The sequence below is a fragment of the Erythrolamprus reginae genome, chromosome 5, assembly GCF_031021105.1.
Source record: "Erythrolamprus reginae isolate rEryReg1 chromosome 5, rEryReg1.hap1, whole genome shotgun sequence".
Taxonomy (NCBI): Eukaryota; Metazoa; Chordata; class Lepidosauria; order Squamata; family Dipsadidae; genus Erythrolamprus; species Erythrolamprus reginae.
The window spans coordinates 84,325,609-84,469,787 of NC_091954.1; the positions used below are offsets into that span (position 1 = coordinate 84,325,609).

Sequence of the window (144,179 nt, forward strand, 5' to 3'; positions counted from 1 at the left end):
ATGATTGCTTGGAATGTTGATTTATTTGGATGCTGTTTTAAGTGCCAGGATGTTGCCACAGAAGGGATGCATCTTTCTAAAATGCCTGAGGCAGGCAAGTGGATTGTATCTAGTCCAAAAGTACAATTATTTGTGCCTTTTCCAAATCAGATCCTCAGCATAGGAAATAGATAAGGATCCATTTTTGCTGTGTATAGATAAGCCTGTGCTTTCCAATAGGAACTTTTATTTTCTAAGTGAAAATTGCAGATATAACATCAAGATAAAGACTCCTCATTAGTCCAGGTCATGTTATTTTTTTTTGCTTGGGGGGGGGACAAGCTAGAAGTGAGACCATACAACAAACAACTAGTGTTGGGCGAACCCAACAAAGTTCGGGTTTGGGTTCGGCACCCGAATTCGGCACCCGAACCCGAACCTGAACTTTTGAGTTCGGCGCTCGGGAGACCTCCAAGAAGTGCCCCGGCTGTTTCTGAAGGTGACAGCTGGGCGGCGGCACTTCCAAGAACAGCCAGGGAGCTGTCGGCAGGTTGGGAAGTGCAAAAGGAGGTGGGGAATCCCACCAGGGGATTCCAGGGGCAGAGCTTTGACATCACTGAGACGTCCTTCCTGGAGTCCCTGTTTCAGCTGGCGAGGAAGGACAACTCAGTGACGTCAAAGCTCTGCCCCTGGAATCTCCTCGTGGGATTCCCCACCTCCTTTTTCGCCTCCTGACTGGCCGACAGCTCCTCCGCTGTTTCGGAAGGTGACAGCTGGGTGGCGGCACTTCCTGGCGCTCTCCCGAACCCGATCTTTTGCTGAACTTTTACAAAATTCGGGTTCGGGTGCAGTATACCGAACCGCACAAAGTTTGGCACGAGGCCGAACTTTGCAGGTTCGGTTTGCCCAACACTACACACAACCTGATAATTTAATTAACCCAAATACAGGGCTCACATTATATATTAAAACATAATCATTGCCCTGCTAGGTAATGGGAAAATGTCTCTGTGTGTGTGAGAGAGAGGTAGGGAGGGAGAGGGTGCAGATTATAATGCACACAAAAAACCTTTAGGGAATAGATGAATTCAACAAGAAGATTGAACAAATTTCATCTATAAAACAGAATGGAAATGAGGCTGTGAATTTTATTCCTATTACCAATTATTTATAATTTTTGTTATATTGTTTCTATTTTTCATACTGTAATATTAATATTATACATTAGCCAGAGATACTACGGAGTAAAGTGACTTAGAGATTTTATAACGATATAAATGCACTGATGTTTGCTTTCTACCAATCCTTAACATTCAACATTACATTTATTTATTTATTCATTCATTCATTCATTCATTCATTCATTCATTCATTTATTTATTTATTAGATTTGTATGCCGTCCCTCTCCGTAGACTTGGGGCGGCTCACAGCAACAATAAAACAATGTACCACAAATGTAATAATTTAAAAAACACTAAAACCCCCATTATTAAAAGCAAACATACACACAACCATACCATGCATAAACTGTATAGGCCCGGGGGAGATGTCTCAATTCTCCCATGCCTGATGGCAGAGATGGGTTTTAAGGAGTTTGTGAAAGGCAAGGAGGGTGGGGGCAGTTCTAATCTCCGGGGGGAGCTGGTTCCAGAGGGTCGGGGCCGCCACAGAGAAGGCTCTTCCCCTGGGTCCTGCCAAACGACATTGTTTAGTCGACAGGACCCGGAGAAGGCCAACTCTGTGGGACCTAATAAGTCACTGGGATTATTGTGGTAGAAGGCGGTCCCAGAGATATCCTGGTCCCATGCCATGAAGGGCTTTATAGGTCATAACCAACACTTTGAATTGTGACCGGAAATTGATCGGCAAGCAATGCAGACTGCAGAGTGTTGGTGTAACATGGACATACCTTGGGAAGCCCATGATTGCTCTCGCAGCTGCATTCTGCACGATCTGAAGTTTCCGAACACTTTTCAAATGTAGCCCCATGTAGAGAGCGTTACAGTAGTCGAACCTCAAGGTGATGAGGGCATGAGTGACTGTGAGCAGTGAGTCCCGGTCCAGATAGGGCCGCAACTGGTGCACTAGGCGAACCTGGGCAAACGTCCCCCTCGCCACAACTGAAAGATGTTTCTCTAATGTGAGCTGTGGATCGAGGAGGTTTGGAAGCACCTTGTCATATCCTTCAACACATTTAAAAGGATTCCATATGATGGTGAATGACATTTCTTTCCAGCAAGACCAAGAATTTAAACCAAAGAACTGACAACTGTGAAGCATCTGCAGGAGACCGTGAAACAGCTAACCGTTATTAATCTTCAGATTATTCTGGAGAAATTCCTCCAAGCAACTGTAGTAAATATATTTTTGTTCTTTTAGCATAAATATTTAAACATGCAATCAGAAATGAACTGATTGAAAAAATTATTTTCATTCTTCACTAAAGAAAATAATATAAAGAATAAAATCATAGGAAAGACTGTATATTGAAATATAGATATATAATGGATTAGAAAAATGTATGAAATATTGAGAAGTGCATTCTTGCAAAAGAACGATCTGGCTTTAGACAGAGTCGGTCTACTGTAACAAATTGCTGTGTCTTGAACCATTGCATTACTAAATATGTCAAGAGCCAACTGTTTTCTGCTTTTATATACTTTAGTGCAAAATTTCACACACTTAACATATAAATATTATAGAGAAAATTTACTGTACTAAATATAGAACCCAGATTACTAGTAATGATCAAAATCCTTGGTAAAAATACCTGTTTAAGGTTTGTAATGAATGGAGCCATAACAAGCAGGATCAATACAAAAGAATAAGAGAAAGGTGAATATTTCAATCTATTCAGTCTATATAATAATGATTTACCAGGGCTGATGAACGATCCTGAAGTACATATGCATAAGGTGCTTGATACATATTGTAACAATTTGCTATTTGCTGACAAAATGATTCATATTCACATCTTGGGCTATATTGGTTATTCAGAATTCTTGCTCCTATTACCACAATTATTCTCTGTATTAATAAATGAAGGTCATGGTTTTTTTAAAAAAAAATGTCATCACAGCTATAAATGGCTTTTAGATAAAGAGACAAGTTAACACTTTATTTCTTTTATTTAGGAGGAGACTTTCCTGATATTAAATCTTGGCTCCCCCATTATTAGATGAGCTCATTCCAAGCAAAGACACATATGAATTAATTTCTAAAATTAATAAATTCCTTAACCCCAATAATTAAGGTATGTAAAATAAAAGTTATCCTTATGCTCCTGTATGGAGTTGAAGTTTTGAGAATATGTATCATTACTAAAGCAAACACAATTTCAGCATTTAAGAAGTAATTTGATTAGATTGTGAGTATAATCCTTTATTGGCTGACATCTAATGGACAGAGTCTTGCCAAACTAAAGCTATAAACTTCTAACCTGCTAGATATATCCTGATAGATTCTCAGGTGTGATTTCCATGAACCCCTCTCCCATCTAGCTTCGGACTGAACCTAGTCTCTAAATCTGGCCCCTTTCTACTAAAACGCTTGTCAAAATACACAAAGTACACATTCCATGTCATCTGCTTACCTACAATGAAGAATGATAATAGGTCAATACATTTTCTATGAATCAGCATCGTATTTCCAAGGTTAATTTCTAATAGCGTTCACTCCATTTAAATATAGATTGTTTTAAAATGGAAATTCATACTAAGGTTGTTTCATGCTTTTGACTTTCATAAATGTCCATTATCACGCTAATAAGAATTTCAATTATTCACAGGACTCAGCAGAATAATTTACTCAAATGTTTCAGCCTGTGAAAAGGATACATATTGGATCATATTTTATGCCACTGCTATTTAAGACATTTTATTATTTGCAATTCCATTACAATATCACAAATTTTTGACTGTTACTATAAACATTTTAATAGAGAAGTGATTTATATATTATTAGATTAATTATGGTGCTTTAGTCTCTTAAGATCTGATGCTGTTTCTAATAATGTAAGACTCTGAAAATGGAAGTGCAGCCAACCCAAATTGAAACTTAAAGTATTTGCATTGCCTTAAGTTTCAATTTGGATTGGCTACACTTTCATTTTCAGAGTCTTACATTATTAAAAGCAGTATCGGATCTTAAGAGACTACAGTCCAACAATTAATCTAATACTATATAAATCAATTCTATATTCCATTTTAAAACAATGGAATAAGTCACTGGAGATTTCCATTAGGGGACTGTCTTAAAGTTTCTATCTATAGGGTATAATTATAAATTCTACAGATGTTGGACCAACTCAATCTTACAAAAATAGTATTTCAGTTCATATACAGAAAAAAAGTTGTTAGAGATGCAATGAGAATAATGCTTCATTCAAATATTTTTGTGAAGTTTACATAAATGACCTTTGCGATCACATAACAAGCAACTGTGTTCTCTTCGCTGATGATGTAAAACTTTTCAACACCATTGATAACACAGCTGCTCTCCAGGAAGACCTTGACCTTGTCTCCGAATGGTCAAACATCTGGCAACTCCAAATCTCAACCAATAAATGCTCAGTCCTACACATTGGCAAAAAGAATCAGAACACCAAATATAAGCTAAATAATCAAGATCTTACAGACAACCCTCACTCTATAAAATGGAATACTCATATCAAACAACCTAAGTTCCAAAGCCCACTGCAACATCGACAAAAAGGCTTCCAGAATTGTTAACTTAATTCTACGTAGCTTCTGCTCTGTCAATCTCACACTACTAACCAGAGCACACAAAACTTTCGCCAGTCCAATCCTCGAATACAGCTCATCAGTCTGGAACCCACATCGCATTTCAGACATAAACACTCTAGAAAATGTCTAGAGATACTTTACCAAAAGAGCTCTTCACTCCTCAACTCACAACCAAATACCCTACGAAACTAGGCTAATAATCCTTGGCTTAGAAAGCTTAGAAATACATCACCTTAAACATGATCTAAGCATAGCCCATAAAATCATATGCTTCAACATTCTTCCAGTCAACGACTACTTCAGCCTCAACCGCAACAACACACGAGCACACAACAGATACAAACCTAACGTAAACCGCTTCAAACTCGACTGCAGGAAATACAACTTCACTAACCGAGTAGTTGATGCATGGAATTCATTACCAGACTCTGTAGTATCATCATCTCCTAACCCCCAAAATTTTACCCTTAGACTTTCCACTATTGACCTCTCACAATTCCTAATAAGTCAACAAGAGGCATGCATAAGTGCACCAGCGTGCCTTCCGTCCCCTGTCCTTACTGTTTCTTTATTTTACCTGTTGCATGTATTTGAATATTAAGACATACCTTGTATATTGATATTATATAACTAAATAAATAAATTCATATATTCTGCGAAGAAATAATAACATATGTTGAGACAAATTTAAATATTTTCACATACCCAAATTGTTTTCAATTCTTTAGCTGCTATACGAAAAATTATGACTGAACATTGATGGGTTGCTCATAACACTCATTGTTCAGGAATCATTTCTTCACTTAAGACGAGTGAAGGGCTACCAAATTTTTTACTACCACACTGTGGGTGTGGCTTATGCAGGACACGCTGCATTTTCTTTCAACATCTTTCAAATTGAGTGCTCGGGGGGGGGGACCTTCATTTTCTCTACCCCACTGCGTTTCCCCCATCCAGGCAATAGCTCAGCTTAAGACCTAATTTTACCTTCAATTTATGAACAAGTTGCTTATAAAATATAAGTAGCTGAAAGATGGTCATTCTCTATGGTGTGAAACTTTATATATTAATGTATAAAATGCCTATACACACACATACTCATACACATTCGCTCTCTCATACAGATAAGTTTACACAGAATTTTCCTTGTTTCTTTTGTTTAATTAACAAATTAGCAATAGATTCATGACAACTACTCAGGCTATAATGTGATTGTTCCTTGCCAATTTTCCTACCTTTCTCCAAATGAACTAATTTGAAAAGGACTCATTTTGGGGATGAAAGAGTATAGGAGTTTCAAACACTGGGATACAAACTGCACCCATGCTTGTTCTGTTCAGCCTTTATAAAACTTCCAAACTCTAGGCTTGTTTTGAGAAGAATGGTGAAAAGATTTGGCAATGAAGTCCAATGTTCTTGGACGTTTCTCCGATAAATTGACAATAATTTGAGAAGATGGGAGGGGAATGGAAATGAAGCTAATAAGAAAGCAAGGCCCAGTAAACCATAATTAAACCACACACATTTGGAAATAGAAGTATATAAATTTTGAAGCACAAATGCTTCCATACTAAAGTACATTTGAAAGAAAATATGCTGTGGCTATGCCAAAAGATTGTTATTCTAAAACTTTGGGGAATGTGATATATTATTGTGAATGGACAAAATCTGGAATCAACAACTAACCATGAAATCAGAGCTGCAGCTCAACTTTGTGTTTAAAATATTTTGATGAAGTATATCATGAAATGAATTTATGTATAGAATTTGCAAAAGGATATGAAAAATTGTAATTTATTTTTTATTGATTTTATAAAAATTGTCAGCATACTCCAGGAGGCAAAGGAATAAAAATGGCATTTAAATAGCTACATTATAATTATACTTAACATTATCCCCAACAGAACAAGATAATCTAAAAAGTTTGAAGAGCTATTAACAATTACATTTTATATTGCACAATACTTTCACTTACAGTACGAAATGTGCTTATGTTAATATTTAGCAAATGTTTCCTTTTTCCTTCTATCCATTTGAAGCCTTGCTGTTTTACATCTATGTAGAATGGTTTTTGCAGAAGAAGCAACAATGGATTGACTTTTGTGCTATTAAAATGTCTGTCATTTGTTATTTTCTGTAGGAAATATTTATTAAAGAAATATGAGAGAAACAATCTAACGTGAATAGGTTTTTTAAAGTATTTCATGGATATTATGCATGTCCATCAGCCTTATTTAAATAGTAATTTACTATTCTAATTCATTTGTAGACCAGTAATTCTGCTTTATGATCAAGTGGAACATTTTACTAAGTATATCTGCTCACACTTCAAATTATACCACTTACTTAAATCTAAACACGAAACAAAAGATACTCTAAATTCAGGTGTTTTTACTTCAAGCAAAAAAGTTTTCCATTACTTTTTGAAAACAAATTCACATGCTAGAAACTTTGGAAAAACTATGAATAGTTTTATCTCAGTCTTTTATAATATTCTAGGAAAATAGGCTTTGGGGCTCTTTTAGCTCCTGCTTTCCATTTTTGGATTGCCGCGGAGAGGGGCGGCATACAAATCTAAATAATAAATAAATAAATAAATAAATAAAATTTTAAATTGCCATCAAATGTATGTTGGTGTACTAATTCAAATAAATAAAATATTCTAAACCACAAAGATATTTCAGGTAAATATGTAGGACTTTTACCTCTGTTGACCTCAAATTAAATTACTAAATTATTTTTAATATTATGTTTATGTTTTTAAATTATTAGATTTGTCATGAATTGTTTTATTGCTGTTGTGAGCCGCCCCGAGTCTACAGAGAGGGGCGGCATACAAATCTAATCAATCAATCAATCAATCAATCAATCAATAAATAAATAAATAAAAAAATTAACTCAGAACATTTGACTTAGTTGACATACATAAGAATACGGTTATTAAAGTTAATACAGAACCATGATAGCAAACCTATGGTACATGTTCCACAAGTGGCGCACAGAGCCATATCAGTGTGCATGTGAGCTCAGATCCAGTGTGCGTGCACAGGTCAGCCAACGAATTTTCAGGCTTTCTGGGCCCACAGGGAGTCAGGAGACTGCCTCTTTTCAGCCTCCGGGATGGGGAAGACCAGTCTTTTGCTCTACTCGAGCTCTAGAGCCTTTCTAGAAGCCTGGGGAGGGTGAAAACACCCTTTCCCACCCCTGTAGGTACTTCAGAGGCTAGAAACATTCTGTTTCCTGACTTCTGGTTGAATCGGAAGTTCTGTTTTTTTGCTCTCCCCAGATCAGGTTGAAAATGGGCCATTTCTGGCCTTTGGATCGCGTCCAGGGTGCTGGGGAAGGCTGTTTTCATCTTCCCCAGGCTCCTAGAAAGGCTCTGAAGCTTGGAGAGAGCAAAGAAATGGACATGCCATCGCATGCTGGGAGCAGGGGGGAGTGATGCGTGCATGTGGGGGGTACATGGAATTATGACTGTGGACATACACACCCGCAACTCCCTGTGCTCCCCACTTTTGGCACGTGAACCAAAAATAAAGGTTCGCAATCTCTGATCTAGACCATAGTTTCCATATATATAGGACTGTAACTTCCATCACCCATATATCATATTAAGATTTTTATGCCATCCAACTCTCAGTAACTCTGGCCATGGCTTCTCAAACTAAGATGGAAGTCCATGTCATCTAAAGAACATAAGGTAATACCAGATTTGTCTGGGGAGCTTATAGACTCTAATATTGTACCGGAAGTAGAATAACTGTATGCCTGTAACTTGCTGCTTGTATCCTCAAGATTTTTTATTAATATTGATTGCTTCCTCATTGCCTATTGACCCCTATGACAATCATTAAGTGTTGTACCTTATGATTCTTTTACAAATGTACATTTTCTTTTATGTACACTGAGAGCATATGCACCAAAGGCAAATTCCTTGTGTGTCCAATCACACTTGGCCAATAAAGAATTCTATTCTATTCTATAAATAATGCCATTTTTGAAATGGAAGATAAAATTTAGATTATAGCCAGGGAGCAGTTATAGTTTTTTTCTGAATGGCTTAGCTCAATTTTGAAAAAAAAAATGGAAAGATGAAAACGTAGGATTAGTATACAGCTTCAGTAAAAATAATTGTATCATTTATAGATATAACTTTGTGGGAAAACATCTGTGAAATGATAATGTTAGTAGCCTTGGGGCCTGGACACTTCTGATTTCAAAAACAGGAAGATCATAAAGCTGATAATGTTTAGTGTTTTTTCCCCCTTGCACTGACTTGGAAATGAACAATGTAAGACTCATTGGAAACATTTCTAACCATTCTGGCCAAGATAGCTTTTACAAGTTTGATGTTTTGCAGCATAGTTCTTGGCTATTAAAGCTGTTCACATTGTGGTTCATACATGCTATGCCATTTCATGAACAAATACAGATAATTTACAAACCAACTGAAGGCACGTTTCTCAGTTATAATATGATGGTTATTTGAATGCCTTGGCGATGAATGTTTAAAACGGCTCTAGTTCAAATCTAGGGCAGTAGGACTAGGAAATATTAAAATTTACATTATAATTTGCTCGCATCACTCACAAAGTGTTTAGATACAACAGAAGGCTTTAATAGTGCTCCTATGCAGATGCATTACTTATAATAGGTAAAGAATGGGACATGCAATTAGAAATAGTGTAGATAAGTTAATCAAAATGTTGCTGAATTATAGTTTTTAGGAACTGTTATCATAGCCCATATTGGCTGGAGAAACAGCTAAGTATTTTTAATATCACAGTTAAATCTCAAATTCATTATCATCATTAGGCCCTATACCCAGCTTTCTATCCATTTCTATCATTTGTAACATTTTCAGCATCATTCCAAGTGGCATTAATAATAGTAAGATTTTCCTTAAGTGTTTGGTCCCACATTTTCCAAGGCAAGCCCCATTTCCGCTTTTCTCCAGGAAGTATCCAATATAGTCCGATTCTTGGATGCCAGTCTTTAGCCATAAGCACATAAAACATAACCAACAAGCCACGTTCAACATTAATTCACAGTTACTAATAGGTGGCCTAAATCTGATAGTTGTACTACTTCTTCATTAGTGATGTAGTCATAATATGAGATGCTTCTCAAGCAACATTATTGGAAAACATTTAATCATGTTGGTTGTACACTTCTATGTTTTACAACCATATGTTGCAGTTGGCATAAAAACACCCTTGAAGAGTTTATCCTTGTGGTAATACTTGGCTGCCGTAGGTGTGTGCATTGGAACATAGCCACTGCCATTCAAATTCAATAATGTCCTTATCTGTACCTCTATCAATAGATATAATGCTGCCAAGATAAGTAAATTGTTGGACTTTTTCTGTAGTCTGGCTATGGACTGCTAGAGCATATTATCCTGAACACTTCTATCATGCATACACTGTGTCTTCTCAAAATGTATACATAGGCCAATTTTGTTGACCTCGTTATCTAAACCGGTGATCATTTCTTGTAAATATCACTTTCTTTCATCAAGTAGAGTGATACTATCCATAAAATCTATGCATCACTCTATGCAAAGGACTCCAAAGTCCTTGGAGAGGACAAAAAGAATGAGATTAGTACACCAATCCCACATTTTAAAAACCAAAAATAAAGAGCATGTTTGAGTATCATTTTCAACTTCTTCAAATATGAATAGTTAGTGATTGAATCAAAAGGACTAGATAATTTCACCTGTGCCAAGATTTTACAAGATTTTTAAAATATCTTAATAACAATGCATGAATGCTGATGTAAACACTTTCAATAAGAAATAAGATTAATTGTTTTTAACAAATTAATTAGCATTAACACAGCAGTGCATTAATTTCTTTGCCTTTTTGTACATTTTTTATGAATCCTTGTTCTTTCTGCATTATAAATAAACCCTGATTTAGAGCAAGCTTAATTCAAGAAGAATTGATTTGTCATATAGTAATCTCAAATGTCTACAATTTCAGAAAGAGGAAAGCTGATGTTCTTCCTCTGAATTATGATGAGGATTAATATTTTTCTCATTTCCCATCAATCTGAGCTAAGATGACAATTTATTTTCACACTTTCTGTGTTCCTTAGAAGCTTGGAAAAAAGGAACTTTTTATGGCTATGTGTGTCTTAGTTCTTTCTTAGAAGAAGCCCAACTTGGGAGTAAAACTGTCCCTTCAAGCCAAGGCATCTTACATAAACACTTCTCATGCTTTTCATTATACAGTAAATTCAAAATTCACTCTAAGAAAGAGAAGGGAATGAATATAAGGCCTATATAACTGGACTCTTAGGGGAAACTTCTGAAGTTGAGTTTTACAGATACGCATTTCTAATCTCCAGTTTAGAAAAAAGCATAGAACTTTTCAATTTACAGAGATTGGAATGCCTAAAAGCTAGAATTTAGTGGAAAAGAAAACATGGAAAAGCCCTTCAGAAAAGGCAAAATGCCTATATACACCAGAATAACAGTACAATTTAATTTTAAGTATAATTAAGTGTAAAATAACATTTAGTACTGAATCCACAGTTCAATGTTTAATGCCAATAATCATATATTATTATGCAGATTGTAGCTAATGCATATAATTAGATTAGGAGTATATACATAAAATCATGAAGTCTGAAATTATTAATTTTTAATTCCACCTTTTTTATTAAAGTATGAATGCCTTTAAGCTGCAGAATACTTTACATACATTGGAAAGCAATAAGCATATTTATTAAAGGTGCAATTCCTCCTCAGTATGTTCCCATGATAAATCTATACGCTCTAATAGTGACTGCATACACACAGACACACCCACACATACATACACACAAGTGCATATTCAGACACAATGAAAAAAAAAATCTTCCATAACTATTTGCTCTGATTTACTTTCTTTTAAGGCTTCTGTAAGGTGCCCAGTGCTCCTAACATTACCACAAGTCATGAACAAGATTGAGTAAAGTGCAGAAATTACCTATATATTAGTAATCAGCACTTTGTCTTTAAAATATTTTAAAAATATTTACGAATCTTTTCATCTGTGAGTTGAAAACATTTCAGGGAATATTAGCAGGGTGTTAATATTTAAAGAAATATTGGCAGAATATTAACAAACTTTATGCCACCAACCCTGATCTTAAAGATTGTTAATACTTCTCCGATGCTAACAATTAATATGCTAGTTTATACTGAACTCTGGAGCACAAGTAAATAAGCTAATGCAGATTCTGTTTGTGGCAAGACTGTTGCAAATCTAAAGTTTCTGCCAGGAGCAAGGTAGACTCTATTACAACCCAATTTATATATATTCATGGTGTTCATCCTTAGACAGTGGTCTGATTTATTGGACAAGGTATAAAAGAGGGAATTTACATTCAGGTGTCTCCCCATTCACTTGGCATCCCTGCAGTTCATCTTTTAAACAATGGCACTAAGGGGGAAATATGTGACTGGAAGTACATTTTAAAATCTTAAATGAATAAAATAAAATATAGGATATGATTATAATGTGTAAATGTAAGCATATGTCAATACTCAAACCATGAAATGTGGATTAATTATTAGGCTGTCAAACTGCAGGTAGAAATTTCAGCCCAGTAACTGGTAAAAAGAGAGCAGTAGATCCTCAAATTGTGTTCTCTTCGTCTGTAGAAGGTGATCCTACTTACTACCGTATTACATGTTAATAACAAACTCTGTAAGATCTCACTGTTAAATCTGCTCAGTGAATTTCAACAAGGAAACTGAAATAATTTACAAACCATAAGACAAGAACTTGAATTCCAAAGCTTAAAATAAGTTTGAAAGGTGAAATGAACAAATGACTAAACAAGAAGCTTTATCACATTAAAAAAAAAACCAAAAAAATCCAGCAGCAGATTTCAATGTTATGTAATTATAATAAAGAAGTATATTTTCAGGAAATTTTCTGAATTGCTTTTTAAAAAAGAAAAAAGATGATAAGTCAAATTCTGGAAAATCATCATTTCCAAATTGAATGATTGTTCATTCATTTGATATGTGTGTGTGTTTATGTTCCCAGGGCCATTTTTGCTGTTGCTTAACCATCAAAAAAATTGAAATTCAGCCATCATCAGATTCTAAATCTTGAGACATTTCTTCAGAGGAGCTATTTCTGTGGATCCGGCCATCACTCTTCATGCTATGGAAAGTTTTCTTAAAGGCCTCCATCATAGCATGAGCTAACTTCTTGGCCTCTAGCTTGCTCTCACATTCTACGGCATGGCAGTCCATCTGATAGGACAAATCATCATTGATCTCCCGATATATCCAAGCAAAAATGTTTGGGCTCACATGGTGATCAGCAGTGCAGTAAGCAATACGAGCAACCTGAAAGGTATCCATGTGGATAGTGGCCTCTCCTTTGAGGTCCAGATGATGAAGCCAAACCTGGAAAGGACGGATTTCTAGGAGGGTATTAGCTGGGAAGATGTCTTCTCTAGCAAGGGTATGCTTCTTCCACAATTCAATTACTGGCTTTTCTGTGCAACCGGACAAAAACTGCATCCCTGTTGTAGAAACTTTTCCCAAGTATGTAACCTGATGCAAGAGAAAAAGAAAAAAGTTATTTATCTAATGCTAACATTATAATGTCCAGTAATTGTTCTACCAAATCCATCATTATTAATGAAAATTTCTGCAGAACTTAATATCTAAACGGCTATTTCTTTATTCACAGAGCTTTTATAATGCTGACTCGATGTGCCTTCAAAATTCTAGAGCCAAATATCGCATCACAATTTTTAAAAAGAAAAGAAAACTTAAAATCTATTACTAGCTTGGCCATTCTCAAATTTACGTGATACAGTCATAATACTGATCTCTGCAGACCTGACTTTTTTTTTTAGAAGCAACCCTTATACTACTTGTAAAAAGCTGTCCATATTTCTTCACCCACAGTCAGAATGGAATTACATGGAATTTATTTTCTAGGAAGTCTTCAAAGGATTGAAATCGACAATTACATGCTAAACTTAAGGTCTTTTTGAAACTTTTATTTTGCTATGATTGCTTTTCCTTCTGCATGCAACTATTTCACAGAACTGTTTTTTGGAAATATTAAGTTCTTTAAATACCACTAATCAGAAATGCTGAATAGTAAAAAATAAAAGTAGAAGTTTCCCTGTCCAATCATGTTCGACTCTATGGGGCAGTGCTCATTTCTGGTTTTTGGTCAAAGAAGACAGCATTGACTGAAGACTAGTGATGGTCGAACCGAACTCGCACAATTCGGATCCGTACCGAATTTTGCACTGTTCGGTATGCCGAACATGAACCCGAAATTTTTTGAAATCTCTTACTGGGAGGGATTCCCCAGCTCCTTCAAAGGGAGGTCTTCGCGTAAAAATAAACATTGTTATTTTTATGAAAAAGGATGCAGCAGCGGCGCTGCAAGCAAAGGACGGTCCTTTCACATAAAAATAAAAAAAATATTTTTACGAAAAAGGAGGGCAGATGCCCATTGAAGAAAAAAGAGGAGAAAAGTATGTAGGAATAATGGAGAGTGGCATGGGGAGAATGGAGGGTAGAGGCTCATTGAAGAAAAAAGAGGAGAAAAGTATGTAGGAATAATGGAGAGTGGGGTGGGGAGAACGGACGCCAAGGAATCCAGGAAGTGATCACCTTGGCGTCCTTAGCAACCTGCCGGTATACGTGACGTCAAAGCTCTGCCCCCGGAATCTCTTGGTGGATTCCCCATTCAGGTTCGGTTCAGGTTCGGCCGAATTTTGTGTGAAGTTCGTCTGAACTTGCCGAACCCGAACATTGTTGGGTTCGCCCATCACTACTGAAGACATTTTCTATGGTCATGTGATCCACCAAAGGTGCATATTACCTTCCCACCAAAATGGGACCTATTAATCTACTTGCATTTGCATGCTTTTGAACTGCTAGGTGGGCAGGAGCTGGGTTAGGAATGGGAGTTCACTCTGTTGCATAGTAGTCAGCTCTCAAACCCAAGCTGTCAGCTTTACAGCTAACAAGCTCACTGTCTTTAATCGCTGGGCCATTGCATCCTTCTGAGCCTTTAAGTAACAGTCTTATTAGAACCCGGTCATGCCTCCCTCCAATTTTTCATTCTTTAGAAAACACCTTAATCTGTTAAATAATTACTGCCAATTCACAATGTCAGAGCATTCTACTTATTATTCAAATCAGGTTATAATAATGTTCTAGGGAAAAAAGAAAACAATTAGCCATTTCCTAGAATAAAACTTCAGCTATGAAAAAGTAGAATTTGTTACAAAAATAAACCAACAGTACATGAAACATAATATAGGAGCTATTTGGTGGAAAGGATATTTAAGCAGAGCAGAGAAACAGTAATCAATGCAGCAGACAACACTGAGATATGCAGTAGAGAAGACAACCACAAAGAGAATATGTGGCATTGGATAGTGGAGAGTGAAAATACAGAGAACAGAATGTTAGTACAACACTGACTTCATTTATCAAAATTAGGTTCAATTTTCAAATACCATCATTTATTTTTCTGTAACAAATGGATTAAACATAAATATTAGTTTAATTGCGCACTTATTAAATGTTGTATTACAATAAATCATTGTTACGTTATTAACTATGGCATAAAATAATTTTAATGAAAACAATTAGCTTAGTGTTACTCAAGTCCAGAGTTTGCTTTATATATGAATGAGGAATCTGTCTCTCCAAAGATCAAATTTGCATTTTAAGGATCCTATTCTCTTGAATTGTAAATACTGTCTTCAGAAGAGTCATTTTCATCACATCCTGATTGTTATTTTCATATTTAACCTAATCTCTGATTGCAATGCTATAATCAGCGCTGTGTCATATGTTCTGCCCATGGATTCTCAACTTTGGAATATGCAGTGACTGTTTTTTCTGAAGAGTACTTTTCTTATGCTCAAGCTATAACGGAGAGAGTATGGGCAATATAAAAAAAAGTCATAGCTAAATATATAAATACTTTAAAATTATGTTTTTTTCTTATTTGCAGCCTCCCAAAGTGCAATATTTTAAAAAAGCCAGTAAAATAACAGATATGCCTGGAAATAGACTTTATTATAATTTTGCATTTTAGGACAGTGGGTAGGAGGCAATTACAAAATTGCAATGTTTAAAACCATTAACCATCATTATTTCATGTGGGACATTGAAAAAATAATTCTCAAGTGTGTTGAAGTTACAGTAACTCCCAGAATTTCTCAGCTAACACTCTCTTACCAAGTGCCTTGTTTAATCACCATTCAAAGGGTTGATGGCTTGGGAGGGGGAAACAACTTTGTGACCAGTGCTTTGATTTATAGGGATTGTAGCATCCAACAGTCATGGGATCACTATTTGGGAGCTTAACAACCAGTTTCCAACAAACAAATTTAATGGAGGTTGTGGAAGTGAAAATGTATGTTGCCATAACATGATGTCTCATATGGAAATGGGAATAACACTGTAAACCTAGCATGGTCATGTGATTTTTTTTTCCACTTAGCGACTGCAGTGCTTAACCATTGGGACAAGTTGCTAGTTCCAATTGTGGTTGATAAACAAGGATTGTCTGTAGTCTTGAATACTAGAAATTTATTGCAATATGCAATGTGCAATTTATGCACAGGAGAAACTAAGCACAGCTGTACATCATGTTCAGACATTGCTATGCCACAGAATTTAGCTTCCTTCAAAGAGGCTGAAAGTCTTGATCTTCTACCAGGAAACACATATCTAACTTTGAGCTGTTTCCTCCAAACAATCTCACAATCTAAGATGCCATACAGTTTAAGGTTTGCTAAAGAAAAAAAGGAGCATTAAAAACTTCACCATAATAGTTACAGACCCAGGCGATTAAAATCCAATATTATGCAGCTAATTAACAAAGTATGCATGTTATAAAAAGGAAAAATAATGCACCCTTTTCTAATCTAAACAACAACTTTTGTCGGCCAAGATTAGCTAAAATATATTTATTTATTTATTTATTTATTTATTTATTTATTATTTGGATTTGTATGCCGCCCCTCTCCGAAGACTCGGAGCGGCTCACAGCAAGTAATACAAATCATAAATAATCCAATCAGTTAAAATATTTAAAGCTTTAAAAAACCCCATATACTAACAGACACACACACAAGCATACCATGTATAAATTAAACATGCCCAGGGGGAGATGATTCAGTTCCCCCATGCCTGACGGCAAAGGTGGGTTTTGAGGAGTTTACGGAAGGCAGGAAGAGTAGGGGCAGTTCTAATCTCCGGGGGGAGTTGGTTCCAGAGAGCCGTTGCCGCCACAGAGAAGGCTCTTCCCCTGGGGCCCGCCAACCGACATTGTTTAGTCCCACTCTGTGGGACCTAATCGGTCGCTGGGATTCGTGCGGCAGGAGGCGGTCTCGGAGATATTCTGGCCCAATACCATGAAGGGCTTTAAAGGTCATAACCAACACTTTGAATTGTGACCGGAAATTGATCGGCAGCCAATGCAGACTGCGGAGTGATGGTGAAACATGGGCATACCTAGGTAAGCCCATGACTGCTCTCGCAGCTGCGTTCTGCACGATCTGAAGTTTCCGAACACTTTTCAAAGGTAGCCCCATGTAGAGAGCATTACAGTAGTCGAACCTCGAGGTGATGAGGGCATGAGTGACTGTGAGCAATGAGTCCCGGTCCAGATAGGGCCGCAACTGGTTCACCAGGCGAACCTGGGCAAAAGCCCCCCTCGCCACAGCTGAGAGATGGTTTTCTAATGTGAGCTGTGGATCGAGGAGGACGCCCAAGTTGCGAACCCTCTCTGAGGGGGTCAATAATTCCCCCACCCAGGGTAATGGACGGACAGATGGGATTGTCCTTGGGAGGCAAAACCCACAGCCACTCCGTCTTATCCGGGTTGAGTTTGAGTCTGTTGACACCCATCCAGGCCCCAACAGCTTCCAGGCACCGGCACATCACTTCCACCGCTTCGTTGACTGGGCATGGGGTGGAGATGTAAAGCTGGGTATCATCAGCATATTGATGATACCTCACCCCATGTCCTTGGATGATCTCACCCAGCGGTTTCATGTAGATGTTAAATAGCAGGGGGGAGAGGACCGACCCCTGAGGCACCCCACAAGGGAGAGACCTCGGAGCCAACCTCTGACCCCCCACTAACACCGATTGCGACCGGCCATAGAGGTAGGAGGAGAACCACTGGAGAACAGTGCCTCCCACTCCCAACCCCCCCAGCTGGTGCAGAAGGATACCATGGTCGATGGTATCGAAAATCGCTGAGAGGTCGAGGAGCACCAGGACAGAGGATAAACCCCTGTCCCGGGCCCGCCAGAGATCATCCATCAACGCGACCAAAGTGGTTTCCATGCTGTAACCGGGCCTGAAACCCGACTGCTGGGGACCTAGATAATCGGCTTCTTCCAAGGACCGCTGGAGCTGGAGTGCCACCACCTTCTCAACAACCTTCCCCATAAAGGGAAGGTTGGAGACTGGATGATAGTTATTAAGTACGGCTAGGTCCAGGGAAGGCTTCTTGAGGAGGGGGCGCACGAGCGCTTCTTTATAGAGTGTTGGAAAAACTCCCCTCCCCAAGGAAGCGCTGGTAATCTCCTGGGCCCAGCTCCGTGTCACCTCCCTGCTGGCCGAAACCAACCAGGAGGGACACGGATCCAGTAAACAGGTGGCAGAACTCACAGCTCCAATGGCCTTGTCCACCTCATCAGGTGTCACCAGATCAAACTCTTCCCAGACAGGTGGACAAGTACGTGCCCCAGTCACCTCGACTGACTCGTTGTCAGTCGACTCTGTTTTACAATTGGAGTCGAGGTCGGCCCGGATCTGAGCGACTTTATCAGCGAAAAACGTGTTAAAATCCTCGGCACTACTCTGCAAGGGCTCCCCAACTCCCCCCTGGTTGAGAAGGGAGCGGGTCACCCTAAACAGAGCGGCCGGGCGGGATTCCACTGATGCAATCAAGGCGGCATGGTACGCGCATCTTGCCGCCTTGAGCGCCACTTTGTAAGTCTTAATAAAAGCTCTTACAAGTGTTCGATCAGATATATATAACTCTAGAACTGCATATGGATGTTTTCAGAAACATTTGAACACAATTGTGTAGTCGGTTTTTTTAAAAAAAAGCATACTGAGCACAATAATGTTTGACACTATAACCTCAATAGAAGAAATATGCTCTGATGTTCATTAGACATCAACATTTATGCAGAGAATTTAACACTCAACTTTCTCATACACACCCTCCCAACACACACTAGTTTTTAATTTTTAAAAGTACAAACCTGAAAGACAAGTAAACAGTTATCGGCAAAAAATGCTAAATTAAAGGGGAACATGTCAATTTGTTTCAAAAAAGAATTCCTCACCTGAAATATTAACACTGCACAATAGTATTTCTCAAAGCTTAATGTGCACAAAACAGCAGCATTTTTGTGCATTTTGCATTATATTAGAAGAAAAAAATTATTAGGCTTACATATATTGTCATGATCAGTTACCGTTCATAAAATAAAATAAATGAGAATCTGTGAATTTATATCAGTTTGCCTTTATGAACTTTTTATCTGATTGTAGAAAAAAATAGCTTGAAATAGTTTTGATGAGATTTCAAGACAAACGTGCTACAAGATGAGGGAAAATCCTTTCTACATTATATGCAAATATATGCAAATAGGTGTGGTTTTAACTCTATCAATTTCCTTTGGAAAAAGCAAGTAATACGTGTGACTTATGAACAGTTCTCATATGACCACTGCAGCTTTCCTGTGGTCACATAATCAAAATTTAGACTCTTGGCAATTGGCATGTATTTATGATGATAGCAGCATCACAGGGTTGCATATCATCATTTACAATCATCCCAAGTCAAACTATAAGTCATTTGGGGGAAAGCCAAATTATGCGATTAACCAGAGCAATCAACCAGTGGAACAGCTTGCCTGTGGAGGTTGTGAGAATTCCAACATTTGGGACTTTCAAAGGGAGATTGGACTGCCATTTGTCAAAAATGGTGTAGTGATGGTGAATCTTTTTTTCCTTGGGTGCCAAAAGAGTGTGGACATGCACTATGGCATATGCCTGAGTGCCCACACCTATAATTTAATGCCTCGGGATGATGAAGAAAAGAATTTTCTCCACCCTCCAGAGGCTCTCTGGAGGCTGGAAATGGCCTGTTTCACAACTTCTAATGGCCCCAGTAGGCTCGTATTTCGCCCTCCTAAGGCTCCAAAGTCTTCCTCGGAGCTGGGGGAGGGTAAAAAATGACCTCTCCCGTCCTCCCGGAGGCTCTCTGGAAGCCAAAAATTCCCTCCAGAGCCTCTGTGCTAACCAAAAATCAGCTGGCTGGCATGCACATGCATGTTGGAGCTGAGCAACATCAACAGCTCATGTGCCAGCCGATATGTTTCCATGTGTCACCTGTGGCACATCAATTATTAACAGAGTTCCAGTCCCAATTGTAGTCCTAAATTGAGGTACAGCAATGCAAGTGAGGCATGAATCCAATCTGGCACTTGTTCTGCCGGGCTCTCTGGTATGAGCCTCCCGAAAATTCAAGGGTACAAATTTCAGACACACACACGTTTGAAAATTCAAAACTATGTTCTTTATCACAAAATTCTAAAGAAACAAAGCACCCTTTTTATATTGCAAAGAGCACTCGTCCCAAAACAACCTTGTAGGCTGTACAATTCCCTTAATCAGTCCTTAAGTACTTAGCTAGCAGCTGTAAAGAAACGTCACAGCCCTCCTTCTTCCAACGAAGTGAGACACAAACACTTTGCTCTGCTTTGGTTTCAAAGGCAAACCAAACAAACCAAACCAAACAACAAACAAAGTCCGGAAAACAGCAAAACGGTCCTGAAGAACTGTGATCAGATAATCTTCCACAATGGCCAAACCAACACGCTGCTATTTGTATCAGCAGCTCTAATTACTAGAGCCCCACCCAAACACAGGTGGCCTCTCTTATCTCCTGTAATATGTCCTCAATTGGTCTCTTCTACGCATAACTCTGCGCCTGCAGGGTCCAAGACTTCCACATCCGAATCGACCGAAGATAATGGAGATTGGTTTCCTGGGCTGTGTGCCAAGCCCCCCTCTTCCATGTCACCCCCACCTTCTTCTTCGTCCAAGGAAACTGCACTACCTGCCTCTGTTGGCAATAAAACAGACCTATGACATGTTGATGTTTCTCCTGCATCCACCTCCACATTCCTTGGGGCAGGAGCTGGGCCAGAGCCAACCACAACAGGCACTATCAAACTATATTAGACAACTTATATGAATCTCAAAGTTTGCAAACTGAAGATTATTATTATTATTTACATTGGTAAAGCCTGGTTGAAAATGTACAGCTGAACTTTAGAATGTGGTTAAATGTCCAATGATTAATATAGTCAAAGTCTCAAAGATGTTATCTTGCATGCCCCAAAACATTAAACTACTGTATATCGTCTGCAGAGGCATTCAGAAAAGCTTGCTGGCTGCAGAAGAAATGAACCAAGGGATGCAAGGCCCCGTTACAACTGTCAAAAGCCTGAAGACCTTTGACAGTGAAAAGGAGACTGGGGTGACGCATATAAGTGAACTTCAGTTGGCCCATTGGCTCTTTTTCGCAACCCCCAGGCTTCAGGAGGCTTTTCTGAATTCTGGGGAGAGTGAAAAATAGCCCAATGGGCCTACCGGAAGTCTGGAGGCTTCAGTGAGGCCTGTGTGCATGTGGAAGAGGAGAGCATTGCATTATGGGTACGTGCACGTTATCCCGCACACACACCCTTTTGGCACCTGAGTTAAAAAAGGTTCGCCATTACTGACATATAGAATATCTATTAGTTTCTTGCATTTTAAACCTACCTAGATTATTTTTACAGATATTACCGAAATACATTTTTACAGATATTACTGAAATACTTATATGATATCAGTTTACCTGTTATTTTACAAATTCATTTTCTCCAAAGTAGTTTATTTCTTGCAGATTTTCATTTTTAATGAATTTTAGACATGTTAATTTCTTAACCTATTATAAGGATAATGCCTGGTTGGCTTTCTAACAGTGCTCAAGAAGATCTGCCTTGCCCTATAATCACATTGAAAAAAAACTTTCAAAGAGAGAACAAAAGATGCAATTTATTTAAGCAAGCTCTTATTCATTCCACTGCTTTAAATGTTGGTTGCCTTTGCAGATTAATTAGTCGAACTATCATTAAAGAAAAATACTGCTTGCCTTAGATCAGGAAACGTATCTAAGCAATTGTGAAGGGATGTACTTATTACATTACACAAATGCAATTGCCTCGTAAGAGTTTAAACAAAATGCCTGAGCAATGTATAGGAGCCAGGTCTTTTCAACAACATGATTCTAAAATATAATTTGAAGGCCAACAAATGTTAATTTATGCTCTGCAGATTTGCAATGATATGTGGAAAATTTATCAATTTGCAGCCTGGCTTGGTTCATATTGCTCTTTTAGTCCAGATCATAAACTCCAATTGACTTACTTTATTTATTTAACCCCTCATGTTATCTCCAGATTTGATGACACATTCGGTCCTAATCGGGGATAGGCAACACTTTGGGGATTCCACTACCTTACAGTCAATTTCAGAAGATCCAGGTTTATATATATTTCTAAACTGTTAACATCCCAAAAGATAAAGGTCCTGCAAAAACTTTTGTTTCTGAGAGAATACAGTTTGTCTACTGCTAACATAATGTATCTTTTACATGATATACAGTGATACCTCTACCTAAGAACGCCTCTACTTAAGAACTTTTCTAGATAAGAACTGGGTGTTCAAGATTTTTTTGCCTCTTCTTAAGAACCATTTTTTACTTAAGAACCCAAGCCCGGAAAAATTTCCCAGGAAATTTGAGAGCAGCATGAAGGCCCAGTCAGTTTCCTTCCATGCCCACTGGGTTTCTTTCTTTGGTGCACTGTATGGTGCCTTACGTTGGGTGTATGAGAGGCGCATGCTCCTCCTCGCCGCCTCAGAGTCCCTCTTTTTTTTTAAGCCTTAAAGTTTTGGATTTTTTTGATTACCCTCACCTCACCTTCTTCCTTCGGCAGCTACTGTCCTTCTCCTCTTCTTTCTCCTCCTCCTCCCACCCAATTCCGAGCTTTTATTTCTTTCCTAATGGGTTTGAATGCATTATTTGCTTTTACATTGAATCCTATGGGGAAAATTGCTTCTACTTACAAACCTTTCTACTTTAGAACCTGGTCACGGAACGAATTAAGTTCTTAAGTAGAGGTACCACTATATTCCCAACAGCCTCTCTGAAGTGCTAACAAACTTACAAAAAAACAACAGCAAATCAAAACAAATTATCTTCAAAGCTGCTAGCTTATACCAATAACATTATTTTAAAAAAATATGCAATCTAGTAAGTCTATCGAAGTAACTTCATGGATCAGGCTGCAATGAAATAAAACAGCTTTTTTTTTAAATTGGAAAAATCTCATTTTATGTTAAATCATCATTAAACTTGTTATCTCCAGGTAAATTGGACTAAAATTATCACGTTACAGAGCAACAACATATTGAGATTGTATAAACTGAAGTTCATCAAGAAGGCTGCCCCTAAGCTGGACTTGGACATGTTTTGGCAATGGCAGAAAAAAATAAAAATAACTGGACCAAATGTATATTAATATATTGAATATACTGTATATTGAAAGCAAAATATGGTTTGTTTTATTATTGTTATCCTTCACCCATCTGGCAGTCAATCTTAGTGGGTGAGAAATTAATGTAAACATTCATATACATAATTTAAAATAGTAAATTAAAATTGATGATGTCATCCTACACCATTATACTGGAGTTAAATATACAATGTAAATCAAACTAAACAAGCTCTAGAATAAAGCAAGTCAATTTGGCTGAAACAAATAAAAATGAGATCACTTTATTTAAAATAACATTTTTTTAAAGCTAAACTAAGATTAGAACCAAGCAGGTCTATTTTCTTTCTAGATGACAAAACATTACATTTAATGTGTAACTAATTTTAATTTTCCTTTCATTGTTACTTACAACAATGGAGATACAAGTGCCCATGATATAGGCAAATTTTAAAAATTTAATTTATTTAATTTCCACTTTCCTTCATTTATATTATTTATATCACATCTTTTTAGGTAGGTTAGGTTGATAAATAGTGCATGGTCCAAAGTCACTAAGCAATTCTAAGTCAAAACTCCAATAAACAAATTGCAAGATCTCATACAGTATATGAATCAAAGTTGGCATTGATTCTGGCTAATGTCTGTCACAGTCAGAACCCTTGCAAGTTAAAAATAAGTTGCTCCCACTTGTAGTTTGGGCAGAATTCCTTTATTATTCCTTAATCCAAATGTCTACCAATAACTCTGGTTATTGTTATATTGTAACAATTCCACTTAATTGGATTTTTCCATGTGTGCATCTACTGCACAAGGTCATCACCTAACTTTATGGAAGATGTCTATGGCCAAACTGTATTTGGACACAGGTACAAAAATATTTAACTTATTTAGCTATGTATTTTTTTCTAGCCTTCTCAATGATAAGGCAACTCTACTGAGCTTACTCTTATTCTCAGTTCATTTTTTCTTATCAAACACAGCCAGCACATAATTTGATGTTTCAACGGGATTCTTAATATGCAAAGACAGTAAATACTGTGACTGACACTAACAAAGTTTGAAATGATTTGTGATGTATTAAAATGCCCTTTTGAGACAAAGGAGCTTTATAAAATGACACTATTATACTCCACAGGATATTCTTCTTTGTCTCTGATGCCAAATTTGTCGGCTTTGAGTTGAAACAAAAGACTGCTATTCTTTTAGCAAAGAAGTAATTCAACTTGTGACATTAACTGTACACTATTATCTTGGTGCAAAGCATACAGAAGGCTGCCAAGAGTTCAGAGGAAATCACATCAACACTTCTCCTTTTCTTCTATCTTAAAACCAAATCTGAATTGATGAATCTTCAAATGGACTTACAAAATGTAAAGTAGTACTCAAGGCAACCCTGAAAACTGGGGGGGGGGGGGGACCACTAAAATTCTGATAAGATATTTTTGCATAGATATTTTCGACATGATCGAAACATTTAAATATATTAAAGGGTTAAATAAGGTCCAGGAGGGAAGTGTTTTTAATAGGAAAGTGAACACAAGAACAAGGGGACACAATCTGAAGTTAGTTGGGGGAAAGATCAAAAGTAACATGAGAAAATATTATTTTACTGAAAGAGTAGTAGATCCTTGGAACAAACTTCCAGCAGACGTGGTAGATAAATCCACAGTAACTGAATTTAAACATGCCTGGGATAAACACATATCCATCCTAAGATAAAATACAGAAAATAGTATAAGGGCAGACTAGATGGACCAGGAGGTCTTTTTCTGCCGTCAGACTTCTATGTTTCTATGTTTCTATAGATCCAGGGTGTCAAAGCGGATCTCTTAGAGGGCAAGATCAGCATTGTATTGCTCAACGGCTGGATGCTTGGGGGGGGGGAAGAGGGTGGCTGGTACTTTGCTGGCCAAATTTGGGCACATTGCACTGCCCCATTTTGGCTGGCAGAGTGCTGCAGGATGCCATCTGGGCAGTTCCCCTAAGTCCCATTTTGGCTGCCAGATACACTGCGGGCCAGTCCTTTGCTATTTCCAGGCCGACCCTGTGGGCCGGATTTAAGTATCCTGCAGGCTTGAGCTGGCCCGTGGCCGTGGGCCTTGAGTTTTACACCCCTGATATAGCTAGGATACAATTCTGCTTAAAAAAAAAGGATGAGTTAAATGTAGTTAAACTTAGTGATAGTTAAATGTAGTGAATTGAGATAAAACTGGATTGAAAAACTGACATTACTATGCTGCATTATAATAAATATAAGTATTTTTTTTAAATGTGGAATAAAAGAATCTTTCTTGTTTCCTTTTTTGCATTGTGTCTTTAACTGATTTTATGATAGTTCGCTGCCCAGAGTCATGCGTTTGAGATATAGGTGGTCACAAGAATTGATTGATTGATTGATTATTGTTTTTTGTTAATTAATCAGCTGGGAAAATACTTATCTGTTCAAGTAAAGTAAACTCTAGTTCAATTGTTCAATGCGGTTAAGAAACTATGTATGAGAATTTCCTGTTTTAATATGTAAAGTAGAATAAACTATCAGAGAACAGCGAGTAAATGTCCAAAACAAAAGGTCTGCCCAAGAAAACAACATTTTTATCTCTTCAACATTTCCAAATATAGCTGAAATGCTATGGAACTCAGGTCACCCATTATAGTAACATTCCCACACTCTCAGTCAAAATCTTCTCTTTCAAATTTGAACAACAGTCTAATCTTTCAGTGTGATTTCAGCTTTCACTTTTACCCAAGTAAAGGAATTATGGAGATTATTAACAAAGTAAGAAATGAAAAACTCACTTTTCTACTTTTATAAGATCACAATCTGAGCTACAAAGAGATTTACTGAATGATTCTATAAAGGTCTATAGTGGTCATTTCAGGAAATACAAAAGTAAATATTTAAGAACATGGACACAATAGAAAATTAGAATCTCTAATTTGAAGCACATGCACAAAGAAAAACACAAATCCTTCACATCTATTATGAAATAACACATTTTAGTACTCATTACAAAACATCAGAAAGCATAGCAGAACAATTGAACATGTTCTAGATCAGTAGTTTTCAATCTTTCTAATGTTGTGACTCCTTAATACAGTTCCTCATGTTATGGTGACCTCCAACCACAATTCCAGTGCCACTTCTCCCAACAGAGCTTTAAGCTGATTGGCAGGAAGGTCAGTGAGACACCCCCACTGTAAACGCCTGATTGGTCGGATTGTAAAAATATGTTCCAAGGTGCCAGAATAGAAGCTTTTTGTTCCTAACACCATGGGAAATTTGTCTTTTCCTACGGGGACCCCTGTAAAATAGTCATTCAACCCCCAAAAGGATCCTGACCCCCAGGTTGAGAACCACTGTTCTAGATCAGAGGTCCCCAACCTTTTTAGCACCAGGGACCGGCTTTAAGTTAGACGAGTTTTCCACGGCCCGGGGGGGTGGGGCTTTGGTCATATGGGGGTGGGGTTATGGAGGGGTGGAGCTTAGTGACGCAGCCCTCCACACTTCTCCACAGGGTGGGGAGAATCAGGAGGCTCCTTTGGCGGCTGGGGGCTGCCTGGCTTTGTGATTTTGGCTGGGGGGGAGAGTTAGGAAGGTCCTACTTCTCCCCCCCCAGCCAAAAATTCAAAGCCTATCTGCTGGATACGGGCGATGAGTGGGACAGAGCGGCGCGGAAGCCTCTTGCAGCAGCTGCCACAGCCACCGGCTTCGGCGCCGTTCGTCCCGCCCATCGCCCGTATCCAGCAGAAGCTGCTGCCCGAGTGCTCTTGGCCGGCGGGATTTAAAGTGCTGGGGTGGGGGGTGTCCCAGCGGGAGGCGAAGCACTGGGGTGGGGGGGCTGTCAGGACACCCCCACCCCAGCACTTTGAATCCCGCCAGCCAAGAGCACTCGGGCAGCAGCTTCTGCTGGATATGGGCGATGGGCGGGACGAACGGCGCCGAAGCCGGTGGCTGTGGCAGCTGCTGCAAGAGGCTTCCGCGCCGCTCTGTCCCACTCATCGCCCGTATCCAGCAGATAGGCTTTGAATTTTTGGCTGGGGGGGGAGAAGTAGGACCTTCCTAACTTCCCCCCCAGCCAAAATCACAAAGCCAGGCAGCCCCCAGCCGCCAAAGGAGCCTCCTGATTCTCCCCGCCCTGTGGAGAAGTGTGGAGGGCTGCGTCACCGCCCGACGCCCCACCCCGTCCTGCATAATGTTCTCTGCCGGGAGGGCAGCGCCGCCGCGGACCGGCTGAAAACCCCCAACGGCCCGGTCCTGGTCCGCGGACCGGCGGTTGGGGACCTCTGTTCTAGATGAATGTACACATATAAATTCATATTAAATGGTATGCTTAACCCATTATCTAAATAAAAAGATAATGCTATTGGTTTCAAATGGCAATAAAAAAAGGGCAGTGACTTTTCAGATAAACATTGTGGGAAACACCCTAACATTTTATATGAATCAATAGGTAATATTACTTGCAATTTCCATTTCCATTATCTTCCCAAAATCAGAAATCAGACAAAATGTTAAATTAATTATGCCAAACAGCTAAGGCACCATCAAAGCCGACACTAGTGAGAATTCAATTCAACCAAGTAGTGCAAGATCGGAAGATGGGGAGACAACTGACCCACAGAATTCTCATGGGTCAGATATGATTAAATGAATAATATCATCATCATTAGTTCAGAATTTTAAAATAAATATTTAAATAAAAATGTAGAAACATAGAAGATTGATGGCAGAAAAAGACCTCATGGTCCATCTAGTCTGCCCTTATATTATTTCCTGCATTTTATCTTAGGGTGGATATATGTTTATCCCAGGCATGTTTAAATTGAGTTACTGTATATTTACCAACCATGTCTGCTGGAAGTTTGTTCCAAGCATCTGCTACTCTTTCAGTAAAATAATATTTTTTCACGTTGCTTCTGATCTTTCCTTCAACTAACCTCAGATTGTGCCCCCTTGTTCTTGTGTTCACTTTCCTATTAAAAACACTTCCCTCCTGAATTTTATTTAATCCTTTAACATATTAAAATGTTTCAATCATTTATTTTATTTATTGGATTTGTATGCCGCCCCTCTCCACAGACTCAAGGTGGAGAGGGGCGGCATATCCCCCCTTTCCCTTCTGTCCTTCAGACTATACAGATTGAGTTCATTAAGTCTTTCCTGATAAGTTTTATGCTTAAGACCTTCCACCTTTCTTGTATCCCGTCTTTGGACCTGTTCAATTTTATCAATATCTTTTTGTAGCTGAGATCTCCAGAACTGAACACAGTATTCCAAATGTGGTCTCACTAGCGCTCTATACAGCAGGAACACAATCTCCCTCTTCCTGCTTGTTATACCTCTATCTATGCAGCCATGTATAGTTGAAAAACTAGAACAGAATAGAAGAGAAGAGAATTCTTTATTGGCCAAATGTGATTGGATACACAAGGAATTCGTCTTTCGTGCACATGTACATAAAAGAAAAGATACATTTGCTAAGAATCATGCAGTACAATACTAATGTTATCATAGGATAGAAATAAGCAATCAGGAAATAATCAATATTATTATAATCAATATTATATAAGGATGCAAGCAACAAGTTACAGTCATACAGTCATAAGTGGGAGGAGATTAGTGATAGGAACGATGAGAAGACTAATAATAATAGCAATGCAGCCTTAGTGAATAATTTGACAGTGGTGAGGAAATTATTTGTTTAGCAAAGTGATGGTGTTCAGGAAAAACTATTCTTGAGGTTAATTGTCTTGGTGTGCAGTGCTCTATAGTGTCATTTTGAGGGTAGGAGTTAAAATAATTTATGTCCTGGATGCAAGGGGTCAGTAAATATTTTCACTGCCCTCTTTTTGACTTGTGCAGTATACAGGTCTTCAATGAAAGGCAGGTTGGCTTGAGTTTTATATGGCAGCACCTGGCTGAACCTGACTAAGTTTGGAAGTTAAGTAAAATAAAGTCTGTTTATCTAGTCATTAAATTTATATGCTGCCCATCTAGCATATAGACTCTAGCAGTTGTGCAGTTTGAATGGGAATTGTCAGAAATGAAAAATAGAAAGGGGATTAAAAAATCATCCCAGAAAAGGACAAGAGTAAATATTTGCTTCTGCCAAAATTACACGGTAATATTTGTGCAGTTTGTCATAATCAGGGGCTCAATATTACCCAAAGGCACTTTGTCATTAGATTTTCTAAAGATAGTAAATGTGATCAGAACCTTAGACATATGAAATGACATATGAAAATTCCTGCTAAAGTATTAAAACTGTCTAGTAATGAGATTAGCCAATAGATCTCTCACTCAACTAAATTTATGAACACGTTATTTCTTTTGCTAAAGAGTGCTGTCTAGGGATCGATTTAAAAAAATGAAAAGGACCAGCATGCAGTTTTTGGAATTAGTTTAGAAAGAAATGCAAAGTATTGAGTTGGCAGTTTTCCGTCAATGAAAGAAAGTGATTGCTAGAATAACTTTAAGAGCCATCATTAATGTCCAGTTAGTAGAGTTTGTATATAAGCACAAATATTACAGAACATCTCCAGTGATTTCTTTACAAAGAAAACTAAATATGAATAAGTGCATTTTTCATTACTTAGAAAACTGAAACACACGTAACAATACCAAAGGGTGTCATTTAGCAGGGCTTGTTATTGGAAACTCGAAGTAGATGACTTTAAGAAGACAAAACACTTTAGTTTATTCAAATAGACTCTCATTTTTTTAGTTCATATTGCAGATATGTAATAAATCCTCTGGCAATATAATAATAATTTACTATACTTTATTTTGAGAGTATATACTTCGTTTTTGAAATTAGCTGAGATGGGTGGACAAATAGTAAAAAAAAACCTCTTAGAGGCACAACATAAAATGTGCTTCATGTAAAAGCAAATTTGCTGTGGAAACTTCAACAGTCATATTTACACACTGGAGATAAAACAGTGATACCCTGTTGGCGGATTAATATTGTTCTCTTTTGGAACAGAATAATAGTAATATCTACTGTCTAGTCATAGTGATTTTTAAAAATATAAATCAAGGAAACTTGGGGACAGTCAATTCTCCAGTCAATGACCAAGATAAAGAGCTGAAGTAGTGCAGTGGTTAGAGTGCAGTACTGCAGGCTGCTTCAGATGACTGCTAGCTGCAGTTCGGCAGTTCAAATCTCACTGGCACAAGGTTGACTCAGCCTTCCATCCCTCCAAGGTGGGTAAAATAAAGACAAAGATTGTTGGGGGCAATATGCTGACTCTGTAAAATGCTTAGAGAAGAATGTTAAAGCACTATGAAGTGGTACATAAGTTTAAGTGCTATTTAGGATAGAATTGGACTGGATAAAAAAGAAATTTTCTCCCATTTTCAAGCAAACAGTATTTCTCATTTCATGTCTCTTGGTAGCATGGTACATTTTCAATATTAGAAGGAAATAATTGTTTTTTTATATTTTATCTAAGTTAAACAGTAACTTTATTCATTGTTTAATATCTATCAGTTCAGTGAATGCAAATCCATTTATGCAGAATGGTATTTCCATTTATATGTAAATGAAATATAAGTTAAGTATAAGTAGGAAGCATATTTAAGTTTTCAAAGAGATTTTTTACTGTTATCTTTGTAGTATTTAAATACTTATGTACTAATATTATGAATATTAAATGTAGCAATATTTCCTTTTTTCTAATAGGTATTAGCAAAAATTGACTATCTAAAATATTCATTTATTTAAAACATGTATGTAGCTGCCCGTGGTAAGAACAATTTTGGCATGACCCAAAAGAAGTTGATTAAAAAAGAATTAGCTCTTGTTTGGATTCATTAAGGAAAAAAATGTTTAAGAAATGTTTCTAAATATGTGAACAGTCATATTTGGCCATAATTTCAGAGATTATAAATTAAAGTAAATCAACAAAAGCATATGATACAAATTATACAATAGCTATAAATTGTGAAAGATCAATGTATTTTCAGTTTCCTCAGTTATGTTGCTTGAAATATTATATAAATTTAATTTAATACACTTCATTCGACTTCTATGCCACCCAATCCTGTAGGACTCATAAAAAAGTATATACGTTTTTCCACCCCCCACCCCCAGAAACCAACTAGAATTTTATCTTTGGCAAATTCTAAAACAAATATTTATTAATAAAAATGTAGAAACATAGAAGATTGACAGCAAAAAAAGATCTCATGGTCCATGTAGTCTTCTCTTATACTATTTCCTGTATTTTATCATAGGATGGATATATGTTTATCTCAGGCATGTTTAAATTCAGTTACTGTGGATTTACCAACTACGTGTGCTGGAAGTTTGTTCCAAGCATCTACTACTCTTTCAGTAAAATAATATTTTTTCACGTTGCTTCTGATCTTTCCCCTAACTAATCTCAGATTGTGCCCCCTTGTTCTTGTGTTCAATTTCCTATTAAAAACACTTCCCTCCAGAACCTTATTTAACCCTTTAACATATTTAAATGTTTCGATCATGTCCCCACCCCCCTTTCCCTTCTGTCCTATACGGATTGAGTTCATTAAGTCTTTCCTGATAAGTTTTATGCTTAACACCTTCCACCATTTTTGTAGCCCGTCTTTGGACCCGTTCAATTTAGTAACCATTCGAAGTTATAATCACTGAAAAAAGTTTCTTATGATCATTTTCACACTTGCAACCATTGCAGCATCTCCATGATCAAATAATCCAAATTTGGTTGCTTGGCAACTGCACAAACCTATGATGGTTGGAGTGTCCCAGGGTCATGTGATCTCTTTTTCCAAAATTCTGCCAAGCAATTCAACAGGGAAGCCAGATTTACTTAACAACAGAGGTGGATTTCCCAGTTCAGACTAGTTCCCCAGAACTGGTAGCGACCCATTGGTGATGTCATGTTGATATCATGGGACTAGTTTGGCCAGTGCCATTTTTTTAAAAAAAACATGGTTTTTTTAGGTTTTTTTGGGGGGTGGGGAGGTTCTGGGTATTTTTTTTCCCTTCTGCAAATGTGCATGAGCCGAGTTTCTGGCAAATGCATGCAGTCACCATGTTGTTTTTGGCTTCTTTTGGGGAGAATTTTTAAAGATTTTTTTTTTGCCATTACACGCGAGGCACGGCCAAGCAGGAAGTGCAGGAGGAAGCGAACCAGCAGTGAACAGCTTAACAACTGTGTTACTAATTAACAATTGCAGATATTCATTAACAACTCTGGCAACAAAAGTCGTAAAATGTGGCTATCTGATATCATAGGTTGAAAATCAGAGAAACCTAGGCAGATTGTTCTTTCAAACAACAAATGGAAAAAAAAATATTAGGGTGCCATGTGGCAAGAAAGCAGTCAAGCCAACAAATAAATATACTTATTTTCCATTTGTAAGTTAAAGAGATAGTAGCTCCTTTAAACTATCTATCTAAAGACGACAGAATGCAATTTCATTCACTTTGCTTCTGAACCTTTCTGGTATCATGCACTGCTTTAGAACATTGTTGATCATGAAGTATTTTTCCTTTAGCTTTGAAAGATAACTTTCATGACCTTTACAGTAATGAAATTTTTTGAGGATAGCACAAAGAGGAATGTGTCGAACATATGAGATCTAGGGTATAGATTTCAATGATGCAATTGCAGAAGTAGCTGGAACATCTCCACTAGCACAGCATAATCCCATATGTTTCATGTATTAACTTTTCAAAGCAACAGAAAATAATAAGTAGCATAGTTAGCATGTCAGAGTTAAAACATTTCTAAGTTTCAAAGATTTTTCAGGAACCAAGAGTTATACCTTTCTAATATCAAGCAAGAGGGGCAGATTGCTCTAACCCAGAGTTTCCCAACCTTGGCAACTTGAAAATATTTGGAGTTCAACTCCCAGAATTCCCCAGCCAGAGGATTCTGGGAGTTGAAGTCCAAATATCTTCAAGTTGCCAAGGTTGGGAAACACTGCTCTAACCTGCCACTAATGGTGCACTGCGCGCGCAGCTTGAGTTGTCACGCTCTGATCCCCAATGTGATTTTGCTTCCGCACATGCGCAAGAAGCAAAAACGCACTGAAATCTTGCAAGGTGACGTGCATGTTTAATTTTGGAGATTTTTTTGCTTCCACGCATGCTCTACACCTTCTAACCATTTTTGGCTTCTACAGAAAAGGCATTATATTAAAAACCAATTGATGGGAATTAAGATTTTTAGAATGATATTACTGAATCCATGACACACATTCACCCAAATGTTCCTGTGAGGTATAAAGGAAGAATCACCTGATGTTCTACTTTCCATCACTAGAGATGGGCCATGCATAGATAAGAACATAAGAAGAGCCATGCTGAATCAGGCCAAAGCCCATCGAGTCCAGCATTCTGCGTCACACATTGGCCCACCAATTGTCCATGGGGATCTTGAGCAGAAAGAGAAGGCAAGATCCTCCCTTTCCCCTGACCCCCAACAAATGGTAAAGGGAATCCTGCCTGCCTCAAGCAACATAGAGGCGGCACATGGACATCGGTTTCAATAACCACCAATACACTTAGCATCCATGAATCTGTCTAATCCTGCCTTGAAGCTATCAAGGCTGACAGCTGTCACGACCTCTTCTGGAAGAGAATTCCATAAACTAACGTTTAAAGTTTTCCTGATATAGGATTTGAATAATCTATAAATGTGAGTAAACCACAATGTAAGAATTATGATGATATTGATGTTACTGATGTAAATTAAGATACAAAAGAATAGTATTATTGTCTATATGAGGCCACAAGATAAGTTAAAAGTCGCATTTTGATTTTTTTTAATTGGGTATATAGAAATGCTGGGGGAGGGGAGATGAGTTAAAATATTAAAGAAGGAGAGGAAGCAATGAGGCCTAAAATTAAGAAGCACAAGAAACAACAATTAGCTTTATAGCAATTAATCTGGAATAAAATTAAATTGGTTGCTGGTAGACCCAGGAGATAAACGAGGCATAAGGAGGTAGTATGAGTTAAAATGCATGTACCAAAAGTCAAGATTTAAATATAATAGACAGGAGATTTTGAAAAAGAGGAATGTTTATGAAGGGTAAGATCAAGAGAAGCATCTTAGTCTGTCATGTAATGGTAATAGAACTATCCACTTAGGGAAGGATTTAGAGGGTTGATGAGAAGTAGAAAGGAAGGAGAGAAAGGAGAGAGAACAGAGAAAGGGAAGAAAGAAGGCAGGAAGGTGAAGGGAATGATAGTAGAAGGAGGGAGAAGGCGTAAGAAAGGTAGTAGAGGCGGATTAACTGCTTGAGATAGAAAGAGGGAAGTGGAGAGAAGAAAGATAGACAGAGATAAAACAATATAAAGCAAACTTGGAATGTGATCTAGTTTATTGTATTTGAAAAATGATATATGTATATTAAGATGTATTGAAGGTATATGAAGGTGTATGTTGAATGTGGAGAAAAAATTAAAAAAAACTTTACTGCAAAAAAAAATCAAGTTGATAGCAAATAGAGATCCTAAATTGAAATTAAATGAATGTTGACCTCTATCCTACATTGGAAGGCTACCACAAGTTATGGCTTCTCTCAAACAATGAGAGCAGATGAGAAAAAAAAATCATTCTTTTTTATAGAAATACTAAACCATGTTTTCACTTTATATCTGATTCTTCAATGTGGTTATATACATTCTCAAAACAATGGCATTCTTGGAGTGCATTTTCAAGTAACAATCTGAATATTACATGTGGGTTTTTTTTAAAAAACACCTGTTTTTTGACTTTCATTGATTTCCTGCTACAGTATACTTAAAACCTTTAAATCAATATAATATCCATATTTTATATAAATTAAATATTTGCTATACAGTGGAACCCCGACATAAGAGCTGCTCTACTTAAGAGCAACTCGAGATAAGAGCTGGGAGGGGAGAGATATTTTTGTTCTACTTACAAGCCCAAATTCGAGATACAAGCGCCAAGGAGCTGTCTCCTGAAGCCAAACGCTAACTTCCGCGTTCGGCTTCAGGAGACAGCTGCGAAGCGGCGCACATGTTTTAAAAGGTTGCAGCCGGCCTGGGGGGACTCGGGGGGGGGGTGCTTGCAGCTTTCTTTCTTGCTCTTTTTCTTTCTCTCTTTTACCTTCCCTTCTATTTCTTCTTTTCTTTCTCCTTCCCACCTTCTTCCCTCCCTCCCTCCCTTCACTCATTCCTCTCTTACTCTCCCCTTTCATAAGTTTCCTTGCTTCCTTCCTCTGTTCCTGCCCCTTCCCCCTTTCTTTCTTTCTTTCTTTCTTTCTTGCTCTTTTTCTTTCTCTCTTTTACCTTCCCTTCCTCTATTTCTTCTTTTCTTTCTCCTTCCCACCCTCTTCCCTCCCTCCCTTCACTCATTCCTCTCTTACTCTCCCCTTTCATAAGTTTCCTTGCTTCCTTCCTCTGTTCCTGTCCCTTCCCCCTTTCTTTCTTTCTTGCTTTCTTTCTTGCTCTTTTTCTTTCTCTCTTTTACCTTCCATTCCTCTATTTCTTCTTTTCTTTCTCCTTCCCACCTTCTTCCCTCCCTCCCTTCACTCATTCCTCTCTTACTCTCCCCTTTCATAAGTTTCCTTGCTTCCTTCCTCTGTTCCTGTCCCTTCCCCCTTTCTTTCTTTCTTTCTTTCTTTCTTTCTTTCTTTCTTTCTTTCTTGCTTGCTCTTTTTCTTTCTCTCTTTTACCTTCCATTCCTCTATTTCTTCTTTTCTTTCTCCTTCCCACCTTCTTCCCTCCCTCCCTCCCTTCACTCATTCCTCTCTTACTCTCCCCTTTCATAAGTTTCCTTGCTTCCTTCGTCTGTTCCTGTCCCTTCCCTCTTTCCTTCCTTCCTTCCCACCCTCCATCCATTCATTCACCCATTCCTCTCTTGATCGCTTAAAGACGGTCCCTGGTGCAAAAAGGGTTGGGGACCTCTGTCCTACAGGATTGGGTGGCAGAGAAGTTGAACATATGTAAATTTAAAAGTTTAAGAAAGTTTACAAGTTAAGTGAAAGAAACTTCATTATTCATTTATATGTACATGTACATTTCTTCATTAAAAACATGTCTTTCTGCATAATTTAGACTAACTTTGTGAGTTTTTTGAGGGCTGGAACCAATTAAAATTATTTACATTAATTCCTATGGGGAAAAGTCGTTCGAGATAAGAGCTGCTCGACTTAAGAGCCCAGGTCCGGAACGAATTAAACTCGTATCTCGAGGTACCACTGTATTGGCAAATAGAAGTATCTGTCTCAGATCAAATGAGCCTCAGTTACCCTGCCACTTTGAGAATATAAATAAGTATTGCACACTTACATTTTATGAAAGTAATTGCTGCAATGAAGTGAAAAATATTTATGGACTTTCCATCTCAAGTCCGTTTTAATATCCATAAAATATAGACTAGCTGCATCTAAGATCTGACATTTTCTACCAAAAATCCATTTGATTGATAAATACTATTTTTGTATATATTATTAAATTTGTACATTGGATGATTCTGATACATACCATATCATAAGGGCAAAGAAAGCATATTGTATGCAACATTCCATAAAATCTACACAGCACTCATTTCTGTTTGTAAGACCTCAGTATTTACAGCCCCTACTTGACAAAATCATACACTGGGACTGTAATAAACAATTATCATATTTTCTTCAGGGTACAAATATATATGTAGTTTCTAGAACCGCTAAGTTTATAGTCAGGGCTGTTCAGATGAGAATATGTTTTATAGAACATATTGGGGTGGCATGCAAAGGAGATGAACTCACTTAAGAATATTTTATATGTATCTTAGATTTGTTTAATATAATCCTTTGCACGATTTATATTCTCATGTTTTACTACTCAATTTTAGCATATTATACTGCATTTTAACTTATTATTTATTCAAATTCCCTCTATTTTAGCCAATTTTATTGTATTTTAACCAGTCACAGTTTTATGACGACCGATGTGGTCCTTTTCCTCGCTTTGATATGGTCGATTGACTAATCAAATAAAGTTGATATTGATATTGATATTATTCTATTTGGAAGAGCCAACAATATGTTTCCCAAACTCGAATAAATGTTAACATTGCTACATAAATAAGCACATGTACATTATGAAAAATTGAAGTAAGCAAAGCAGGAACAACTCATTTATTCCAGTCATCAAAGGATATAATCTGTAATGAACACTCCAATGGTTTGCTATCTGTACTAGATTACTTATAGATGGATCGTCTACTGTATGTCTTCTCTCAAATTCACATCTTCTTTCTTGAAACTGATTTCTTACAGTTCTGAGCAGCTACATATTATGCAGCTGTTTTTAGTTAAGTTCATTCTTTCTCTTTCTGCTATATAAATTATCAAACAGCCAGACCAATAATAAACATTTTTCTTCATAACGTTTTTCAGAACCTAACTCCATGTTTATGACAAATAGTTCATTTTTACTGACTACCATAATATTCAAAGACTGCATTAAAATCATCTGAAATAGATCACATTAAAATAACCATTCATAAATGGCCCAATGATACACAAGAGTCTATTATGGAAACCATGATAGTACAATCATTTCGTGATCAACATTTCATGGGCAACATGAAATCCCAATGAACTTCACACATAATTCAAATAGGAAAATGTGATTAAATCATCCCTATAACTGAAAATAAAGTGGAGACATTGTTACTGATAAAAATGACCATTTAACTAACAGTGAAAACATTTGTTTTCTTTTTCTTATTGTGCATTGGGCAATTAATAACACGGAGGTTACCTAGACAAAAGAAAAAAGGTTTTGCAACTAATACTCTGCAAATTAGACAAAAATCTAAAAAAATAAAAATAAAAAGAAGAAAAAAGCTGAAAGCAAATATGCCAGTAATTAAAGAAACTGGATAATAACTTCACTCCCTGCCCAAAAATATAGACCACACCAAAAAGCTGTATAATAAAGGATTTAATCACTATAAAATATCATTTTATTTCCAATTCCATTCTAGTGGGGCTTTGAGGGATGGTAGAATGCATAGCAAAAAATAAATAAAAGCAGGCAAAAATTATATATAACATACTATAACTGGAAAATATAAAGGTGAAAAAAAATTCAAAATAGTCACAGAATAAAACAGAACTTTCACCAGTAGTATTTTTTATTTGTAAGATAGAACAATGTCCTAAAAAAGTATTACCAAAGGGTAAGCCCCAAAATACAGTAGATAACGACGTTTGGTATAATATTGAGATTTTTAAAAAAAGAAATCTATTCTTCGCTTCTTTCTCCCCAATCCCCTTCCATAGACACACACTGCATGCATGGGAGGTTTAAACAATTGCTTTCCTTGGCAAGATTTCTGGCTGTGCTACTAAAATGTCATGCATTTCTAATGTATGTGTGTGTACACTTCTCTGGCTCTTCCAAAGCAATTTATTTCCTTGCAGCCTTTATGCTTCATTGCATTCTGATTATTTAAAATTAAGGTGGAAAAAAGATTTGGCATTGCTAACCGGCATTGGAATATATAAAGTAAAGATAAGAGTTCTTACTTCATTATTTAGCAATTAACATCACCTAGTCTTGTTTAAGAAAGCCAGTTTGGCTTAAGGGTAAATGTCCTGAGCTAGAAACCAAGAGACTATGAGTTCTAACTCTGCCAGCTGGGCGATCCTGGTCCAGTCATTCTCTCTCAACCCTAAGAAAAAAAAACAATGGCAAACCACTTATGAAAAATCTTGCCAAGAAAACTGCAGTGGCTTATTGATATAGTTGTTACTAATGACTTGAAGGCAATTTTCCTACATTTCTTGATATATAAAAACACTTGAGCTTGACAGATATGGCTTTTCAACCTTTTTCATCAAAGGAAAAAGAAATTCAAAGAAATAAGAAATTAACAATTTCTCAAGCACCGTCCATGGAAGTAAACTGCTATTGTAAAGCCCAGAAGAAATCACTCCACATAACTTATTTCAAGCCCATATTCCTTATTATATCATAACTAAATAAATATAAGAACTCAAAAGTTTTGAAGGGGGAAAATGTCAACATCACAATTTATTCCACCAAATGAAAGTAGTTGAGAACTTGTTTGGAACCTTAGAACCACCAAGATGCATCTTTATTCTCACTGTCTATGGAGATTCTCAATCCAGGTCATGCTGATTGTCCCAAAGATGCTTTAAAAAAAAAGGTGATAGGATTTTTTTCCACTTCTCATTCAAGAAGCTTCTTCAGTTCTGACTGAATGGTAGGAAAACGGAAATATTTATATTCTTTGCAGTCACCTGGTCTTTAGCATTCTGAAGCACTCTATAAGAGTTGACAGCAGTCTCCAAAGATTTCCACACCCATTTGCACTTTCATTCAGGTGACACTAAGGATACAGGGGGGGGGGTGTATGTGATCAGCACAACACTTTTGTTAGGAGTGCCTATGGTGTTCCAAGCACTCTGCCTGTGAAAACAGGCTCCCAAGCTCCATTTTTGGCTGCGACAGCTTCCTGCAACCACCTGCCAGCAAAAATGGAGCGCTGACCCTTCCATTTTTGCCAGCAGTGCACCGTGAGCAGGTCCTTCATTGTTTTCAGATCGGCCCTGTGGGCCCTGTGGCAACAAGGAATAGTATCAGGATCAAGAGAGGGGATAGTACCATTCTATACAGCACTAGTGAGGCCATAATTGAAATATTGTGTCCAGTTCTGGTTGTTATGATATAAAAATGATTCTGAAGGCCCTTGGGAGAGTGCAGTTTCATCACTGGAGGTTTTCAAGAAAAGAATGGACAACCATTTGTCCAGGATAGTTGGTATAAGGACTTCTATTTTGGGCAAGGTTTTGACTAGAAGAACATCTGGCCCTATGATTCTATGAAAGGTGACCCCATTGAACACTGATGATTTGGAAAATGGAAAAATACAGAACATGGCATAAACTTTCCATCATATGTTTTTCTTCTACAAGAAGAGTGATAAACTTTAAACTCTTTTCTAAAGAACAAGGAGGTCCTTTGGGAAGTAGTCCTGTGGGAAAGCAGTTTCATGATACAGGCAAAATAGTTAATAAACAAAGTTGTGATATTTGGAAACAAAACAAACAATATCCATGCACAGGCTCATTATAAAATAAACTGACAAATACCCTGATATACCAAAATAAATGTTACTGAAGAACTGTTAGAACTATGTTTATAAAGATTCTTTTAAATATAGTGTTACTTTTTCTGTTATCAAAGCTATGTCTCTAGGACTGTGATGGCGAACCTATGGCACATGTGCCACAAGTGGGACTTGGAGCCATATTGGAGGGCATGCGAGTTGTTCCCCTGTGTCAGCTCCAGCATGTATGCATGTGCTGGCCAGCTGATTTTCGGCCTTAGGAAAAATAATTTTGCCTTCTGGATGCTTCAGGAAAACTTCCCTGAAGCCCCAGAGGCAAAAAAAAAAAAATCACCCAATGGGCAAACTGAAAGTTTGGAAAAACGCACTTATGGTTTTTCCATTGGGTGATTTTTTTCAGCTCCAGGCAGTGGTGGGTCCCTATTGGTGTGGTCCAGAGTGCTGCACGGGTAGGAACTGATGATGCAATTTTTGGTGATTTTTTCCCCCGGTGTCTCCATGTTAGAAGAAGCACTCCCACCTCCCTTGCCTTAATGCTGACCTTTATTCTTCACCAAAGCACAGCTGAGAAGCTCCTTCTCAGGAGATGCCAGGAAAAAATAGGAACCCCCCTCTGCCTGCGGGGCAGTGCAGGGGGGAGGGCACATGCATGGGGGCAGCGCAGGGGAGATGGCACATCCACAGGGGGGGACTGGCATACATACCAAAAATGGTTTGCCATCACTACTCTAGACTTTACTGAACTCCCAGCATAATATCAAAAGCTCTATACAAAAGATCAGTTCAGATTCTGGTAAGAACAACCTGTCTCTTCCCTGCCTCTTGACAAATGAATGTGTGAGAGAATTCATGGATGTATCTACACAGCTTTTGGATCCAGTCATATATGTTCTGGATCCCATGCAGGAATTGTTTGGACCATGTTCAGTTATTGCACATGCTTGCCAGTCTGCAGTCACTAATCAACACATCCATATACAGTAGCAGGTCAACTGGACATAATACAGAAAAGAATGTGCAAGTAAACACATTGCAATTCAAGCACAGAAGGCAGAAAACTCGGCTAAAATCAGTTGCAGACTATATGCAGTATAGTATACCTGACACATTGGAAAGACCCTCGGGAGGTTTATGGTTCGTATACTTAACTGAGGGGAAAACAACAAAACAAAAACCTTGTATGCTTTGGTGGGTAATTCTATGTAGTGCAATCTAGTATTGATAAAACAGAGTTCCATATTGAAATAATCAAAATCATCTCTCAATACAGTAAGAAGATTGGTTGGCTAGGGATTGGCCTGAACATGATCAATATCTCCTTATACATAAACATTTTATGAAAGCAGGGTAGAAAGTCCAATTAATATTATTATTGTTATTTTATTATTATTTATTAGATTTGTATGCTGCCCCTCTCTATAGACTCAGGGCAGCTCACAGCAATAATAAAAACAATGTACAATAACAAATCTAATAACAAATCTAATACTTAAAAATATCTAAAACCCCCTTATTTAAAAACAAGACATACACACAAACATACCATACATAAAATATAAAGGCCAGGGGGAGACATCTCAATTCCCCCATGCCTGGCAGCAGAGGTGGGTTTTAAGGAGTTTACGAAAGGCAAGAAGGGTGGGGGGTATCCTAATCTCCAGGGGGAGCTAGTTTCAGAGAGTCGGGGCCGCCACAGAGAAGGCTCTTCCCCTGGGTCCCGCCAGACGACAATGTTTAGCAGACGGGACCCGGAGAAGGCCGACTCTGTGGGGCCTAACCGGTTGCTGGGATTCATGCGGCAGAAGGCAGTCCCGCAGATAATCTGGTCCGGTGCCATGAAGGGCTTTATAGGTCATAACCAACACTTTGAATTGTGACCGGAAACTGATCAGCAACCAATGCAGACTGCGGAGTGTTGGTGTAACATGGGCATACCTAGGGAAGCCAAAAATGTTTATTGTCTTGTCCATGTATACCACAGCATTTTTCACACATGCAAATCAGGGGTGAATTGCTGTTACTTGCTATTACTGGTGCGCTGTGTGTACAGCTTGAGTCATCTCATGTGCAAGCACATCCCTGCACATGCGCAGAAAGCAAAAAATACAAAAAATTAAAGAAAAAAGATGGCGGTGCCCAAAGGACTGGCACCGGAGCAGTCATACGTAAACTACGCAATCTAGCATGCGCTATCACCTATTGCACTAATAGCAACCCATCCCTGATGCAAATCAAACACATCTTCTTTCTTTTTCTATCCCCATTTACTATTTCCTCCCTACAACTGGGCTGTTGCTTCTTTGGTCTTTGCCTCTACTGAATTCTTGCCTCTTTGTTTTAAATCTGGCAACTTTACTCACTTTCAGTACAGGGAAAATAAGCAAGCAGAAATCTTGGCACACAACAGGGATAGAATTCAGGGCAAGCTGTGGATGAATTTCTTTCAATGCAGTCTGCTAAGCAGCCTTTCTATCCCTTCCAGATATTTTCTTGATCCACTGCTTATGAACACGTTACAATGTGATGCTGAAAATAGACACATAAATAAAAGGAATGAACCCCAAAGTAATTAAAACTAATTTCTCTCATTCAAAAATACAGCTGATCAGGATCCCAAACAAGCTAGCCCACTCTATTTCCTAATTGATTTTTGACATTAATGTGAAGACAATTGCCACTCCACCCAACCATCTTTACTTTTAACTCTACAAGTTTTTCTCATGTGAAGATATTCATTTTGTCAAATGATACAGTCAATGTTTTATGAGACAGACATAACAGATTAAAATTAAAAGCAGGTTTCTTGTCTGGACTCAGAAGAATAATGACAAGGGAAGAGATCTTACTAGAGAGACTGAAGATTATAAGTTAAAGACAAGCTGAGACAAAGAGAGTTAGAACAATTTGTAAGAAGAGACTACCTTTGGCTAGCAAATATCCCCAGCGAATGCTACTTAATGAACATCAGTTATTTCCTTGTATTACAGTACTGTGCTTGGTATTGATACAGAATTAAGATTCCATGTCATAACCCAAATATAATTCCTGCTCGCCATTCCCTAAAATCCTGTATTAATTGAAAATGAATGGTGTTAATTCAGCAATTCTGCCAATACATTGCTCTTTGTTAACTGCTGCCTTATTTGAATTAGTGCTTGTTGGTATCAGAAAATACCCAGAAGTAACTAACAGTAAAGTTAACAGTAAAGCTTTTAGCTAAGCAATTAAATGCATACAATTTCTACTCCTCTACAGAGGAATTATTGAATCTGTCAATTTCACCTCTATAACTGTCTGGTTTGGTTTTGCAACCCAACAAGACAGAAACAGACTTCAGAAGATAATTAGAACTGCAGAAAAAACAGTGTGTTTTTAGATATTGGATTTGTACTTTGTTATTATTGTTATGAATCACCCCGAGTTCTTGGAGATGGGTGGCATACAAATCTAATAAAATAAATAAATAAATTGCTACCAACCTGCCTTCCATTGAGGACCCATATACTGTATGAGGCAAAAAGAGGGCTGTAAAAATATTTACTGACCCCTTGAATCCTGGACTAATTTGCTTCAACTCCTACCCTCAAAATGAGCACTGTACACCAAGACAACTAGACACAAGAACAGTTTTTTCCCAAACGCCATCAGTCTGCTAAACAAATAATTTCCTCGCCATTGTCAAACTATTCACTAAGGCTGCATTACTATTACTATTAGTCTTCTCATCGTTCCTATCATCCATCACCTTCCACTTATGACAGTATGACTGTAACACAGCAAAGGACATCTTTATAAACATAAACATATAGATGCAAGTGCAACAATACACTCAGCCTGTGTTTTTATTCCAACTCTCCGCAGGATCAATTACTATGGCTTAAATCTTAGTGATCTATAGCTATTTTCTGATCTAAAGAATCATTTCCAAAATGTGACTGTTATCTTCATGAATTCACTTTCATTAAAATATTGTACACAATGACAAATCGCTTTTTAAAAAAAGATAAGGAATTGCATATAATTTATTCCTGTATTATTCTCCCTACTACATCCTCTTGTGGTCAGAAATAAATTCAGCTTTTGGCTATTCTTTAACAGTTCCTCCTTTTAAGAATGATTTCTCTGTCTTTTCAATATTCAAACCACAATTTATCAATAGAGAGTAGTAATTTAAATCAAGATAAATGCAGTTTTCTGCTTACCAATTAAATAATAAAATTGTACTAAAAATGAGATGGTCCTTTAAACTGCCTGTTAGTCCCAATCACTTCTTTTGTATTTATTATCAGTTTTGCATTCAATACATTCACATTCACATTCACATTCCCCATTCATTCTTGATATTTTTATGTATTGCTTTACATTTCTCAAGCAACTTGTTCTCAGTAAGTTCAAATTATTTATTCCACATAACACAATGGGTAAAAGCACACATTTACAATATACATAGCCATTTTCACTTTTTTAAAAAGAAGCAGTTATTATTATTAATTAATAAATAATAAATATTATTATAGACTTTATACTATCTATTATCTTTTTATCAAAATTTGTAAATTTAAAAATTTTAAATTTCTCACCCTTTTCCCCATCATTAATAAGCATTTGCTCACTCAAATTATTTCTCATGTACATATAATTTCCACATATAAATATTTACTTAATTTTTCTGTTCTGTCCAACACAACCACTATGGGGACTAGATAATCATTTTTGTGTTTAATACAGTGATTTTCCGATTGATATTACTCATTGCATCATTTGATCAAATATTTGCTTAAAGTTCTCAACCACCAAAATCTGAAAACAAAAGTACACTCTCATTAGCATCTTTGACAAATAGAATAGAATTCTTTATTGGCTAAGTGTGATTGCACACACAAGGAATTTGTCTTTGGTGCATATACTCTCATAGTACATAAAAGAAAAGTTACATTTGTCAAGAATCATGAGGTACAACACTTAATGATTGTCACAGGGTAAAAATAAGCAATCAGGAAACAATTAATATTAATATAAATCGTAAGGATATAAGCAACAAGTTACAGTCATACATTTTTCTGCCTTGTTGTCTTAGTGTGCAGTGCTCTATAGTGTCATTTTGAGGGTGGGAGATTAAACAATTTAGTCCAGGATGCGAGGAGTCAGTAAATATTTTCACAGCCCCTTATGTGCATCAGATCCTCCATGGAAGGCAGATTGGTAGCAATTGTTTTTTCTGCAGTTCTGCAGAAAAAACAATTTCTGCAATTATCTTCTGAAGTCTGTGTTTGTCTTGTTGGGTTGTAGAACCAAACCAGGCAGTTATAGAGATGCAGATGACAGACTCAATAATTCCTCTGTAGATGAATCCTTGGGCAGCTCCTTGGGCAGTTTGAGCTTCCTGAGCTGGTGCAGAACATTCTTTGTTACGCTTTTTTGATGACATTTTTGATGATAGGTGACCATTTTAGGTCTGGAGATATGGAAGAACCTAGAAATTTGAATGCCTCCACTGTTGATACTGTTGTCTAGTTTACATCTCTAACATTACCAAAAAACATTTATCTATTCTTATTTTTGCATCTTGTCTTATTTTATACAATCTTTTTCTTGCCTTAGGTTTCAATAATAAATATACACATATCTATCATACAATGCTCTTACACATTCTTCAAACAACTTTCTAATTTCTTCTTAATGCAAAAGCACCTGTAGTTTATTATCTTCTGCTGCTACATAAAAAACTGCTCCTGGATTTCAGAGCTGACATCCTCCAGAGATGCCCTAAGCAAAATCTATACCGCTTCCTATAAAATTTATTCTCTTTAGTCAAGAATCTTTCTCATAAAAGAACTAAAACTTTTGCCTGATATACTCAAAATCCAAGGCATTTCTAGTTATAGGCAAGCAACATTATTAGACAAGCAATATGGTTGCCTTATATTCAGAACCAAGGGTAAGAACAGCTCCATTTTATTTCTTGCATTAAAACAATTTACAAGCCTAAACTAGTCTTAGATTATCTACTATATTTAGAAGTCAATAGGAATGACTATCTCCCTATTTCATTATTTTTATTCTTAATTCTATTTTCTATGTGAAGGTTCCTTGTTTAGTAGTTTTTTAGCTACTTTTAAAAACATGTTTTTATTTCAGAAACATTAGTTGGAGTATTCTTAGTATTTATTATAAACTGAACTATTCCTTGCTCTTGTTTTATTGCATTGTGTATAGATGTTTTTGTTCTTATTTATCGGTTTATCTTAATATTTTGGATTTTTCTTAATTTTTTCCTCATTCAGAAGCATTTTATATTTTATAATTACACTAAGCATTCTTTTCATATTTTCCATTTGCATTAGCCTACATAATTCTGTGAAAGTTCAGAGCATATTTTTTTCATTGTTTTTCACCTTTCCTCATATCTAATTTACATTCTGTCTATTGCCAGATCTATTATCTAATCTTTTAGATAATATTTTCTTTTCCTCTACTTTCTTTCCTTGCAGTTACTCAAGGCTTGTGACCTTTTTATTTATTGCAGTTGATTTATATTAGTTATATTTGTTTTGTCTCATTGTTTACCTTCATATACTGAAAATATGATTACCACATTCATGGGTATATCAGGTCTATTACAAATATTTTTATAATAGCAACACAAAGTATTAACACATTAACATTCCAAAATGCTGCATGCACTTTGCAAATAATTCTTCAATCAAATCTGTATTTATCACTGTAATATCATAATCTTGTAACTAGATTACTGTGAAATGCCCTTTAAAATGTTTTAAATTACATCTTGGGGAAATTAGTCAATTTATTAAGATGGATGACACCAAGGAGAGTGCAACATTTACTCTCGTTAAGAAGAAGCAAATTTCTCATTATGCTCAAGTGTTCTTACATGTGCATAAATATCTAAATGAGTATCTTTTATAAGAGATTCAAGTTTCAAAACCTGACAATAATTTCCAGCAGTGGTTGTAGTGGTTCCTAACCCTTTCATTTATCCAGACCACTGCACTGCATGCTTTGGAAAAAAAGAATCTTTTCAACATAGCTATTGCTGCATAATTCAGATTTTTATATTTAGAGAAATATAAAATATAGCTATTTTTAAATAATTTATTAAGTCCACTCAGAAATAAATTGGAGTTGTCACATTAGCTGAAGAAGATGCAATGGGGCTAAATCGATGATAATTGATGGTGATGATGATAACTGTCCCATACTTCAGGAGTATTCTATAGATCACCGATTGGGAACTACAAACCTTCTCTTTAATGTATCCTATTAAGAGTACACTTAAGTTGAAATAAAGAACTGAAGGAAATATTATTATGTACTAATATATACCAACTGTTTTTTGTTAGGATTTATTTCTGTTTCTGATTCAAATTTCATACAATTATAGCCGTAAGCATTAGGTAATTATGCTCCATAATCCATCAAACCTTTCTTTTAAAAACAAGCATATAAACAAAATGAAATATAGCTTTAAATATATATTGATTCCAACTAGTTATTTGACCTTTTCGTTGAACCGATACCAAAATAGTTGAAGTCTGGCCTAGCTTTATTGGTAACAAAATGTTTAGCATGTACAGTTTAAATTAGTTTGCAATTTACGCTGCAAAACAACTGATTTTCCAACAGTTATTTGTAAAGGTTCAGATCTTGCTCTTAGAGTACTAGGGAGCTTAAGGCTCCAAAATTGCTCAACATTTGGATAGTTTCCCTTACTTGTGTTTGCAATTATAAGTTGGATACATTTTCACCTCCATCTGCTTAGCAGATGCTCAGATCAGCTTTCTGGAAGATAAGATTTCATATAAAATATCTTCAAAATATTTAGTAGGCATCTAAGCTATTAAATGCTTGGGAAGTCTGTAAGTGGAGAAAAGGCACATAATCAGTCTGTCTAGAGGAAATAATGGAAAACTAGAGTATGTCTGGAACTTTTCACTGGATTATTTCCAATATCCTTCTTTATATCTATACATATCCAGACTACAGAAATGTTTGTATGCTGAAAAAAATGTGCTTAGAAAAATACATCATTATTTCAGAGCATTTGCAACCATGATCTTTCAGGAGTAGGAATTTTTGAAGATAGCAAAAAAAACTGAATTTTCAGTCACTTTCCACTGAGAACTAATATCAAGATAGTATGTCATTACATGATCCTTTGCTCTCTATATTCCCAATTTGTCTTCCATCACATCTACAGAAGATTCATTTTTATTTCTGTAATAGTTTTAAAGGCATTGTAATGTTACTAGTTTCCACTGAATTTTTCTTTCATTCTCATGCAATAATGATTGGACAAGACTGTTGGTGAAATCCTAATAAATAGAATGTGATATTCTTATCAATTTAAAAATGTATGCTTTCTTTCACCAAAATTTCACCTCTTTACTGACCTATGGTTTCCTGACTTCCCAAATTTCAATCACATTTCAAAGGAATGAAGTTCTGCAAATTGGTTATCCAGGAATGGAATAAGGATAAGAAAAGAATGCAAAACATTCAATATGCAACACATAGAAATTCTCCCATTGCTATCAATTGTTCGGATGAAGCACCGCTCCCTGGCTGAATGAGTTTGTCCTCTGAGGCAATTGCCGCGGGGCGACATGGAGAAGTCGTCGTGTCCCCAAAGTCCAGTAAGAGAGAGATCCGGCTCTGCTTCCTTTTGTTGATGACCCCTGTGACAGCAAGGAGAAGAATAGTGCCAATTCTCTTGTTGGTGGGCCTTCTGCATACCTGCTGCAATGCCTTGCTGAATGGCTTCTGCAACTAAGACCCTCATATCATCTGGAATAATGGATTTGGTTCCTAGGGTAGCACAAGACCTAGTTGATGAAGGTCTGCATTTAGGTACCTCTGCCAAAGGGAGGAAATGTGCCACAGGACCCCATATTTGGTTACAATTGATTCTAGCCTGGTCTAATCTGACCCCTGTGGTTGAGTAGGGAAGGTGGTGTTCTTACGTTTGGCAGCGGCCTTTTGCATATTTTGTCTAGTGCTTTGTGGTTCTGCTTTTCAGCTGCCTTCATGGCACTCGTACTCTTGAAGGTATGTTTTTTGGATGAAGGCTTGCAGCCCTGGCCTATCTTGTCTAAGCCTTGGTCTTCTTCCGATGGGCCTCTCTGTCTCACAGGATGGAGAGGAAATATTAGCCGAATCCATGCTTGGATTAATTATGGTGTGGTCTATCTAAACTCAGGTTCCTTGCATTGTGCCTTCTCGGGGGGCCCTCTGTGCCATGCCCGATGGACTTGGCAGATCAGGTGTTAATATATATATCAGAATTTTATTTGGATTTGCCCTACTAGCCGTGCTCTAAGGGCATGGCTCTGCCACATGTTGGTGCAGTGTCCAGTGGATGTGGCACGCTCCTGATCTGGAGCATGCTCACTCCACTGGGATGGTCAGCAGCTCCCCCTCCCCAAGCAGCCCAAAGAAATTACTATCAGAAGCAAGAAAATTTGCTTAATGTAATTGTTGGATTATTTTATCCGTTCCCTGCCTCCTTTTCCTATGAGGCTAGTAGTTCTGCCTGAATTGAGTCACTCTGTTAATGAAGGATCCCAGTTCTCTCAGGAATCAGCAATCCTAAATATTTGGACTGAATATGAGGCTGCCAATCTTAAAAGTAGCTTTGTTCCCTCCTTGTCTTCTGGGCTGGGTGGTTTGCAGCCTAAAAAGGTGGGTGTGGTTGTGCTTGCCTGCTGAGAACATTAGCGAGGCCAGCTGAGTCATCTGCTAGCCAATTAGCGTACTGAAAGCCACACAGGCAGCAGATAGTAGGATAAAAGAACATATTGCTGCCTAGAACTGCGGCCCTGAGAGCCCCCAGGGACAATTTGAGGGAAGAAGAGGTGGAATAATAATAATAATAATGATGATCTCAGCGGACATTTGAAAACCATTGGAATTGACAAAATCTCCATCTGTCAATTGCAAAAGGCCACTTTACTGGGATCGTCAAACATAATTCGCCGCTACATCACGCAGTCCTAGGTGCTTGGGAAGCGCCTGACTGGTGATGAAATACGAAATCCAGCATAGTGATCTCGTTTGCTGTGTTGTACTGACATAATAATAATAATAATAATAATAATAATAATAATAACAATAATAATAACAATAATAATAACAATAATAACAATAATAATAATAATAATAATAATAATAATAATAATAATAATAATAATAATAATAATAATATATTAGACTTGTATGCCGCCCCTCTCCGAAGACTCGGAGCAGAATAGAGCAGGAAGGGGAAATCCTTTTGCCTTATCCCCCCATGTGAGCAGCCGCTCACGCTATAATCGCCTCCCCAGAGAGTCAAATTGGAACGAGCACACAGTAGGAAAGCAATCAATGTCGACACTTATTTTTCACCAAACTTTTCTCCAAACACTTTAAAAAATGAAGAGCTAACTAATCACAATTAGTAATGGATGAAATGATTTAATCTTGAGAAATTTGGGATTTTGAATGACTAATAGTTGATGATGAGAATTAATGTTGACATTGATATTAATTTTATTTAAGAATTACATTTAAAATACATATTTAAAGTAATTAATTACATAATGAAGTAATAATTTTGGGAAAATATAATTATATTATAGATTGGTACAAATTGGACTTGTGGAAATAAAGTTAAAATGTTATGTCTGTAGAACTAGAGGGGAAGACACAGTATAATGAACAATTAATCTGTTTAAGTTTTGAAATTGGAAAAATATTTGACTTCGATATTGTAAAAGACATTAGTTATAAATAAGATATAAAATATTTAATATGAATTGACATTTAATTTCTGAAAATAAGTAACTGTGGAATTTTTAGGGGCATTTAGTTATGAGAAAACAGGGGTTTAGAAAAAGGAAGGAGGTGTAAGAAATTAAGAAAATGAATGAAGCACAGTGGCTTTGATTTATTAAGCAAGAGAGAATAACTAGCAGAGGAAGCAAATAATAGCATTAAAAATTAATTGGAGAATGAAACAATCTGTAAACCGGGTGACAAAATTAGACAAAGGAGAAAGCATGAGATTAATGACATATGAATCCCAGTGACCGGTTAAGTCCCACAGAGTTGGCCTTCTCCAGGCCCCATCAACCAGACAATGTCGCTTGGTGGGGCTAAGGGGAAGAGCCTTCTCTGTGGAGGCCCTGGGCATCTGGAATCAACTCTCCCCAGATATTTGCACTTCCCTCACCCTCCTCGCCTTCTGCAAGAGTCTTAAGACTCACTTATGTAACCAGGGTTGGGGCAATTAGATCTAGACCCCCTGGCCCATAATTGTGATGTATGGCTGTAATTTGAATTTGTTTGATTGATTTTTAATATATTGGGGGTTTTTTTTAGCTTATGTAATTTTTAATTAATTAGATTTGTCTCTTTATTCACTGTTTTATATTGTATGCTGTGAGCCACCCCGAGTCTTCGGACAGGGGTGGCATACAAATCTAAATAATAATAGTAATAATAATAATAATAATAATAATAATAATAACAACAACAACAACAACAACAATAATTATTATTATTATTATTATTTTTAGATCCTAGTGAAATACGAAGATCTAAAAATCGAGCTGCAACGACTCTGGCATAAGCCAGTGAAAGTGGTCCCAGTAGTACTTGGCACGCTGGGCGCAGTGCCAAAGGATCTCAGCGGACATTTGAAAACCATCAGAATTGACAAAATCTCCATCTGTCAATTGCAAAAGGCCGCTTTACTGGGATTGGCAAACATAATTCGCCGCTACATCACGCAGTCCTAGGTGCATGGGAAATGCCCGACTGATGATGAAATACGAAATCTAGCATAGTGATCTCGTTTGCTGTGTTGTATTGACATAATAATAATAATAATAATAATAATAATAATAATAATAATAATAATAATCTGACTATGTGAAGGAGAGCAAAGAGCCAGCATGGTACAATGATGAAGTGACAGATGCTATGGATGACAAAAAAATGGAAAAAAAAAGAAAAAAAATGTAGAGTGATTTTTGTGGAAATAAAGCACTGTTAAAAGGACTCTCCCTAGTTTCTGGGATTGTAAAGGGATGGAGGAGAGGAAAATGTACTTTCAGACTTTCAAGATTTTGAGGGTCCTTGGTACTCTCTTGGTCTTTTTTTGCAGATATTTCATGTTACCCGAACTAGGTTACATCATCAATGCTAAAGAGTAGGATTTGCTCTCAGTTTATATGCAAAATGAATATTTAAAATAAAAGCAAATGGATGAAAAAAAAGGCTATCACTTGTGATTGAATTGAGTTTTTGAAGTTCTCAAAATGAGAGTTTTAAAGGTAGCGTATGAAGATCAAAATGCATGGAGAGGTACAATGAATGGTACTGATATAAACTAGATTTACCTGTCGCTTACTCTTATCTTGTGTTTAATTTATTTGGCTTACTATTTTTACTCCTTTTCTGCCCTTTGTAGAAGTGTGCTGCATTTGCCCTGAAAAAGCAATAGCACGAGAGAAACATATGTCTGCATGCACAATGATGCACATGTTTTTTTATAAATAAATAAAGTCCCTACGAAATATATAGTGTGAGTAAATAGAAATTATATAAAACGAGAAATGTAATGCAGAACTAACATATTATGCTAAGTCAAATACTGTGGGAGGAAAAGCAACACTTGCTGCGGTTTTATATTTCCTATTTCTTACCCATGAGACTTATAGTTATTATAATGGAGTTCTGAAAAAATTAAAAGAAACTTTGTTTTATTTAAAAAACAAACAAACACCCCATTTCCATTAAAGAGACGGGGTGGCGCAGCAGGTAGAGTGCTGTACTGCAGGCCACTGAAGCTGACTGTAGATCTGTAGGTCAGCAGTTCAAATCTCATCACCGGCTCAAGGTTGACTCAGCCTTCCATCCTTCTGAGGTGAGTAAAATGAGGACCTGGATTGTGGGGGCAATGCTGGCTCTGTTTAAAAAGTGCTATTGCTAACATGTTGTAAGCCGCCCTGAGTCTAAGGAGAAGGGCGGCATAAAAATCAAACAAACAAACAAACAAATGTAAAAAGTCTGCAGTTCAAAATTGCACAAAGCAAGGATTATTTTTTTTCAGATTGTCAAGGAAGTAAAATACAGAACAGAGAACTAGCTTAGCTATTTTAAGAATATCCGAACGCAAGTGTTATGTCTTGGGGTAAAATTCAAAAAAATTTCCTACAGGTTATGTGGGCAAGGCTTGATAGGTGTGGCAGGGTAAGATACTGAAAAATCTCCATTCCCTCCCCACTACTGGGAGAAGGATATTGCAAAATCTCCATTCTCACCCTACTCTGGGGCCAGCCAGAGGTCGTATTTGCTGGTTCTCCGAACTACTCAAAATTTCCACTACCAATTTTCCAGAACCTGCTGAATTTCACTCCTGGTTTTGTCACAAATAGAGATGCATTTAGCAAATCTTCAGTGGGATAATGGAACTCAGAAATCCCAGAGGTAGCATTAAGTTAATCACCATTAACCAACTCCTAAAACTTTTTTTATGGTATTATGGGAATGGATCACAATTCTTTGCCTCTTTTTCTCTATCACAATTCATTTATGTATGTACTTACTCCACAGGTTCAAATCTCAAATGACTATGAAGTTTATTTGTGATTTTGATTCACTCAAAATTAATTCACTTATGACAGTAATGGCGAACCTATGGCTTGGTTGCCACAGGTGGCACGCGGAGCCATATCTGCTGGCACATAAGCTGTTACCCTAGCTCACCTCCAATGTGCATGTGCGTGCCAGCCAACTGATTTTTGGCTTTCCTGGATGCTCAGCTTCCAAAGATACTCCAGGGGGATGGGAGACAGCAGTTTTGTCTCTGGGGCCTGGGGAGGGTGAAAAACGGGTCTACCAGGTTCACCACAGATTGGAAAATGGGCTGTTTTAGGCCTCCAGAGGGCTTCCAGAAGGGAGGGAGGAGGCCAATTTCACCGTCCCCAGACATTGAATTATGGGTACGAGCACTCACGCATGTGCAATAGCACATGCACACACGCTTTTGGCACCCAAGGAAAAAAAGATTCGCCATCACTGATTTATGAGATCCCAAATCCATATCAACAAAGTTCAAAAGATGGATACCTAAATGCAAATATTATTTGACAAGGATAAAACTTCTTAGGCTTTTTAGAAATTCCAGAAATTGTTTCTGCAAAACAGTTTTTATCTACTAAATAAACTTAAATAGCTGTCAGAATATTTTGATGTTATAGGAGCCACAAATCCTGAATATTAATCTTAATAAGAATTACAAGAGAAAAGGGTCCTATCTAGCCATTATTTTTCAATATAATTTACAACAAATAAGGAAGGGAGTGTACTTTTTGATAGGAAGAAATAAATAAATAATAATATAAAATAATTTGTAGTGTAAACAGACTATCCTTTTTATTTTAAAAATCATACCAGTGTTGCTAAATGTAAGCCTATATAAATACAGTATTTTCATCTTGGTCAAAACTTCCCAATATGTCTTTTAAAAAGGATCTTTGTTTAGCAGTAGTTCCATCAAAACATCAAAATCCAAATTTTAAGGTTGGCTTCTAGGTAATATCAGAATAATTTTGTTTCTATCTATCTCTCTAGGCATAAGCAAAAAAAAGTAAATCATACATAAATTATCTATGATGTGGTATTGCATATTATTCTGAAGAATACTATGTCTAGCAGTATTATTATACTTTATTCCAGAATTGAAATATCGCAGGAAGGAAAGTGAAAGAAGGAAGAGGGAGGGGAGGTAGAAAAATGCAAAATATAAGTAGGAATTACAAACACGCAAAAGTCATGGCTCAGAAAAACAGAATATCAGGAAGTGAAGCAAAATGGTGAAGGCTACTGTACTGAATAAGTCTCTAAAACTATACTTCAAGGAACAATGCTGCGTAATAATATGTCCCTATACTGAACCACTTTCCCAATCATAATAAAATATTCTGAATACAGTTAACATCAATTCATTCATAAAAGTACTCTGAGAAAAATGACACGTGTCAGCTTTATGAAGGTTTACTGTGGATCCGTAGAAGTTATTTCATTTCATTTGTCAGTTTCCTAGTTCAAGGTATTGACAATTCTGATCAGTTCTTGATAAGTTCTTAAATTTATTATCAGCCAAACATATTCCTGATGCTTCCTTAAAAAATTCAAGAGTATCAATACTGTATTTTCTTATAAATAATATGATTAAGGATCTGCTTTTCTGAAAACTGTTGTGAAAAAGATGAATAACACATATACAACTCTATTTCACAAGGAAGCAATGTTTTTCAAGCTCCATGGAGAAAAAAGTATATCCATCCTAATACAGTTTATGTTGTCAAGTTTTAGAAATAGAATGGTCCATCTAGCAAAGCCAATTGAAGTTGAAATGCAGTGTCGGCATTAATCATCACAAGAAATCAGCTAGCTGTTGGATAGGCTAGTAACCATGACAACCTAGCCTAGATATTGCTGATACAAATTATACAAGTTATATTTTTGTGGTCCCACTAGAAGCCAATATGGTCATTAAAAAGGTGAAAATGTTCTTCAAAAACATGTCATAGCAAGACAATTAGCAATGACAGCAGAATATGTCCAAATTGACCAAACAATGTATTTCAAGCTTTCTTTACCATCTTATATCAAAAAGTATTAAATGGGATAAATATAAACTGTGTTTATTATAAATATAAGGATAGGTGCTGCATCCCTATAATCAAAATCTACCTAGCAACTAGGAAGTCTTTTTCTATTGGTTGGACCCTGACAGTTCAGCCAGCGGAAAAATTACAGTCCCACCATTGGCTGCTCCTTTTGACAGCCATTATATAAATAGCAGCTTGACAGAAACTTGCCTATTGCTGGTTCATGCTCTATTCTATTAGCAGCTGTTATCCAAATAATAATAATAAGGGGGTTGTTTCAGAGCTATCTCACCTCCGTTTGTGACCTTTCATTTTCACAATATAGAACACTGGCAATGAATATGGGATATTGAGGAGACGGTTAAAGCTGTTCAAGGCGAATGCCTTCATTTATTTATTTATTTTTATTTATTAATTGAACTTTTATGCCGCCCCTTCAGTTAAGCTAAAATATTCCTTAACTCTCCATCCCTTTATGGGTGTCTGCCCTGACATCATTCTCCCCTTTTCAGTGGGCAACCGAGACCTAGGACAAATACCGAGACCACTTTGAATGCTTTCTCCAGGCCAACAACTACATGGAGCTGTCCGATGGCAGAAAGCATGCCCATTTCCTGAACTCTTGCGGACCACAAATATTTCCATAGCCAGAGCTCTAGTGGCCCCCCCAGCCCATTTATATGGTGCCATTGGGACAATCTGTTGCAAAAACTGCAGGATCACTACTCACAAACTCCTTCCTGCATTTCATGGCATTTTGCCAGAGGCTGCAGCAAATTAGAAATTCATTAGACATCCACCAAGTATAATAAAACACAGTGATAGCCCCCCCCCCTCCCCGTTCAGACAAAAAGGAAGTAGTATGTTCCCTCGTATATTTGGGCATACCAGTGTGATTCGCCAGGGGGAAAAAACCATATATAACTCTTCCCTGGTACAAGCTGAGAGAGAAGTAAAACCTGTGGCCTAGAGGTTAAAAGTTACTGCTTCTACAAAGAGAACCAATTGAAGATGTTCTACCGATGGCATCTTCCTCCAGCAAGATTATCAAAAATGTTTCCAAATTTCCCTGCCAACTGCTGGAAGTGCAAATTAAAACCAGGAACTTATTACCACACATGGTGGACCTGCACCTACGCCCAAAAATTTTGGAAAATTATTAAAAACTTGATAGACCAAGTCACCTCAATTAACTTACTTTTTAAACCTGAAACCTACTTGTTGGGTATATTTAGGCAGAAACCTACCCAACCAGAAAAATACCTTATCCTACAGATTCTAACGGCTGCAAGAATCTCATACGCACAGTACTGGAAACAAGAAAAAAACCCTCCAATATTAACAATCATTTCTAAGATTATGGAATGTGCAGAGATGTCTAAAATTACAATGGAGATTCATAACAAAAAAGACACTGATTACTATAACATATGGGACAATTGGTACAAATGGACCACCGCAAAAAAAATCTAACTTTTATTTTATAATCTAATAAATTTCTCTTATCTGTTTTGAATTCAAAATATCATTGATTAATAAAACAATTTCAATACCGATACTTAAAATAAATAAATAAATAAAAATTAAAAAACATTTTAAAAAAGTTACTGCCTCATAAGGCAGACTGCCCAGGTTCAAATCCCAGTAAGGGTATCGCTAGCTGATGAGTTAAATAGCTTGAAATATATCTATACTAGTCTTCCTTGCTTTTTATTATCATTATATATCCCAAAAAATTATTTAATTTTTTTTCAAGGGTTAAAAACCCAGAGATACTAAATAAGACCATTAGTGAGACTATATTAATATACAGATTTTTTTTAAAAAAAAAACTCATTATAACTATGCATTTAGGTTGTAATCTATGATCTAATTTATCAATCTACAAACACTCGATTATAGATTAAATGTTTTACTGAATAATTGATAAATTATTTATTTTCTATTATAAAAATATTATAATTTTATTATATGTTAAATAAAGAAAATCTGGCAGAGAAAAATGCTTTGATTTTTCATTTAGCAGGATAATTTCAGATCATCCAAGGGCATGGGGTGAGGTATCATCAGTATGCAGATGATACCCAGCTTTACATCTCCACCCCGTGTCCAGTCGGCGAAGCAGTGGAAGTGATGTGCCGGTGCCTGGAGGCTGTTGGGGTCTGGATGGGTGTCAACAGACTCAAACTCAACCCGGATAAGACGGAGTGGCTGTGGGTTTTGCCTCCCAAGGACAATTCCATCTGTCCGTCCATCACCCTGGGGGGGGAGTCACTAACCCCCTCAGAGAGGGTTCGCAACTTGGGCGTCCTCCTCGATCCACAGCTCACATTAGAGAAACATCTTTCAGCTGTGGCGAGGGGGGCGTTTGCCCAGGTTCACCTGGTGCACCAGTTGCGGCCATATTTGGACTGGGAGTCACTGCTCACAGTCACTCATGCCCTCATCACCTCGAGGTTCGACTACTGTAATGCTCTCTACATGGGGCTACCTTTGAAAAGTGTTCGGAAACTTCAGATCGTGCAGAATGCAGCTGCGAGAGCTATCATGGGCTTTCCTAAATTTGCCCATGTCACACCAACACTCCGCAGTCTGCATTGGTTGCCGATCAGTTTCCGGTCACAATTCAAAGTGTTGGTTATGACCTATAAAGCCCTTCATGGCACCGGACCAGAATATCTCCGGGACCGCCTTCTGCCGCACGAATCCCAGCGACCAGTTAGGTCCCACAGAGTTGGCCTTCTCCGGGTCCCGTCAACTAAACAATGTCGTTTGGCGGGACCCAGGGGAAGAGCCTTCTCTGTGGCGGCCCGACTCTTTGGAATCAACTCCCCCCAGATATCAGAGTTGCCCCCACCCTCCTAGCCTTTCGTAAGCTCCTTAAAACCCACCTCTGTCGTCAGGCATGGGGGAATTGACATGTTCCTTCCCCCTAGGCTTATAAAATTTATGTATGGTATGCTAGTGTGTATGATTGGTTTTAACTTGTGGTGTTTTAAAATTAATTTAAATATTGGATTTGTTTACATTGTATGGCGATTGCTGTGAGCCGCCCCGAGTCTGCGGAGAGGGGCGGCATACAAATCTGATTAATAAATAAATAATAAATAATAAATAATTTACAGTTCATAGCTCCATATTATCATACTTTGTTCATCCTATTATTTTCAGTAAAATAACTGTAGCTATGTTAGAATTAAAGATTTTCACACCATGTTGTTCCCTTTGTCTTTCTTGTATTCAGAATATGAGCATTATGATTATTTATATTTTAAACACCATACACAAATAGATAAAATTATTAATTAACTTTGTATGCTGCCAAAATCTTATGGATTCAGAGTGATAAACATCATACTAACATATAAAATATGCACAGTAAAAGAAAATAGCATAATACAGATTCATAAACAAAGCCACCAAACAACAGTGAATGCACATTCAAATGCCTATGGTGATGAAAATATTAATGCAACTGTCAATGATAGAGGTAAATGATCACCATTTCAGTAAATGTATTAAGGGGAAAATTTTAAGACTTGGGAGACTTTCAAAGCAGAAGTGAAACCATGTAACATGTGACCCATTGCAAAGAACTAGACTGATCATCAAATTCTCTCCAAACCTCTTCCTTCTCTTGCTAACCACCACATCCTCTATTTGCTTTTACCATCCTACCGTTTGCTTTCATATTCTAGCAAGTACCCATTTTTGCACAACAGCCGTTACCATCAACAAAATAAATATTTTTGTATTCAGGTTACTAAATATAAATGGATAAAATCACCCGTCTATATTTTCCTAAGATTTTTTTCCACCTTGGATTAATTCCCAGATTTTTTTTCCCTTTAGATTAATAACATGCCAGTTTTATCAATTCGTGCTCATATTGTGAAACATAGACGTTTGGAGTCATTTTTTTGTCTCAAAGTGAAAAATTGCCAGAGAAGATATGTTGCTTCAGTTATTACATACCTTGCATCCAGCATGTGTCCGAGTCTTCATTAATGGAGTTGTGGTGCACAACTCAATGGCTTCTGGCTCATGGAAGATTACAGTGGGGAGAGGTTCCTTCCGAAGAGTTAAGACATTTAGCTTAGTCTTCAACATGGTCTGGAAATGCTAAATGAAATAAAAACAAAGCGAGTATGGAGGTTTTTTTCCTTTTTTTTAGAATTTACGTGCTTGAATAAAATAAAAATATATAAAGGTCAATATTTCTACCTGACTTGTTCTAATGATCTGGGCAGTGAAATGGAAACATTGCTAGAAGGGATGAAAATTGCTTATGTTCATGTAAACAAGCAAGAGAGGAAGCTAATTTCAGTTATGTTTTCTTTTTTCCTTCTTTAAAGTTATAAATGAAAGAAAGAAAAGAACGTAAACATTAATAATCCCCAGTTCAGTTTCTCAAAATCATTGTAAAAAAGCCAACTATGCCCCAGTAGTATCCATGCAGAGATGGGTGCTGCCGGAACAGCTAATTGTGTGCAGCTCTGCAGCTCTGGAGCGTGAGTGCGAGATCGAGCCAAATTTTGCTTCCCGCACCTGTGCTGGTAGCAAAATCTCACAAAGGGACACCTGTGCAGGCACGTTTTGGCAAGGTTTTTTGCTTCCCCGCATGCGAAATGCGCCTGAAATTTTGCTACCCACACGGGTGCGGGGTAACAAAATTGCGCTCAATCCCGCACTCGCGCTCCAGAATGAGCTGTTCCGGAAGCAGCCCATCTCTGCGTCCATGTAATACAGTGTTTCTCAACCTTGGCAGTTTGAAGATGTGTAGACTTCAACTCCCAGAATTCCCTAGCCAGCAACACTGTTGTTATCTTGTTATTAAAACAAAGCCTGAAGGAAAAGGGGGGACATGATTGAAACATTTAAATATGTTAAAGGGTTAAATAAGGTTCAGGAGGGAAGTGTTTTTAATAGGAAAGTGAACACAAGAACAAGGGGACACAATCTGAAGTTAGTTGGGGGAAAGATCAAAAGCAACGTGAGAAAATATTATTTCACTGAAAGAGTAGTAGATCCTTGGAACAAACTTCCAGCAGATGTGGTTGGTAAATCCACAGTAACTGAATTTAAACATGCCTGGGATAAACATATATCCATCCTAAGATAAAATACAGGAAATAGTATAAGGGCAGACTAGATGGACCATGAGGTCTTTTTCTGCCGTCAGTCTTCTATGTTTCTATGTTTCTAATTTAAATGTTGGAATATAAATCTACAAAAGACTTTCTATATACTATAAGAGGAAAATATTTTTTTGTATCATGGCCTCATTTTTGTCCCTAAAAATGAATTAACTTTGAGTCATGTCTAACAGTTTGTGCTAAGTAAGCAAATACATACTAACAGGTCAAGTATCTGAAATGTTTATAGCTAAACCTGATATGAAAACTGGTAAGAACTTTGATCCACGCATGTCTGGTTTGAAGCAAGTTATTTTTATATTCAATGGTAAGTTTGAATAGCTCAGGATTGAATTGAATTAGTTTCTTTCACAGCAAGACACAGTTGAAAAAAACATCTACTACTGGTGCCACCAAGTATAAACTTTCCCTCACTTACTGAGGAAAACGATGAATATACTACCTTCCAACAACAGGTTTTTCCTCATTATTTTGTGCTTTTTTTTGTTTATTGAAGAAACATTTTATGTTCTGGCTCACTATTGTCTAACTAAAAATATTCCACAAAATTACCACTTTTTCTGCAGGTGCTTTTTATCTTCCCATTTACCATAAACATTAACTTTGTGAAATGCAATGACCTACCTGAATTTATCTCATCACACTGCCTGAGAAGGATTTATTGCCAGAAACAACAGATAGGCCATGATACTTAAATATCCAAAAATACATTTTCTATTTATTTTTTTGGGAAATAAATATTGAAATAACTTCCAGTGATGTAACAGAGAGTGGATGGAGAAAACTCTCACAAAAAACCAGCTGCTGGCGGATTGTAGGAAATGAGTTCTACCACTGAAATGCTTTTGAAATTTTAGTCTTAGCTCTAAGCTAAGGTGAGATAAGAGCACTACTTTTATACTAGAAGTTTAGCCACTGAATATATTGAAGCAGGTGTAATTATTCAGCTCCACAGAAAATCCATCCCACAGTGCTCAAATGTCTAAAAAACAGTATACAGTGTTCCCTCATTTATTGCGGGTGTTACATTCCAGGACTACCAGTGATAAACAAAAATCCCTGAAGTATGGCCGCTATATTTATTTAAGTATTTATACACTATTTTAAGGCTTTATAAACCCACCCTCACACTTTTACGCTATATAAACCTTTCCCATTCCCACACTGTTCTTTGCATGTATTGTACCTTTACACTTACTGTAAAATGATTTGAATTCCTAAAATTACGCGAAACGATGAAATGGCCGAGTGTAGGAGCAGACTCAGAGATGGGGAAGCTGCGCACAGACGAAAAGTAAACAACGCGCTACTGTAATGAGCCAATCAGGCTCTGGGATACAAAGCAACACTCTCTGATTGGTCACTTCTCCATCAATCAACCAATCGTGTGTTGTTTACAAGTAACGTCTCACGCGGGTGAGTTCCACAGAAAACCCGCAAAGTAGCAAAAATCTGTGATATATTTTTTCCATTAATATTTTATAAAAATCCACTATGCACCGAGTCCGCGAAAGGTGAACCGCGAAGTGGCAAGGGAACACTGGAATCCAGAAAAATGTTTAACTCAGTATAATATATATATTTTTCATTTTAAGGTAAATTTACAGAGTTGTTTTCTGTAGTAGTAACAGTCATTAATTGTATGGTCTTACTATCTTCTATCTTACTATAGGCAACCTTATATATTTTCCCCAGCTATAAGTATTACATTGCGCTAGTTTTAAAAGTCTGTTGACATCAATGAACAAAACTTGCATTTTATTTAGCATAACCTAAAATTAAGATCTAGTACTGAAGATATGAGGAGACACCCTGATGTCTCCAGTTACTTATTGGTCTCTTCAAATGCAGTGAATGTACTATTAAATCTGACTCTTGAATGTCTCGTATTTGGCATTGGAACAAAGCAGTGTTTCTGAGTTGGTCAATTTATTTCACATGAATGGAATATGCTTCTAACTCATCTCAACTGCAGAACTGAGATCCAGACATTATGCAATATACTTATCTGGAAGCCATTTAAATCTTGATATAGTCCAGAAGCTGATAGCACAGACATAATTTAGAGGATAACTATATCGATAGTAAAATCAGAAATGCATCTCGTTCTCTATCCATAATTTTGTTCTTATATTTAAAAGAATGACATATCAGTACACCTGCATACTGACAAGAGTTGCAAAACTCTAAAATATCCCAGTATTTCTTTAGTAATTAGGGCTTAAATATAGAGTTACAATTGCAGCCCCATTTCATGATTAAGCCAACCACATGAGGGTTTTGCTGAAATGACCAATTTCCTGGAATATGCCTCTCCTGTTGCTCATTGATTCCTGCATGCAGGTTCCTAGTATAAAAGAGAATAGCTGTGTTCTGGAAAAGTGTCAAGCAGCTTTAATGAGATTTGCTGTTTGTAGCTCTAAAACTTTATAATCATTTATAGTTAATAAACATCAAAGCAAGCGGCTTTGCTGTGTATTTGGAGTGCTGTTTTAATGGGCAAAAGCTATTAAGGCTTTAAGAAATTATCAGATTTTAATGACTTTTTCCATGCAATTTCATTATATTAAGTTATGTAAACGTTATTAATTATTCCTTATGGTTTAAAATAAAAAGCAATATAGAAATTACATATAAGTATACACATGTTTATATGCAATCTACAGCATATTTCTTTGTATAGACTATGGACTGTATATGTATAACATTGTTACTGATAAAGAAATAAAAGGACACTAGTATAAATCTATTTCAAGCTATTTAGCTCTCATCAGCTATCCATACCCTTCTGGGATTCAAATTTGGGCTGCTTGCTTTGTCAGCCAATTGCTTTAACCTCTAAGCCACAAGTTCTCCTGCTTGAAATAGATTTATACTAGCCTCCCTTTATTTCTTTATCAGTAAAAATGTTTTTTATATATATGTTTTTTATATATGGCTAGCTGATGAGGCCAAAATAAGGCCGAAATAGATCTATCCTAGTCTCCCTTAATTTTCAAATTCAGCTTAAACATGTGACACATACAGATAGAATTGTCGGCTATCAATAAAATTAACTGCCTTGGAAATGGCCCTGGGTTGGGCCGAGAGGCAAAAAAGGAGCTGTGATGTTCCTTCAATATACCAGGGTGATTCGACACAAAATGTAACCCTTCCCTGGTACAGAGCTGAAGGGATTGGATACTGTAGCCTAGAGGATAATTCTCTGCCTTACAAGGCAAAGGTTGCAGGTTCAAGTCCCAGTGGGCATGGCTAGCTGATGAGGCCAAAATAAGGCCGAAATAGATCTATCCTAGTCTCCCTTAATTTTCAAATTCAGCTTAAACATGTGACATATATATATATATATATATATATATATATATAAATAAATAAATGGTTTGTCGTAAAAATGATTGCTTGCATGGCCCCTGGACTGGGTCTGAAAGATGTGTGTGTGTGTGTGTGTGTGTGTGTATATATATCCATATCCAGATAGATAGATAGATAGATAGATAGATAGATAGATAGATAGATAGATAGATAGATAGATAGATAGATAGCTCTCAAAGCTACAAATACATATCCCTTATACAGTTTTTCTCATAGTCAGAAATTGCTCATTCAGCAATTATGTTATATACTGTTTTGCATATTCATAAACAAATGATTAACATTCTTGACATAAATTCATACTTTCCAACAATTCTTTAATAATCATGTTTTCCTATCTTGGTTTGCCCACTATAAGTGGGTTTGCTTTCTTATAAACTACCTTTAAAAACAAAGCCGCAAATGAGGCATTGTGAGAAAATGGTTAGTATGAATAAGCACACAAAGAATCTCATTGTTGAGAGCATCATCTTCTCGGAGGTTCTTCTGCTCAAACGGTTCTTTCCTGATCTTTGATATTTTTATTTCATTTATTTACCTATCAAACTTATATGATCACTCATCTCATGGCATGTAACTCTGGGGCAGAGTACAAGGAAACTGGAAACATATATTTCAGAATGTCCTAGAGCCACGCTGGCAAACCTAGGGGCACAGGTGGCAGGCAGAGCCTTCTCTGCAGACAGGCGAGCAGTCATCCAGCTCAGCTCTACCCCACATGTGTGCATGCCTCCTACAGGCCAGATAATTTTGGGGTATCTTCCGCATGTGTGGAGGGTGGGCACATGCAGGAAACAGTCATGCACGGATGGAGGATGGAGGGCTGCATGCACGTGGGGGGGGGATAGGGGAGCGGGGGAGCAGTGCCCCCTGCGGCCTCTTTTTGGTCCCAGGAGGCTGCAGGGAGGTCTGCTAGGTCCAAAATGGGGCAGCCAGGCATGGGGATTGGGGGAGCACAGGATGGTCACATGTGCATATGGGGCAGAAGGGGAGTGGGTGGGGTCATGCATGCATGCATGGGGATGGAGCACATTGGGAGTGCCGCACACACATTGCATTATGGGTGCCCGCACATACCCACGCTTTCCACTTGCGATGAGAAGAAGGTTAGCCAGTGTTGTGAGCACTCCTTGTCCACCTCTGATAATGTCAGATTCTGAGGAGGAGAAGCCAGGCCCCTCTGGATACCCTGGTATCCAGCGATGGAGAAATAGACCTGGATGAACCCGAGGAACCATGAGAGAGGGCAGATGTATCAATGGGGAATTGGTCCCAGTCAGATGATGATGAAGGAGATATTAGAATAGATGAGCCACTGTTAGATGCTAGGTTCAGAAGATTACAAAGAAGACAACAGCACTTGTATGTTAAAAGGAAATAAGTTTGCAGCTTTAACTCTAAGGGGCCTCCTTTAAAGGTTGAGGGAAGGAAGCCAGCCTCATGGCAGGTCCCTGCTGGCCGAAACCAGGCAGGAGGGGCAGGGGTCCAACAAACAAGTGGAGGAACTCACTGCTCCCATAGCCTTGTCTACTCCCTCAGAAGTCACAGGGGTCAAATTCATCCCATATAATAGGACTAAGACCTGTCCCTGTCATCTCTGTCAAAATTGCTCAATCAGAGTCCAGGTCTGCCCGAATATGAGCAATTTTATCTGATAGAAACTGGGCAAACTCCTCAGCTCTACCCCGCAGGGCCTTCTTCATTTCCCCTACATTAAGGAGGGAATGAATCACCCTAAATAGAGCGGCTGGGTACGAATCAGCGGATGCAATAAGTGCAGAAAAATATGAGCATTTTGCTGCCCATATCACCACTAAATAAGTCCTAATAAAGGTTTTTAAAAGTGTTTGGTCAGACTCAGAGTTACTGGTCCTCCAGCGTTGCTCTAGACATTTCTTCTGCCACTTCATCTCCCGAAGCTCCTTGGAAAACCAGGGAGCTTCCCTGGATCCTTCACCGTAAAGAGGTCGCAAAGGCTCAATCCGGTACAGTGCCCTCAATGCTGCCCTATTCCAGGCAGCCACACGCGACTGGTATTATACAATCTGGTATAAAAAAACATGTATTAACTTTATTCTTGATATTTGGAGGGATGAAGCACATAATAACTGGGTGAAAATCTATATCATGTCAAAAATTAAACATCTATTTCTTTTGTTTTCTTTCGCTTATGATTTGTTTTGTCTCTTTGTGATTCTAGCCTGTTATTTGTCCTTTTAATAAGATAGTACTTAATTCTAGCCTCTTGAGTCATCTAGGAATTAGGCAGCCTATAAATAAAATAAATACTAGACAGCCGTAAGAGATAAAGATTTCTTAATACTATAGATCTGAATATTTGTTCTAATTTCGCCATCACCACTCCCATTTTTTAATGGCTATCTTCTTTTCCTTTGCTTGCTAAGCTTGGGACTGATAACCAGAAATGATAGAAATTTCAGGTTTTGAAATATAAATATTCCAAAATTAAAAGTTAATGTTGTAACTGTCCTTCCACTGATAAAAAAAACAATAGGCCAGCATTTTTCTATTACTAAATTCAATTAGTTCTTTTGAAATGCTATTCTTTGGCTATTAAAAAATATCTACAATATTATACAATATCCTGGAAGGAAACACAATATATCTGATAAATAAAATGGATGGAAAAGTAACTGTAATAAGGCTATGCAAAACATTTAACTAGTGTTTCATAATGCACTGAATAATTAATGGGACACCCTTTCAGTTTCAACTCATAGCTAAATGAACTGCCATGCACATGTACGTATATGTATGTGTGTGTGTGTATACATACATATGTATATATACAGTATATTTATATATCTTGCAAAAATTCTAATTGCGTTAATGTTTTAAAAATAGATATCTCACTTGTTTTCTAACATGTTGCCCAAAATCAAAACAAAATGTCCGGCAAAATCCTAATGATTAGTTGATTTAGTTAGACAAAGAGCAGATTCAAATCTCACCATTTTATCTAGGAACTAGTTCAAAACCATATGAATACTAAGACAGCAATTACACACTTATCTTAAATAACTTCACAAATTATAGGTGACATCACAAAATACAGGTATCTTGTTTGCAGAGGTATAATCTCGTAATGCCACTCTCTACCAGTGCCTCTCCGAGTAGAATGGGATACTTATAACCTGCCCCCAACCCTGAACTCTGTCCAACTGAATTATGCAATCCTGAACTGTTGATCTATCAAGTAGGATTTATCACGGTTTCTATGTTTCTTTTCTGCAAATGGTCATCTATCACAGCAGCTATGCATCCATAGATAAAATCAGTCCAGTGTCATCTAGGAAGGTATGCAGTTGCATGGGTTTTCACATGTTAAAGAATTCTGCCTTCAAAGTACATACCTATTTTCATATAGTAGCTAGCGATTCAATGCAGTTTCTTTAGGGATGGGCAGATGATTTGTCTCTTAAAGATTACAGTATCTCTTTATCTCCCAAAAATGTGCTCATGCTGGATCTTCCTAGCTGACCCTTCTGACTAGTTTCAATTAAGATCAGATAAGCAGGAATTAGGAAAACATTTGATGGGTGTAGTATCCTTAGGCTGGGTCCTCAAAAAGTCAAAGTGGTATCATACAATTAGACAAAACAGCACAAAAGATATTTCTGAATGGGCTGTGTAAGAAATAACATTCAAGTCAGTGTGTAAACAAATCTTTTACACTAATATGCTCCATGAATTTGATATTGTCACTTTGAAAGCTGCTAATATCTAAAAATAGTTAATGAACAATTTCAGCAAGAGACACTTATTAACTTAATGTCCTTTAAAAGTCTCTGCCTAGTTACAAACAAAATGGGTAATCTTATTATGAGAATCACCTGTCTGGATCACTTTTGAGCAATCTTTCCTTATTTAGAAAGATGCTCTTCAGGGGAAGCCCCTTCCCTGTACAGTGTTGCAATAATCCAACTGTGAGGTGATAAGAGCATGAGTGACTGTGTGGAGTTGCTTAGACTTTACTATTGCTGCTGGTTCTATCTTCAATTCAGCCTACCTTCCCCAGAAGGCTTCTTTTAAAAAAAATTAATAGTGAAGTACCAAAAACCAACAGAAAAAAAAATTACTGGTATACAGTAAAGGGGAAAAAATATCCTATATTTAAAATGGTAATTTCAATAAAGTGTTGGTTATGACCTATAAAGCTCTTCATGGCATCGGACCAGAATACCTCCGGGACCGCCTTGTGTCGCACAAATCCCAGCGACCGGTTAGGTCCCACAGAGTTGGCCTTCTCCGGGTCCCGTCGACTAAACAATGTCATTTGGCGGGACCCAGGAGAAGAGCCTTCTCTGTGGCAGCCCTGACCCTCTGGAACCAGCTCCCCCCGGAGATTAGAACTGCCCCCACCCTCCTTGCCTTTCGTAAAGTTCTTAAGACCCATCTCTGCCGTCAGACATGGGGGAACTGAGACATCTCCCCCGGACCTATACAGTTTATACATGGTATGTTTGTGTGTATGTTTGCTTTTAATAATGGGGTTTTTAGCGTTTTTTAAATTATTAGATTTGTTCTTACATTGTTCTTATTATTGTTGTGAGCTGCCCCGAGTCTACGGAGAGGGGCGGCATACAAATCTAATAAATAAATAAATAAATTAAATAAATAAATAAACAAATGTGACAAAGAACAGAAAAAGATATATCAATACCTATAGATATAAATTCATATATCCATAGGTATTGATGTAGAATTAATTCAGTCCTTAGAATTATTATATCTGTCCCATTCACAGACATATTGTTTCATTTTCTGATTCTTAGAACTAAGAAACATTTCAAAAATAGATAATTGACTCATATCTATACTTTAAAATCAGGATAAGTTTTTTCATTGATGTAAAATCAATTTCAGCTGATCCAGAAGGAAAAGCATGTCCAAGCCCACCCCCCTGACACACACACTTTAAAAGTGCAATCTGACAGGACCATCATTCTCCCAAAGATTACGTTAGACCAGTAGTTCCCAACGTGGGGCCCACGCCCCACAGAGTGGCAATTTTATTTTTAATGGGGGCAATTGGAGCTTTGTTTAAACCAGGTCAATGGCTTTTTAGGCTTCCTCTGCATGAGTAATTAACTTTTTGAATAAGAAGAATTATATGTCTTGGGGGGGGAGGCCTCAGAATTTTAGGGATGCTTAGATGTGGCCTGGCCAAAAAAAAGGTTAGGCACCACTGCGTTAGACTAAACCCTGAAAGTCATTAAAGTCATGGCTATGTCATTAAGCATATGGGTTGAGCATGTGAAATTATTACTTTAAACAGAAGGTTATCTTGTCTGGGAATTATATATTATTATATAATTGCTTATGCTGTTTTTACTAAAGTTATCCAAAGTTCTGATTTTGAGATTAGCAGCTCATTGGTGGGTGGGTCGGTATATACACACCATGTTCTAAAACTCTTTGAAACAACCATTAGAAACCAATTGATTCAAAGTATCTTCTGGGACCAAACATTCCAAGAAAACATATTTCTTTATAGACTATTGAGTTTCAGATCATAGACTTTACACATAAATTAATAGTGGGATCTTTGAGATTATAGTGCAATGTTCAATTACAAAAGTGTATAATTTTCTCTTGGGATATAATTAAAAAGAGGCACAGCAGAGCTTAGCTGTTCTATTTTTTCTAACTTCTGCTTCAGGAACTGCCAAAAACTCTCATGCCTCCTTTGCCTCTATTCCCTTTTTCCATAGTGTAAAAGGAAAACAGTGTAAATATTTATTCTTCTCACATTTGTACTGAATACAAGAAAAGTCTGTAAAAAGAAATGATATGGTCCAATGCCAGCTGAAGTTAGTTCATAAAGATATTGATTGACTTCAAGATGTCAAATGAAAAACTTTAGCAGCACTAAGTCCTCCTTCAACAGAAGCTAGTTTCCATATTTTTTTATTCATTGAGTTATATACTGTCTTTTCTACTGCCTCCAAAATACAGAAGTCTTTTGTAAATAAGTACCATATATCCCATATATCCATCAATAGATATTCATGATGAATAAAGGATCCAGTACCCAAACATAAACCAATGTCAGGAGCCATTCCTTATTTTGAACTTTAAATATTCAATTTAACCACAAATATTAATTTCATCAAAATGTCAGTCTTACAATTCTTAGTATTGATGTTCCTAATGTAACTTAAATGGAAGAAGTCACTTGACAGCATTTTTGTCAATTTCAAAATAAAATGAGTTGTCATCTTGGCAAATTATTGGGAAAAAATTAAACTTTAATTTGCTTCAAAAGAATCTTGTGTGCCAAAAGGATTAAAGCAATACTTTTTAGAAATAATTACAGGAATATAGATAATCATCACAAAGCAGATTTTAAAAGTTGACAGAAATTGATTTAATAATGGACAACAATATTATTAACGTCAACTGGAATGACAGAAAGACTAGAAATAGTCTCTAGATGCTAAAACTTCCTATATTTGTTTCAAGCACACTTGTCACAATTTTCATTTACTCTTTATGAAAATGTTCCTGACAATTTAGCAGAGACTGAGAGGGACGGAGGGAAAGAGAGAGAAAGAGAGAGAAAAAGAGTTAGAGAAATATTTTTCAATTCAATCTATTTCAGATACACTTTCAGATGAGATATTATGGTAAAACTACTATGACTGACTTGACGGATGATATAAAATGGCTTTGTTGTGGGAAACTGGCTAAGTCTTCCCAGATTTTTCTATGATTTTCAGTAGTATAAGATAGTTCTGGATCATTTGATTGGGCATGGCTTTTCAATATTTCAAAACTTGCAGCTCTGTACAATGCAGACATTTGAATGTTGTTTAAATTAATTAATCAACAGGGTGAGAGTGAACTAAAACTGAATTTGAACAAAATGGAGACACTGCTTTATTTGGAATAATAAAAGCAGAGCATTCTGCTTTCTTTCATTTGCTTCAATTCATATTTAATTCTAAGAGAGGGTCCGCAAATTGGGCGTCCTCCTCGATCCACAGCTCACATTAGAGAAACATCTTTCAGCTGTGGCGAGGGGGTCGTTTGCCCAGGTTCGCCTGGTGCACCAGTTGCAGCCCTATTTGGACCGGGAGTCACTGCTCACAGTCACTCATGCCCTCATCACCTCGAGGCTTGACTACTGTAACGCTCTCTACATGGGGCTACCTTTGAAGAGTGTTTGGAAACTTCAGATCATGCAGAATGCAGCTGCGAGAGCAATCATGGGCTTCCCCAAGTATGCCCATGTTACACCAACATTCCGCAGTCTGCATTGGTTGCCGATCAGTTTCCGGTCACAATTCAAAGTGTTGGTTATGACCTATAAAGCCCTTCAAGACACCAGACCACCTTCTGCTGCACGAATCCCAGTGACTAGTTAGGTCCCACAGAGTTGGCCTTCTCCGGGTCCCGTCGACTAAACAATGTTGTTTGGCGGGACCCAGGGGAAGAGCCTTCTCTGTGGCGGCCCCCACCTTCTGGAATCAGCTCTCCCCAGAGATCAGAATTGTCCCCACCCTCCTTGCCTTTCATAAGCTCCTTAAAACCCACCTCTGTCGTCAAGCATGGGGGAATTGAGATATTCATTTCCCCCAGGCCTATGCAATTTATACATGGTATATTTGTGTGTATGTTTGGTTTTTAATAAGGGTTTTTAGTTATTTTAAATATTAGATTTGTTAGATGTTTTTTTATTATTGTTGTTAGCCGCCTCGAGTCTACGGAGAGGGGTGGCATACAAATCTAATAATATAATATAATAAATATAATATAATATAATAATATAATATAACATAACATAATATAAATCGTAAGGATACAAGAAACAAGTTACAGTCATACAGTCATAAGTTTTTGTGCCTAGTTGTCTTAGTGTGCAGTGCTTTATAGTGTCATTTTGAGGGTAGGAGATTAAACAATTTAGTGATTGTATAGAGGTCAAATAAGCAATGAAGAAACAATCAATATTAATAAAAATCTTAAGGATACAAGCAACAAGTTACACTCATACAGTCATAAGTGGGAGGAAATGGGTGACAGGAGTGATGAGAAAAAAACTAGTAGTAATAGTAGTGCAGACTTAGTAAAGAGTTTGATAGTGTTGAGGGAATTATTTGTTTAGCAGAGTGATGGCGTTCGGGGGGAAATTGTTCTTGAGTCTAGTTGTCTTGGCGTGCAGCGTTCTGTAGCAACGTTTTGAGGGTAGGAGTTGAAACTGTTTGTGTCCAGGATGTGAAGGGTCAGTAAATATTTTCACTGCCCTCTTTTTGACTCATGCAGTATACAGGTCCTCAATGGAAGGCAGGTTGGCAGCAATAGTTTTTTCTGCAGTTCTGATCATCCTCTGAAGTTTGTGTCAGTCTTGTTAGGTTGCAGATTACAGACTCAATGATTCTTCTCTAGAACTGTATCAGCAGCTCCTTGAGCAGTTTGAGTTTCCTGAGTTGGCACAGAAAGAACATTCTTTGTTATGCTTTTTTGATGACGTTTTTGATGTTAGGTGACCATTGTAGGTCTTGAAATATAATAGAATCTAGAAATTTGAAGGTCTCTACTGTTGATATTGTGTTGTCTAGTATTGTAAGAGGTGGTAGGTTGGGAGGGTTTCTCCTAAAGTCTATCACCATTTCTACTGTTTTGAGTGTGTTCAGTTTTAGATTGTTCCGGTCACACCACAAGGTTAGTTGTTCAACCTCCCGTCTGTATGCGGATTCATCATTGTCTCAAATGAGTCCAATCACTGTTGTATTGTCTGCAAAACTTCAGTAGTTTAACAAATGGATCATTTGAGATGCAGTCATTGGTGTATAGAGAGAAGGGATGAGAGTACACAGCCTTGGGGGGGGGGGGTTTCCTGTACTTTTTTAAATGATATTTTTATCATTTTTATGTATTTTAGACTTTTACTGAGTATTCCTTTGTCTGTTTGATCGGACTGACATTTGTGTTCCAGTTTTAAGCTTAATCATTTTAGCACATGGTGACACCTGGCTAACCTTGCCTGGATTCAGAAACTAAACAAGGTTGAACCTGATTAATTCTTGGATGGAAGTCTACTGAGAAAGACAAGATTAGGTTGTTTAAAAAGATCCCTGAAAAAGGTATGTTGGCAACAAAATGGGACACTTTTTCCATACTATTGTTAAGAAAACTGCAATGCTTGTTCTGGGATTTGATTATTAAGATTAAACAATTCTCTTTCATATGAAAAAGGTGTCCCACTCTTACAAGAGCTGACATTAACATATACAGCTCTCCTTAACTAATTTATCTTCACATCTGTCTTAGATCATTCAGGAGGTTTTGAAGCTGCGGGGATATTTGAATCTAGAACTCCCAGTTCTAATCTAATTCTAACCACTAGACCAAACTAGTAATGTATTATTCAGCAGACCTCTTCAGCCAGCTTCTTTCCTTCATTATAATTCAATATCAGAAGGATGGATCATTCAAACAGCATGCAAATGCATTCATTTTCCCTTTGCCTTACTTTATTTGCCTAACCACGGTTTGTTATATTTTATTTATTTTGTTTATTTATTTTGTCAAGTACGTATTTGTAATATACATAGATATAACATTGTTTATCTACATAAGATGGGTACTGATGAGATGGAACAACTGGACAGGGACGGTAGGCATGCTGGTGCGCTTATGCACCAGCATGCCTATGAATGAACCAACTCTGATTGGTATGAACCAGCTCTTATCAGTACCAGCTTGAACTAGGTGTTTGTACAACCCATGGAAGATAGTAAAACAGTATAAAACACAACAGATTAAGAAAGAATGCAAAATCAACCATTGAGGATTTTCTTATTCCACATTGTCCCAAAGGTGCTTTTTCAAGAGGCAAAAGTCCAGTTGCCTCTTGAAAAAGCATTTTTGGGACAACCATCAGCTGGATAATTGCGAATCTCTATAAACTAATTCCATATTGAAAAATATTTTCATAACTAATATTTGTTTTATAAACTGTGCTTTTCAAAATATTCAAAATAATATATTGTTATATTACATTGGGACAAAATCAATCATACCATGCAACTGAAAAGGATATATCTTAAACTTTTTAAAAAGTAGGTTATTTCTTAAAGGCAGATCTATTATATTCAATTTCCACCGTCTCTCTTGACATCTGGTACCTATTACAATTTTTTATTAAGAAAGTACAACGTACAAAGAACAAACACTACCTCCCTTCAGCATCCATACTAAACTGCCAGTCTTGGTGCACTGGAGTCACAGACATTCCTTAGTAATTTACATTTGCTGAGTATAAGGTATTTTTTCAATGCACTACAGTAGGTACTCTGGCTATACTCTTGGGGGGGGGGAGGAAATCATATGTTAAAAGCTAGGTAAGAATATTTAAAAGTTAGAAACCCTTTACTTGAAATAAGTTTATTAACTTCAAGCTTTACTATCTGAAATTACACTCATTAGATATTTCTCCTGGAAGTTAATGAGTTCAATAAGCAAAATGAAAAATGAATCCCAGAAGTCACAATTGTTATCACCACTATTAGAAAAGTGTGCATTTTAATCTACAGTTTTAACACAGCTTAAGTGGAAGCTACTTTCTACAATGGATGGTGCTTGAATCGATTTGTATTAACAACATCTTCAAAGTCACTGTAATGGTCATCCGAAGAGGGAACAAAGGCAAATGGCAAAATGAGAATAGGCGTTGAATTGCTTACCTGAACGCCTCTTCTCGTACGGTGAGCGGGTACAGCAGTCACATGGGTTGCTCATGTCCAATCCGGTGGAACTGAGCCTAGTATTAAAAAAGCTTGCCGGATCCGCCCCTTCCCCAGAATTCGCGAATCCATAGACTAGGCTCAGTTGTGAAGCTCTGTAGTGTTCAACTCTCATTGTTAGAGGAAGAAAGATATAGAAAAGGTAAAGAAGACACATACAAGGGCGGGAAGTGACTGCTGTACCCGCTCACCGTACGAGAAGAGGCGTTCAGGTAAGCAATTCAACGCCTATTCTCCGTACTGAAGGAGCGGGTCCAGCAGTCACATGGGACATACCCAATAGATGGTCCCTAGGGTGGGATTAGCTTGCTATCGTGTGAGATAACGGATTGGAGTACCCTTCTGCCGAAGGCAGCGTCCGCTGAAGCGTAAGAATCAATTTTGTAGTGCCTGATGAAGGAATTTGGCGAGGCCCAAGTGGCTGCTTTGCAGACCTCCTCCAACGGGGCTTGAGTCGCCCAAGCGGCTGAGGTGGCTGCGCTCCTGGTGGAATGCGCAGTGATGTTCCTTGGAACTGAGAGGGAGGCCGACTCATAGGCCTTAGATATAGTCCCTCTGATCCAACGGCCTATTACTGTTGAAGACACTTTGGCCCCCATGACTCTGGGATGATAGGCTACAAAAAGTGCTTCTGACCTCCGAAAGGGTCCTGTGCGTTGGATATATATTCTCAGCGCTCTGGTGAGATCCAGGGTGTGCCATCTAATTGCCAATGGATGGTCTCGTTGGAGGCAGAAGGAAGGTAGGACAATATCTTGAGATCTGTGGAACATGGAACTGACCTTGGGTAAGAAGGTGGGGTCCAGTCGCAAGACTACCTTGTCCTGATGAAATTGACAAAGGTCCTGCCTGATTGAGAGGGCAGCCAGCTCCGAAATGCGCCGGGCAGAGGTAATAGCCACCAGAAAAGCTACCTTAAAGGATAGGTACCTGAGGGACGCCGATTTTAGGGGTTCGTATGGTGCCTGCGTGAGGGAATGGAGAACCCGTGGCAAATCCCAGGATGGATACCTGTGGACCTTGGAAGGTCTGAGGTTGGCTATGCCCTTGAGGAATTCCTGAACTTCAGGGAAGGATCGGAGAGGCTGTCTGCGGGGACCCCCTAGGACAGATGAAATGGCTGCCAGATGACGCCGGAGGGTGCTGGTGGAAAGTCCTTTATGGAAGCCTTGCATAAGGAAGGAAATAATTCTGTGAATGGGGATGCACAGAGGGGAGATACCTTCCTGTAGACACCACTGGTGAAACTTGGACCACGTGTGGTCGTAGATTCGATTGGTCGAGCCCCTCCTGGCCTTTAAAATGACCTCCACTGAATCGGGGTCATGACCACGCAGTTCTAAATCTCTCCTGATAACAGCCAGGCGGTGAGGTGGAACCACTCCGGGTCTGGATGGAAAGAGGCCCCCTGCCGCAGCATATCCCCCGAAACGGGGAGTCGCCAAGGGTCCTGGACGGACAGCTGTTGGAGATCCGCGAACCAGGGCCGGCGGGGCCAATGAGGGGCGATTAAGATTACTCGGGCCCTCTCGGTGAGGACCTTGTGAATCACGTCCGGGAGGATTGGAATCGGAGGAAATGCGTAGAGTAGGCCTGGAGGCCATGGACTCCGGAGGGCATTGATTGCTTCCGCTCCCGGGGATGGAAATCTGGAATAGAAGCGAGGGAGCTGGGCGTTCGCATTGGTCGCGAAGAGATCCAGGACTGGTAGGCCGAATCTGAGGGTGATTTGATGGAACAGGTCTTGATGGAGGTTCCACTCTCCTGGGTCTATCGTTGCTCGGGATAGCCAATCCGCCTGGACGTTGAGACTCCCCGAGATGTGATCGGCTAGGAGCGACTGGAGATGTTTTTCCGCCCAAAGGCCCAACTTGAGGGCCTCCCTCATGAGAGCCTTGGATCTCGTGCCCCCCTGTCTGCAGATATGGCTTTTTGTGGCAATGTTGTCGGTGAGAATGAGAACGTGCCGGTTGGGAATGCGAGGAGAGAAATGCTTCAGAGCCAGGGAAACGGCTCTTAACTCTAGCCAATTGATTGGCCTGGAAGCCTCCTCCGGGGACCACGTGCCCTGGGCTATCATCCCCTGGGCGTGGGCGCCCCATCCCGATAGACTGGCATCTGTGGTGATGACAAATTGATCCGGGCACCTGAACGGGGATCCTCTGTCCATGGCCGGAGACTTCCACCACTTGAAGGATCTGCGAACACTCAGTGGGATGACAATGCGTCGATTTGAGTTGCTGTGCCCCGATCTCTGAAAAGGCAACAGTAGCCACTGGAGTTCCCTAGCATGAAGGCGAGCCCAGGGAATGATGCCTATGCATGACACCATCTTCCCCAAAAGGGAAGATAGAGTAACTATGGATACTGAAGGATTAGATAAAATGTTAGAAATTAACTCCACTATACTGAGTTTTCTCTCGGGAGAGAGAAAAACCTGGGAGGATTTTGAATCAATAATGGATCCCAGGTGAGAAATGGAAGTGGAAGGTTGGAGGTGACTTTTATCAAAGTTGATGGAAAATCCATGGTCCTGAAGGACTGACATGGTGACAGAAAGGTCTGTTTTCACTCTCTCTAGGGAGTTCCCATGAATTAAAATATCATCAAGATAACATAAAATGTGGATGGGAGACGCCCGGATATAGGCCGCCAGGGACCCCAAGAGCTTTGTAAAGACCCGAGGGGCCGAGGAAAGGCCAAATGGCATCGCTCTATACTGGAAATGCCTGCCTTGAAAGGAAAAACGTAAAAATTTTCTGTGGCATTTGGCTATAGGAATGTGAAGGTAGGCCTCAGTGAGGTCTAAGGAGACCATGAAATCTCCCGAGTGAATGGCGGCCAAAATAGAAGACAAGGAGTGCATTTTAAACTTCCTATATTTGATGAATAGGTTTAGTTTCTTTAAATCCAAAATGGCTCTCCAACCTCCGGAGGACTTTGGAACCATAAATAGGATGGAGTAAAAACCTAGGCCCTTCTGACCGGCAGGGACCGGTTGAATGGCTCTGATGGACAAAAGATGAGAAATGGCCTCCTCCATACGGTTACAATCTGAGGATGACCTGGGAGAAGGGCAGGAAATAAAACGTTTAGGGGGAGGAGAAATAAATTCTAAAAGAAGGCCTGTTTGAACAGTGTCAATGACCCAAGGGTCCTTGGAGGTGAGACGCCAATTAGAGGCGAAATGAGCTAGGCGACCCCCTATGGGAATGGAGGCAAGATTACCATCTAGGTTTCTTTGAAGCCCTGTTAGAGGAAGCTCCCCTTTGGAAACGAAACCCTCTACCCCTGGAGTTCCTACCTTGGGAACGAAAACGGGGGGAATACTGACCTGGAGATCTCTGATAGGAAGCCGCTTGATCTTGCTGGCGCCCTGGGCGACGAAAGGACTGCGTTTTGGTAACCTTTTTCGTGGTTGGACCCAAAACCTTCTTCTTGTCCGTGGTCTCCGTGAGGAGTGGATCCAGAAGATCACCGAAGAGAAGGTCGCGCTTTAAGGGGCCCTGGGATAACTGCCACTTTTGGCGAACTCCCGCTTGCCAAGGGCGAATCCATAGGAGTCTTCTTGCCGTTGTAGAGGCTGCAATAGACTTAGCAGAAAATCTAGTAGATTGCAAGGTGGCATCAGCCACGTACTGGGCAGCTGCAAAGACCTTGTTGAAGTCTTGTTGACCTCTCAAGTCATCGGGAGGAATGTGCTGTTGAAGTTGGCGAAGCCACAGCAGCATGGCTCTGGAGAAGAAGGAGGCCGCTGCAGAACTTTTAATGGACCAGGAATCAGCGGTGAATCCTCTTTTGAGCATTAGCTCGATGCGCTTGTCCTCTGGGCGGAGGACTTCCTCCGCCTCGCCTGGCACAGCCGCTGCCGAGTGAAGAATCTTGACAGGTTCATCTGGTTTGGGAAAGGATAGAAGCTCTTCATAAGAAGAGGAAAGTTTATACAACTTTCTGTCCTTGGTAGAGGGATTAAGGCCAGAGGCTGGAAAATCCCACTGTTTGAGTAAGGCATCTTTAAACAATTTAGGCATAGGAATTACCTCGTTATCCTCCTGTTCCTCTGTGAAGTAAGGTAAATTCTCCTCCGGGGGATCAGTGGAAGTGGAGGCTTGTTTCTCCTGGGCCGCTAATCCCGTAGAAATTCTAGCTTTGAGGAGGAGAGATTTGAATAGTTGAGAAGGAAAAATAGTAATTGGAGGAGGGACTTTTATTTGGGATTCCTCATCCTCTGATAAGCCCTGAAAAGGGTCTTCATCCTCCTCTACATCCTCATATTCATCCTGGGAGGATTCTGAATCATCCTGAGTAGGAGCTCTGACCGCTGGGGAAGAACCCAAGGGGCGGGAGGAACGAGAAGGAGGAAGAGGTAAAGGAAGCTCATTGATGGAGGAGAGTTTGGCATCAATGGCTTTGGACAACACAGCAAAAATAGATTGGAACTCAGGAGGTAAACTGGAAATATCAGCAGAAATGGCAGAAGAATCCCTAAAGGCCTGGGAAGATCCTGGCTGGGGGGAATCTTCAATAATATCTGGTTCCTCTGGACCTATGCCCCATAGGTTAGGTTGGGGTCTGTCTAGGTTTGGCTCATCCAGAGATAACACAGGGACCCCAGAAGGAGGCAGACTAGAGGCCTCTGGTGGGTCTTGACTACTGATTACTTGGGCCTGCACTTTTAAACGTTTTGCTGATTTGTCATGGATTTTTTGTAGGGCTAGGTCCCTTCTCTTCTCGGCCCTGGTGACCTTGGTCGAGGGGCGGGCCCCTGGAGAAGAGGAGGAAGAGGCCTGGGGGATACTAGTAATCTCATCGCCTGTAGGCCTGGCCTCTCTGGGACCTTTAGTTGTGCCTCTCTTGGGAAAAGTAGCCATAGTCTGACAATTAACAGAAGACAAGGCTGAGCCAATAACTGAATTATAAGGAGAAGATTTCAAGGACTTCCCAAGAGGAATGGATCCTGCTTCGAGGCCTCGAAGCTGCTGAAACGTGAGGACAATCTGGGCAAACCCAGAGTTCGTGCCCCCAAATCCAGCGGGGCCAGCCTCCCTAAACTTTGTAATTAAGTAAACCAAGGCACTCTGGTTGGAGGCTTAGCCGGTGGAGAATTTAGCCTGGGACCCCCAAGGCCCGCTCCCGGATCCACGCGGTGGACTGAGGCCTACGCGGCTGGCAGAAGGCCAACACGAGAGGCCTAGATTTTTAAAAAAGGGCGCGAAGGCCTTCGCGCCGAAAAGATCGCTGCTGAGAATTTCTAAAGGGAAAAGCGATCGACTAAGTCCAGGAGACTAGAAGGCGTCTCACTCCGCAGGAGGTATTTTATAAGCCCTTAAATATTTATATACAATAAATAATCAATATTTCAATGGATAAATACTTGCACTAGGACCTCCAGGCCAAAGGATTAGAAGAATCCACAAGCGGCCGCAGGAATCGTAACCGGCAAAACCGCCGGGGGAAAACGAAACCGCAACTTCTCCCAAGGAAAGAAAGCCAAGCCGCGTTTTTTTCTTTTTTTCTTTTAAACGGCTGGCGCAATTAGTGCAAGTAATTAAATAAAGACAATAAATCTTACTACTTTTTGAAGGAAAGATCGAAGGGAAGGTGTTAGAATGTTGAACGAGCTATCACAATACAACCGCAGGATATGCGAACTGAGCGAATTCTGGGGAAGGGGCGGATCCGGCAAGCTTTTTTAATACTAGGCTCAGTTCCACCGGATTGGACATGAGCAACCCATGTGACTGCTGGACCCGCTCCTTCAGTACGGAGAATCATAACACCATATAACGAGTTCTATGCAGATGTATAAGGCAGCTCTGGGGCAGAATCACTTAAGTCAATGAAGTTCAGGTTTTTTACTTTGGAAGAGACATTATCTCTTGATAGCAATGAGAACATAAATAGGATAAGACAACTGACACTTCCCCAGATATGGATATTGTATATAGATATTGACCAAATATGCAAATAAAATATTCTAAGGAGTATTCTCACCTTAACTCTCCTGTATGTCTCAGACCAAGAGAAATAAAATGTATATACAGTACATGTTTCTAAGCCTTCCAGTAAAATTTCAGCATTGAATATTTTACTGCAATCTCCATCTTAAAAAAGCTGCACTTACTGCATTTTTTCTAACATGCAGGATTCAAAAGCATTAAATATACACTAGCCAGATATTCCAGTATCATTGTTAGTTTAGTGTTAGCTAAGACGCACTATGCACTAATTGTCAGTGCAAGGAGACAGCATCTAACTTCAAAGAAAGCTAAGCCAACTTATTTTAGTGACAGAATTTTTCCCCAAAAATATTGATAGCATTAATTGAATGTTCATGTGATTTGTCAGTATCACTTTATAGTGGCTTAATAAGACCACTTGGAGTACCGCATCCAGTTTTGGTCACAACAATATAAGAAAGATGTTGAGAATTTAGAAAGAGTACAGAGAAAAACAACAAAGATGATTTGGGACATATGCAGAAGGTTGCAGGAATAAAATATGTCTACAGAAGGACTAGGGAGTGACATGATAACAGTGATCCAATATCTAAGGGGCTGCCACAAAGAAGAGGGATCAGCCTATTATGTAAAGCACATAAAAGCAAAACAAGAAGCAATGGATGGAAACTAATCAAGGAGAAAACCAACCTAGAACTAAGGAGAAATTTCAAGAGGTTGTGGGTGCTCCAACACTGGAGGTTTTTAAGAAGAGATTGGAAATAGTACAGGATTTCCTGCTTGACCATTTCCTGTTTGGACTACAAGATCTTCAATGCCTCTTTCAATTCTGTTATTCTTTTATTCTGAATTGATAATTCTGGGTGTTCTATCCCAACACTTTTGAAGCTGCTAAATTCTTCATTTGAATATATCATTGCTATGTAATTCTTTTACAAAAACAGTGGCTAAGAAATGTTACAGTGAAAAAAATAAAGAAATTGTAACTGTTCTTTTTCTGAAACTTCCTTTTTATATTTCTCTTGAAAATAGGTATCTACCTTTTGTGACTTGACAAGGCTAACTGATGAACTGGAAGTAATATTTTTGTAATGCAATGAATAAGATGAAGTTTGTGTAAAGATAAGACAAACTGTGGATAAAAACATTTATTTCATTGAAGTTTATTTTACTCAACTGTAACCAAAATTAACATTTGAATCATAAATCTATGCAAAGCCAAAGCTTAGCCCCACATAACCGCAACCGCACTCATAACTCAGTTGATAACTTTTCAAGTCTGTCGTAATTGCTCTGAAACTCCAGGTTCATTCAACATTAGTTATTCCAATGCCAAACCACACATATGTAGTTTATCTTGGAAAGAGTCACATCTTCCAACAGCCTCAAATAATAACAAAGAAACAAATGGTTCAGTCACTATTCTACAAACAATTAGAATAAACTTTGCAGCAAGTAGACTAACTTTGTCTATTAAATATTTTATTCAAATATCTACCAGTTCTATGGTTATAAGGGATTTAATATCTGATGTAGTATTCCTGTCAGAGCCCACTGTATTCTTTATGCACTTTGATAACCACTTAACACAATTTTCAAAATTATACATCTTAAAAGCATGATTGCTGACCCAGAGCAATTCTACCTTATACATATTTATACAGAAATAATTTTTACTCAATTTACTATGACTTATTCCCAAGTACCCGCAGAATTTCAATCCTATGTGCATTATCTGCGTTTCTCAGCCTTTGGTTATTTTTATCCTTTAATTTCATAAAATCCTTGATTTCATTGGTTCTTTGTTGATCATTAGTGCATTCAGTAAAATACATTGCAAACTTATGCAGCAAAAATCCTTCCACCTTTTCTAGTGAATAAATTTACCATCATCTCATACACAAAAACATGTGCTTTTATTACAGAGCTGTTTTTAAACATGGTTAAAAATATAAACTATGCAGATTCAGGAGTGTCAACAAAGCAAACTTCAATTCGAACAATACTCTGAACCATTAGTAGTAATAATGTGGAAATCTCTGTAAAATAAAATTTCAATCCAAATATGCAATAATAAAAAATCCTCTTGCATGTCTCAATGGATTGTCTTATTAGTTGGATGCTTACTTCACATTAAGACACACTATTTATTGTTAGTGAAATGCTATAATAGGTGAGTCCAGTCATTGTCATTTATAATATTCCATCAATTATGTAACAAACCATTCTTAGCTAGTGTGCAGACTCTGTAAACAGTAGAATCACTATCTGGAAAATATAAATATATATATATGTCAGCGTTAGAAAGTGAACAAAACTGCAAAATTATGTTTCATAATTTGTACAATTTAGTGAAATTGCAATATTCATGACAGTTCTGAATCTGGAGAATTTTAACCATGTTGAAAAACAGCTAAGTAATAAAACACATGTTTATGTGTATGAGATGCTCAACAAAATAGATTATTCTCTCGAATAGTCTATAAACTATTCTTTCCTTAGACCACTTGTTCTTGTGGAGGCTGTTTTGTTGATGTTGCTAGTGGTACAATCAACATTATTACTAACTTTCCATTTCTTGTATATTTCAGATATTTTGGAAATTAACTGGACATTTCAGCTGAACTTTACATCTGGATACACCATACAAACAGTATTGATCACACATTCAAATGGACTCTGGTAGAAGGGAGATTGAGGTGGTGCAGTGCTACTCATTCTGGTTGCTGTCTTATCTGGTGCCATTGAAAATTATATTCTTCTGTTTATCCCCATGGGATAGGAATACGGGGCAAGATCTAGTTGCAGCTCGGTTTTGTTTGTGGATATGGTGGCTTCCCCAATGTCCCTAGCCTTATTTATGATAGGGTGTATGCCAGCCCCATTTATTATGTACCCCAGGAATTCTACCTCAGGGACCCCAATCTGACATTTGCTGCTTTTAACTCTGAGTCCGGCAGCCCTGAATCTGCTGAGTACTTTCCATAGCCTATTAGTTGCTGCTAATTTTCAGCGGAGATTAGCACATCATCAAAATAGTGTACTACCCCAGGGATCTTGATTAGTAGGCATTCCATAATGCCTTGAAAAATACCATAATGCCTTGAAAAATAGAAGTACTTTTAAGTTATATGTCAGATAGGCTTATTAGTACCTTTTATGAAGCAGGTTTTATGTATAAAAGCAATTGCCATTACAAATTTGCTAGTTTTTAAAGTATTGTTGAGTTCTGTTATTATTTGCTGGAGAGACTAAAATGATTACTCTGCTGGAATGGAAGATAATTGTAGTCTTTTGCAAGCAGGTTCTTTAAAAGACCAAGCTTATATTGAGACTGGCTGTAAATCAACATTCATCATGGCAGTAAAGAGACTTGTTTTGCACCAAATGTAAGACAAATTATTCTCTTTTCATTTGAAACAAGATTGGAATAATCCTAAAAATAAATGTTAACTACAAGATAGCATATTCCATCATTTTGGCATGCTCTCTATTGGACAGATGAATTTTTAAAATGAACGAATATTTAATTATAAGTCCAATGCAAACCACATTTACTTACCAGCAAATCTGTGACGTCTAGATAAACACAGCCTAATAAAGCCTACAGAATTTTAATTAGCTGCTTTCAAGAAAACGATTGATTTGAATAATTAAAGGAGGTATGTGGTTTCTAACAAGGTAGCCTGTTGTAATGGATTCTCAGGATGTATTTCACAAGTCTTTTTACAAAAACAAAAAACACCCAAAACCCTTACTGACTTTTATTTTTCTTAGTTATACCAATCTTCTCCCAGAATTAACTTTTTTTTTCAGAGCAGCTCATTTTCTGCAAAGTATAAACAACTTAGAAAATGGGAGCTGCCCTAACCTAAGTAGTGCCAGATGAGTTTTTCTCAATCCCCAGATGTTTTGTTTTCAAACATCTTGATACTAATTCAAATAGCAAAAGAGGTCCAGAAAATTAACTTCTTTACAAGGTTCAAAGTATTGAATAAGACCCTCTAATTCGATTAGCCATAGAAGAAATTAGAAGAAAATAGCTAAAGATAGCAAAACATGAGAAGTTTACAAAGAAATCATAAAATGACAAATAACTAAGCAGATTGGCGATTTGAGATTCTACAACAAAATAAGGGTCTCCAGAGTTCAAAACATAACAAGACCAAAAATAACCCCTACAAATAAATCCCAACAACAATAATTATAAGAAAATATAAGACCAGAAAGGATGTATTGTAAAGTATTATAAGAATATTAGTTCCATGAAATCACTCCTGGGTCTAAATGCCAATTTGCTCCTTTGAAATTAACAGTTAAGATAGAAAATCTAAAGAAAAAGGAAAGTTTATGGACAAGACTTAGAAGATAAAGAGTTTTCTCTCCCAATTATCACAAAAACTAAAGGACATCCTTAATTCAAGCACATATAGTCCTGGGCTTGTAATGTTACTATGTGAAAAACAGGAAAGATGTTGCTTTTGTAAGAAGAACCAAACACAGCCAATTCTTTTCCCACTTTGGATCTGAATATTGTATACATAATGGAACTGTTAGGCAATTTTGAGATGTTGTTATCAACTGGTCCAAGAGCAGATGTCGCTACTTTTTAAGTATAATTACTTTGTAGATTTGCATACCTTCAGTTTTATTTTTATTTTGAATTTTTCCATTTTTGTAACAGATACATATAAAGTCAAGCTAGCCATGATGATTCTAAAGGATTTTTCCCTGCTTACTTTTTTTTTTGCTGTGACTACTTTCAAAAGAATCAATATGGCTACAGGATTAGAATGTTTCACAGAAAATAAAGGAGGGGAGAAGCATAAGTTCCCCCTAAATTCATAACTGTTACATGAATTAATAAGCCACATTAAGAAATTAGTCAGCATCCAGTCTGCCTAATTAGCACTTAATAGCATTCAGGTTTTAGGAGCGTTTTGACAAAAAAGAAAATAAATGCCAGTATTGGTTACCTATATCCATTACTAGTACAGACCAATCACAAGCAAGTTTATTCAGAGGCTAGGTCAATAAAACAGTGCTCATAATACCAGTGGATAAACGTACAGATAATTTTGGGTTTCTAAAAATTACATGATACATTTTGTGTATCAAGTTTAACCAATTATTTTAATCCAAATAGCATTTCAGAATAATACTTAATAAGAGTGTATTTTTATTAAACTAAGAAATACCTTATTATGGTTTTCCAATATCTGGGATCAGTGAAGGGAATAAAAATCTTGCATTCCTTTTGTTTAGAAAAATCTATGTGGTTGCTTGATTTTAAAAAAGACTAGAAAATAAGGTTAGTGCTTTCTGATTATAAGATACACATTACATTAAAAATAGTTAAACGTAACACTAAGTTAGTACTCTAGCTTTTATAAATTTTACTATAGATAAGGTATATATTCAAAGTAAAACTACAATTTTGTTTAAAAAAATCCTGTATTTGCCCTTTTCAGATTTTGAAATATTATAAAACTATGTGCATCCTACCGATATTACAAACAAATTGTTGTTCACTTAATGTATCTAATGTACTAATATTACATACAAAGTCATCTCACATAATGTTTCTGTGACAGTGTGAAGAGACAATTCCTCCCATTCATTCAATCAATTCAATTAAAGACATAACTGGAACTAATTTTTTGAATTCCTAATTTAAAGAAATTAGATCTGTATCCTATAAAATTTATTTTCCCTCTTCATGGTGGTATTTTTAAACATCTATTCTAATAGTAAATAAATACCCTTCTTAGAAGAAATCTCCTCTCCAAAAATCCTATAAAAGGATTAAGAATTCTTTTATAAGATGCCAATCAGTCTAGAAAATAGTTACAAAATTAATTTCATAGCTCTGGGATCTCCACCAATGAAAATCTTACAGAGAGAGAGACTTAAAATGCAAAAGACCTGAGATGATCATCAATCTTCCCTTCCAACAGTGACTGTTATGTGAAAGACACTCCAGAAGTATATCATCAATCCAAAAAGTTATGAAGAACCCCAAAACACAATTCAGGGATCTGTGTCTTGTCAAACGTCAACATTCATTAAAAAGAAAAGCAAAAAAGCACTGGGTAAGTATATACTTTATTTTATTTATTTATTTTGTCAAAACATGTACAAGATAGCAGGTATTGGCATGAATATAAACAAAAGCAAAATAGGTACATTGCCCAAATTTGGACAAGAGGATGATAAGACAGGGATGGTAAGTGCAATGGTGCCCCTTACAGACCTCTTAGGAATGAGGTGGGGTCGACTGTATACAGCATAAGGTTAGTTTTTGGGATTTGGGCAAGGAACCGCAAGAGTCAGGTAGTGCTTTCTGGGCATTGATCACTCTGTTGCTGAAGTTGTATTTTCTGCAGTTGAGTTTAGTTCAGAGCAGTTTACATTGAGTTTGAATCTATTGTGTGCTCGTGTGTCATTGCAGTTCAAGCTGAAGTATTGATTGATAGGTAGAACATTATAGCAGATGATTTTATGAACTACATGCCAGGGTCCAAGTCTAATTATGGCCAAGATAGGGGGAATTATCATTTCCTTATAGAAGTTCTGGTACATGAACAGCTGGTTTCTTCATATCAACCTTGAATTGAGTCTTATATAGATATATAAATAAATTATTTAAATAAATAAAACTCACAGGCTTATTTTCATTAGAAAGCTAATTAGTCAATCACAGCATAAAATTGAACTGGAAACAGATATTTTTTCCTGCCAACTCAGAACCTATTAGTTGTGACTATTTCCAAAAGATATGATTGGCATATTGGGAAATCAAGGAAAAAAGGTGAGTCACTCCCCATGTCAATGTCTCATCTATTTTTTAAATGAGTATAATTTTAATATCTTTGTATGCACAATGAATGGCAGAAAACTGTTTTATAATGCCTTTTTGACAGATTTCTCAAATAATACTGTACTAATGATTTTGCTTTGGATGAGTAAATTTGAGGATTAGCATGGAGTTAATTGACCTCAAAATTTTTGCCACAGCTGAATAGATCTGTTAACTAACACTAGAATAATCTTGAAGCCAATTAAGACTGTTCTATGATGAATAAATAGTGGCAACGCAACCTATATGTCCCACTCTGAGATTACTGAGCTATAGTTTATTTATAAACAAATGCAATGCAGCATTAAGGTAAAGACAGAAAAGTTCCAAGTTGGTAAGAAAAGGCAAAAACAGTTTTTTTAACTAGATACTTCTAACTCAGGCAACTTAAGCTGATAGCCACCTAGCATCTTGTTTTTTAAAAAGAAAATTAGAAAGTGGCTAATTCCTACGTGTTCAGTGGCAATTAAGAATGCTTACATATTGTTGTAGTTGGCTCTGGCCCAGCTCCTGCCCCAAGGAATGTGGAGGTGGATGTGGGGGAAACATCCACATGCCACAGGCCTGTTTTGCTTCCGATAGAATCTCCCGATGAAGGCTCCTCTGACGAAGGAAGTGTGAGTAGCAGGGAAGGGGGGAGTTTGGCAGAAAGCCCAGGAGGAGATCAATCATCCTTATCATCCCTGGATTCTGAACAAGAACTTATGACGGACCCACGCATGCGTAGAGTGATGTATAGGAGAAAAAAACTGAAGGATTATTACAGGAGATAAGTGAGGCCACCTCTGGTTGGATGGGGCCACTGTAATTAGTGCTACAGATAAAAAGAACAGCGTGCTGGTTTAGCCTTGTGGAAGTTTATCTGATTCATAGTTTGTCAAGATCGTGGTTTTGCTGTTTCCCTGTTCAAGACTGTGTGTAGCCTTTCTGGACTTTGGAATTTGGACTCAATTTCCCAGTTACTGGGTGAGAAACTGGATTGCATTTAACCTGTGCCTTGTGTGTACCAACCTTTGACATTTAAAAAGGGAGTTTTTTCTGCTTTTCTGTTGATAAAGACTTTTGGTTTTCCTTTTATTGTGTGGCGTGTGTCTTTCTGGACTAATTACCCTGTAATTACGGGCGGTTGGAACACGCCGGCAGAACACATATTGACATTCTTTTCCTCATTAATGTCACTCCATTTTAGTTTTGTGCAATTAAAATGTATCTTGAATCTGTGCTAATTAAACTTTTTTCCTACTAACGTCTGTTCAAATTAATCATCTACTCTTGTTGTAAAACACTTTCGGTGTATTGTATTGGAGTCAATAAATATGTTTTATTGATTATACTTCAGCTGAGTTTGCATTTCACGTGAAGCCTAAATTCTAGCTTAATATCAAGTTTGTCTGCAAATTTCCTTCAATTTTGCCTACTGCAAATCTTCCTGGATTTGCCTTTAATCTTCATCTCCTATGCTGTAACCGCCTGGAAAATGTCAACCATTGTTATGAACAAATACCAATGTGATTATTTCTGAAAATCAACAGTTAGACACACAGAAGATTTGATAGAGATTTATTATTGATCCCTGAGTCAAATTAATAATATAGAATTAAGTAAGACAAATTAGGATGGGATTGGATTTGGAGGTGGAGGAAGGATTAATACTATTCCTATTTTGAATTAACCTTCAATTAGAAGGTTTAGAATACAGAATGCCTCTACTTAAGAAATATTCTAGATGAGAACTGGGTATTCAAGATTTTTTTTGCCTCTTCTTAAGAACCATTTTCTACTTAAGAACCCGAGCCTGGAAAAATTTCCCAGGAAATTTGAGAGCAGCACAAAGGCCCGGCCAGTTTCCTGCCATTCCCCCTTTAATCCCGGCTATCTCAGGCTTTTCTGGGCTGCTAGAGGAGCCTTTCAATGGCGCTTAAAAAGGCTTTGGCAGTCCAGAGCAAACGAAGCATTTTCCTTTCTCTGGGTGCTTGGAGAGGGAATAAACCTCTGGCAGCGCCCAGAGAAAAGAAATGCTCCCTTCCCTCTGGGCAGCCCAGAGTGAACGGAGCATTTTCCTTTCTCTGGGCACTTGGAGAGGGAATAAACCACTTCACTGTGATGACTCCCTCGTGCTGCCTGCCATACACCCAGTGCGAGGTTGCCTCCTGGAGCATCTGGGCATGGAAAGGCAAAATGGGGTGCTTTGCCCTGGCTGGATCAACTCAGCTTCAGCTAAACTGAGGAGTCACCACTGTGAAGGAAAGGCGCCAGCTACAAAGTGAGCGAGCGAGAGGAGCCCTTCAGTATGGGAAGGAAGAGGAAGTAGGTAGCAACAGCAGCCGCTTTTCGGTCAAAGGAACGGGAGGTTCCCCCCCTCACCTCCCTGGGTTTCTCTCTCTGGTACAGTGTATGGGAGGCAGCCTCGCGCTGGGTGTATGGGATGTGCGTGCTCCTCCTCGCCGCCTCAGAGTCCCTCTTTTTTTTTAAGCCTTATAGTTTTGGATTTTTTTGATTCACCTCACCTCACCTTCTTCTTTCGGCTTCCTCCTCTTCTTCCTCCTCCTTCTCCCACTCAAATTCCAAGCTTTTATTTCTTTCCTAATGGGTTTGCATGCATTATTTGCTTTTACATTGATTCCTATTGGAAAAAATGCTTCTACTTACAAACTTTTCTACTTAAGAACCTGGTCACGGAACAAATTAAGTTCTTAAGTAGAGGTACCACTGTAATTGGTTTTTGATTTATTTGTCAATATTTCAAAACCACATGACCGCAAGAAGTAGAAATGTAGTACCTATGAATGTCTTTCTACAGATAAGAAAAGTACAAAAACTTGGCCCAATTTCTTTGAAAAAGTGATTGCAAGAAATAGTCTTTAGAGATGATAATGATAAATACAAATTCTTACTGAGTTAAATCACAGGTGGTAGCTCTCTGATTCCTGCCAAATTTCAGGGTTACTGTTTGTGATAATGTGCTTTTTATTAATGTTTCATTGTTATCAAATAATGATGGCATAGGAGGAGTTCTCTATGGAAGTAGTAGAATTTTTTTGCTTATTTTGTTGCTTAATGATTAGTTCTATATTTTTTGGTTTATAGATTGTCATTGCAACATTACTTTCATAGAATCAATGGGGCAAGCTTATGAAGCATCTGTGTTTTTATAAGGGGAATATTATCCTAGTAATTTTTTATTGAACAAGTATAGCAATGAAAAATTACTTAAGTTGAAGCAACTGAATCAACAGAGCTTAATTTTTGAAAGATACCAAGGTCAGCCAGAGCATATTTGAGTCTGTAAATAAACAGGGTTTTCTTCTTTATTTATAAATACATAGTCTGCATGAAAAGAAAAACCAATATTGATGAAATGTTTAGTCTGGTGGATATTCCATTTTTATCTTAGGTAAAAATCTGATTTGAAAGCCATTTTGGTGCAGTGGTTAAGATATCAGACTTAAGGCATGAGTTCCAGACATACCTTAGGCAAAAAAGTAGTCTTTCTTGGACCTTGCACCAGTCATTCTCTCCCAGCTCTAGCAAGGAGACAATGGCAAACTATTTATTTATTTTATTTATTGTTAGAGTTGAAAGGGACCATGACGGCCATCGAGTTCAACCCCCCGCCCAAGCAGGAACCCTATAGTACACCAGTCAAGTGGCAGTTCAATCTTCTCTTAAAAATGTCCAGAGTGTTGGAGTTCTAAAAACCTTGCCAAGAAAACTGCAGGACTCGCCAAGGTAGTCTCTAAGAATCAATTGCAATTGAACAGAAGGTTAAAAAAAACCTGTATAAGTTTGCTGAAGTCTTCCTTGATATCCCAAAAACTGTAAGAGTGTATGCAGCTGTTACAAAATGGTAACGCTCCAGGCTCTGGTGGTTTTTAAGTGCAATAGTAGAAGTCATTTTCAGGTTTGTTAAATTCTATATTTTGGATGTGTATATGAATCTTTTAAGGATGCTCAATTGCCATCATCATTTTAATGAGTCATAATAAGATTTCCCACCAGGTAAAGATTCTACATTTGTGCTAATTATAGGTCTATTTCATTAATGTGCATACTAAAATATTAATTATTATAATGGCTAGGTAATATGAGAAGGTCTTATCACATATAATTCAACTTTTCCACTCTAATTTTATCATAAATTGTCAGGCATCTTGCAGAAAAAAGACATTTGGATTATTTTTTTAAGGCAACTGATAATTATATCTGGTGATCAGTGGATTGAAATCTATTATGCTATGACTTCAGACTCTTTTTGAGTTACAATGAGGCACTCAGTAAGCCTGTTCACTTTGACCCTTACGATTTAACCTTTGGTCACTATTGCAAAATAATCTTTAGACATTAGTACAATACATTGACAGGGTGCAAGTAAAAATTATTTTTATATGCTTGCAATCTATTTGCAGTATCTTACATCTCTGCCTAATTTTATAAAAGTACTATAGCATTTAGTAAACTATTTTGCTTTTAAAATTAATTGGAATAAATACTGTTTACTTTCCCTTAGGTCCCAATAAATCAGTATTCTTATTTAATGAGATTGGTTTTGTGATTTCTACTTATCATATCAAATATCTGGAATTTACATTTACGTATGGCAAAATATTTCTGAATATTTGGAAATAAATATGTTGAAAATTTTAGAAAGGATTGAAGGAATATAAACAGATGAAAGCTTATAGCAGTGATGGCAAATTGTCTGTCAGCTCCAGCACCATGTGTACTCTGGCCAGCTGGTCTTCAGCCTTTTTATCAGCTGCATTTTGCTCTCCCCATGCTTCAGTAAATCCACCTGAACCCTGGTGATGGTGAAAAATGGCCCAGCAGACCAACCATTTGGCTGTTTTTCACTCTCCCCAGGCTTTAGAAGCTTCCATGAACAATGAGAATGGCAAAAACGTCTCCAGCCAGAGCCATTTTTCCCTCTCTCCAGGCTTCAGGGTGTGTTTCCTACCCGGAAGTCCTGAGGCTCCAGTGAGGCCTGTGGGCATGCATGGAAGGAAAACACAGGGGGTTTGTGTGCATGCATGGGGGGGTGGGAAACAGGAGGTTGTGTGCATGCACAGGGGGAGAGCATTGTATTATGGGTGTGGGCACATGCATGCACACTTTTGGCATCCGAGACAAAAAAGGTTCACCATCCTTGGCTTCTAGAGTAAAATTAATGTTATTAAATAGACTATTATCACCAACTTTATTTATTTATTTATTTATTTATTTATTTATTTATTTACTTACTTACTTACTTACTTACTTACTTACTTACTTACTTACTTACTTACTTACTTACTTACTTACTTACTTATTGGATTTGTATGCCGCCCCTCTCCATAGACTCGGGGCGGCTAACAACAGTGATAAAAACAACATGCGACAATCCAATACTAAAACAGCTAAAAACCCTTATTATAAAAACAAATCATACATACAAACATACCATGCATAAATTGTAGCAGCCTAGGGGGAAAGAATATCTCATTTTGTGTTATCGTTTGCAATCATTAGTATGCGGAATGAAAATATAGTGGAACACAGATAGTCGTTGACTTACAACCACAATTGAGCCCAAAATTTCTGTTTCTGAGCGAGCATTTGATGCGTGATTTTTCCCATTTTACGATCTTCCTTGCTAGAGTTAAGTGAATCATTACAGTTGTTAGATTAGTAATATGGTTGTTAAGTGAATCTGGCTTTCCCATTGACTTAGCTCATCCGAATTTCACAACAGATTGATCACCTGACCATGGGACACTGCAACTATCATAAATACATATCAGTTGCCTGGCACCTGAACTTTGATCCTGTGACCATATTCAGGCAATGGTTGTAGGTGTAAAAAACTATCATAAGCCACTTTTTAAAGTGTCATTGTAACTTTGAATAAACTGTTGTAAGTCAAGGACTACTTCTTCAAAATATGCTTTTTTAAGAGACAACTGGACTCTGGTTTTTCTTTGAAGTCGTTTTGCTTCCCAGCCAGGAAGCTTCTTCAGCTCAAGGATTGCTTGTATAACATTTGCAAAGCTTATCCATCTTTCAAACAATCCTGACCAGTTCCCAATGAAAAGTTAATAGACATATACAATCATTTATATGTATATAAAATCATTTTTGAAACTATAAAACTCAACTAGTTAAAAAATAAAATATTGAAAACCTGGTGCCAATCATTGCTAACATGCCATTATCTATCCCCAAATACCCCAGGGGTGTACATAAGCACACTAGAGTGCCTTCCGTCCCCTGTCCTATAGTCTCTCCTATATCTCGTATTTCTTCTCTACTATATCCTCTATAACCTCCATTGTGTATTATTGTGTATTGGACAAAATAAATAAATAAATAAAATAAATCCTTCCTTTATTTTGTACAATTTAAGGTGGTACATATAAAGTACCCATTCTCTATTTTCCCCACAACAACAACCCAATGAGGCATGCTGGGATGAAAGAAAGAGATTTGCTCAAAGTCACCCTGACAGGTTTCAACTGAATCAGAAGCATTACACTGTAATAGTTTGAACATTTATCTATGGGAAGATGGCAAAGTTCACTGCATGACTGACCAGAAGCATAGGATGCAAAAGTATCCAGTTATTCTAGTCTGGAAGCCCAAATGTGTTTTAGCTTTAGATAAAGGTTGACTCAGCCTTCCATCCTTTCAAGGTGGGTAAAATGAGGATCCGGATTGTGGGGGCAATATGCTGGCATGTTGTAAGCCGCCTTGAGTCTAAGGAGAAGGGTGGCATAAAAATCAAATAAATAAATAAATAAATATTGAATAACTTTGAAACTGTTCAAAATAAACTGGGAGGATGACTCATTAATTTCAAATCCCAATTTTGAAAGCAAATTGGTATTGGTAATCATAAATTACCAATGCCAATCTCACTCTTCCAAAAATGTTTTTTTCACATAAAAGATTGCTAACAGACTTCTTGTCTGCCAATGTACCCTATCCCTACTATCCAACATTTTTTCAAGTGTATTAAATTACCACTGGTACATTTAAGTTTTTCTTACCTATTCCTAGACTGCTGAAGTGCCCATTTAACCCATTAAACATAATGAAAGTATTATCACAGACAGCAAACGTTTTTATAAGGAGGCCTTTTTGCAGAAAGTGTGTACCCCCTCTGTGGTAAAAAGTTCCCTACAAATGCTCAGAAGCAAGACCAGGATAGACAGGTTTTTATTTGTTCACTGAAGTCTTGAATGGAGTCTAGAAGGAGCAATAGTGTAGCCACATTTTTAAAAAATATATTAATGCAAAGAAGAGCCATATGTGTCATTTTATCAAGGGAGAGGGATAAGTTGATCCTTAGAAAAATATTAAGAGTAATATATGATGTACTATCAGCTGTCAATGCCCTTGATATAGTTTAGATTAATGGACTGTTTTTATTGGCTGTATTTTTGAAGGATAAGAATGGTCTACAAATTTGGTTGCTATACACCTGTTCAGTATAATTGTTAAAATGCTGACTTAGAAATGAAGAGACCTAGTCCAGCCTTAGGCATGAAGGAGGCTGGGTGACTTTGGCCCAGTTACTTTCTCTTAGCCCAACCCACCTCACAGGGTTCTTGATGTGGCGAAGATAGGAGGATGGAGTATTATGTATGTTCACCATCTTGAGATACTTATAAAGTAATACAATGGGATAAAACTCTAATAATAAATAATTATTTTTTAAAAATATCCTAAGAAATGTGTTTGCAACAGTAAGGCAAAAATATATACCAATCCACTCAAAATAAAATCAAACATAATATTTATCTCATATAAACACTTTTGCTTGATTTTAAAGACTGTTAAAAAAAAACCTGTTATTACTTTAAAGTTCTTCTCCTTTTGTACCAAGAGACTATCAACAGCAGCTTGTGATGCATTCAAAATTGTACTTTGCACACAGAGATATGAGAAAAGACAAGAGAGTATTAGAGAAGTTGTCTTTTAGTCACTACGTGCAAATACAGATCTCCTGAAACATCCCTCAAGAACTCTGGAGGGAAGAGTGCCTCAAAAAAGCAAACAATGCTGGTTTTAAAAAGATACCATCAAAGCTGACTGAGGTTTTGAACTTTGAAATGTTTGAATCATGGGGTATATCCAGGGGAGTCCAATAATACAGTAAGTTGTAACAGCTTATCGAACTTAGCAGACATATTTACATTCACATTTTACTGTTGCCAAAGAAAACCCAGATTGAAATGGCTTGAGGACTTCAGGCTGAAGAGGTAAAGCAAAAGTATCATTTTAACAGTGTGTTTCATAACAGTAGAAGATACATTACTTTTTTCAGCATTTGCCCAACTATTGCTAATATCTTCAGTGTGCCAACACTTTTATATAACACTCTGCTATCGGAAAGCAACCCTGCTAAAATGGCAACATGCACTGCAGAAGGGGCCCGAAGCTAACCTTAATAGTATAGCCAAATAAACAGTGAAATCAAAAGTTAGTGTGTGAAGAAGTAGAAACAAAAGCCAGAATAATCAGCTTGCCAAAGGTCCTGTGCTTTGGAGCCTACACATTGCTTTAAGTAAAGCAAATTGTGGCCAAATAACTTGAGCAGGCTTAATTATTACGTCTTGGAGCAACCATCCCAGAAGACAAAAGCACACTACAGAGCAGTGACTGCTACCAGAAAAATAGCAGAGTAATACGTGCAAGTCTTTATTCCAAAATACCTTTGAAGAATAAAGTTCATTTCAGATTGTCCTGGATGAATCAAGGCCAATATATATATATATATATATATATACACTACTCAAAAAAATAAAGACAACACTTAAAAAACAGAATATAACTTCAAGTAAATCAAACTTCTGTGAAATCAAATTGTCCACTTAGGAAGCAACAATAAGTGACAATCAATTTCACACGCTGTTGTGCACATTCAACTTTGTACAGAACAAAGTATTCAATGAGAATATTTCATTCATTCAGATCTAGGGTGTGTTATTTGAGGGTTCCCTTTATTTTTATATATACTGCTCAAAAAAATAAAGGGAACACTCAAATAACACATCTTAGATCTGAATGAATGAAACATTCTCATTGAATATTTCATTTGCACAACTATTTCATTTGCAAAACAGCTTGTGAAATTGATTGTCAATCAGTGTTGCTTCCGAAGTGGACAGTTTGATTTCACAAAAGTTTGATTTACATGAAGTTATATTCTGTTTTTTAAGTGTCCCCTTTATTTTTTCTGAGCTATGTGTGTGTGTATGTATGTATGTATGTGTGGAATCTATCCTAGTCTCCCTTAATTTTCAAATTCAGCAAAAACATGTGACATATATCTATCTACATCTATCTATCTATTTTTCTATCTATCTATCTATATACAGTTTATATACAGGATATATAAACTTTCAAGAATGTGTGCCCATATTGTTTTAAGGCCAGAAGAGCAGCCACCATACACCTGATCATGCAGAAGAATTTATTAAGAGTCTCCCAGATCCTACCCACAGAGAGGATCCTCAGCATTGGCTCTGCCTACCTAGCCTTTGTCTTCTATCTCGTTCTGCAATACATTCAAAACAACCTTCCCAACTATTTTGCCTCTGCCACTTTAGAATTTCTTCAAGGTTTTACTTGGGGGAATCTAATGCTGCTCTGGCCTGCCAAAAAGAAAAAAAAAGGTGGTTTCTGTAAATTTATCTGGCAGCCTTTATAGCTGACCATCTGGAGAATATTTTAAAAATGAAAAAAAGAGAAATGCAGCGGGAGAGAGACCTGTAACAAAAACAGTCAGCTCTTCTCTTCTCCCTCCCCCCCCCCCACCCCCACCAAGGCTCCAAGTCAAGAGATTCCTGACTGGGTTTTTTGGCCGAGGACTTTGCTATAAAAGCGCCGCGCTCTTGCCAGCGCCGTCTGGGAAGCGACCGAAGCCGAGCACGGCAACCTCCCCGTCTCTAGTCTTTGGGACTTCGCCGTCAATGGAAAAACTCTCGACTTAGACGCCGTCGGCGGTTTTAAGCTTTCTCCTGGCCGCCGTTGCACGAAAAAGTGTGGTCAAAATGGGGGGGGGGGGGGGTTGGAAGCGAGGGACGTCGCTTAAGGACCCCACGGAAGCGACAGTGTCCGTCGCCGCGACCCGCAAGTCCTACGAGGGGGGGTGGCGGGTAGCCAAGATCCCTCCGTTCACCGGCAAAGGGGGGCAAAGTTGCAAGCGCGGAATCCACAGCGTCGGGGATTTGGCGCCAAAGAGTTGTCGCCGCCACTCCAGTCAGGGCCACGCAAAATAATATTGCATTGCGGTCACGTGACAGAAACATCTCCCCCCCCCCAAAACCCTCCCACCCACCCGTCCACTCACTCTACACCCCCCCCCCTCCAACCGCCTGCTTGGCTTCTCTCCCCTCACCTGCAATCTCTCCGTTGCCGGCTGCCACATATTTCTCCCGCTGGGACGTCGGCGGGACGAGGGTATATGTTGCTAACGAGCTGGCTGTGGAGCGGGCTGCAGCGGGTCTCGCAGCCAGGCTCGTTCACATTTGCTCGGCGTGTGTCAGCTCGGGGCCGGCCGCCAGCGGACAACCGGGGGAGGGGGGCAGTGAGTGAGTGAGAGAAGCGAGCGCCGCCCAGGCGAGGAGGGGGGGAAAGGAGGCGTGCGCGTCGGAGACGAGAAGCCCCGGTTGAACTTGGGCTGCGCGCAGCGAGAGCTCGGCGCCAGCTCCTCACCGCGGCGAGATGCGCCGTCCTATCGCCTTGGCTCCCCCTTCCCCGCCTCCCCGAGGCCCCCTCATCACAACAGCAGGGGGGGGGGCTGCCGAACGCTAAGCCCCGCCCCCAAGAAGCCCCTCCTCTCCGTCGAGTTCCGCCTCCACTCGGTCTCCATCCACCCCACCCCCCGCGAGGCTTGCTCCCTCTAGCGCAGTGTTTCCCAACCTAGGTAACTTGAAGATATTTGGACTTCAACTCCCAGAATTCCCCAGCCAGCATTCGCTGGCTGGGGAATTCTGGGAGTTGAAGTCCAAATATATTCAAGTTGTCAAGGTTGGGAGACACTGCTCTAGTGAGGGGCTTTCCGGTCAAGCTGCTGCCTCATCTCCCCCCCCCTTCCAATATCTGCTGGTGGTGGTGGCGCATGACGGCCTTGCGGCTGGTCTGCTCTCCGGCCTGGGGTCAAGGATGGCGTGGCGTCGGCTCGGCTGCGTGATTTCAGGAGCAGGGAAGCAAAGCACCGTCTGCAGTGAGGCAGCGGCATGAATTAACCTCTTTTCCTGTCTGCGAAAACGTGACGATTCCAACAAATGGTGCCTCGCTAGGGTTGTTGTTGTTGTTATTTTTTTTACTCCTTCTGACTCGGGATTTCTCATCCAGCTTTTTTCGTTTCTCATCTATATTTCTCAAGAAAATAAAGGGAAGGCTCCAAGAATACATCCCAGATCTGAATGAATGAAATATTCTCATTGAATACTTCGTTCTGTACAAAGTTGAATGTACTGACAACAAAATGAAATTTATTGTCAATCAGGGTTGCTTCCAAAGTGGACAGTTGGATTTCACAGAAGTTTGATTTACTTGGAGTTATATTCTGTTGTTTAAGTGTTCCCTTTGTTGTTTGAGCAAGTATAGATAGCAGTGGGCTACGAGCCGGAACGCTAAATTGCGCTTGCCACCACGGCTCTTAAGTTCTTGCGGGACCAGCGCGATTTTGCTGTTGCACCTGTGGAGGAAGCAAAATCATACATGGAGCCACAGGTGCACCCGTGTTTCAGCATGCGCGGAAGCAATTTTGCTTCCTCCACCGGTGCAGCAGCAAAATCGCGCTGGTCCCGCAAGAACTTACGAGCGCAATTTAGCGTTCCGTCTTGTAGCCCACCGCTGAGTATAGATCAAAGTCTGTGTGCCCACTTTGATGGCATCATCCTCATCAAGCAAGTGTTGGGTTGGATTTCTACCAACTTCCTTTGTTTGTTGTTTGTTTGTTAGATTTGGGGTAGACCTTATCTCTGATTTTTCAGAAGTAAACTACTTTCACTTTTCATAATAGGGTGAGGTGTCAATATTTATTCATTCATTCATTCATTCATTTATTTATTTATTGGATTTCTATGCTGCCTCTCTCCGAGGACTCGGGGCGGCTTACAACATATAAAAACAGTAGGCTACAATAAATTAAATCCAATTAAATTAAAATTACATAAACTATCTAAAATCCCTAGTTATATTAAAATCAATTGCACCGTTCATACAACAACCATACAATCATTCGTTGGTCAGGGGCTAAGGTCTAATTGCCCTAAGCCTGGTGGCATAAATGAGTCTTAAGCCTCTTGCAGAAAGCAAGGAGAGTGGGGGGCAGTGCGAATCTCTGGTGGGGAGCTGATTCCAAAGGGCTGGGGCCCCCATAGAGAAGGCTCTTCCCCTAGGCCCTGCCAAGCGACATTGTCTAGTTGATGGTACCTGGAGAAGGCTGACTCTGTGGGAACTAACCCATTACTGGGACTCAAAGGGCAGAAGGCAGTCCCATAGGTAATCTGGCCTGATGCCATGTAGGGCTTTATAAGTCATTACCAACACTTTGAATTGTGTTTGGAAACCAATCGACAACCAATGCAGTCCACGGAGTGTTGGAGAAATATGGGCATGCCTAGGAAGGCCCACGCCACTCGTGCAACTGTATTTTGCATGATTTGTAGCTTCTGAACATTCTTCAAAGATAGCCCCATGTAGAGAGCACTTTATTAAGCACTTCCAGGCCCATTATGAGTTTGAAAGGGAGGGACAAATGTAAGTCACAGCTTTGTTCTGAGATAAAAAAAACATCCTTATTCTTTAGATTGCAACATCCAATATTTTACAAATGATTTTATTGACCACTATACTGTTAGCTTGACAACCTTCCTGTTTAGGAATTGGTTCCGAGGTAGAGTGCATGTTTATAAATTTGATTGATAAATAAATATGTGCTTGAAATGTTCAATCACATTTGAAAACATTTATCTGGCATGGATCAGCAAGTTCCAGCAGTGAAGGGAATGCTGAATTGATAGACCGAGACCCTTTTATCAACACTGCATCAGTTTGAGAATGCCATGGTTTCCTCTTGATCACACTGTTAGCCTGACCTTGTTTTAGTCTTATATCAGACTTTCACTATTCAGAAAATAATGAAATTCCTTTGTTTCCACCACAGGTCTAAAAATAATGTTTTTTTTAAACCTACGTCACCTTACTGAAGAATCCATCTGGGTAACATAGTAGAAATACAAGCCATTGGCTATTATAACAGTAGGTTATATCTTCAGAATATCCCCAGTTTGACACCTTACACTTTTTATTAATTAGGACAGCAACTAGAGTCAAGACAGCAGAGCAGTGTTCTGGCAAGATGTTACGTTGAAGTTGTGCTGAAGTTCCGTAAAGAATAAACACACTGCCTATTTACCATCTCTCTTTTTATCATCTGTTTTATAATCTATCATTTATTTATCACTATCTTGGTTGATAAGTGCGTTTGTTTCCAAACCCAAGCTGTCTTTTTCATTATTGTAAGAATATAAATCGAATTAAATGTAGGGAAATATTTTAGATTCCATCTTTTTTTCTGCATCTTGGAATTTGCCAGGAAAGCTCATAACAAGATCTGAGACTTTTTATAAAAGTACATTTGTACCTAGAAATTGGGTTTCAGCAGCACTCTAAGTCTAGCAACTTGCATTATTTATTTCTGCCATTCTATCAGCAACATTAAGTAGGAAAGAAGGAAATGGACCTTCTGATATCCATTTGCAAAAGAAACTTTGTCTTCTGAATTATGCAATCTATGCTGATTGGACAGAGTAAAGAGACATCTGCTGGTGAGCAATGCAGCTCATCTCCTTATTTTTAAACTTACTTTTTAAAAAAAATCATTTTCTACCTAGTCACACATGGAAACAAAAACAATATGGCAAGAGCAGCAGAGTTTGAAATTGACCGTGCAACTGTTATGCTGTTAAAGGCAAAGGCTAGCTTTTAGCTTTTATTCACAATACATTCTTGAAAAGCAGAGGTTTTGTTTTCAGAATAGATCTGCAGAAAATGTAAAGGCTGCTATATTTCAGAAAAACCATCTTTTGGACAGTGCAATCATCAAACACTTGTATCTCATCTTCATTTTTTGGCAGAAACCTATTGAAAATTGATCTCTTGCACCATGATAATAGCAATAATACTCGGGAGCTAAGGGAACACATTCTGGCTCTCACAGTGCTCATGTCAAGTCTTCTGAACAGTTAGAAAACAATCTCAGGATGGTGGGCAAAGCAGCTGTATTCAGAGGTTACTTTAAATCCATGTATGTTATTTAATGTAATTATTTAGTATTGACTTAATAAGATGTATACTGTATCTAGTCAGTCATGGTTTAGCCAGGTAGGATGATAGCAGGACTGTGGAAGATTATTTTCAATAAATTAAAATTGTTTGTAGAATTGGAAAGAGCAGATATTTGTAAAAATCAGACTAATTGCTTAAAATATTAGTCCATGAAATCCTATTAGACTTTTGCAGTGGAAAGAGAAGCTCCAAATGCCAAAATTCTTGGAGAGGGACTGCAAGATGCTGTTTTTCCCAGTTTCACAAAGAAAACAGACTAAATTATTAAAAGGCACCAATTTTCCTTAACTTGATTCTCTTCTAGATGAGTAAACCAACTTTTGGAATCTTATTGTAGAATAGCCATGACTACCAATAGCGGGAACTAGAACCCCCAGATCCATATTGAGAAATTTCAAATTCTGTGAACTGGAACCTTTTTTTAAAAAATGTGTATTATGCAACATTTTATTGGTTTTTATTTTATTCTTCCCATGGTAATTATTGATAGTCATGTGCAATTATTTCAAGGCGTGAATTATCACACTTTTTCATTATAATAATGGTGAATAGATAGTTGATTCGATTCTTGTTATCTCTAAACAAGGCAGAGAAAGGCTTATCTGAAATTTTGGAGAGATCTGCCTGTCAGTGGCTAGATTTAGAAGCAATGGTATAACCTGATTTGTTTAGCTAATTTCTGGCTTGCTTATATCCATTAGTCCTATATGGCTAGCAAATTGTGGTCCCTTTCTATTAACAAAGCCATGATGTGAAACTGTGGCTCAGAGTTGGCTAGCAAATAACATTGAACCAGATGGATAATAATTATTTATGTCTTCAAGTCAGTTTTGGATTCCTGGCGGCTGCCTGGACTAGTTCTGCAGTTTTCCTAGCAAGATTTTAAGTAAGTGGTTTGCCATTGCCTGCTTCTTAGCCTCCTTTCTAGTGCTGAGAGAGAGTGGCTAGTCCAAGATAAAGAACCCATCATGTGTTTTAGTTTCTAGTATGAAGTTTTAACCATTTACCAAATCGGTTCCCAAATATTGGTATTAATATTTGCCTACTGTCAATAAAAGGCTTGTTTTCTAAGACTGTTACTGCAAGGAAATTATAAGACATTACTACTGTCAGTTTTCATGATATTTGTTGTTTGAAGCAATGGTCTTCTAATTCTACTATTTAAGGCATCTCTCTAGCAGCTATTTACTCTGGAAGTATGCAGTGTATGTAATTTATGCAGTTAGCATGCAATGTTATTATAAGGAAGAAAGCATCTCAACAGGGTACCTGAAAATATAAAGGAAGAAGGGTAAATTGTAAGTCAAATGCACCAATGGTCAAAGAAAATAATGGCTATTCACAAAATAAAGAGTCTCAGTATACAATACAAAGGGCATCCGCGGTAAAAGGAGAAGGTTAAAATGCATGAAAAATGGGTGAATTGTATATGAAACTCACCTTATTAAGGATAAAAGTATTTTATAAATTCAGCTCAAAACATTTCTCTCTTAATGCCTTTGCTTTCAACCTTTGTCTGGCTTCATACATCATTATAACCGAAGACGCAATCAACCAACCACTTTATGGCATCACACAATGTGTGAAGTCAGCCTCTAATATAGTCAAGTGCTGAATAAAACAACCTCAAAGCCGGTAGGAAATAATTTGGACTGCAATTGCAGTGATGGGGAGAAAAACACCTCCTAGGATCTCAGTATGCTTTTGTTTTTAATTATTGTCAGAGCAATTACACTCCTGTTGCTTCAAACTAATTTGTAGATACTGTGAGTTTAAAATAATAGCCATGAAAAACAGGAGCTCTTTTGTTACTGGTTTGAATATCTGCACCATTTGTTACTTTCATCCAATTAGAAACCAGTTAATTATATTATTTCACATTTTCTACCATTTTTTTGTAAAATGTACAATTGTCTGTATAATGTACAATGTCAGTATGTTGCATCTCACCTTGCTAATGGAATATAGGCAACAAAATAGTATGAAACAAAGTGATTTTTATCTTAGAAATCCTATCTTGTATTATTCGGATAGGCTTGAACCTTGCCTTCAAATCAAAATAGGCAATAACTGACAGGTATTGTCTTTATTGTTGTCAGAGAGTGCTGCATGTGATATTAAAATTAACAAAAATATGTACACACACTAATTAAAAAAGCATTATGTGAAAGTCTCAATTGAGCAAAGCCATGATGTAAGGATTAATATTTATGGCAGCATATGGTGATGAAGATGACTGCAGTTTTGAATCTAGGAGGTATAAAGTTCATGAATTAACAAGTGAAAAGAAAAAAAGAGGAAAAACTGTTTACGTTATGATTTTATTCCTGTTACAAGAAAGGAAGTAAGTAGCCAGATCTTGTGGATATGTGGACAACGGAAGAAAGAAAAGTGAACACACACACACGATCAGAAACAAAAAGCATCGCTCCAGTATATAAAATGTTAAAAGACAGATCTCCCAGAAGAATGAATAGAAAAAGATAATAGGAAAATGTGGAATTTAGATGAACTAATCTGAGTTCATCAAAACATATTCCTTGGACTGATAATTTACAGTCCTGGTAACTGCTAGAGAAAATATGCTAATAGAGGAAAGAAAAATTATGGTACACTCTGTTGATTTAGAGAAAGCATACCATAAAGTGCAGAGATTTCATTTATTTATTTTATAAGTTTTTATAACCCAACTCAATCTGAAGATTCTAGGAGGTATAGACAGAATAAAAATAGAAAAAGAAACAAAGACAAAGCGTACTATTAATAAATGACCCCCAGATGACCCCCATGGTCAGTCAGTTACTACCTTTCTGTAAAGGACTTTGTAAATAATAACAAGCTTTGGACCCAGATCCAGAAACTGGGCAGCAGCAACTAATGGACCTTTAGTACTCTACAGCAATACGATTGATCTGACACACTATAGTTGCTACATTCTGGCTTAACTGCTGAATACTGGACTAACCACAGTTTCTGGGTACTCTCCAAATGCTGTCTTCATTAAGTAGATTCAGAGCAATCCAGCTAAGTAGTGATTGAAGAATGAATTATGTCACTAAGGGACATTGCAACTGATGCATCAGTCAGAGCTGAGCAAAGCATCTTTGGCCACCGCCATAACCATTCTGTTTAAGCAGTAGCCATGTATGTAAGAGGCGAAACCAATATCTGAAGGAAGAGTTAATAATTAAGCAAAAGAATAACCCCAGAATAATTGTGGTTGAATTGAATTCATGAAAATTTCACAATGGGACAGAAAAGTTTTTTTAAAAAAACAATGCAACACCCAAAGCACATATGGTTGCAATAGAAGTAAGGATGGTTTGAAAGGGTAGAAATACAACTATTATTGTAAATCAGTCTTAACTGTTTTCCTTATCTCATGTCTTTAATGTCTCTAGCTTGCTATTTCATGCTCTTGAGTTCTAAATAGCATTGCTTGCTCTGAAAGGGATTATAGTAATGGCTGTGTATGCAAATATAACCTACAGTTCATTCATTGGAATAAAGTTCTAGAGTGATTCTTAATCTTCCCACTGCCACATATAACATATTTTCCACTGCATTTCTGCTGGAAATTAGTTCTCCAAAGGCCAAACTGAAATCATCATTTCTTATAGGAGAAAACTTCAACTTTAATGGCTATTATTTATGCGTCTCCCAAATCATGACATGAATTTAAAATAAATAAATCTTCTAAAGAGATTCAACTGCAAAAGCCAAGGGAAAAAAAGACTCCTTGGATTTACATACCAAATTATTTGGCCATTGCATTGCTAGCTTTTTACATTAATATAATGCAGGTGCTGCATCTGTCACATATTATACATCGATTTCATACCAACATTTCCCAGTCATCTCTCATGAATATGTTTTTCCTAACTTCACACTACTGCATTTAAATCTATGCAGAGTCTTTAAAAGTTAAAATTTGTACAGGTATGGAAGACACATTGCAGATGAGGTATGAAACTAAGCAGAAGTGCATATCACCAAGTTCCCAGAAAACAGTTTTCTGGTTTTGGTTTCAGAAGATAATTATCGTAGCCCTGGTGCTTCTTTTACTACTTTCATTATAGCTTGGTTACTATGGCAACCAGGCATCTCTCAATGACCTGTCTAGGTGTCAGAAGAATTTATATTTGCACTATTCAACCAGGAACACCATAGGGTTCAGCCATTTTTTCCTTTCCCCTTCTGAACAATAGTTTCAAAGCTACTGTATTAAATGCAAATAAAGCAATCTGAGGTTAAATTTCTATGCAAAATTAGAAACAAGTCCGTTGAAGACAACAAAATGTTGTTGTAGATAACCTGATTATATGTAGGTACATATGATCAGGCTTACCGTACATAATTTAGATCTTAACCATGATAAAATCTATGTCAATACGTGTACAACACACACACACACCTTAAAAAGAAAATTCTGCATCCTTCATTTAGTTGTATATAACCAAATTTAACTTTTTTGTGAGATCTAATATTCCAAGAAGATCAAGGATCAAGGACTCTAATTTGGCGTAGTCCCCATGATTAGAGAACCCATTTCCTGGAAGGCAAAAATGAGAAGTCTAAAAATACATGAAGTTCAAATTACAAGCCACTCCTGTGATTGCATAGTTATATCTTTCAATTGGAGTCTTTCTAATCCTTTCATCCCATACTGCCAGCATGCAAGGTCCATTCAAGCCAATAGCTCATTCTCTTTCAGCATCTTTCATCAACATTCATCATCTCATCCACCTTCATTTTCTCATGCAGAGTATATGTATCCACGCACATGTTTCCAGGTTTTTCTTCTGCTATGGTTTGTTTCACAGCTTTCCGGTAGAACATTTCCCATTGCCCTCCACTCTTTTCCTACATCTGTCCACCTTCTCACATCTTAGATGTGGATGTGTTCCTGCTTTCTTTTGTAATGGTTTCAGCTCATCTTTAGACATTCTTGCCATGATGATTTTGCAGAAAGCCATATTTTGCCTCTAATTTGGCAAATATTAACGTCTACTGTGATTCATTGAGATCTATATGGCAAGATAGTCCTGTTTCCAGCAAATAGGATTATAGTAATTAATTGTTCACAATCTTATTCTCTTTTATTTGAATAAAAACCTCACTGAAGCCAATTCAGTGATTGGTTTAATTACTATTATTCAATTATTGCATGATTATTTGATATGTTGCCTCCATCACCAAAGCTAATTCACCTAGAGAAAGCAATTTTGTTGTTCCAAAATACTTTGAACAGAGATAAATGACTAATTGTTAATAAAGAAGATGCTTAGCTGGTAGCCACTGTACAACTCTGTAGACAATCATAACTGCAAAGTATTGTTTTCATAATGATTGAGATTTCAAGAGCTGACACCTTTACCAATTTGAAGCAGGAAATTACACAAAGTTTTCTTTAAAGCACTGCAATATATCTGAACCAATCTATCTTCAAGAAAACTTTTTAAAACTCAGTGGCCAATGAAATCTTGTAAGCAAAGTCGCTGCAACAGCTGGAAGGCATTTGTGACTAAAATATATGGTAATATGCATTTCATAACAACTCACTCGCGAATTTAATTTTTGCACTTACTAAAAGAATAAGAACCTTTCAAACCATTGGATGTACACCACCCATATGCAGGTACCAAATAATGTTTGCTCAAAAATTAAGCATACATATTTGATGATGGAAACAAAACCAGCAAGCATTGCAATTCATATATTGCGGAAAAATATTTCTCTATAACCAGCTAGATTTTGTGAGGTCTGGTGCAGCACAAAGATACCATACTACTGAAATATATTTTTGTCATCTTTCTTGCTAATATCAATAAATTAAATTTAGAATGTATATTGGGAAAGGTGAAAAGCATATCAACCTATAATCTTCCTGAAAATTAGAATTGTATTTCTAATCAAATTGTAAGTTTCTAATAAAGCTAAATGTCTAGGGACATTCTCTGTCATCCAGGTCACAATTGTTCCAAAAGTCAAGAGGCAAATTGGACTTTCTAGTTTTTCTTCAAAAATATTTTGCTTCTCATCCAAGAGGTTTCTTCAACTCTGATTAAATGCTGGGGAATTGATAATTTATACTTTCTAATAAAGCACTTCACTTGCTCTTTACTTATTTTATAGCATAGAGTCCACAGGGTATGCCTAATTCTACATGTACAGCTTAAATATTTTCTTCTTTTTTTTGCAAAGAATTTTTTTATTTTTCTCTCCAATCACAATACAATAAAAACATACCAATGTCAACAAATTGCTTACAATAGGTATTGTCAGCTTAAATATTTTCCATTCAAATATTAAAATGTATAAATAAAGGTGCTGAAGTTAGAGGATGCTGTACCATATGGGTAAAACCATTTTGGAAGAAATGCTTTTGTTGTATGATTAGTGCTTGTTGGCTGCATCTCACATATAACAGAAGGAAAGTTGAAAAGCTGTCATGTGGTAGGAATATTGGAAGTGCACAGATGGCAGTGCCAATAGGCAAATAGATCTTACTATATTTGGTAACTCATTTTCCTAGATGTTATAGAGTCAACTGCTCTGTGGGTAATTTTACACATTGTACAAAGCCCCAATGTGTTTCAATGAAACTAGTTGAATTTGCTCAATTGTTCACATGACCTACAGCATTTCTCAGCCACTCTTCTAGTTGAGGCAAAGTATAAAGTTATATTCTAAAACCTAGCAAGCAAGCTGTACCTCAAATCATAGGTGGTCTCCTTGAGATGTTTCAAAAAACCATTAGAAAGCAAGAACCATATATGTGATTTGGAGAATTGTGGAGGCATCCTTCCCAAAATTTTAGAAGGCTTCAAAACCTCTGTTAGCCTCAGCATCATTGATGCTGGAAGGAGAACCACTGTGGCCCGGAGGGCAGAGATGGGGGAAGAGTATAGTGTGGGCGGGCTGACAAGCAACTAACACTACAGCAGCTGTAACTTCACGGAATAAGTACCCTTTGTTCAGTGCAGCCCTACTTGGACCGGGAGTCACTGCTCACAGTCACTCATGCCCTCATCACCTCGAGGTTCGACTATCATGGGCTTCCCTAGGTATGCCCATGTTACACCAACACTCTGCAGTCTGCATTGGTTGCTGATCAGTTTCCGGTCACAATTCAAAGTGTTGGGTATGACCTATAAAGCCGTTCATGGCACAGGACCAGGATACCTACGAGACCGCCTTCTGTCGCACGAATCCCAGCAGCCGGTTAGGTCCCACAGAGTTGGCCTTCTCCGGGTCCCATCGACTAAACAGTGTCGGTTGGTGGGACCCAGGGGAAGAGCCTTCTCTGTGGCGGCCCCGATCCTCTGGAATCAGCTCCCCCCAGAGATTAGGATTGCCCCCACCCTCCTTGCCTTTCGTAAACTCCTTAAAACCCACCTCTGCCATCAGGCATGGGGGAACTGAGACATCTCCCTTTGCCTATGTAGTTTTATGTATGGTATGTTTGTGTGTATGCTTTTTAAATAATGGGGTTTTTAGGCTTTTAATGTTAAATTGTTATTTTAGACTTTTAATATTAGATTTGTTATTATATATTGTTTTATCACTGTTGTGAGCCGCCCCGAGTCTGCGGAGAGGGGCGGCATACAAATCTAATAAATAAATAAATAAATAAATAAATAAACAAACATAACATGGTTGCTGAATGAATGGTCTTTAAGCAAGGATTATCTTTATTGCATTATGGAGTTAATGTGTTTTTTCTCAAATTGGAGACTTTTGGATGGAGAAATAAACTGGAGAAGCTTATGAAAGAAATCAATGTATTGTATATTCGGAGTTGTTGTATTTATATCACTTTGTTCCATCTCATCATCTCCTTTTCCAGGATATTTTTAAGACTAATTTTTCAATTATACATTTTGGGTTACCTTATATTGGGTATTCTTACTATCCACAAAGAACCGTTGTACCTACCTGAACGGTCTTCTCGATGCTCTGGAAGGAGAGTCCAGGATGGGTTAACCCTCAATCTTATTGGTTGAGACTGAGTTATAAATTAACATGTTAATTAGGCACCGCCCCTTGCCTGCCCCCAAGGGTTCAGTTTTTAAAAAAACGAAGTCATTAATATCCAACACAATTTTATTGAACCCTTAAGAACATAACTATTAGACAAAACACAACCCAAATCCCTTGAATCAAACGATTACTTGGGTGGGTCTGGACTCTCCTTCCAGAGCATCGAGAAGACCGTTCAGGTAGGTACAACGGTTCTTCTCCACTGCTTCTGGAAGGAGAGTCCAGGATGGGATATGCCCCAGTTCTAGTCCAAGGGTGGGAGAGTGCAGATTCAGGGATTAACAGTAGAACAAACCGTCTGCAAAACTCTTCTCCCAAAGGAAGCCTCAGCTGAGGCATACGTGTCCAGTTTGTAATGCCGGATGAATGTAGAAGGCGCAGACCACGTAGCTGCCCGGCAAATATCCTCAGCCGAAGCCTGGGTCCTCCAGGCTGCTGAAGTGGCTGCACTGCGAGTGGAATGAGCAGTGATCCCCTGAGGCAGAGTCTGCGTGGTGGTTTCGTAGGCTTCAGCAATACACTCACGAATCCAGCGACTGATTGACTTGGGGGAAACCCCAAGCCCTGATTTAGTCTGTGAAAAAGAAATAAACATCCTTTCGGACCGCCTAAATGGCTCTGTCCGTCGAATATAAATTTTTACGGCTCTCCTGACATCCAGTTTGTGCCACCTGAGTTCTAACGGATGATTCCCACCAGCACAAAAATCAGGCAACACTATCTCCTGCTTCCTGTGGAATAAAGAGTTAATCTTGGGCAGGAACGCTGGATCTAACCGTAGGACTAGCCTGTCAGGATAAAATATACAAAGATCAGAACGTACAGAGAGCGCAGAGATGTCTGAAACCCTCCTAGCCGATGTCACAGCCACCAGGAAGGCTGTCTTAATCGTTAAGAACCTAAGTGGTATGGACCTCAATGGCTCGAACGGTGGACCAGTCAATGCATTTAACACTAACCACAGGTCCCATGATGGAAAACGATGGATTGTGGGAGGATGAATGTTTGCAGCGCCTTTAAGGAAGTCCTTGACCCAAGGATGGAAAGATAAGGATCTCTGCTCCCCCGTTCTAATGATTGTGGACAAAGCTGCAACTTGCCTCCGGAGGGTATTGGGGGCTAATCCCCGATCCAGACCCGCCTGGAGGAACCCCAATACCTGCAACACCGAAGCCGCCTCCGTGTCAGTACTGCTCTCCCGGCAGAACTTACAGAAGGCTGACCAAGTGGCCTGGTATATTCTCGAGGTGGATGGTCGTCGAGCCGCCTGTATCGTTGAGATGATTTCATCAGGTAAATGATGTCCCCTCAACCTGTTCCGCTCAATCTCCAGACGGTCAGTTGAAACCACTGGGGTTCCGGATGATTGACCGATCCCTGGCTGAGGGATATCTCTCTGTCCGGGATCCTCCACGGTGGGGATGTTGAAAGAGACACTAGATCCGAAAACCACGGTCTGCGTGGCCAGTACGGAGCGACCAGAATCACCTCTGCCCTCTCCCGCAAAATCTTGTCCACCACCTTCGGTAGAATCTTCGTCGGCGGGTAGGCGTAGAGGAGACCCTGCGGCCAGCGGGAGGTGAGAGCATCTACTCCCTCCGCCCTGGGCGAAGGGAAACGGGTGTAGAATCTGGGGAGCTGCGCATTGGTGTGTGTCGCGAACATGTCCACCAGAGGCGTACCGAAAATCTCCGTGATTCTTTGGAACAATCGCGAATCCAGTTTCCATTCTGTCGGGTCGAGAGTGGTCCTGCTCAGCCAATCGGCCTGAGTATTGTCGACCCCCGCGATGTGCTCCGCTGATAATGATGCCAGATTCCTCTCGGCCCAGGTGAAAAGGGCCGAGGCTTCCTGCATGAGACGTCGCGACCTCGTACCCCCCTGATGGTTGAGGTAGGCCTTGGTCGCGATGTTGTCCGTCAAGACCAGAACATGTTTGTTTTGAAGAAAAGGAACAAAGTGCCTGAGAGCCAGGAAGACTGCCCTGAGCTCCAGAAAGTTTATGTTTACCGGGTTGAGGTCCTCCTTGGCCCAGAGGCCTTGTGCGCACTGTTGGCCAATATGCGCTCCCCAACCCGAGAGACTGGCGTCTGTAGTTAAAGTGACTAGGTCATGCGTGCTGAACGATAGTCCACGGCACAAGGCTGGGGAGACCCACCACGCTAGAGAGTCCTTCACCTCCTTTGGAAGACGAACCCGCATGGTGGAATGGCTGGTCCGAACCTTCTGGGCTGGCAGTAGAAACCATTGAAGGCTCCGAATGTGGTGTCTGGCCCACGGAATTATCCCGATGCAAGAGACCAAGGTCCCCAGCACCTTGGACAAAAAGGCCAGAGATGACCGTTTGTCTCTCCTGACGGATGAGATGAGAGACCTTATGTTCTTCCTTCTCTCCGGGGAGAGGTACACCATGCACGAAGTCGTGTCGATGATGGAGCCCAGATGTAGGAGCGTGGTAGATGGAATCAGCTGACTCTTGGGCACATTGATGGTAAAGCCGTGCTCCGTCAAGGTCCTCATCGTCAGTGCGAGATCTTGTTGAGCCTGGGCACGTGATTTGGACAATACCACGATGTCGTCCAAATAGGCCATTAGACGCACCGATTGTGCGCGCAGGCTCGCCGTGAGGACGTCCAGTAGCTTGGTGAATGTGCGGGGCGCTGAAGAAAGGCCGAATGGCATGGCCTTGTATTGGTAGTGTACGCCCTCGACACAAAAACGTAGGAACCGTCGATGAGGAGGATAAATCGGGACATGCAGGTACGCCTCCTTCAGGTCCAGTGATGTTAAAAAGTCCTGGAGGCGTATTGCCGTCAGGATGGTCTGCAACGAGTGCATCCTGGATTTCCTGTACAGAATGTACAGGTTTAATTGCTTCAAATTCAGGATCAAACGGCAACCTCCCGATGATTTTGGTACAGTAAAGATCATTGAGTAGAAACCGGTTCTCCAGTCGTTCTGCGGTACCGGCTCTATGGCCTGTATACTCAAAAGGTGTGTTATCTCTTGGAACAACTCCTGTCTCTTGGCAGGGTCCCGAGGTGTTGGGCACTGGATGAAACGGTTGGGTGGGGGCTGAAGAAACTCTAATCTGAGGCCTCGCGACACCGTGGCTATAGCCCATTTGTCCGAGGAGGTGGCTCGCCAGAATGAGCTGTAAAGGCGGAGCTTCCCTCCTAATGGTTGGCCGTCTTGGAAGTCATTTGGGGCGTTTGAAGCCCCTCTGGCTAGTGCCTCTAAATGGGCGTCTAGCCTGCTGATATCCTCTGGTTCTGTCTTGGAACCCTGAGCGGTCATTTCGAAAGGAGGAGGGCTGGTTGAATCGGCCCTGCGAGTATGGCCGCTGGTTGTTGCCTGATCCAGAGGAGTTGTCCCAACGAAAGGACTGGCGTCTGTTGTACGGTGTAGTTCGCCTGTCCTGCCGCCTGTTGGACCTGGGAAGGACCTTCCTCTTATCCTTATCTTCAATAAGGACTTTATCCAGCACCTCCCCGAAGAGGTCAGCGCCGCGGAAAGGGGAGGAGGCCAGGCGCCACTTGGATTTAGTGTCAGCCTGCCAGTTCCTTAGCCACAACAGGCGTCTGGATGAAAGTGTTGTGGCCATGCCTCTCGCTGAAAATTTGGCAGCGTGGAGAGTAGCATCAGCCGAAAACTCCGCTGCGGCTAGCAGTTTACTCAAGTCCTGCCGCAGCCTACCATCCTCTGGTCCCAGTTTCGCCATCATTTCTTCAATCCATGCTATGGAAGCCCTATTGAAGAAAGAAGCAGCGGCCGCTGCTCGAAATCCCCATCCAGACATGGCATGCGATTTCCGGAGCAGGATCTCCGCTTTCCTGTCCTCGGGTTTCAAATTATCCCCGGACTCAGCAGGAACCATGGCATTAGACACCAGGTTCACCACTGGGTGGTCAATTGGTGGAAATTGGAGCAGATTCTCCAGCTCTTCATCACAGGTATAGAATTTGCGTTCCAATGCTGAAGGGCCTTGAGCTGCCGCTGGCTGCTGCCATGGTCTTTTGGCGTTTTGTATGAATATATCTGGTGCCGGGATATGGTCTGTTTCAGGTTTGGGTTCTGTCAGTAGAATAGTTGACCTTGGTGTTTCAGCGGCTTTTGCAGGACCGGGGAGATCCACCGCTAGTTTTGCCTTGTGTAATAAAGTCCTGAACAAGGCAGGCTTAAAGAGACCAGCCACTGAAGGTGGCTCAGGAGTTGTCTCATCATCTGACAAGTCATAATCCTTGTCGCTGTCCTCCTGTAATGTTCCCTCTGAGAACTCCAAACCTGAAAGGGGCGGTGCAGACCACAAATTCCGGCTTGGTTGATGGGGCTGTTGTCTGCATTGTTGCACCCCCGATGCTACTCCTTGTGAATATACATTGGTAATCATCTCCTGCAGGGCAGGAGATAGATTCTGCCAGGTGTCACTCTGGTGTCTGAGTCCAGCAGCTGTGGGGGTGAATGAAGCAGTTGGGCCTACAGTTGCTTGGGGCGAAAAACCCCATAAAGGCCTTGATGCGCTTGCAGATCCTGGCCTGCTTGAGGGAATGTGGGCCTGCGGGTCAGCCTGGCGATCAGGGGACCAATCCCTTCCAGACAGCAATTCCCCATGGGTGGAACGAGGTGTCAAGGCCCCTGGCAACAGTGGAACTGGGGATTGCCCTGTAGTCAGTGAAGGGACCTGGAGAGCTGACTCCAGCCTCTGCTCCAGAGCTTGAATGCGCCTCTCGGCCTCCCTGATTGCTGAGGAGGATGATCCCTGTGCCTTGGGCTTAGACTTGCCCTTATCTTTGGCCTTGGGAATCGCAGCCGAGCAGGCCACCTTTTCTGCCCCAACATTAGACTGCTCCATGGTACTCACAGATTAAGCTTTGTTGAAACAAGACAAATCTGACTTTGCAGAACTCGAGAGCAAAGACGACGAACCGAGGCTTGTCTCACAAAATGGCTCTCGGTCTCTTGCTCAGAAAACTCCGCCCCCACGAGCTATCCCTCCGTTGCCTGTCGGCCTTGTGATAGGAGGAGAGTGGGGGGGGGGGTTTCCCGCCAATTGACGGCAAAAAAATGGCGGGCGCGACCGTTATCTCTCCAAATTGAATCCAAAATGGCGGTCGCGAGTAAAAAGGGCGGTAATTGCCGTCGCCCTTCTACCCCCAGTGGCTAACAGGAAACCTGAGGTCCCGAGCCAACAGCGCCTGCAGCGAAGGCAGTCGAGCAATCCCCTTGTTAACGGGGAGCCGCCGATCATATGGGAGCCTGCCGCAATAGCCGCCAAACATATGGTCTTCAGCGCGCGCGCGCGCGTCTCCCCTTACAGCCTCTTCCCGGCTGAGGCAAATAGCGGCTGCGGCGGCGGCGATCCTTCTCTGCCGCCGAACCTCCGATCGGCGCTGATTACTGTGCGCCTGCAGCGCGTGGGAGGATAAATCTCCTGAGATCGTTGTCCTCCGAATCGCCCTTCATCAGCCTCCCAGTGGGAGGGGCGGACCCCCCCACCTTTGGCTGCAGCCAGGTCTGACCGCTGGGGTCAGGGACCTAAGGCTGTGTCCCCCTCAGAAACAGTACCCTCTGAGGGAAGAGGTTCCATAGGGACAGACGATGGGGGTGATGCCCACGGAGGGCATAGACCCCTTCTTCAGTAGAACTGCATCTGAAAAACAGTAAAAAGAAAGAGAGAAAAAAAGAACATGTTAGTAACAACGTTTATTATACTTATGATTTTAAATCATTACTAAGGAAAAACTCATAAGTCTCATTCCAATGACTGAGTTTTAAAAACTGAACCCTTGGGGGCAGGCAAGGGGCGGTGCCTAATTAACATGTTAATTTATAACTCAGTCTCAACCAATAAGATTGAGGGTTAACCCATCCTGGACTCTCCTTCCAGAAGCAGTGGAGAATCATTCAGTACTTATTTTTAACTTCTAGTTTTGAAAATATTTCTAAATAATATTGATTTGTATATGCACATTCTTCATGTCAGGCACGGTTTCACCATTACAGTCAATCACATTTCGGAGATATGTTTGGGTATGCAAACTTGCTTTTTCAATAATTCTTACTCTATAGCTGTTTCTTGGCACCCTTTTCGAAGTGAATCTAACCTGAGTAAAGTTAGCTTTACATTAATGAGCCTTTGGTGTTCCCATAACATTTTAATCTCTCTCCCATTTGAACCGGTATGTAAGTGAATTAAAAGACTTAAAAAGACTTGAATTAATTTCTATGAAATTTGGTAAATTTGTCTCCTGACAATTCCATCTGATCATAGAAAACAAAACATAGGAATCATTAATACTATGCTAAGAGAAATATTTCTGGTTGTTCCAAATGGTATTCAATGAGCCAGTATAAGAAAATCCTCAAATCTAATATAAAACATGTTGAGTAACTTTCTGAGAACAATAATTCATCTACAAAGTAGCTTATACGATTACTTGTAATGTAATGCTATCTTGCACGCAGTAGAGTTTATAGAACACATTATTTCAGCTTGCTTTTGTGTTCAGATTCTAGATGTGAAATATGCCCAGGTTCTCCACACTCTTATTTTATTCTCTTGCATCAAAGAACATACAAATTGCTGCTGGCTTCCATTGTATTAATTTCCTGTGAAAGTTCTTTAAATTGTAGTCAGCTTGCAGTAAATAGATGAAACATGGATTTGATCTAACTGCTTTAAATGTATTTGATTGAACATTAGGTTAGAGATCATAGACTGGATGTCTTAGCATAAGTTAAATATTTAAAAGTAGCACTTTTAAATGGTTGGAGAACACTTTCCTATAACATCCTAAATATTTCCATTCCACATACCAACATTTTTCTTTAGCCTGAAGAAAACACAGGGCTCCTCAATTTCCCTTGTCGTTATATCGGTTTGTATGGAGGTCAGACCATGATGTAACTGTGAATAAAAAGAAAAACCCTCCACCTCCTATATGGTAGCTGTGAGGCCCCAGTCCTCTTTCAGAAATTGCAGCACGGTATCTAATCATGGTCTTATAGAAACATAGAAGACTGACGGCAGAAAAGACCATCTAGTCTGCCCTTATACTATTTCCTGTATTTTACAATGGATACCGTGTTTCCCCGAAAGTAAGACAGCGTCTTACTTTCTTTTTACCCCCAAAAGCCCCCCTATGTCTTACTTTCGGGGTATGTCTTATATTGGAGCTTCCCTAGCGGTGACGGCATGAGCTTTTGGGGCCCCGGTGGGAGGGCACCGGCCACTGTTGCTTCTAAGCGGCACCGTTGTTGTCCTCACGGCGCAAAGCCACGCAGTCCTGAATCGCTCCCTTCTCCGGCCAGCAAAGTCTGCTGCCTAGGAAAGCAGCGCATTTGAAAAACGCTTTCCCGGAGGAAGGGACTGGAAATCCCCAGTAGATGCATCGCTATTTAAGGAAACGTATGCTAGTTGACCCCATCGGAAGGGAACAGGAATGGTGGCCGGGAGAAAGCGGCCGAAGATGGTCAAATCCCGCCCCGCTTAACTTTACGAACCAGGGGGATTTAAATTAGAAACATAGAAACATAGAAGACTGACGGCAGAAAAAGACCTCATGGTCCATCTAGTCTGCCCTTATACTATTTCCTGTATTTTATCTTAGGATGGATATATGTTTATCACAGGCATGTTTAAATTCAGTTACTGTGGATTTACCAACCACATCTGCTGGAAGTTTGTTCCAAGGATCTACTACTCTTCCAGTGAAATAATATTTTCTCATGTTGCTTTTGACCTTTCCCCCAACTAACTTCAGTCTTATAATGTTTAAGTTCTGTAAGCAGCAAAAGTTATACTTTAGTTTAATTGCCTATGTTGAACATAAACTGGATAATATATTATCCTTCTGAACCAAAATGTTAACAAGATATGGAGGTTTCAAGATGATTGACTCAATTACTAATTATTCAGGAAGTGGAGATTTCCAGTAGCATAGCCAGATTTGATATACTAGCCAGTATTAGATATACTGGCTATGGAACTCAAAAACTGTACTGTAATTGCTTCAAGGCCATGCTGAATTAAGTGATGCCATGACACCTCTCCCCACCCACCTCTGCCTGCAGTGCTTGTATGCTGTTAAGAGCTGGATGGGTATCAACAGGCTTAAACTGAACCCTGGCAATATAAAATGTCTCTGGGTTTGGAGTTGTATGGTCATGGTCAATTGTCATCTTTGTCTTGGATGGAGGGTAGTGTCCCAAACAGACTCAGTCCATAATCTGGGGTTCTCCTTGATTCACTAGTCCTGCTTGAGGAGTATGGGACAATCATGGGCAGAAGGATCTTTGCACAACTGTAGGTTGTACACCAGTTACTTGTTTTCCTGGATCAACAATGTCTATCCCCTAGTCACCTCCCATGTTAATTATTGGAATACATGGGCTCTATATGGAGCTGCCCTTGAAAAATATCCAGAAGCAGGAGAGAAGCCAATTTGTTTCTTGGTCCAATTCAAAGTGTTAGTTGTCACCTTTAAAGCCCTACATGGCTTGAAACCAAGTTTGAAGGATCATCATTCATTCATTTCTATGGTTGAAGGATCATCATTCATTTCTATGAGTCCCTCCCTAGGGACTCAAGGCGGCTCACAGCAAAAATATAAAACATCAATAATAGTACAAAACCCTCTAAAAACAGTTTAAAAACAATTTACAATACAGTTTAACCCCTGCATACCATTCATGGCCGGATCTCGCTCGTTACCACCATAAGATCAACGTCCCCAGGCCAATAGGGTGGTAAGTCTGGATCTCAGGAGGTAACTGGTTCCAGAGAGCATGTTGCAATAATCTAACTGTGAGGTGATAAAGGCATGAGTGACTGTGAGAAGAGCCTTCTGATCCAAGTAGTGCACAGTTGGAGCACTAAGTGAACCTGTACAAAGGTCCCCAAAGCTGTCAAATGTTGGTCTAATCTTAGCTGTGGGTCTAGGAGGACACCCAAATTGTGAACCCATTCTGAGGGGCCAATCCCCCCCAAACCATGGATGGACAGTCGATATAGTCTTTTGAAGGCAATACCCACAGCCACTCAGTCTTGTCAGGATTATGTCTGAGATTGTTAACTTCCATCCAGACCCCACAGCCTCCAGGCACCGGCACATCACATTCACTGCTTCACTGAACTGATGTGGGATGGAGATATATAACTGGGTGTCATCAACATATTGCTGATGCCTCACCCCATGTTGTCGGATGATCTCACCCAGTGGTTTCATGTAGATGTTAAATAGGAAAGGAGAGAGGACCGAACCCTGAGGCACCCTGCAAAAGAGGGGTCTAGGGGTCAACCTCTGTCCTCCTACCAACACTGACTGACCTGCCAGAGAAATAGGAGGAGAACCATTGTAACACAGTGCCTCCCACTCCCAACCCTGTTAGTCGTCACAGAAGAATACCATGGTCAATGGTTTTGAAAGCAGCTGAGAGGTCAAGTAGCACCAAGCTGGAGAAATGACCCCCACCTCAGAGATTGCCAGACTGCAGACATCATCCATCATTGTGAACAAAGCAGCTTCGGGTCTAACGCCCAATTGAAAAGGGTATAGATAAGCTGTTTCATCCGATGACCGTAGGAGCTGGAGCACCACCACTTTCTCTACAACCTTTCACACAAAGGGTAGGTTGAAGACTGGATGAAAATTCTTTAATTCTGCTGGATCCAGAGAAGGCTTCTTGAGGAGGGATCTCACAAACACTTCTTTTAATGGTTGCGGGAAGGACCCCTCCCTCAAGGAGGCATTAACCTTGAGGAAGTCTGGAGCCACCCACATGTCACCTCCCTGCTGGCTGAAACCAACCAGGAGGGGCATGGGTACAACAAACATGTGGAAGAACTCATCACTCCTATAGCCTTCTCCACATTCTCCGGAGTTACACACAATAGGATTAATACTTGCCCTGTCATCTCGGTTGGAATTGCCCCAAATCATAATTTTCCCAGTCACATCTGACCATCAGTACAGGGGGCAGGGAATGCTATGTTTTCCTTCTCCTAAGGAGGTTCATCTAGCTGAACCAAGAAGGATCCTCTCCATAGTAGTTTCCTCCCTATGGAACATCATCCTTGTAGAGATAGAATTGGATTTCATTTTGAAACTCTTTTGGAAGGCATTGAAGACTTGGTTTTGCCAACAGGATTGGGAACCATAAAGTGGATGGAGCCCATAAAATGGCTTCTTTGATTGATTGATTGATTGATTGATTGATTGATTGATCGATCGATCATTATCACCAGGGAAGTGCAGGATCATTGCTTCTTATAGTTTTTATATTGGGTTTTTATTTTCTCAGACTCACTGAGAATGAATTGGACTATATAAATTTTCATAAACAAACAAACAAAGTAAGATACTCTGATTATCTTAGTTATGCTAACTTACGTCTACTATGTTACATGTTTTGGTATATTATTTTAGCTAGATTATGCTTGATCCCCAAACATTTTTATTACTATTATTTTACTTCTAAATTGCTCTAGTCCATGACCATAGTGCTTAACTAAGCTATACCAAACCAAACAATAAGCAGCTTTTTTTTTACTAGGTATAACAGAAATGTGATACAAGAGAAGTTCTGGGTCTTCTGCAATGGATTTTAATGACATGCATAAAATTCAAAGGAATAGAAGGTGTATTTACCAAGTGATAATATGGTTGTGGACATCCCAGACAAGAGAATGTATAAAGCCATCTTCTGATACTTTTAGACCAGTTGTAGAATACATAGTATGTGTTTCTATGTATTTTGTGCTTATCATCCTCCCAAATGTTCAAAGCCTGCTAATGAATTAATAAAGTACCCATATGGGCAAAAATCAATATTTTAAATGTAGCATGAAGCAAGGTCCATTTATATTAGGAAAAAGACAGAATTAAATGAGAACCGAAAACTATGAAAGAGTAGCAAAATAATTCCCTCATATTTGTATATTATATTTCAGATTATAATATTTGTATATTATATTTAATGTATTAACATACATCACAGATGTCAGACAAGCAAAATTTAAGAAGTATTTTAAAGACTAGGGAAGGCCTGTGGATAAAGTAATAAATGAAAATTATGTATTAAATTATAAATTATACCTAATTTAAAAAAAACAAAAAATCCTTCCAAGGAAAGGAATTAAGAATTACAATCTCTTCTCTATTGAACATGGATCGTAAGATATTTATTTGTGTTCCAAAACCCCGTTGTCAGTTCTATAAACCATTTATAAACTGTTAAAATCATGGTAATTGGCATGTATTAAATCTAACAATTAATAAATAAAAATATTGCACAAAGAAAAATATGGGAAAATTACTTTGATATTCTCAGAAAAATTTAATTTTACTTACTAATATGGGATATCAATGCTTCCTGCTAGCCATCGATATACATATATACATTGCATGAGGCTTTCGGGTAACATAAATCACAGCCATGAGCATACCGAGTAGCAGTTCTCTTCACCTCCATAATAGAGTGATGATGATACAGAAATGCCATTTGGAATTGTTATGTAGCTTCTAGAAATGATAGATTGGTATAATTATGTCCTAAAACTGTTCCATCTGATCCAAGCTGTCTACTTCACTTGGCAGTTGTCCACTTAGGATTCCAGCAGATATCTCTGACCATGTCTCTCTGCAATTATTTTACTAAAAATACAATATATTTGTATCCAACTTATAGTTCCACTTCAGCTGCAACTGAGAAATAAGGTGAGGATGCTCCATAGGAAATGAAACAACTTCCTATGAGTTATCCTGTATTAATCAGTACACACAGACAAGAACCTTTGATTGTTTATATTCAATTCCCCCCCCTCTCTCTCCCTTCCTCTCTCCTTCCCTCTCCCTCTCTCCCCCCTACCTGCTGGCCTTACTTCCCCTCCCCACTATCATTTGGTCTCCCTATGAGATGTAAACTTTAGGTCTTTTCCCACAATGCATTGTATCCCTAATGCATTGCCCTCTAAGTACTTTCAACTGATCTATCAAATTAAACCCACCAAGGAGGTACTGCTGTGTACAATTACCATTACATTCTGGGTATCTGGTTTATTCATCCTAACTACTTCAGATCCCCCCAAATAATGGGTAGATGACAACTATTTAAAGAGATTACCAAAGATATTACTGTCTTAATAAAATGTAACTACCTTGGCCATACTTAGTTATTAAATATTTTGAAGCACAGAAAAAATACCATTCAGCAGGAAATATATATGTAAAAAGGAAGCAAAGAAAAATGGAGTAAAAAATTAAAGTTGTGCATCTGTAGGTCTTGTTTTGAGCCGAAGGAAAACAGTCCCTATCACATGATTATACTGTGTTCAAAATCCACACTTGTGCTAAATGGCAGTTGCTCATATTACAAACAATATGAGCCAACTCCACATGATACAAACCAAAAATAGGTTACATTTGAAAATGTTCAAAATATATAAATAAAATGGTACTGCTTCTCAAGACACCATGACTGGTTTACATTATAATTATAAGGCATATGGTTTACATTCAAGGGCACTCACTAGTCGTAACAGCTGAAGGCAAAACAAATGAGCTGCCACTTGAATTGGTCACATTTATTCAATATTCTTTGAAATGAGCAAAAATCTTGAAACACATAAGCAGTCAAATTGAGCCACAAAAATCCCACATGTGTAAATAAGATGCACTATGAGAATTACACAATATTGTAAACAAAAGTAATACTTTACGTTAACATTTGAGAGACAAACTGTTCAAATTATATGTTTTGTTTACTCGAACTGTTAAAAAACCTGGACTTTTTGAAGAAGACATAATTCCAATACAAAGATCTAACCCTCAGCATTATGAAATTAACCAAACTTTCAAAGCAACAGGAATAACCCCCTTTTGCCTTAATAGGCACTTCAAAGATATTAATTTTTACAAAGCTTACCTTGAATATCATTACAAAAATGACAAACACCAACTCAAGGCCAAATTTTAGCAGATTTCAGGAACACAATACAGACATGCACAAAAGAGAGAGAAAGCTAATTCATTCAGTTTAAGAATAATAATTTTTACTAAATTCCTTTTCACAAACACAAACATTTCGGACTTCATTTTTTCAATAATGAATATATCAAGTTTTACATTTTTCCTAAGTCTACTAAGAATGCTGCCACTGTTACATTAAAGAGAAATTTTCATTGCTTAACATATCTTATTCTGCCTGTACCATCTGAGATTGGTAAAAGCAACAACACACTACTTGTTAAGTTTAGAGTTTCTAATGAAATACAATAAAAGAGAAATAATGAATTTCACAAATTCAGTTTAAAATATTTCCTTCAAACAAAAAGCTGCAGAAAACCTGTTCTTAAATAATCTACAGAAAATTCTGGAGCAGCTAAACACTTTAATTTTCATACACTTGCTTTATCTTAAAAATATTGAATTAATTCAGTAGCCCATCCTTTTGAAAAATAATCCCCTCCCCATAACGACTGTTAAATAGATTACAAATCTTTTGTTTTAATCAGTGTAACCAAAGGCTTGTCATCGGGGCTGTAATCTTCATAAGCAATTGGAGTTGCATCATACATTGCAGGGCGAGATTTCTTTCCAAATCTAAAATTCAAAAAAGTAAGTGGACACAGAAGTCGTAGTGGAGTAATATATATAAAAACATCCCATTTTCCTGGCAGTAATCTACAAGATCGTTATTTTCAAAAGTTCTAATTCTAAAACTCTATTTCATCACCAAATTTTTGTAGCGTAATTCTATATACGTTAATGCTTCTAATGAAACTATGAAAGCTTACGGGATCAATTGAACACTATAGTTAATCCTAAATAGTACTGTTACTAACTACACATAGAAAGAGAGGTCCTACAGATCACACTTTGAAAAAAACAATATATACAAATCTGTGTACTTGTTCCTACTATTCTAGTCAATGGTTTATTCTTGTTTGGGGAGAATGGACATAGATACACCATTTAGATTAACCTGAAGCTTTGAAAATGAAAAGTTTGATTATATGAAAATATCAGTGTCCAGAGTTCTGGGAATTGGGTGGCCAAAATAGTCCATTTATCGAGTATATATATACATATACTGTTTATCTATAAAGAGAGCCTGTTTTACATAGTAGTTAAGGCATCAGGCAATGCTAAACGCTAGTTCTACCTTAGGCAAGTGGAAAGAGGTGGCTCATGTGATTATAATGCTGGGCTGATCATCAGCAAGCTCACATTCAGGCCCCAAGCACTACTATGTGATGGGGAGAGCACCTGTCTTTTGCTACAGATCCTGCCCACAGATCCTGAAAGAGAGTAATCTCAAACAGAGTCAACCAAGATGGAAACAGATTGATTTCATTAGGCTCTTTGAGGTTCTTGCTCTAAATTGCAGTTGGTAATTCAAGTCTATGAATGTTTGATCTTGAATGATCTATAAAGTTTAAAATTGCAATTCATGAAAATGATCACTGTTGAGTTTATAACCTAGGCTTGCATATTAAAGATACATAGGATAAAATGTTTATTTTATTTATTTTATTTATTTATTTATTAGATTTGTATGCCGCCCCTCTCCATAGACTTGGAGCAGCTAACAATAATGAAACAACATGTAACAAATCTAATATTTAAAATAATTTTAAAAACCCTTATTTTAAAAAAAACAAACATACACACACAAGCATACCATGCATAAATTGTATAGGTCTAAGGGGAAGGGAATATCTCAGTTCCCCCATGCCTGACAACAAAGGTGGGTTTTAAGGAGCTTACGAAAGGCGAGGAGGGTGGGGGCAATTCTGATCTCTGTAGTGATTGATATACAGTGATATAGTGATATTTTTTATTTAACTACTGCTTGGCCATCAGAATATGTTTGTGTCTGAATGTGTAGACATTAGAAAAATAATATTAACCAGTCAAAAATGGCCTGCATATCGGGTAATGTGGCTCCCAAATTGAAGAAGGCAGGTTATATATTAAAAAGCTTATATAAGCCAAAGTCGTTTTTAAAGGTATAAATAGAGCTCAGGCTAAAGACAGTAGCACAGGCTTATTCACTAACAGTTATTTTTTCATTCTTCAGAATGTTTGCATGCAGAAGCATTCTACCATTGTTTCTTACAGCATGAATTGGTGTTTCATCCAACTTGCTGTTCCTTCAAAAACAGTGTTCTGTTTCCCCCAAGCATACCTGGCATGTCGGATAGAGGCAATAGCGCTGCTGAAATCACTGTCAATGCTCCTACAGTTGTAGAATTCTTCGTAGGCTGGCCTAGATGAACCTTGGTATTCAATACGACTGATGCGACAGATCCCCACAATGAGAATGATCAACATCAAGACAAATGCTACACACAGGGCTCCAATTATGATATACAGAGAATGCCGAGGCATATTTGTCAGACTCTCAGCCACGTGCCCTGATTTCCACTGTAGATCTAGAAGGGAGGGGGGATACAGTTATGTTATTTATAGCACTCTCATTTCCCTGTGCCACAAAAAAGCTCATTATACTTTACTCTCTGCACATTCTTTTGGGGGCATTCTAATCTGCATAAAGGCTAGCAAAAACTACAGGTAGTCTTTGACTTATGACCACAGTTGGGATCAGAATTGCTAAGCAAGGTGATTATTAAGTGAATCATGCCCGATTTTATTATCCTTTTTGCCAGAGTTGTAAGCAAATCACTACAGTTGTTAAGTAAATCACAATCATTAAGCAAACCCAGCTTCCGCCATTGATTTTGCTAGTTGGAAACTGGCTGAGAAGGTCGCAAATGGACATCGTGTGATCCTGGGATGCTACAATCCTAGTAAACACATGACGGTTGCCAAGTGTCTGAATTTTGAACACATGTCCTTGACGTAGCTACAACAGCTGTAAGAAAACTGGTTGTAAGTCACATTTTCAGTGTCAATATAACTTGAATGATTGCTAAAGTCAAGGAGTATTATGAACTTCATATTCTTTTGTCTCCTCCTCCTCTTCTGCCAATGAAACATCAACTTTGGTTACATTTACTTAGTTATTCCTAAATGAAGAAGTGGATTAAGTAAATGATTTCTCACTTCATGATTTTATTATCACTGAACCAGCTTGTAGACCACTTCTCTTTCACACTTGGCCCAAAAAGAATTCTATTCTGTTCTGTTCTGTTCATTTGATTTATTTTGTCAAGTACGTGTTGGTAGTATACAAAGATATAACAATGTTTATATACAGTACATGGTACTAGTAAGAGAGAAACATTAGGGTAGGGGACGATAGGCACGCTGGATTCTATTATATTTACATGTATGGTTTGTTGCCACAAGTCTGAAAGTGACCTGTGTGACAATTACTCGATTTGGTATCCATTCAGACTACTTTCCAGTTAAAACTATATTTGCATTTCTCGTTCTTTCCTATCAGCCAGGAATGAATTTGGTAAGGTGGAAAAATACTAGCACTGGTGATGTTACCTAGTTAGGATAATGAAACATCTGGTAATATAAAATCTGCTTGAAAACAAGCAAGCTCAGAGAGCACAAAGGTTCTCTCTAGATGGAAGAATAGTTCAATGCAATGTTCCCTTTTGGGCTATATCTCACCGTTATTTGTAATATGTATTAAATCTGTGAAGTTTTTAAACTATTGATTAAATTAAACTGAACTTTTTGCTATCGTAGAAGATCAGCTTCAGTAGGCAATAAAGGCATATGGTCCTAGCAATTTATCTCTTTCTTACAACTTGCATTATATTTTCATTACAATACATAATACTGAAGCACTGCATAGAATGCATTTTTAAGGATTATTTTATGTCTCAGGATATTAAATCCAGCTGTCAGTCAGCCTATTGTCTATCACTGAAATAAATTGTCATTCACCCTTGGATAGTTTCCAGACTCATAACAAAATGCACATTAGAAATGGGGGGGGGGAGGGAGGAAACTTTAACTACACCCCAGATGCTAACAAAGTCTAATATAAATTTTACACAGCTACAATATCATTTTTTTAGCCTTCCCATACTAATTATACTATGGATGAATTAATGGCCTTTTACCTGTTAAATCTAGGTCAGTTAGGAAAACCTTATGTAGAATGTTGGTTTATACTTTGGGTCAAACCTACTCAAAAATAAATAATGCAGTGAAAAGTCACAGAACTGAGAAGGCAGAGATGAACGACTACCGCATGTCCTTTCTGAAAACATAGCAGCTTGGAAGAATGAATTTTATGATCAAGAGAGTTGTTTCCTCAAGCTTTTCATACCACTCCCCTGAAGTAAAAATGGGTTGAGGATGAGGTACTGTACCTCTAAGACTTAATTCGTTTCTTTTATTTATCAGTAGGATAAAATGGGGAAAGATGAGTTATTTCTATTCAGTTGATCAGATTCAGAACTTGTAGTATTCGTTATAGAATCCCTAGCCAGCAACACTATTCTTATCTCTTTTAATTTATATTAACTTTTATGTTCTCCTTTTCATGAAAAATAGACATCTCTTCTCCAAAATGGACCGACACAGACTTCAGAGGAGAATCAGAACTGCAGGAAAAACAATTGCTGCCAACCTGCCTTCCATTGAGGACCTGTATACTGCACGAGTCAAAAAGAGGGCGGGGAAAATATTTACTGACCCCTCACATCCTGGACACAAATTGTTTCAACTCCTACCCTCAAAATGTCGCTACAGAGCACTGCACACCAAGACAACTAGACACAAGAACAGTTTTTTTCCGAACGCCATCACTCTACTAAACAAATAATTCCCTCAACACTGTCAGACTTTCTACTAATTCTGCACTTCTATTCTACTAGTTTTTCTCATCATTCCTTTCACCCATTTCCTCCCATGTTGACTATATGACTGTAACTTGCTGCTTATACCCTAAGAATTTTATTAATATTGCTTCTTCATTGCTTATTTGACCCCTATGACAATCATTAAGTGTCGTACCACATGATTCTTGACAAATGTATATTTTATTTTATGTACGCTGAGAGCATATGCACCAAGACAAATTCCTTGTGTGTCCAATCACACCTGGCCAATAAAAATTCTATTCTATTCTAATGGAGACATGAATGACATGGATGCCTGCTGTTGAAGTGGGTCTGGTTGCAGAAGCTGGCAGTTGAGCCCTTTTCATCATTGGGAGAGGTCCCTTGGGGACATGCTACAATGAGGAGCAGGGATGCATTTTTTTCTTGAAGTCTATGACCCTCTTTATACCCTCACCTCCCGTCAACACCCTGGCAGGTAATTCCACAGATCGGCCAAGAAAGAGGAAAAATGATTTCTGAGAGCCACAGTTACTGAACCAAGACAACTCAAATGGGTTAATTTGCAGAATTCCAGGACCCATGCCCCATATCCAATGTTACACAACTGAGGTTGCAAATAGAATAAAATAGAATAGAATTCTTTATTGGACAAGCATGATTGGCAGTGAAGGGCTACCAAAATTTTTACTACCACACTGTGGGCGTGGCTTATGCAGCACCCCCTGCATTTTCTTTCAACATCTTTCAGTACAAATTGGGTGCTCCAGGGTGGACCTCCATTTTCGCTACCCCACTGCATTCCCCCCCCCCCGATTCGGGCAGTAGCCCACCCCCGGTGATTGGACACACAAGGAATTTGTGCATATGATCTCAGTGTGCATAAAAAGATAAGATGCATTCATCAAGGATCATAAGGTACAACACTTAATGATACAAGCAAATATTACAATTTTAATAGTATATAGACGAGGAAGATGTTGCCAAAATTGTGTGATGGTATTTACACATGGACTAGCTTCTAAGCAAAAAAATGGGAAAACGTTCTGGTTTTTAACTTTAATGTTATAAAAGTTATAGATCTCAGCAGGAATGGGTGCTTTTCAACCCATATCAAATTGTCTATGCAATTTACAGGACAATTTTACTGTAATTGATTAATTAATGAACTAGTTTAAACTTAAATTATGTGCAAACTACCTATAGTTTATATGCCAACACTATATCTCTATGTAGTGTTTGCATAGTTTACATAGTTTGCATAGTTTACACTATGAAGTAAATAAAATTAAAAGGCAATTCATAAAATCAAGGACAACTGTAAAAAGTATCACTTTTCCATATGCATGGAATATAAAGCCAATCACAGCTATTAAAAAGTTGGGCAGACAATAAAATATGCATTCCCAGGATTCTTCTAAGTGTGGTTCCTGAAAGCTTAATGTAGATTAGATTAGACAGAGTATTCCAACATTGTCATGATCCACACATGCTTTCTTGGAAGTATTTGCTACTTAATTTTTTTTTTTTAAAAAACCCTGCATGTCTGAAACTATAATTTTATAGGAAATCTTCTTCCAAGTCTTCAGGAATTTCAACTACATTCAGATATTAAATCTGGAGAGAACTACCCTAATTATAGTACAGTGGTACCTCTACCTAAGAATGCCTCGACTTAAGAACTTTTCTAGATAAGAACTGGGTGTTCAAGATTTTTTTGCCTCTTCTTAAGAACCATTTTCTACTTAAGAAACCGAGCCCGTAAAAATTTCCCAGGAAATTTGAGAGTGGCATGAAGGGCCAGCCAGTTTCCTGCCATTCCCCTTTAATCCCGGCCACCTCGGGCTTTTCTGGGCTGCCAGAGGAGCCTTTGGGTGGCACTTAAGGAGGCTTTGACAGTCCAGAGCAAAGAAAGCATTTTCCTTTCTCTGGGCGCTTGGAGAATAAACCTCTGCCAGTGCCCAGAAAAAAGAAAGATTCCCTTCGTTCTGTGCAGTCCAGAGCGACCGGAGCGTTTTCCTTTCTCTTGGTGCTTGGAGAGGGAATAAACACTTTGCTGTGGTGACTCCCTCGCGTTGCATCCCATACACCCAGTGCGAGGTTGCCTCCTGGAGCATCTGGACGTGGAAAGGCAAAAGGGGGTGCTTCGCCCTGGCCAGATCAACTTGGCTTCAGCCAAACCGAGGAGTCACCACAGTGAAGGAAAGGCACCAGCTACAAAGCGAGTGAGCGAGAGGAGAGGGGAGCCCTTCAGCATGGAAAAGAAGAAGCAGCAGGTAGCAGCAGCAGCCGCCTTTCTGTCAAAGGAGCGGGAGGTTTCCCCCTCTTATCCACTTGGGTTTCTCTCTCTGGTGCAGTGTATGGGAGGCAGCCTCACGCTGGGTGTATGGGAAGCACGTGCTCCTCCTCGCCACCTCAGAGTCCCTCTTTTTTTTTTTAAGCCTTAAAGTTTTATATTTTTTTGATTCCCCTCACCTCACCTTCCTTTGGCAGGGACTCTCCTCCTCCTCCTCCTCCTCCTCCTCCTCCTCCACCCAAATTCCGAGCTTTTATTTCTTTCCTAATGGGTTTGCACACATTATTTGCTTTTACATTGATTCCTATGGAAAAAACTGTTTCTACTCAAGAACTTTTCTGTTTAAGAACCTGCTCACGGAACGAATTAAGTTCTTAAGTAGAGGTACCACTGTATTACGGAAGACATATTGTGCAGAGTGTCTTATGATGACATTACAAACTCCTGTTAACTCTATTTGTGTTGCATAAAAACAATATTTTTGTGGTTCAATGTACTATGAATAGTGATAAATACACTCACGTATTTCACAGTTTGCACCAACCCATCCATGTGGACAATGACAAATATATCCATTAGGTTGGTCTATGCACAGTCCTCCATGGCGACAAGGGTTACTCTCACAGTCATTTATGTTGATGTCACATTCTTCACCTTAAAACAGGCAAGAAAGACAGTTTTCTATTGCAACTGTACAAGTAAAATAGTATACATAACAATCTCTTTCTATGTCATTTCAATTTGTGTATTTATTTCTATATTTGTACCTGTGACTAAAAAGTAATATATTCCTTGTTAGAAGCAATTCACCTATATTGTTCTTTTTGTCAGCTATCAGTTTCACTTCATATTATTTGCTTCTAAAACAACAGTCCAAGATATCCCCAAGGTTGCATGAGAGATTAAAACAATAACAGTGACAATATAGCAAAAAATCTGCATTGCAAAGCAATCAAACTTCTAGAAAAAAGCTTGAATGAAATAAGATTAGTAATCACAGCAAAGCTTCTTTTGAAAATGTCTGTTTCAACAGAATTTGCTCTAAAGAATTCTGAAATAGGAAGATTTATTCTAGGAAATTGCTTTCTGAAACCATTGCTCCCAAACTGGTGCCCTTCCTTTCCATTGGTTATATTTCCCATGCATCTAGTCACCACTAGATTGGTTAGGTTTAATAAGTTTCTCTGTAGAACCCTAGTTTCAAGGATGCTGTTTTAAACAGAAACAGAAATCTGTGGTTGGATTCCTTATCTTTTTGATAAAGGTAGTCCTCAATTTATGACCGCAACTGGGACCAGAATTTCCAATATTAAGCAACGTGATTAAGTTGCACCCAATTTTATGAGCTTTTTGGGTCATTAAGCAGTTGTTAGGTGAATCATGAATTGTTTAATTAAATACAACTTCCTCCATTAACTTTGCTTGTCAGAAACTATCAGGGAAGTTCGCAAATGTTATCAAAACACCCCAGATCATTGCAACCATTGTAAATACATACTGGTTGCCAAGATCCCAATATCTGATTATGTAACCATGAAGAATACTACAACAGTATAAGTGTAAGGACTAGTTGTAAGTCACTTCCTTCAATGACATTGTAACTTTGAACAATCACTAAACAAATGATTGTAAGTCGAAGACTACCTGTACTTTAAAAAAAGTATTGTTCCTGGCCTATGTACAAAAAACCCCCTACTCAAATCTGAATCAACAAAGAATTGTGAAAAGGGCTGTTTTGAAGCAGCCAATCAATCAGAAAGAGAATAAAGAATCAGCATAAATAAAAAGAAATATATAGTTGTAAATCTTAATTTAATTCCCTTTATGGAAGATCTTCTCACTTTAATACACTTTTTACCATATGAATTCAAACATTACAAATATTGTTATTGCTCTGTTACTGTTAGTTCAGAATAAGGTACAGTTATCTAAACTGTACACCAATTTGTTGGAATCATAATTAGTGCAAATGCAAATTAATATATTTTACATTTACTTTACTTCTGCATTTTTATAAATATCTCTGCATATTGCGCAATTTAAAAACATACCTGTAAATCCAGGTGCACAGGTACAGGTAGCATTTAACCCTTCACTGTCACAAGTCCCACCATTCTGACAGCTGATGTTTACACAAGGATCTTTATATAATTCACAGTGTCTTCCTGAGAATAATACATTTTAAAAAATGTAGTTATAAGATCTGCCAGGCTTTCCAATTCCTTGACAACTCTGAGCATCATACAATATTAAAAACAAATTTCAACATCCAGTGCAACTTATGAACCAGAGATGTTAGAGATGGGTATACTGTGTCATGCCTATAATTATCCATGCTGTCATATTCTGGCCAGTTGCAGCTTCTGAGTGATCTTCATTGCATAACTTATTCAGAGGATGGCAAGGAAGAAAAATAACATCAGAATGCATAAATATGGTGTATCAACATCTGACTGATAGGTAATATACTGTTTTTTACATGATTCTAAAGTTTGTTCTAGGTTACGGTTTGGTTTCTTCTTCACCAGGATATTATGTTATAGAATTAAAAAATAATTAAAAAAAACATTTAAAATAAAACAAAAAAACACAAAGGGCAGATTTGGTAGACCACTAGGTCTTTTTTTGCCATCGGTTTTCTGTGTTTTTTGATTATAATATACACTGAATAGTTATTTCTTATCATGTTCCAGTGACATCATATTTAACATTTAGCATACTCCTTTGAAGATGATTTTGAAGAGTAAACCTGAAGTTAGTGATTCCTTTAACTTTTAGGTGCATCTGGGTATAGGACAGGAGGGTGAATAGTAGTGGTCTACACTTTTAAAAGGAGGATGGCAGGTTTCTGGTTTTGACAACCCACAACTGACCAATTTACTTTGCTATCTCTGGAATAGCAACCAGCAAGTCAACAAGGTATTGTATTTCCTTGCTCTTTTTGATTAGCATTCAAATGTCTTTGTTTTTTTCCCCTTTATTTTATGTAGCAAACATATGCACACAACCAGTATGCACACAAACTGCTCAATTAGATGTACACCCATTTATCCACTCGTTTTTAAAAACCATAAAACCATTTCTCTGAATGACAGATTGCCTCTATTTGACCATTCAATTGCTATGCTCCATTTCAAATAATTTTCTTTTTTTTAGGTCAGAGACCAATCTTAGTCCTAATCAGAAAATTTCATTAATTGTGTTCCAGAATCAAGGCAATTATCAATTTCCCATTGTTAATTTAGGCCACATAGCATAATAGTCTAAGGGGAAAATGCTGTTCCATCCAAATCAGCTTAGCACTAAAGTCTGAAATGTCTACAAAAAGATTTATCTGGCAAATGGCGAACTTATGCATATACTTTTATTAGGTGGATTTACAATAATCTATAGATTAATTTTTATTAAAATATAGTGTTGCTCACCTTCATATTCAGAAAGACATGCACATTCATAGCTATTGACAAGGTCTTGGCAGGTAGCCCCATTCTGACAAGGGGCTGAAAGACATTCATTATATTCCTCTTCACAGTAAAGACCATGGTAACCTAAAGGCACAACAGCAATAAAGAAAAGAATATACAGTACACTACAAACATCTTTGTAGAAAATGGTAGAGTTCCTCCAGGAGCGAGCTACCATTCCTGGCCCTACCGGAATGGGCCGGGAGTGCCCCCGCATCCCCCCCCTTGCGTGCACACGTGAGCTCGATTTCCGGGGGTTTTGCATGCGCAGAAGCGAAAAAAACACGGAAATGGGCAAACAAGTAAGTACCCACTCGTCGCTGCCCACCACCATTCCCCCCCCCACCCGCTTGCAGCGCTCGCCTCTAGCTCTTGGGATGAATGGCAGCAGCATGGACGGTGCGGGGAGCCAGTGCAAGAGGCGAGCAAGGGGCGAACGGCGGAGGAAGGCAACACTCGCGGTGGGGCATGGCAGGCATATGTCCGGGGAAACACTGATGGTGCGTGCACACCCAGCATCGCCACCGGTGCTAACCTACGGGCTACATGGCCGCCACCGGAACGGCATTCCCCACCGTTGAGTTCCTCTCACATAAATTGCTGTTTATAAAAATGCCCATATTTAGCTTTTAAATACTTCTGAATATACATTAAAATATTTGGACCTTAAATAGATCTTCTTGTCTATTTTACATGTTAAATAGCCACAAATACATTTAACTCTTAAAGAAGAACTTCACCAGCTTTATTAGAAATCAGAGACTATTCGGTTTCCAGTGCAGTAATATTTTTGCAGAAATCATTCTTCCATTTCAACTGATATAATGTGAAGTATGTAGAAATCATAGTGACATCACTTTATCTTGAAATAGGCTCTCATACCAACATATAATTCAATAGAGAATGTTTAAAAGTACATAGAGATTCACAGTCAAATTTTCTCATCCTTGAAGCAGATAAAGGCAAGCAACCATGAATGTACAATGACAACTGTACCATTGCACAATATGTCGATGGTCAACAGAACAAGCAAGAAATCCATTTCACAGTTCAGAAAGTGTTACTAATGTGTTTGACCAAAATTCAGTTAGCATACAGTGCACAGTTGTTCAATAAACTTTACTGATTGCACATTCACAGACTGAGTTCATATATCATATTAAGTCACAGTGTGATTTGTCTGCCTATGGGTTAACAGGCTTTCAGCAGCTAAGCACTATAATTAATGATACATGATTTGTGGTAAGCATTGTGTGAACCCAACCAATTATGATTTACTCAAGAAATCATAGTTAAGGAAGCTTCGCTAGCATGATATCTGAAGTAGGTCACATTATTTTTTTAATACTGTACTAGAAACTCTTTATTTTCTGCTACATATTGGCTATGTTTACACATCACCCAAAATATTACTACTATGGAAACTCAGTTTTGGTTTGTGAGATATATAATTTATCCAGAGTAACATAGTGAAGATAATAATTGCTTAGCCTAATTTCCATTCATAAGATATGTTCTATCAACGTTGACCTAATATTGTCTTGGGAGCAACCCTGGCTAACCCTTATTATACTTTATACTATACTAACTAACACAATTATACTTTTCTTCAGGAGTTCCTTACTGCTAACTCTATTTGAGCAGCCGTCATCCCAGATGAATTGTGGCTGTCATTGCACTTATTGGATATTACATTTCAGATCCAGGTCACTGTGTACTGTATATTTAAGTGAGTAGAGCTTTCATTTTCTACACATCATTCATACAGGTTATTTTGCAACTAAAATGTGAAAACGCTACTATCAATAAATACAGTAGTGTGATTTATTTTTCTTCAGTAAACATGGACTGAATTCAAATGACCCCAGCAAGAATAGAATGGAATGGAATAGAATAGAATACTGTAGTATTATTTTATTGGCCAGGTGTGATTGGACACACAAGGAATTTGTCTTGTTGCACATGCATATGTGCATATGTGTACAGATACAGTAGTCCCTCGCTATACCGCGCTTCACCTACTGCGGCTTCACTTCATCGCGGGTTTTCAAGAAATATTAATGAGAACAATCATTCGCGGATCTTTGCTGGTTCGCGGGTTTCTGAGGAAGTCGATCGGCAGATTTAAACAGCCCGCCAAACTCGATCGGCAGGTTTTTCAAAAAAAAAAAAATCTAAAATTGTAAATACTGTATTTAAATACTGTATCTAAAATAAATACTGTGTGGGAAGGGTTTATAAACACTTAAAACAATGAAAACTTACCAAACAATTACAATATAAATACTTAAATAAGTACTATCAGTCGATAAATTCCCCATCGCGGATTTCACCTATCGCGGCCGGGTCTGGAACGTAACACCAGCGATAGGTGAGGGACTACTGTATATATATAGGAATCCCCAATCCTTTCCACTTCCCAATTACACATATACATAGATGCACAATGCTACAAATTCTACTCCTCAAAATGGTTTCTTTAGTATTAGTATACTTCCTAAAGAAATTGGAGGACAAATAAGTAGCTTCTACAATGAAAGTAGATTTTCCAGGTACCAGTATGGATATGATAAGGATGGAAGAGAAAGAGAAGGAGAATATATTAGATTTCCTTTTATTCTGTACTCTTCTCCTCCTAACACAGAACTGAGATTAAAAGTTTTTGTATAATTATTAGACTGATCTGTCATTGACAAGAGATATTAAACATTTTTACTCATTATTCTCTACCACTAAAACCTTATCTGAACAAAAAAAATTAAATAACAGCCCTTTTAATTTAAAAAAAAGCCCCCTGAAGCCCCAATTTATGAATAGAATGTTTGACTATGGATATGCATTGCTGAACAGAAAAGATTTATACTTTTCATGATCATCATCCTATGGACTTCAAGTTCTGAAGAGCAAGAGAAATCTTGGGAAGAAAAGTAAATGGAATTCCTTGCCTTAAAAAAATCAGCACACATCTAAAAATACTGATACAGTATGAATCCAATAATATGATGGTCATTGGAGCAGAATGCACCTACCTTACGTAGAATATATACATATGTACACTCTGGGCCCTTTAGTAGTAACCTTGTAATTCCAGAGAATAACTCTGTAATTCTATCTTGATTTCCTATTTGTAGATTAAACACTACAAAATATTCTTAATGTAGTTCATTTTATATCTATCAGAATTATTTTGATTGAATCCAGACTTTTTTCTCTTAGAAAAATGCTACTTATATAACAAATATTGATTTTGAATACAGGCAAGTACGTTTTATAGGGCAATTAGACCCAAATCATATTACATTGATATAGAAATGCCTTTTTGTCTCCGCTAGAGGGCGTCTTCACCCTATCACCTTTTTTTTCAAAAAAAGGAGGTCACAAAAGTACTCCTCTGCTAAAAAGAAACTGAATCATGATCTTTTGAACTCAATTGCAAAATCAATATGAAATGCCACCACAGATGAAATGCAAGGGACATTTTTCCTCCCTAAAACTTTAAATTACTGGTGACTTTTTAAAAAAAAACACCTTTCCAACTGGGTTAAGAAGAGTTTTAACAGGGAGGTTTGTAAGAGATTTTTAAAATTCAGAGCTGCCCTGACTTTTTCCTTTGTACAGTAATGTTCACACAGACCTCTGCTCTCAATTACAACAGTACAATTTTGCCTTTGGGAGATAAACAGAAGAAAAGTATTTGCACCCATGACAGAAAAGCCCCAAAATTCCTCCTTATCTTCAAGCCCAAATTTATAGAAAAGAGTTTAGAGACCCTGAAGAAATGAAAGTACAGTTGGGGGAAAAATCAAAAGCAACATGAGAAAATATTATTTTACTGAAAGAGTAGTAGATCCTTGGAACAAACTTCCAGCAGACGTGGTTGGTAAATCCACAGTAACTGAATTTAAACATGCCTGGGATAAACATATCCATCCTAAGATAAAATACAGAAAATAGTATAAGGGCAGACTAGATGGATCATGAGGTCTTTTTCTGCCGTCAGTCTTCTATGTTTCTATGTTTCACAGATTATGCCTATCCCCTCCCTAACCACATACAGCATTCCTTTTACTGTTTGCATAGCTAGAGGTATAAACTCATTCACGTTTTGCTGTTCTTTTGTGTACTGGATACACAATAAACGTTGTTGCCATCTAGTTAACAACTTTGAACAAGATGGCAACAGAGTGGTTAAGGTGTGTTTGTTTAATCACTCTAGCTGTTCGAAGAGAAGGATTAGGGGAACATGTTAATTGTCCTCCAGTACTGTAGAACTGTCACAGAGAAGAAGGGATTGACTTTCGTTCCAAAGGACAAGAGGTAATGGGTGGATGCTGGTGAAAGAGAAATCCAACTTAGAAGTAAACAGAAACTTTCTGACAGTGAGAACAATTAATCCTTCTAGAGTTGTGGGTGCTCCATTCCTGGAGGTTTTCAAAAATAGACTGGACAATCATTTGAGAAGGATAGTATAAGGCTGTGATGGCGAACCAATGGCATGCATGCCACAGGTGCCACATGGAATGATATATGAGGGCACGCAAGGCAATGCCCCAGGTCAGCTCCAGCAGGCATATGTGTGCTGAGCAGCTGGTTTTTGGCTTCCCAAAGAGCAGGGAGGTTGTTTTTGCCTTTCCCAGGTTTCAGGAAAGCCTCCAGAGCCTATGATGGTGAAAAATGGACTCACCCGGAAGTTCATAAATGAACTTCCGGTTGGGCCATTGGGCTGTTTTTCACACTCCCCAGGTTTTAGAAGGCTTTCCTGAAAATGACATCCCTCCTGAAAAAAGCATCCCCCCTGAAAATGGCAACCTCCCTCCCTCCCTCCAGAAGGCCGAAAATAATCTGGAATCCATTTTTCTCTATCGACAGGCTCTGGGGGCCTCTATCCACAGGTTCTGCACATGCGGGCGAGGGTTGTGCATACATGCATGCGGGGAGAGCACTGTGTTATGGGTGTGTGCATGTGTGTATGCACACGCTATCATGCATATGCATGCTCTTTTGGCACGAGCAAAAAAAGGTTCGCCATCGCTTGGTATAAGGCAGAGGTCTTCAAACATGGCAATTTTAAGACTTGTGGACTTCAACTCCCAGAATTCTCCAGCCAGTATAGCCGGCTAGAGAATTCTGGGAGTTGAAGTCCACAAGTCTTAAACTTGCCAAGTTTGGGGACCCCTGGTATAAGGCCTCCAGCCATGAGCAAGGGCTTGGACTAGAAGACCTCTGAGGTCCCTTCCACCCCTCCTAATCTGCATTCTATGTTCTATTCTAGAAGTGAAGCAAGAAGGTATTCTTATTTTCCTAAGTGTTGCTTCAATTATTTGACGGTCTATTAAAGTGAACCACTGTAATTTTGAAAGGACTAAAAGGGCAATTGGTGAAGAAAGCTGAGCTCAGGGTAGAGAATTGGCAGAACTAGGAGCTGTACTTGAAAAGGCAAGCAAGATCTAAAGAGGTTATAGTTTTCTGGGAGAAAGTTGTCCCACACAGAAGCAAGAAAGAGGTTTGGGGCTGAGAACTGCAGGTCCTCAGAGATTGGACTGCCACTTGGCTGGGGTGCTTTAAGATGCCTGCTCAGGCAGGGGGTTGGACTAGCAAGCTATTGAACAAGTTAAGCAGAGGTAGCCAGAGGTTCGCCCCCCACCTGTCCATTCATCAATTTATCTTTTCAAAAACAGTCACTCCCTTTCCGTCCCCACCTTACAGTAAAATAACAATAAACCAGTGCTTGGATAAAATCAATACAGGTACTTAAAAATGGAAATACAACAACCTGGCCAGTATCATCAAGAAGATGGTTAAAAAAAGCTTCTGATAATTAATTTGATGGAACCAAAAGGAACAATAGATGTGTGGGAAAGGAGAAATAAAAAGTCAGAATGTGGTTTCCAGTCTGAGAACATGGGAAAAGCCAAGTTCCAAGGGTTACAAGTTAATCTAATATTATGGCAATCATATGGCTCAGGGCCTGGGTATCTCCCAGGACACCTTTCCCAATTAAATTCTACCCAGTCAGTAAGACTGAACAGAGAATGCCTAATGTGGCATCTCAAATGCCACAAATTGCAATAGAAAACATATGAAATAGGATTTCTGCTAGCCTTCTTCAGAAACAGCCTTTTCTGTGAAGCAAATATATTTTCCAATTTTAATTTCCATCTGAAAATTAGTTAAAACTGTTGTGGAAGGCATTTAGAGACTAATTAATTATGATTTTTCAACACAGTTCAATACTTTAATGTTTTAATGATTGTGATAATTAGGTATACAGTGGTCCCTCGAGTTTCGCGATCTCGATCTTCGCTAAACGCTATATCGCGAGTTTTCAACCCGGAAGTAAACTCCACCATCTGCGCATGCGTGCCCTTCCACGCATGCGTAGATGGTGGAGTTTCCCCGCCGGGCAGAGGCTTCCCTGGGTCTTCCCCCTCTTGCCCCGGTAAGGCGCGAGCAACGGCGTGGGCGGGTGGGCGGCACACGCGCGGGGAAACCCCAGGGCCGCTTCTCAGCTGAGAAGCGGCCCCAGCAACAGCGGGGGGGCGGGCGGCACGCGCGCGCGGGGGAAACCCCAGGGCTGCTTCTCAGCTGAGAAGCGGCCCCAGCAACAGCGTGGGGGGGCGGGCGGCGCGCGACGGCCCCAGCAACAGCGCGGGGGGCGGGCGGCGCGCGACGGCCCCAGCAACAGCGCGGGGGGGCGGGCGGCGCGCGCGCGCGCGGGGAAACCCCAGGGCCGCTTCTCAGCTGAGAAGCGGCCCCAGCAACAGCGCGGGGGGGCGCGCGGCGCGCGCGCGCGCGGGGGGAAACCCCAGGGCTGCTTCTCAGCTGAGAAGCGGCCCCAGCAACAGCGCGGGGGGGGCGGGCGGCGCGCGCGCGCGCGCGGGAAACCCCAGGGCTGCTTCTCAGCTGAGAAGCGGCCCCAGCAACAGCGCGGGGGGGCGGGCGGCGCGCGCGCGCGCGGGGGAAACCCCAGGGCTGCTTCTCAGCTGAGAAGCGGCCCCAGCAACAGCGCGGGGGGGCGGGCGGCGCGCGCGCGCGCGGGGAAACCCCAGGGCTGCTTCTCAGCTGAGAAGCGGCCCCAGCAACAGCGCGGGGGGGGCGGGCGGCGCGCGCGCGCGCGCGGGGAAACCCCAGGGCTGCTTCTCAGCTGAGAAGCGGCCCCAGCAACAGCGCGGGGGGGGCGGGCGGCGCGCGCGCGCGCGCGGGGAAACCCCAGGGCTGCTTCTCAGCTGAGAAGCGGCCCCAGCAACAGCGCGGGGGGGCGGGCGGCGCGCGCGCACGCGGGGAAACCCCAGGGCCGCTTCTCAGCTGAGAAGCGGCCCCAGCAACAGCGCGGGGGGGTGGGCGGCGCGCGCGCCGCGCGGGGAAACCCCAGGGCTGCTTCTCAGCTGAGAAGCGGCCCCAGCAACAGCGCGGGGGGGGCGGGCGGCACGCGCGCGGACAAGCAGCAGCAGCGAGGCGGCGGGGAAACCCAATCTTCGGCTCCTCGCTGCTGCGGTGGAAATAAAAATACCATCTGCGCATGCGCAGATGGTGTTTTTACTTCCGCACCGCTACTTCGCGACAAATCGATCATCGCGAGGGGTCCTGGAACGGAACCCTCGCGATGATCGAGGGACCACTGTAATTGGTTATATCCTATTAGGATTTTGTTTTGGTGGTATTGTTGTTCTTATGTACATAACTTAAGAGTCTTTTCAGATTGAAGAAATATGTAAAATGTATAAACAAAATAAAAACAAAAATATTTTAAAAACTCTCTTTTGTCCCTTTTAAAGAAACCATTGAATTGTAATTGTAGGAAAGTATACCTCGCTGTTGATTTGTGTGGTCTCATCATGCTGTGTCTATTTAAAAATAACTCGTTGAATCTAATATGACCTTCTCCACATATAACACTACATTCAATCTAAGTGCAATTATTTCATTTATCTGTAGCGTTACCGAAATTATGTTCTCCTTAGTCATCAGAATCATTGAAAAGCAAATCTTATTCCAGCTTTCATGTTCATTCAGCAATAAACATGTTATGGAAGGAAAGACCAGAAAAAACATCCAGTCACAATATTTAATTTCTAAACTGCTGGTTCATAACTACATATTCATCAGTATGGTGCTTTATGGGCTTTTTTTAGCAACTTCTTCAAACTTGTCATTGTATGTCTACATATATAAATATACAGTGTGTATGTACAGTGTATATGCGGTGTGTATATATACACACACACACAAACACACATACATGCCATATATGTACACATACAGACATATAATGACAATATATATATGAATGAAAATCCTTCAGTAAAACCATGGTGAATAACACCCAAGTTGTACCAGGCAATTCTATACATTCTGCTGTCCTTCTCCTCCTATCAAGACTTTCTTCTTTTATATGACATGAAATAAATCTTTTGCCTGCTACATCCATTACGGATTTGTCAGTATGTCTCACATCTTCAAAAAGCTTCTGAATCATTTTTCATAACTTCCCTTTAGCAAATATTTCATAATCTAACATTGTCAGGCAATCCATCTGTCAAGCAACATTAGTGACCAAACTGGTCCTGAAACCTAGTTAACACCTTGTTTTCCATGCAGTGGGTAATAAATATGTTTAAATTCACATGCTGGCTTTTTCATACCAACCATTTTGCAACCTGGGATTTAAGCAACCCTCAAACCAGAAGTGGGTTCCTTGGCTGAACCAGTAGCAACCCTGTGAAGATGTCACAATGACATCACGGAACTGGTTCTATCAGTGCCAGTCTGTGGACAACGCCATCTTTTTTGCATGGGGGAGGGGGGCTTTCCTCAGGATTATTTTCTTCTGAGCATGTGTAGAAGCTAAATTTCCAGCACTGCAAATATGTTACCATCTTCTTTTTAAAAAAAAATGGGGGGGGGGAGGATTTTTACATTCTGAAGTGAGGATATAGTGATACCTTGTCTTACAAACTTAATTGGTTCCAGGACAAGGTTCTTAAGGTGAAAAGTTTGTAAGACAAAACAATGTTTCCCATAGGAATCAATGGAAAAGCGATTAATGCGTGCAAGTCCAAAATTCACCCCTTTTGCCAGCCGAAGTGCCCGTTTTTGAGCTGCTGGGATTCCCCTGAGGCTCCCCTCCATGGGAAACCCCACCTCCAGACTTCTGTGTTTGCAGGGGAATCCCAGCAGGGGAATCCCAGCATCGCAAAAACGGGTGCTTCGCTGGCAACGGAAGTCCGGAGGTGGGGTTTCCCAGCGAAAGGAGCATCAGTGAAATCGCAGCATCGCAAAAACAGCAAAGTCCTCGAAACCCCACCTCCAGACCTCTGTGTTTTTGCAATGCTGCGATTTCACTGATGCTCCCCTCGCTGGGATTCCCCTGCAGCATCACAAAACATGGAAGTCCGCAGGTGGGGTTTCCCATGGAGGGGAGCCTCAGGAGAATCCCAGCAGTGCAAAAACGGGTGCTTCGCTGGCAATGGAAGTCCGGAGGCGGGGCATCCCAGCGGCGGCGGTGGGTTTGTAAGGTGAAAATAGTTTGTAAGAAGAGGCAAAAAAATCTTAAACCCCGGGTTTGTATCTCGAAAAGTTTGTATGACGAGGTGTTTGTAAGACGAGGTATCACTGTACCTCCAAAATTTCAGTGAGAATCTTTCACTGAAGACTTTTACTACATGGACAAAGTTTAAAATGAATTTTTAAAAAGGAAACAAAGTATGTAAGATTTTGAAAATCCTTAAGAAGCAAAAGTAAGATAAATACCAATATTCTAAATTGCACTTAAAACATAATAAGATATATTTTAATATTAAGTCTGAAATGGTACCAGTTCATGGTCCCTTATAACAGCCTATTTTGAAATAACTGAAATATCCAGATTATTTTTAAAGACAATCCTACAGCTCATTACAATATTTAACAATTAGATGTTGCATAATGGACAGGATCAATACAAAGCTCTTCCAGATGGGCCGACCGATAATTATAAGGAACATTTCGTCATCATAATCACCCTATTTTAAAGTTCTCTTTCGTTTGGTTTTCTGAGGGT

At 38.8% G+C, this 144,179-nt stretch overlaps 2 protein-coding genes across 3 annotated transcripts in view; both read right to left on the reverse strand.

The window, feature by feature from the left end:
* Window positions 1-11,368: 11,368 nt before the first annotated feature.
* PID1 (phosphotyrosine interaction domain containing 1) lies at window positions 11,369-99,119 on the reverse strand. 2 transcript variants are annotated; one of them, XM_070754087.1, is made up of 3 exons: window positions 98,606-99,119; window positions 60,084-60,230; window positions 11,369-13,288 (listed from the first exon to the last, which is right to left on the reverse strand). In XM_070754087.1, exons 1-3 carry the CDS (start codon window positions 98,633-98,635, stop codon window positions 12,812-12,814), a joined length of 654 nt encoding a protein of 217 aa, XP_070610188.1. In that variant the 5' UTR covers window positions 98,636-99,119; the 3' UTR covers window positions 11,369-12,811. The 2 variants fall into 2 exon arrangements, with proteins under 2 accessions (XP_070610188.1, XP_070610189.1); XM_070754088.1 differs by lacking the exon at window positions 60,084-60,230 and having other exon boundaries at window positions 98,606-99,050.
* A 24,520-nt stretch (window positions 99,120-123,639) lies between these two features.
* Window positions 123,640-144,179, reverse strand: part of DNER (delta/notch like EGF repeat containing) — a 152,608-nt gene continuing 132,068 nt past the window's right edge. Inside the window, exons 9-13 of the mRNA XM_070754090.1 lie at window positions 134,102-134,224; window positions 132,728-132,841; window positions 131,199-131,330; window positions 125,800-126,046; window positions 123,640-124,211 (exon numbers count right to left, since the gene is read on the reverse strand). Of these exons, the coding sequence (XP_070610191.1) occupies window positions 124,100-124,211; window positions 125,800-126,046; window positions 131,199-131,330; window positions 132,728-132,841; window positions 134,102-134,224 (728 nt within the window). The 3' untranslated portion in view covers window positions 123,640-124,099. The remainder of the gene's footprint in view (window positions 124,212-125,799; window positions 126,047-131,198; window positions 131,331-132,727; window positions 132,842-134,101; window positions 134,225-144,179) is intronic.

Coding starts and splice junctions, on each gene's coding strand:
- PID1 (XM_070754087.1), bottom strand. CDS start 98,635: ATGTGGCAGCCGGCAACGGAGAGATTGCAG. Junction 60,231..98,605: donor CGGCAACGGAGAGATTGCAG/GTGAGGGGAGAG, acceptor TATTTCATTTAG/CATTTCCAGACCATGTTGAA. Junction 13,289..60,083: donor GGACACATGCTGGATGCAAG/GTATGTAATAAC, acceptor CTCTTGCATCAG/GTTACATACTTGGGAAAAGT.